Raw genomic sequence first — 126203 nt, 5'->3', positions numbered from 1 at the left:
GATCAGTTGACCGCGCACCGCAGTCTTCAGCGCTTCGTCATGCTAAAAGGATATAAGGCCATCCGAAACCGCATTGCCGGGCCGTTGAGTCACCCGAGAGAAGTTCGCTCGCCGTTCGTTTGTCGATGATGTTGATAGTATTACACATGCCATTACGTTCATGAAAGATGTCTCCGTTATACTCTCCCTTATTGCCACTGACGCAAAAGTGGCAGCGGATTTTTTTTTTTTTTTAAGACCTTGCAAATAGCAAAAGTTGAGATTTACATGGTGCTTAAATCAAGCCCATAAAACCTGCAATTCAATCAAATGCACAATTTTTGGCGTATATGTTTTGTTTGCCACCTTAATATATCAATTTTTTAAGAGATGAAACGAAAACTAGAACACCAAATTCGAATACAATCATTTTCGTTTCGTAATAATCCTCGTGCAATGACTATTCAAACTAAATCAGCTAAGGAATTAAAGTCTCCATTCTGTACTGCCAGTGTCTTCGAAGGGACTAGATGAAGTAATGCGTACCGTGAGGGGAAAATTATGTTATAACACCGCGCGGGTATAAGTTTAGCAACATGCATTACATACTACTCGCGGTAATAAATAAAACTAATCTTCAATAGCATAAAAAGGCTGATTACCTTGAGCGTTTTCAGACTGTTCAAAGGTTTTCGAATATTTAGACCAAAAGCATACGGTGCCCCAGGTGGCGCGCTAACGATGATTGAGGGTTTCCTGACATCCGAGCACCAATGTGTCTAAATAGACGATTATTCAGTTTGAATAGTCCAGTAGCATCAAGTGTGTCGCTGGAAAGCATCCTTAAATCCCTTCCTTTTTATACAGTGATATAGTGAATACCGACCAAAGAGTACTTTTTGAGGCGATATCGGTTTGTTGTTTTCGGATGAAGTTGTCGACCAAGCTATACGTACTGCATGGGAGGAGATGGAACAGCCAGGCATTTAGCGGTACGCTTCGTCTGTGAGGACAACAAGCTCGATAAAGCGCTCCCTATAGTTCGATCTTCTGCCCATACCAAATAGCAGCCTGGAGAAAATAAAGGCTTTGACGCATTAAAACCCTAACAGTATTAGTCAGGTAAGGCATAAGCAGCCATTCTTTGATCCGGAAATACAATGCATTCATCAATTTACGTGCTCTAACTCCGAGAGCATAATATCGATATCGTGCGAATTGTAATGGTACTTGGTGCGATAATTGAATAAGATATGGGCTGGGACCAGCTTGGATTCGGCAGTGCAATGTAGGCATTGTTTATAAATGTCGTGGCGTTGTACCCAATTTCGTGATAACCCTCGTACATAACTCTTTGCTATACTAACGCTGAAACTACTGATTCCGTGTACGAGGAAACAACACCATCAAATATACTTTAACTTTACACAGAAGAAAAAATAACTCTTAGTATGTGTAGGGTGATAATTCTTAGTATGCATACTTTACCAATATTTTATTATTAGTAAAGTATGCATACTTTACCAATAATTCTTATTATGCCTACTTTACCAATTATTGGTACAGTGTCAGTTAGAAAACAGAGCAGCTGGAGATGCAGTACTGAGTCTCAGACGCTGATTCCTTCTACCCTCCCTCAACACTTTGCTTTGAAACACGTTCTAAATACTGACTACCTTGCCTCCTGGATGCTAATAACAAGCCTTGTACGCCATGTCTTCGCTTTTAAGAAGTGAGATTTTTGCCTTATGGGCAGTGACCGAGCAATTTCAAGATTTCTGTAACTCCATTCACCGCCATTGTTCATTGACCTTTGTCCCCGCCAGCGGCGTAGAGTTTCCATTTTCCCGGGGGGGGGGGGGGGGGGGGGCAGACCCGGAATGTGGCTCAAAAAAAAAAAAAGGGGGGGGGGGGGGAGGCTGCGGGGGGGGGGGGGAGAGGAGGAGAAGGTCCTTGTTTTATTTGTTCCGTGGGTTCTCCCCATAAGGGTCACCTGCAGCAGTCGGAGCCTTTACCGAGCATTTTGGTAAACCCGAGACTGGAGAAAAAGGGACAAGGACATAAACAAACGGACACGGACATGGTGACAGCTAACTACCTGGTGTCCCCAAATAAGACGCTCCGCAAAAGAATGACCCGGAAACTTCAGCGGTTTGACGCATCCAGTAGAAATTTCTCTAAATACGTGTTTTACTGGCCACATTTATGCAAACATATTGCAAGACTAAACTACCAGTACAAAAAAGCGAATCTTTTTTTTTTCTGCAGGGGTAGTTTTACGCAGGATACCGGACGAACTGTCACGTTCTTAGCCGAGTCGGAACTGGGCGAGTCGACTTCCTATGAGAACGGCTTACGTTTCAAGAATGTCAATGGGTTCTGAGTTTAGGTTTCCATTTGCGGTGTTCGTGTCGGCTCACGGTTTAAGTTTCAATTGAACTTCGCTTGGCCCCGCTCGTTATTCGGGGACTCCAATCACGATCCTTCAGTTGCTTCCGTCTCTTTGTCAAATAAGCCTCAACCCAGGGAGTTAATATAAAATAGTTTCCACAGGTAATAAGCTCCGGTGACCTTGCCTCAAAGGAAGTGATCAAGCACTTGCTATTCTACTGACTGTTTGCGGCGTATATGTATGAATGCCTTCCCTGGGAATGTTCGTGAAGCCTATTCAGAATAAAACGGAAAAGGGGAGCGGATTGTGCCGCCTAGCGCCGCACTGTCCATACAAACGTTTTAAAAATGACAAAAGGAACACGTATCGGGCATGATGATTATTCTTTCCCCAAAGTTGGCCTTCGTAGAGACTCCGAAGGCCCAATCGCTCTCTTCCCCACAGGCTTTTGTTTCAAAGCAGTGTCCCTTTGTTTTTGTTGTGTTTTGCGATGCTGTTATTTGGCTTCTGGTGTGTATTTTATTGTCATGTTTTGTTTATTTTGTTAACACATGCAGCAGGGGAGAGTGGGGTAATGGTGGCACAAGAAGCTTTAATTATACGACTGACTTCAATTTAAAAGGGCCAAAAATAATTCTCAGACGGTAGCAAAGACCATTTGATACCACTATACCTTGTGCGAAGCTGGGGTTACAAATTTTTCCGCAAAAAGTTGTTTTCTGGACGAGTATTCGAGTCGCTGTTCGGTGACAAGACTGGTAGTAAAGCCCTTCACTGACCAATCAAAAATGTGTACAATATTTTCTTGGCCGAAAGGGCATTCATTTGTAGACGCGCAAGAAATTAAAATTTTTTTCTTGGCGAGCAGGTCTGCAGAATCAGTCACTGACTCACTGTGTCGGGGATGCTTCCTATTCTCAGAAACATTTTTGTTGTCTAAAAACCGACAGAGATGTCGCGACGCTTTCAAGACTTTTTTTAGCCTGTCATAGCTGAAGCGGGCACTTCAGCTGTTCATTCAGACAACATATTCCGCGCATCTAACTCCGTCTGAGGGGAATTTTCCACTGAATGTCTGACCTGTCACTGTCCCGAGATCCACTATTTAAAAGCCTGAAAGGAAATAAGAAGCGGGAATAAACAGGCCCCTGTGAAATAGCTGCCAGTCAGGACGGCCAACAGTCCACTGTCGATGGGCGCAGACCCAAGCCAAGCTCTTTAAAAAAAATCCCGGGCCGGGGCCGGGGGGGGCTCTGCCCCCCCGTGAAGCCGTCCGGGGGGGCACGAGCCCCACTGCCCCCCCGTAGTTGGCGCTTATGGTCCCCGCCATCGTTCTTGCGGCGATCATAATGATGGTCTCTTGGGCTATTCCTGGTCTGGAGATTGATGTCGGCCAACATCGCTCTACCGGTCAGCGTCGGCGTCTTTCCTACTGGGGTCTGCGATCATTGGCTCATGTTTGGCAACCACACTTTTTGCGGCCACAGCGGGCGTTTCCTTTTGATTGCAGGACTGCAGGGTTCAAAATCTTGCGGAGGAAATAGAGTTTCATTGTCTCGACATTTGTCCCTGGCAGTTGGCGTGTGCTCGGGTTGCTGTGCTTCGGCGGCTGCCCCGTGTCATCGAGCCCAACTCCACTAAGATAATTCATTGCCTTTAGCGCATTCCCACTCATTGGTTGGAGTTCCCGACTGATGTGGCGCACGCGCTAACAGCATCGCCAGTGGCCTCTGCCGGCTCGACACACCTTCTGACACCACTGCTGAGTAGCTGCAATCTACAGTTGATCACAGTCCTTTGGCGTCTTATTTTCGGGCAGCAATGGAAACCTCACTGCAACGGTACAACCTCATTGGACGCGGTGACGCTGAAAGAAATCTGGGGAAGACAGCGGGGTACAGCCTTTTTGTATCGTACAACTGACGTTTCCTCCTTCCCAACGAGCACAGGGAACATTGTTCTTCGCACTCGGCTGCCACCCTCTTCAAACGCTGGACAGTTCCATACACAGAAGCAGGTGCTGTCGCACCAGCTTGACCGCAACAGATCATCCTTTGTAGTCGGCAACAGCGACCAACATAGAGGTACAATGACATCAACACTGTGTGCTATGATACCTGCTGATGACTTCAGACGCATCTTTGAGATCGGTACCCACAAAGCCAGTACCACCCAGGCAGCACACAGTATTGGGCCAACATTAGATTTGATTTGGCAAAAAATGGCCCAACAATGGCCCAGCTGAGCCATATTTTTCTCAATATTGGAATCACATTGGCCAAAAATGAACTATCAAAGCTAATCGTTCTCCAATATTAGTGATACGTTGGCATTGGCTAATCAACACTGGACAGTCAGAGCCAATAGCTTTCCATTATCGGATAAACACCGGCATAAGCTGTACAATATTGGATTGTCAGAGCCACTGGCTTTCTGATATTGGCTATACGCCGGCATAAGCTGTCCAATATTGGACTCTCAAAGCCAATAGATTTCCAATATTTCATATACTCCGGCACAACCTGTACAATATTGGACTGTCTGAGCCAATGGCTTTCCGATGTTGGATATACGCTGGCCTAAGCTGGTTAATATTAGACTGTCAAAGCCAAGAGTTTTTTTCTTCAATATTAGTGATGTGCTGGCATAGGCTGGTCAATATTGTACTGCCATAGCCAATAGTTCATCGATATTGGATATACGCAAGCATAAGCTGTAAACTATTGGACTGTTGGAGCCAATCCCATGCGAAAATGGTCTATGGACGTCTATGGAAAATCCTATGGTGAGCTATCACCGTATATGGCCATCTACGGTCAGCCAAAAGAAACCAGAAAACACGCTATACACTCCGTGCGACGCGACTGGCGCGCCGCCGCGCGGCCGGCTCCGAAAGCAGGCAGTGAGAACCCCCGAGAAAACGAAACCGAAACCACGCCGCGTAGGTTGGTACGCATTTAAGTCAGAACGATGCGGTTGCGCTGGGTTCAAAGCAAGAAGTGCTGGGAGTCAAAGAAAGAATAAAAACACTTAAGGACAAGGACAGACAGCACAGTTCTTTCAACTAGCAACACACATTTACTGGTGTCTCCTTCAATAGTGCTATCTTCTTCCTAACGTTTGAGACTAAAGAGGAAGATGCGGAATTAATATATTCATATACACCCGGAAAAAAAAAAAACACAAATTTACACCCAATACACTAAAGATAAAGAATTCAGAAAGAAAGAAAAAAGAAAAAGAAAAAACACTATTGACAAATTGAGTTAGAGCGCCCTTTGGCTAATCCAGCTCTGGTTTCAGGTAGTTTATCTCATTTCTGGACAAGGCGAGAGAAGGGGCAGCGATGTTGTGATCGTCATGGGCTATCTTGTATGCCTCAATGATCTCTCTCCCGAGCTTGTTCTTATGTCTCCCAATCGTGCAGGTGTCCTGGAACCGGGCTTCACAGTTCGTACAGAGACGTTGATGAACCACTATTGGGTGAAAAGTGTCGTCCGAAGCACGAGAGACCTCGAGGACGTGCTCTCGTAGGCGCGTGTTAAGGCAACGACCCGTCTGTCCAATGTATCGGTCGCCACAGGAGAGAGGGATGGAGTATACCACCCCCTCTTCACAGGGAACGGTCTGATGAGCGTGTTTGATGGAACATCTTTTGATGGATTCGTTATTGTTCACGCGCCTGCACATTTGTTTCAGGCGCAACTTGCAAGAGAAGACAACCGAAACGTTGAAGCGCGCTGCAATTGCCTTCAGTCTGTGCGCCGAGTTGTGCACATAGGGAATGCAGATAACGCGTGAAGGCTTGCTACGTGGAGCACGGGGCCTTTGGGTGGTTAGAATTAACTGAACAAGAATGGTGCTCAGTAGAACTTGCGGATAACCTGCTCTGAGGAGACGTTCTTGTTGTTTTGCAATGCTGAAGCTTGCAAAGTGAGAACATGATTTGGTGCGAGAAGATGAGAGGAGAGACCGGATGATTCCATGTTTTACCAGTTTAGAATGGGAACTGCAGAATGGAAGAATAGGTTTCCGAGACCGTTGTTGGAAGGCCCAACAAATGCCGGTCGGAAGAAGATGCAGACGAAGATCGAGATACTGGAGACCATCGCCTGAGCTGTCTTCCCTTGTGAAATTCAGGCCTGAGGACGAAGAAGTGAAGGCTTGAACTACAGAATCAGAAGAAACTGAGATCGGGTGAATGACTAAATAATCATCCACGTAACGAAAAACATGGAAGACAAGTGACATCTCTTCAAGGCGTGCTTCAATCTCCCTATCCACATACGTTAGAAATATTTCGCTGAGGACTGGGGCAAGGCAGGAGCCTATGCAGACACCTTTCTTTTGCCTGAGAATTTCCTTTCCATGTTCGACGAGTGTTGACTGTAGATATAGGGCCAAAAGGTCTAGGAAACCCCGTTCAGATACCCCAGATGAGTTCTGAAAGTCGCATGGGCCATGTTCGTGGATGGCACTTGACACAGAATCCATAAGAAATGCGGGATCTAATCGGTAATATAGTTCCTCAATGTCTAACGAAAACATGGTAAAGGCCTCGGGAGTGGAATGGAGGTCATGAAGTCGGGATACAAGTTCTGTGGAGTTGGCAACTCTGAAAGGTTGGTTGAGACTGATCGATGACAGATGCTTTTGCAGAAAAAGACTAAGAGGCTTCTGCCAACATCCCTTTTCTGAAATGATGCTTCTTAAGGGAACTCCTTCTTTATTGGTTTTTGCCGTGAAAAACACAGTTAGGTATTGCTTGGAAGGAGCCCCAATGGCAGCTTTAAGAGCCGGGAGATTAAGGGAGCAGCAAAGTTGCTTTGCCTTTGAACGGAGAGACCCTGAAGGCCTGGTCTTCAGAGTATCAAAATTCTTTTTCAATGCCTGGCTCACCTTCTGCCCATAGGAACCACTTAATGCTGCGTCATTAAGTGCTTCAACAGTTATGCGTCGTATCTCGTGGGGACAAAGTTTCACAGTTTTTCACCTCGCCGATGTTTTGTGTGACAGCGACAACGATGGACCCGTGCCGTACGACGCGAGAAATTTGGTCTCCCGATCATGTCTGCCACTGTGTCGGCACGGCTGACATATTCTACACTGCCGCTTTGAGCTCTGCGTTTGTTTTCGTACGAGTAACGCCTACATGTGTTAGCGCCGATGGGACGAACTGAAATGACAGCCAACACTCGCAGGTATGCAGTGCCAATTTCGTTGGAGGAATGCCCTCCAAAGAAGTTTCGTCCTCTTCTTACGTGTCGATGATATTTCCGGACAAGTATGGCACGCAATCTGTACTTCATGTAAAAAGATTCGAACGGTAAAAAAAAAAAAAAGTGACAAATATTAATCTAAAGAAAACAACAATGAAACTCGGAATCACTGGAGAATCGACGTTTGAGTATGGAAGTTTATGTGGTGTGCTTTCTTTCTTGATCAGCCTCCTTTTGGATGTTGAAACGCTGACACCCCGAGTTCTGTAGGCAACAATTTTTTTCTCGGCTTTAGAGCCACCTATCGCAAAGTTGTTCGAACTGGAAGTACCGTCCACCGGTCCCTTCCTACCTGTAAAGTGTGCACCTCCCACGATGAGTGGTATTATCTTGACAGCCTTTGACGGTCAAAATTAGTTCCCATTTAGTTACGCCGCCCAAACTAAATTTCCACCTGGTTTCGCTATGCCACCAATTTTTGCTATAATAAGCGGTGTGTCAAGTTACGGTCATGTCCAAGTACCTGTGCGCCGAAAATCAGCACCTCGCGCAACAGGTTATTACACAACAGCTGACCGCAGAAGCACTTGACGGCCAAACCGTGTGTTCGCCGACATAACTTTGTTTTCTCGGCGTTGGAACCACCTTTCGTAAAGTTGTTTCAATTGGAAGTACAGTCCACTAGTCTATTTCTACCTGTAAAATCTCCACCTCCCACGACATGTGGGAGGTGGAGATGACAGCTCTTTCATGGTCAAACCGGTTCCCATTGAGTTACGCCGCCCTAACCAAATTTCCGCCTGGTTTTTCTATGCCACCTCTTTTTGGTATAATAAGTGCTGTGTCATGCTACTGTCAAGTCCAAGCACCTGTGTGCCCAGATCTGCACTTTCCACAGCCCGCTATAACACAACATTTTGGGTCCAATATTATTTCTTTATTCGTTAGAAGCATAACTTTCACACCTGCTGTCTTAATTAAACTTGGCACACTTCGTGCGGAAACTTGGTGAACATCTCACTCGCCTCCAAATATCATCGTTCCAGCAGTCCTACGTTTACAGCGACGAGGGAAGTAAATTTCCCACTGAGAGCAATTATGGTGGCGGCCGTCTTGCTTTTCGGAAAATGACTCCAACTCCTCTTTTGGCCGCAAATAGAGAAACTACCCCTAATAACGACTCAAACTCAGTATATAAGAAGTGGAGAACAGCTAAATGCCCTTCTGCCCCAGCACTCATGCAGTGTCACCCTCAACGTATCGGCTCAAAAAGCAAAAGTTCCGTCCGTGCGCGCTTCCGCCGCCACAGCTTTGCATGCGAAAAGGCGCCGCAGGCTGCTGAACGCGCCTCACTGTCGAACGCTGCAGCTCCTCCGCTAGCGGCGCTGCGCGCGTTTTTCAAAGCGCCCCCTATAGTTCCCGCACGGAGCGTATAGTCACCTACAAAACAATCTGCCTTCATAGCTATGGAATTGCGAGCTTGCAGCGCGCGCCAGATTGAGCCACCATAGCCGCCCTTCTCTTGTATTACCGAAATGCCGAGCCACTGAAGCGGGCGTTGACGGGTCTCCACAAGGGCCTATGCTGGCGGGAAGGACACAGTACCACATGAAATGGCAATAACTTGTCCTGCTGTGGAAATGATGAAGTGGAGCGAACGGGATAAGAGGAAACGGTTATGGCGGTGCCCATGCACAGCTGCCTGAAAGCGTCTATAGCTGGCTATAGATGTGTGCCTTGACGAAGCTATAGACTTGTGACTATTCCATTTCCTTTAGCGAGCTATAGAAAAGATGTATTTCATTAATACTATAGAATCGCGACTATTCAATGTGCTTTAGCCAGCTATAGAGTGGTGCCCGTTCCTAAATTCATAGACTCGCGACCCTGGAATTTTCTTTAGACGACTCAATGGTGCTTTATGCCACCAAAGCTATAGTAGAGCATTCACTGGCGGCCATAGCTGTGTGCGCGAATGGTGAGCGCGTCCTGATGCCGAGCTTCCACCGTTCTTTTGCAACGTGCATTCCGCACCATCAAGGTTGCCGGTCTTAGAAGCCTATTGATGTGAGCTCGTTATGAGCGTGCGCCCTAAATAGCGCCCTCAAATATGGCGTCCAGCGAATACCCCCTATAGGCATCCGACCATTCAATGTGCTCTAGCCGGCTATAGAGGGATTTATGTCTCTCGAGCTATTAGCGACGTCCGCGACCAAAAGCGTCGCTGCGGTCAGCTTTCCACGATTGGCCAAACCATGGGCATAAGAGCCTTCTCAGACTGTCAACTTGGACGGTGTTAGTTTCGGTATGCGATAGCTTCTAGCTTCCAGTCTGGGTTTTAAACACACCATCGACTTGTCGTCGCAACTGACGGTACCTATACAGGGTTAACAACTTGTGACGTCACGACGAGGCAAATCCTGATCATGACGTCACGAATAGAAACCGCAAGGGGGCACCTAGTGCCACTAAATAAGCTACGCTTCAGAGTAACGACACTTGGCCATATTGTGTCTTAAAATCATGGTTGCCAGTTATCTGAAGCTTTATCTGAAATCACAGGAAACGCATTTCCGCCCTCCACAAATTTTTAAACAGTTCGTAACAGAGCAAAGCAATATTGCGTGACCTTCTTAACAACGAATCTAAATCTGAGGAAGTCGCACTTTTGAATCATGACGATCGGCAGTTGCGTCTGCTCTGCATACGAGCCAAAATGGCGGCGCCCACAACAATGCCGGGGAACGGAGTGCCGATACTCTAAGCGCAGCTCGTTTAGTGACTCTAGGGGCGCCATAAAAACATCTCGGCTAAAGCCCCTTGATAAAGGTGTTTTCACAAGTACCGCCAACCATTGTTGTGGAAATGCGCAAGACACGCGCCACGAGCGGGTGCTCCGCCGCCATTCGCTTCCAAGGGCCGCTCATTTCAGTGCTGCGCCGCCATTTGCTTCCAAGGGCAGCTCGAGACATGGGCCACGTGCGCTCACGCATTTGGCGCTACTTGCAAAGACAAACGAAAACATATCGAGGGGCTTTAATCTCGGCTAGAGTTCCTGTATAGGCTCCCTACGGGAGCCTATAGGTAGCTATACAGGAACTCTAATCTCGGCGCTAAATAAATCCGCGACCATCTTTTTTTTCTTTTTTTTAGCCGGCTGAATGGTGTCTTGTGTCGCTAAAACTATACACCCGCGATATTCTTCTTTTTTTTTTTTCACTACAGAGGGAGGAAGGTAAAAAAGAGTCATTCAAGCGCTTGCTCGGGGCGAACATTTTATTTAGCCAGCTTAATAACCGAGATCACAACAGTGTCCTTAGCTGCCTATAGGACTATTGCAGTTTTTGCCGGCTGCTCTCCCTTCGCATTGCCTTACCGCGGAGGTGACGTCATCTCAATCTTCCGTTTCTTAAGATTGAATTATTTCTTTCTCTTCCTGATTATATTGTAATTATATGCATTTCGTAGCGCTAACGTCTTCTACTTTGTCCGTATCCCTGCCGTGTTTGTATTTCTTTCTGCGAGCTGTATTTTTTATATTTAATGTTTCTGTGCACTTTTCTTCGTTCTTGACACAGGCGTCAACGAACATAAGGCCGCCGCTTACGCCGCTACCGAAAGGCGTTCTACTCTTGTTACGACAGTCCATCGCGTTATAAAGTCGTCGATCGGACTCGAATGAAGTCTAGAGAGGGCTGCTTTCGACTGCCAGTGCACATGTCATCAGTGTAAGCCAAGCAACGACGTAGCAATCGAGATGCGAGAGCCGGCTGCCTCGATGTGGCCGGCCGCGCTCGCCCTTCGGAAATGCGAGCGTGGGACTTTCGAGCACCCTTAGCTTACTGAATACGCAAGACGCTTCTTCGTCGTCGCGAATCCTTTGCCCTTCAAACGGTTGCGAAGCCGTTGAGCCCTGCGTACCCTATGCAGCATCTTGCAAAAACCGTTCGCGCAGCATCGCAACCTTCCGTCTGCGATCGTCGGCGACTCATCGTGTGTTGAAAGTCGGAAGATGTGCTGCCCGCACTGTCTTTTATGTGTAACTCTTTAGAAAAAAAAACTGGAAGTTTAAAAACGCGGACCTAAGAGTGTATTACAACTGGTTGCAGCAGCCCGCAAAAACCGCAAGGACAAAGGGAGGAATGCACAAGGCGAGCGCTGAACTTCAACTGAACGTTTAATGAAAAGAACACACCCAAGTAAACAACCATATCGTTATCGCATCAACGTGAAAGGTACACTATGTGGTTTATTCAGGTGACTTATACGGCCAGGGGGATATAGTTTTGGGGGCTAATCATAACGATCAGCCGGCTAATTAATTAAAATTTGTTAATTAACTTTTTTTAATTATTGAAAATAGACATATGGTTCCAATTAGAAACTTGCTCAGCGTCGTTGAAACCACTAAATCAGCTCTTTTTCGAAGGACATAAGGCAGGGGCAGCATTTTACGGCGTTCTAAAAAAGCGCTCAATTTGGACACGTTTCTAGATTTCGGTTTCTTATCGGAGCGCATCTTTGCGCCCGCGGTCCTGCTCCCCGGTGGCCGCGGCGCGAAGCCGCCTCCTTGCCTCCCTCGTAGAATGGAGGGAAGTAGGGCGGACGTGTGTCACACTTGTACGTAATCCGCTACAAGTAACGAAATTACTTGCAAAACAATTCCTTACATTTAATAATAATTTAGTAACGGAATAATTACATATTTTCTAGAGTAATTTTAAAGTAATTCCCTTACATTTTTGACGTAACGGATTCATTGTAATCCTTTACATTTTCTTTTTCGGGACCAACCCCCCCCCCCCCCCCCCTCTAAAAAAGGGGTGTTTAATTTTTTTTTTTTTTTTTGTAAAGTGGAGCGCGGTGATACTAGAGAGTTTTAGTAGATCGTTCCGATACCTCCGATAGCCCCGATAACGATACTATGCATGCTCAAGGGAGGCGGCGGCAAAGTATCGGGTATCGTTATCGGAGTGATGGGAACGATCTACTAAAACTCTCTACTGTCACGGGAATCGACCAGCGCAAAGGGAGGCTTGGCACTCTTCAGTTCCGCATAGCCTTTTTTTGCAACACCAAGCGCCTGAATCTATTTTTTCAGACAGTAACAAGAGTAAAAAAAAAAATCAAAGGGGGCTTTTCTACAAAAAAAAAATAATAATAATAATAATAAAGGGGGGGAGAAGCAAGTTATCTCCGTTTTTTTTTATTTTTTATTTTTTTTTTTTTTTTTGCGATTGAAGACGAGCAGAGGAGGACACCAAATGATTGTGTGCCTCTTCGAGAAGCTTGAGGCCGTAAATGCACAAACAAGAATTAACAATGTCCTTCTCGGTTATAGTGACAACAGGGTGTCGAACCGGAACCGAACCGAACCGAAAACCGGAACAGAACCGTTATTTTTAGCCGAACCGGAACTGAACCGAACCGAAACCTTCGCCGCCATCTTGGAACTGAACCGGAACGGAACCGGAAAAAAATATAACGGTAACCGGTTCAAAACGGTTCACGGTAATTTTTTTGGTTAGTATTACAAATTTATTATTTGGGAATAAAATATTGGCACGTGAATTCCTTTAAGTATTGATCAAATCGTCATATACAAAATTCCAATGTATAATAAATCCTGGTTTTTTGCGGCGCTTTCTTATTGGCACTATGAATAGCCATGTGTCACGTCGTCACGTGACGTCATAATGTCAAGACATGCTGTCAAGTAATGTCACATCACGTGACCCTGTGACGTCACGTGACTCACCGCGTAAAGTCGATTCAAATTGAGGACGTCGCTAGATCTATTAACGTTGTTGATACCGTGACGTCACATGACATCACAACTTCACACTGAGAGTCCCGTGACACCATGATGTACCCGATTGTCATGATCCCGAGTCAAATGCTCTGGTTCATGACAACCAGTATCGCCAAACATTCGGGTAACGGCTCGTGTTCAACTCAAAGATTATGATGGGCCCGAGTCCCACTAGAGCTAGAAGCAGAAGCAAACGAAAGCGACAAGCCTCAGACACATGCAGCATGTTCGCGATGGTACCTTTATACGGCTTTGAGTTGTTCGGTGCTCGCGAAGTTAGCAGGAGTGTTTACAAGCCTGCAAATGGTACCATCGTGTGCATGATACTCGTGTTTAAGCATAGCCTTCTTTATTCTACAAAGCCTGTCAAATCGCGAAATACTCTGGTTTAGGGCTATCCGCTGTCGTTTGTTTCTGTTTGTCGCTTTAGTGGGGCTCGGGCCCCATTATAGCCCAACTAAAACTATATCTGAAGATTAGCCCATGCTTCGCTTTGCCAACCCTGCTTATGACTATGATAAACACTGACGCTGCATATGCTAGGATCAGATCACGTGGCTGATAGTTCTAATTGCGAGTTGAGGAGGGGATAGCTGTTTCATTTCTTTCTTTCGACTGTCTCTCATTTCTCGGAGGAACAAACTAATTGATGCTTTTGCAAGTTATCAACGTCAGGGATTACAACTTGGCGGTATTTATTGAACTGAAGGCAAAAAAAAAAAAAATGCTGCACGGCCCATTTTACATGTATGCACACCATTGAGGCTCCCAAACATGTTTTCGTTATTGCTGAACTGCCTCAGAAAGTTGTACCGAGAATAGAAGTGTTAAAGGGTCTAAATGTGACGTATTAGTCTGACGTTACATGGAACTATTAGTGTGTACGTGAGGGATAGCTGAAAAGAAAGATCCTAGTGATCTCACGGGGATAGCCAAACGTTGGCAGCCGCTCTAAGTCTCACAGGAGTGTCGCTCTCAAGTTCTCCAAGTTTCGACCGCCCTGTATTTTGTTTAACCTTCACAGTTTGGTGCAAAGTAAAAGCAAGGAAGAATTACTGTTAACGAGTGACACAAATATAATTGGCGAGTGAACACCACTCAATACGGAGCAGGCAATTTCTGAGGAATAAAAAGTATCTTGAGGAGCAACTAAAAAAAAGGGAGTGGGGAGGGGGGTAGTTTTAAAGCATACTGTGTCGTAAAGATTCCTCTACCGCGCACTTTCGGTGCAGACTAGAAAGCGTGGCCTGGAAACGATAGTGACAGATGGGTAGTTGGTACAACTTTTATTTGTAAAAACACTCTTGCCAGAAAGAACGTTTTCGCCGCGCCAGATACTCGCGCCGTGTCTAACGACGATGCACCAACAAGAAAAATGTGTGCCTCTCAAATACATAGCTTGCACTGAGCGCGAAAATTTTGCAGCGTATATTTTGCCCCATCGGATTTGATATTCTCAGCAAGAACAACTCGCAATGACAACCAGTATCTAGTGCGATTACGTCACGTGCAAACCATGTTAAATACTTCAGCTTTCTGGTGAAGTGCGACGTTCGCAACACTAGCAGTAGACGTCCAAGGTGTAAAGTTGTGTAGTATTTATAGCAGTCTCGCGATGATATACGGCAGCCTAATGAAATGTTGCAGCACATGACTGATAAAGAACAGAGTCGTGAAGTAAGGTCCCAAAACAAGTGCACGTAAAACCTAAGATAACATTAGTAGTATCTCGCGACGTTTCAAGCTGAGGCAAGCTGATGCCCAAAAGTGACTTATATTAGGATTCTAAAAATCTTCATTTGCCCTGCGAGGAATCTATGTTTAATTAGGATTATCATTTTATGCATTTCTATGCATCTCTTTTTGCAGTAAAGCGTTGTGTAAGGGATTATTTAGAAAAAATTGCGTGTCATCTCCTTATTTCTGCACATTTCGTGTATTTGCCTTGCGATATATCATGTGACCACAGTGTTTTTTGGCATACCCTGCAACCCAGTATTTTACACTGCAAAACAGCTAACAAAAACACGTTGCCGAAGACTCAACAGCTGGCGTATTCTCGAGTATCGTCCTTCCGTGTCGGTCTCAGGCGGTTTTGTGAACTTCATAAAGTCAAATTTATCGATGATAATAAAAATATACTTAATTCCTGTCTGAAGATTTGGCAGCATAAATAGAAGATCCTCACCTCAAAGATATATAAGTAAATGCACTTCTAAATTATCTGAAAGATGTTCTGCAAATCTTTTTCGGCGCTTTTATCCTCTATAGACACGTTATAGGTGATTTGGAAAAGCTTTAAATAATGTTGTTGTTGTTTTTTTTATTTTGAAGCTAATTTAAATAACTATATGTGTTCCTCACGCATATATAACTTCTCAAATATATAGAAGTTTATTATTGCGTTTTTTATGTGTTTTTATTATCGCCTTTTTTTACTGGAACGAATGATGGAACTATGACGATTGCACACTTAAACTCTCAGAAACTGTCCAATTAAGTAGCTTCCGAATTGAGTAGAGCATGAAATCCCACTTTGTTCTATTTGACAAAAATCACCAATTAGAGAGGGCGATGCTTATTTGCAAATTAAATTGACCGGCATTTTGTCAAGAGCAAAGCTTAGAACCAGGCTATGCCAGTTTATCCAATATAGAAAATGTTCGCATGGGTAAGCACTGTTTTAGGTCAGATTCGATCTCAGTACGAAGGTGCTCATAGGTAGAGTGAACAATTTCAGCCACTCCTTTTCGCATGATTCGTCGCCCGCATCATGGTGCTGAGAGCAAACAATGCCAGTTAGAAAAAACAAGCATTGCGATTGTCGCTTAGTGTTTTTATAAAATATAGAGTGGAAGGACTGGTCCCGTGACTTTCGTGACATTTTTAAAATTATATTGCCTTAAGATCAGTCGTCTCGTCATCATATATATATTGTGAAACGTATTCCGTAAAACACATTTTATGGTACATATGGCGACGAGGTGCCCATTTCACGATTTTATTCACTGTAATTAATTTCTTAGTTCAAGGGCAAAACCACGATTCAACATCTAATACTACGATACAAAGTTGTACCTGTCACGGGTATTTTAGGCAACCTACTTCGCGAAAACATTTCGATTCAGGTACAATGTATGTGACTCTGGTAAACGAAGGGAGGTTGAGTCGTATAAACACGACGTTTGGTATGTTAATGGAGATTTTCCTTTCTTGTTGTGTAGGTATAAATAACAAAATTTTATAATTTTTGTACCTGAAAATAAAACTGGATTGAACAAATGATAAAAAAAAAAGAAAACTATATACTGTAAACGACTTATTTTTCGTGGGCTGAATATTTCGCGATTCAGGTCAAAGCTGAAGTTTTGGAATAATTCGTGGGTTGTAATTTTCTCGACGCGGTGGAATCTCACTATAAATTTCAATCTGTTTACATTTTAACGAAATTGTTCGCGGGACCCATTTTTCGCGAATTGTAGGCGATTCGCGAAATTCTCAAAAATAGGTCCTCGCAAAAATCAGATTGTTTACAGCAGCTAGTTTCATGGCCTAAATAGTGCCTATTGACAGAACAACGCAGAAAATATATTCTCAATTTAGCGGTTCAAACCGGTTCGAACCGGTTTGAACCGTTATTTTTGCGCCCCGGAACTGAACCGGAACTGAACCGAAAGCCGCGAACCCGAACCCGAACCGAACCGATAAAAATATCGGTTCGACACTCTGAGTGACAACGACCGTTTTTATAATGTCACAACACGAGACAACACTCCGTCTACCCTAAGAACCACTAAAAGAGATGTGATAATATGTGAAGGTGTTATTGTCACAAGCATCTTCTTTCGTTACTGCACACTTATCATCTTCTCTTAGAAAGCCGGATGTATTTTTTCCTTTTCTTTCGCCTCATTTGACCCTGTTTTAGAAGCTACTTACTTTTTTGTAGTCCAACTTCTAGGGTTGGCCCAATTTATTTGTGAATTCCAGCCAGGTTATCTGCCTCTGAGTCACCCTTTTTGTGAGTCAGCTTTTTTCGAGCACTTCGAAAATGGTAATAGTCTTACTTTCTTCAATAAAATGCTTAGATGGGCCAGTTGGTACATCGTGGGAAAATAAGCGCCAAAAAAACAAACAAACAAAAAAAATTTTTTGGCGCTTATTTTCTCTTACTTTCTTCTTCTTCCTGTTTTCACCCCAGCAGGACGCACCCTATCCCCTCAAGCAGATACTTTTACAAATAAACATGATGGTGGCTGACGTAGACTTCATATTCTGGGCTTGAGGGGAGAGTGAAATTCGTGAATGGGGCCATGGCGCAGCTTACTTATAGCGAGTTCGTTTCACGGCACACGTGCCCACGCGTGCCCACTCGCAGCGTGGAACGGGTTTGTTTCGGCCGGCACTCCACGAGTGGTTGCACACTCCGAGTTCGTTTCAGCCCTGACACCCCACGAATGCATGCACTCGCTGCACCGAGAAAATCGGGAGTGCGCCAAAATGCAATCCCGTCATGCCTCGCTCCGGTGGGGCCGGCGAGGAGCGGGAGCAGACGACGAGGATTCGTCTGCTACGGTGTATCACGAAACCGAACGGAAAAAAAAAAAAAGTAGATTTTTTGATAGAAATCGCGTCCCGCGGGCAACGAAATCAAACGCGAGCTTGAATTGTGAGCGTGTGCTATTTAACGAAGGAAGCAATTGACGACCCGTGATTTATTTGCAGGTTTTAAATCGCTCTGTTGCCGTACAAACGCTGAAATATACCAGTGTGTAAAGAAATGCTCGGAGCAAACGCATCAGCGGCCCGCGAGATATTTATCACCACCCGTGTGCGGGTGAAAAATTTAACATTTGTCGACAAAACTCTTCCAGCAGAAACCTCTGACTGCACATTAAGAAAGCTAAAGATGGAGACTTTACCCGAGGCTTGGGCAACATCATCATGTTTAACATTTACCTAGGTCAGCTAACTTGCACCGTCGTATTTTGTTCGAGAAAGCTCTCGTTCTCGACGCCCTCACCAAGGCTAATATCTAATCCACCTATAATGACGATCCAAATCGAAAGTCCCAGTTTTGCTGGATATTCAAACAGGCTAGTTTTAAGCCGTACCCTTTCAGTGGTTCACGCATAATACCATGCTCAAGCGGATCAAGCTTCTGCTCGGACAGCATCATCAGTTTTCTTCAATGTAAACGGTTATAAGAATTGAAAGATCGCAACCAGCTGCTTTGTAGACAGCTGGTTGAGGAAATTTACGCCGTCTGTAATTATCTCTACGGCAGCCTAGCTGCTTGAAGTCATCGCAGCTATAAACTACAGGTTGCAGCGACCAACGTTTGTAGATAAACGTTGGTAGCCGACTGGGCATTCTCGCATTCCCACGCATCACTCCGGACAGAAAGGCGCTAGTTTCGGTTTGAAGTCGGTACTCTTTCTACAACATAGATGGCGGCAGCATCAGTCTTCTGCACTCGGTGCATTTGGCGAGTTCGTTTGAGTCCAGCTTTCCGTGCAACACTCTGTGAGTGCGATGCATTTTGGGAGAGAACTCGAACGGTGCCAGTGCGTGTGAAACGAACTCGCTATTAGTACTCTGTCCTGTGCACGTGGCATCAGCGGACGTCTATCTGGAGAACACCGGAGTAAACTGCGGCCGGTTCGTGCTCCGTGTGTTTTTGAACGGCACCAAGAAAGGTACACACGGCAAACGCGCGAACTATATCGCACGTAAACTGCCATATAGTTCTTCTCTCGCGCTGCTTGGTCTCATCTGGCTGTAACCAGATGCCGCATCCGGTCTGACGCCCAGCCACCCTTGATGCCGAGGAGTCAGTGTAAACACGAGCTTCCGAGAACACGACCTTCGTGCATCCGAACTCCGTAGGCGGCTTCGGGAATGCGCCCGGCAAAATAAAATAAAAGAGCCAAAACACAATGGCACTCGCTTACATGTACAGGGTGTCTCAAATAGCTGCCAGGCTCTTGAAATCAACCGCAAAAATCAGTTTCTTAACCTATGGCGCTACGATTTTGTCCAGTGTTGCCCACAGGTGGTGCATTTTTTACAGCGGAGCTGTTAAGGGCTAGTTTCCCCAGGATCGTGTCCCCCGAAGAGAAATGAAGACACCAAACTCTGGACACCTACCGCCATCTATGAGCGACGGCGGCAAGCCACGTAAATGGTTGCCGCCGTCGCTCATTGATGGCGGCAGCCTTTCCACTCTGGCTTGCCGACTTGCGGCCGGCCATTACTTTCCATTGTACAGCTCCGCTGGTCTTCCTTCTTCACCAGAGTAAAAAGGCTGAAGGTTTTCTATGAAATTTGCAAAGAGCAAACTTACCTGAAGAAAAAGTAAAAAAAAAAAGAAGAAAATAATAAAAAGGCTTAACTGCTATGAAAACGCAGCGAAGCCACCGGTCTTCAAACTGTAGGGCGCCCTATTGCTTGAAGGCCGATGGCTTCGCTGCGTTTCTATAGGAGTTAAGCCTTTTTTTTTTTTTTTTTTCTCAGGTAAGTTTGTTTTTTGCAAATTGTATAGAAATACACCACAAAAAAAATGCACCTCTAGGCGACGCTGTACAGATTCGTTGCGCGATAGGTTAAGAAACCGATTTTTGCGGTCGATTTAAGAGCCTGGCCGCTATCTGAGACACCCTGTAGATGAGCAATTTAGCCAGTGCAGTACGACTGCGAGCCGGGGTCTTTAACGTGCATAAAGCAATAGCGATACACGACCGCACGCCGGTACGATGTTCATCCAGGTCGAAACCGGCAGGTGTGGGGATTGAGACCAGGATCGCTGGGTTCTGGCGCGCGAGCTTTAGCTCCCTGTGCTCAGAGGTGGTGTGCGCTAGCTCACTTGGCCACAGATCCCCCACGCATCGTCTCAGACAAGCCTGTGAACAATTCGACTTCAAGACTAACGGTATGTCATCACACTCGAATGGCGCCAACTCACTAATAGGGTCGAGCCCGACGTTGGGCGTCTTTTGACGCGTTGGCTGGACACGACTTCCAGCCGAACGTTGACCCTGCACTCGTGTCCCCTTTGTGTCTGCGCGAGATCTCACTTTGATGACATCAAAATTCGAATGTGCAGGTTTTAATTGGTTTTTTTTAGGTGGGCTTATTCAGACCTATTCTCTAGACGGCAAGAAAATTTTGTAGTTACCTGTCAAAAGCGATTTTGCCCGCGCCGGGTGTCAAGCTACGGCGCGCGCCGTGCACCACTTGCTTGGCCCAAACGGGCACAATTTTACCTGGCTATGACGTCCACACAACAGGCGCCCGTACAGTCTCGTAGCTTCGAGCGTTGCTTAAGAGAATACTACAACGAAATTTCGGCGCTTATTTTATGGTCTATATGCGTCCAGAGGAGCAGTATCACATTGAACACACCCGTGACAATATCTTGTTAAAAAAAAGTCACGAAAAGGAATTTTAAAACGAATTAAACGATTAGCAAAGAGCATCTGGTGGATGTCGCTAACGCGTTTGTAATGCCCGTCTAGGAACCTCGACAGGTATTGACGGTGAGTGTCTCGCCTCCGGGAACGACGAGAGAAGAGGGGAAGGAGGAACTCCCGTCTTCCCGAGAACCCCTTTTGACACAAAATTATAAAGGATTAACCCGTCACTCAAAATTCGTACAAAAGCAGCCGCTTCGGTGGCTGGAACGGCTAGGCCATCCCCTCGACGTCAGCCTCGCCTTAGATTTGCTCGTCCCGAGACGACCTACGTCACGATTGCGTCGGATTTCACGTACTCTAAGCTGGGCCTTCTCCGAGCGCTTGCTAGAGTGGGCCGTTTACAACAAAAAATACAGCCACCAGGATCAAAATACAAACGTGCGATTGTCATTTACGGATATTGTGGATCATATTCAACATTTTTTGAGCACGACGGATATATTTCGAATTTCGTTGAAGTATCCCTTTAAAGCACACTCGCGTTTATCACTTCGGAAATGCCCGGTGCCTCAGCATGCTCGCTCACGTTGGATGGGAAAAATAAATGCAAAATAAAAATAAGAATTACAAAAAAGCCGAAAGGAAACCACAGTTAGTGTTTTGATAAAATGCCAATTGAGGTGCACTGTTTTTTTATTTTTTTTACGTTTTAATAGCTTTTTGCTGGTAAGCAGATACTGAAAGACGCTTATACCTGAAGACCGTTTGGTCGAAACGTCGTTCCCCTCCTTTCCTCTGGCTCTCCCCCCCCTCCCCCCCCCCCCCCCCCCCATTTCCCTTCATATCCCTACTAATATAATAACAGTATCCGGCAGAACCCCACATCCGTAGAGACTCTCAACCCCAGACCAAAATCGATATTTCAATAACTTTCTGACAAAAAACACAAAAAACATTGACTTGCTATTTGGATTACTAGTTCAGATATTGCCTACGAATTTGGTGAACCAATTTTCAGACAAATTAGCGACTATAAAACTTTCGCCGGAGCAGGGACGCAGAACATGGAATTTTTGGAACAGGTTTTTATCTCATGCACGAAAATGACCGGCTAATAAAAAATCTGCAGTATTAAAAAAAAACAAAAAAACATGCCAACAAAAGAATTAAAAAAGGCTCGAGGTACACCTAAACACTTCTTATGAGTTGTGAATGCGAAAGCATGCATGTCGTTCTTCCGCTCCCTTCGCTCGTCTGCGGCGTACTGGCGCGGACGGCCGAACGCGCGCTCTCCTCGCAGCGCTGACCTCGGCCGCGGAGCCGCTGCCTGGCTCGGCGGCCAGACGCTTCGTTTTACCGGCGCGCTGGCGGCGCGGACACGCAGCGCCATGTGGTGGCGGTCCTTGAAACTGACGGGCAATGGCCAATGGGAGCCTTGTGCCTTGGAACTTTGACGCGCGCCAGCCAATGGGACCTATCCATCAGATTTTGGCTTTACTGCGCTCCATTGGGACCGGGGAAACTAGGTGCCGTTTGGCTAGGCTTTTCGCGCGGCTTCAAAAATGGGAGCCATCAGATCGCGGCTTCATTTGGAGAAAGGAGTTTAGGTGCCGTTTGGCGCGGCTTTAAAGCTAATGACGTTCCATAAAACAATTAATGCTTTCGCATTAGAAAAAAAACGGTTTTACAGCATGACGGCAATTATCACTTTAATATAAAATCGTTCTTGGTTTAGTGCGAGTGGTGCTAAACTACAGTGCCCTAGAAGTTGGGTTGTGGCAGTGATGTAAGCGGTTTTTGACCTTTTGTAGCAAATTCTGTAGCAGGCAAAATATTAATTTGGAGCAGCCACTGATGCTTTTGGAGCAGATGCAGAAATCTGTTCGCCCATCACTTGAGAATGAAAAAGGGATTGCATCTCAATGAGTTCATTTACGATAGTGATCGAGGGTTCCCCTTTGATGCCGAAGTATATTACTTATTACCATTCGTGAGAAAAAGACACCAGGGTGCCGAGCGAAGCAGAAATGCTCCACATGGGCTCCTGCCCATTTTAGGCAGTTAAAGTGGAAGTACCAAAATATCCTTATAATCTTCAGTGTCATTCAATTCACCAAGAAAAGCGGCACCGAGGGATACAACAGCTGTGCAAGTGAGTGAATTTTTCGGCCAAATTTCCACCTTGGAAAGATCTATCTCGTATGCGGAGAGCTGAGCCTCACCAGGAATACAGGCGGTCGCCATCTTGGCTATACTCGAACACGAGGCGCCCGCCGAGGGAAAGAAATAAGCGAGACCCAACGCCGAAACCCGCTTTGCGCGCGGGCCTTCGGGCCCCGCAAGTAACAAAGCAGGGAATGAACAACGAGATAGACATGGAGAACAGCGGGAGTACCAGAACGAGCACATGGAGTTCGATGAAAACAGCGGCAGGACGCTGAGCCAACCTGGCCCGTGGTACGAAGTTCTCAAAGAAAGAAAAAGCCACAAAACAGCGGATGAGAACCGCATAAAAGGAAACAGCAAGGCGAACAGCGCCCAGAACCTAAAAGGAAAGACGAGTGGGCTGACCAACCCAAAGATGCATGCAACCGACCAACAACCAACTGCAGCAACAGCGACGCGGGGACAGAAGAACCCGCGGAGGCAACAACACGCCACCAAGGAAACGCATGTTGCCACCACTACCAGAGACCAAGAACGGGCCTCAAGCTTTCTACGTGGTCTGATAAAAGCCTCACGCAAGGCATCGCCACAGCAGGCTAATTTCCATTCAAAGACTTCTACTCGAATGTGACGATCCAGACGCAATGGGCTCAGAACTTGATCATCGCAAGTACCACGGACGAGGACTACGCCATGAAGCTGAGCATGATCACCCAGATACAGCTAGACGCGGCCTTGTACGAACTCATGCCTTACCTAAAACCGCTCCCGGGCACCGTACGAGGAGTGGTGCGCGGAATAGAAGCAGGAACAACAGAAGAGGAAGTTAAATAACATATCTCAGTCAACGGCTATAGAGCATTCTGCACGCAAGAATGCTCGGAAAATCCAGCTCGGCGCTACTCACGTTTGAGGGACCGCACGTGCCATTCTACGTGAAAGCGGGTAGCGTGTTCACCCGATGCCGGCCCCATCGCAGATCCGTGCAGTACTGCAGGGCCTGCGGGAATGTCGGCCACAGACAGGACGTCTGCCCCAACCCGGACACAAACAGGTGCAACCGAAGCGGAGCGGAAAATCTTCAAGACAATCACGAGTGCCAGCCTAAGTGCAAGCTGTGCTACCAACCCCACGAAACGGCAAGCAAGGAATGCCAGAAACGACTCAAACCAGGTCCCCCACCGCTACACGTGAGGGAAAGAAGCAAATCGCAAAGTAAACAAGCCGCTTGGACGGGAGTTGCAAATGACCACCCTTTCGAGCAGCAGCAACGGACGTCATTGCCGCAGGACAGAGTGGTGAGCTGACCCCAGCTGGGGTCCCATTCTCCAACTGCTCCAGACCCGTTTCCCCCACTGACGGTCACGCAGCAGGATTCAAGTAACGCACATTTCGAGCAGACCATAGACACACTTAAAAAACAGAACGCGGAGCTAATCTGGCGCTTAGAAAACAGCGAAAAAAAAGCTAAGGCTAGGGAACAGGCCCTAGAGCAGAAACTGTAACTGTTTATAGAGCAGATGCAGAAACAGCAGCAACAACTGTCGCAAACACCGCCTCAAGCTAAGACACCTCTGCCGGAGGACCTCGAACAAAAAATGAAATATCACATGAACAAATTAGATGAGAGGATCGATCAGAAGATTGATCAGACAATGAGCCAGATGACAGAAGCAGTTGAACATAAAATGAACAAAATGATGGAAACCGTGAATAAGGTGTTTGAAAACGTTAATCCAACCATCATCCAAATGAGTACGACCCTCAACGCCAAGATTGATCGAATGGGGGAGCCCCTCAATGCTCAGATGGGCAAGATGGGTGATGAGCTCAACCAACGTATTTCCGACCTTGAGAAGGAAAGGGAACAAGCCCGAAAGAAGTCGAAAACGTCGCCAGGAGAGGATGCGCTGACAGAAGAAACTATCAGAACCCACAATGGAGAGTAAAGAGACGGGAAAAAAAAAGACGCGACCCAAATCCTCAAAATCTGGCAGTGGAATTGCCGATCGATCAACCGGAAAAGACAAAATCTACTAGAATTTATCAACCTTCATCAACCGGATATCATCGCGCTACAAGAAACAGAAACAGACACCACAAAGATACGGGGCTACGAGACCAAGGTGTAAGATAGACAGGTGGGGAAACGGGAGCCAAATGAGCGACCGGATTGTGTCCCCCTCGGTCTTCTCCTTTTTCTGTGGCGCCATCTACGTGGAGCACCGCGAACTCTCACTCCAGGTGGGCGATCGGTGGCGACCAGTTAAACTGACGGATATAATTTCTCGTGGAATTTCAGTGGAGAACTGTCATGCTCTCGGTTTATTTTGCCCACTCTCCCATAGAGTTCCATGCAAATCCGATTCGAATTTTTTTCCTCTCGCCGCAGCGCCATCTGTCGCAATTCGGGGCTACCCGCAAGCAGACGAGTACACAATCCGGTCTTTTCTGGCGATGGATTAAGTCCAATCGATTTGAGATATGTATCGATCGTGTTTAATCCCTCTTGCAGGATTTCTTGCTGGCGTTTCGAGTGGCCTCTGTTTGTCCATATTGTAATGTCGTCCGCATATACCGTACAGTGGAGTCCTTCTATTTTGTCAAGCTCCCACAGCAATGGAGCCATTGCGAGGTTGAACAAGGTCGGTGATATTACCGATCCTTGGGGTACGCCGATGTTGTTGGACTTTACTGAGCTGAGGTGCTGACCTACTTTAATGGCATACGTTCTATGTTTCAAGAACGCTTTAACAAAATTTAGTGGCTTACCCAGTATTCCTTGGTTTTTGAGGCTATCGAATATGGCTTGGTGTGGGAGCGAATCGTAGGCCTTTTTGATGTCTACGGCCACGAGGATTCGTACTTGATAGTGCTTCGTCGGATATTTTAGAACTCCTGATTGAATTAATAGAAGGCTATCATGTGTCCCGAGATGTTTTCTAAAACCGGTTTGTGCCGGATGAAATATTTCTTTCTCTTCTGTTATCCAGTCGATGCGGCCAAGAACCATTCTCTCCATTAGTTTACATAGCACCGATGTGAGTGATATGGGTCTTGTGTTTTGTGGTGACGTTGGATTCTTTCCTGGTTTGGGAATTGGTGTCACCCAGGATAACTTCCAGTTATCTGGTATCGTTCCTTGGTTCCATATTTCGTTTATCCATCCGAGTAATTTCTGTTTGACTTCTGTGGGTAAATTCCGGATCATGCTTCCGCTGATTTGATCAGGTCCGGGTGTGCTTTTTGTTTTTCCTTTCTCTATCGCCGCCTCCAATTCCCAAGGTGTGAAATCTACATTACTCGGATCGTTCACGTCGACATCTTCGATCTCGTATATTTGTTGATCTGGTGTCTCTTCCGCTTGGGGGAAGAATATCGGCCCCGTTTCTTCGGCAATCTCTTCTATTGTTAGATCTTGACCGAGGACCATGTTTGGTACTGTTTGTTTTGTTTTGGTCTTTCCGAACATGGCATTAAAAATTGCCCATAACTTTGCAAGCGATGTATGTTCGTCAAACGATTCGCATAGTGAAAACCAATTGTCTTGACTTAGTTTCCGCGAGTATTCTTTGGCCTCAGTCGTTAACTCGTTGACTAATTTGAGCGTATTGGGGTTTTTAGTTTGTCTGTACTCATCGAGCGTTTTGGATCGTTGGTGCCACAAAGACAGTAGTCTGGTGTCTGGGATTGGTGCGTCGAAGTCGACTTGCCGCTTCTCGGTGGCCTCGTCTGTGGCCCTTAGCATGAGTTTGGTGAACTCTTCAATGGATTCGTCGTGTAAATCCTCAGTTATTTTTACTCTGAATCTATCCCATATGACCGTCCTTGTTGTTCTTTTCCTCTTGTGCTTTGCGACGTTTTCGACCTGAATTTCTATGGGGTGATGGTCACTTCCCCATGTGTCTTTGATCAGTTCCCAGTTCGCTTTGATTTTCTGGGTAGTAAAAGTCAGTCAGTAAAAGACCCGATACATGATTTTCGGCTATAAGGCACCTGCCAACGTGGAACTAAAACTTAACGGGACTACTATCGAAAAGACAGAGGATCACCAAATACTGGGAATAACAGCCAATGTTAGGAACGACTCAACTAAATGGATACAAAGAATGACCAAAACGTGGAAACAAGGAACATCGCTAATCAGAAGAATCGCAAACAGACTCGGAGGGGCGGGAGAAAAAGTGGCTCGAACACTGACTCAAACAGTGCTCATCTCCAAAATTATGTATGGGCTAAGATTTTACAAGATCGATAAAAAGAACATGGAGAAACTGGAAAGTTTACTAAACGATGCGAGACGGTGCATTGCAGGATTGCCACGAAACGTCAAGATAGAAGAACTACACAAATGCGTCCCTTTCCCGAGTTTTGAGGAATTACGAGCGATACAGGAAGAAATGCACAAAATTAAGATGCTCAATACGAAAGAAGGGCGACGCATCATGAATCTGCTAAATCAAGACACGAGCAAACTGGATGAATTTCCGGAACAGATGCCACCATGGGAACGGATAATGGTAGTTCCAGGCACTCCCATTCCCAAGAACATGGGCCTTGATCACCAGGAAAGAAGAAGAAGATATGCCAAAAAACACAACGAAGAAATTGAGCTCATCCGCAATGACCCCGAGTTAGCGATATACTATACGGACGCGGCGGTCAGCAACAATAACGCAACGATAGCCTTTCACCTCCTAAACATAGGAACATGGGCATACCCAACAGTCGCAGACACCCCGGAAGAAGCCGAAGCGCAAGCAGTCTTGGCTGCAGTAGAACATGCAAGCAGCAGTACAATAGAAAAGAAAAGAATAACAATTTTTACCGATTCACAAGAGGTTATTAGAGCATGTAAGATACACCATGCGGTAAGCCCGACAATACGAAAAATCCTAAAGGCGGCAATAACAACACTGAAGAAGAAGAATGCAACGATACTCCTGCGTTGGATCCCGGGACACACGGGGATTAAGGGAAATGAGATTGCCAACAAAGTCGCGAAAGAGTATAGTCGTTCCCTCCTTTCCGACAGACCAGGCCAATCTCAACGAGATCACCCGTACTCTACTGTATTAAAAAGTTTGAGTAAAGAATATGATCCTATAGCTACCATAAATAAGGCAAAAAAACAACTACAGCAACAACTACGAAACAGGCATCCCGAAGAACAGGATCCTATCCCTTCTGGGCTCAAAAGATACCAAACAGTTCTTTTGAGAAGGGTAAGGACAGGAAGTGCAATAACCCCGCACCTCCTCAAGAAATGGGAAACACAAGAAAAGTTGAGACAGGACCCGAAATTCATACCAAAACCACCAGAGTGTAACTTTTGTAGAGAAAAGATCCCACCAAATATCGATCATCTCCTGTGGAACTGCAAACACTTCAGAAGAGAAAGGGAGGATGCACATGCGACAATAGATCCCGAAGATAAGCCCGAAAACCTTAATGAATGGATAAAACCAGCAGGGAATTCCGGAAGAAGACTTCAACTGCTCAGATCCGTCATTTCCTACCTGGAGAAAACGGGCCTCAGTAAAACTTTTTGAATTTTTTTAGGCCATGCCGTAGAGCAATTGCCTGAGCCTTAATTATGAAAGAAAATAAACGTATTTCATCATCATCACAATCCGGTCACGGCGCTGAGGTAGGCTTCTATGGGCCGTTTCCCCACCTGTCTATCTTACACCCTGTACGAGACACACATAGCCGAAGGAAGAAACCGGACAGCCATCCTCACCAAGAAACACCACACAACACAACACCACCAAATCAGCCACAGAATTGAGCACACTTTGATAGAGATGATACCGCAAAAAAAGACAGTACAGAGTCTATTTATCCTGAATGTTTACAGCCCGCCCTCGGACAACCTAAGGGACTTCGATAAGTTCCTGCGGGAGGTAAAGGAAGTTACCAAAGGGCAGAAGATACTCGTAGTTGGGGACTTCAACGCACCGCATGTAGCGTGGGAATACCAGAAAACCAGCAAGAAGGGCACGGATGTGCACAACGCGGCTCAGCACCACCAACTGACGCTGTGGAACGACCCTCAGTGTCCAACCAGGATTGGAAACAGCATCTCCAGGGACACAAGCCCCGACTTAACTTTCTCGAAGGGCATACGGCAAATCGAATGGATGAGGCTGGAAGAAACCCTGGGAAGCGATGACTATATAATTCAAACCGAACTCCGACACAACAAGACTCCATTGAGAACGGGACAAGCGAAGATCACGGACTGGACCGCGTTCCGAAAGGTGGAACACCCAGCGGACATGGACGATATTGAAGAATGGACCAGGCAGGTGATGGAAGAGGTAACCAAGCACACCAAGACGATACAGCTCACTTCGGTCAACCCCGAAGTTGACCCGCACTTACTCCGCCTCTGGGAGGCCCGACAGGGCCTCCTAAAAAGATGGAAGAAACAAAAAAAAACCCCGCAAGCTCAAGGTCCGCATTGCCCTGCTGACCAGGCAAGCTGAGGAGTACGCAGAAAAACTCGAAATACAAAACTGGAATCAGCTATGCGACCGGCTACAGGGTACCCTGAGCAATCGCAAAACATGGGCAATACTTAAGTCGCTGCTGGCAAAGACAGAGTCAAAGAACGTCACGTGCCAACATATTCAACGCCTCATCCACAACTATCAGGGTTCAGAGGAAGAAGTGGTCGAAGCCATCACTGAAAAATACATTGGCAACCAACGACAACAACAGACGACGACGATCACTCACCTGGAGTACGAGGGCAAATCCAACCCAGAATTGGATCAATCCTTCAGCAGGGCAGAGATAGTGGCGGCGCTCAGAAACTTGACGAGAAACACGACCCCAGGAAGGGACAGAGTTAACAACAAGACACTCCGTAACCTGGACGACAGAGCCACGGAGTGTCTCCTTAAGCACATCAATGAGAGCTGGGAAACCGGGAAGATACCGGCATGCTGGAAACACGCGGATGTGACAATGATCCCAAAACCGGGCAAACCGATCACGGTGTAGAACCTGAGACCAATATCCCTCACATCGTGTGTGGGGAAGCTATTCGAGCACATGGTACACAACAGACTATCCCCGTATCTCGAGGAGAACGAATTCCTCCCTAACACGATGTTTGGATTCAGACCTCTTCTATCGACCCAAGACATCCTTCTTCAACTCAAAGAGGATGTAATAGACAACCTCAGCACGCAGCAAAAGAGCGCAATTCTAGCATTGGACGTCAAAGGGGCGTTTGACAACATCTCCCACAGAGCGGTGCTAGACAGCTTACAAAGGATAAACTGCGGCCAAAAGACTTATAATTTCGTCCGTGACTTTCTCACAGACCGGACAGCGCCCATAGGTCTGGGAAACCTAAGAACCGAACAGATCAAGGCACCACAAAAGGAAACCCCTCAGGAATCGGTGATCGGTGATTTCACCGTTGCTCTTCAATATTGCAATGAGGGGTCTACTGCTCTTTCTAAAAGATATTAAAGGTCTCAGCCATGCAATCTACGCGGACGACCTTACCATATGGACGACGTCGGGATCGGCAGGAATGCAGCAAGACGCTCTGCAAGAAGCGGTGAACAGGACCGAGAGATGTCTGAACGATTGTGGTCTCTCGTGCGCCCCGGATAAATCGCAACTTTTGGTGCTAAGAAAGAGGGCGAGAGGTCGTCCTCCACCGGAAACACCAGACCCCGTACTGACTCTACATGAAGATAACATCCCACAAGTCGACGTGCTCCGTGTCCTGGGACTAGTATTTCAGAAGGATGGTGCAGGGATCGCCACAGTGCAGCAACTCCAAGAAACAGTCGCACAAGTTACGCACCTAGTAAAACGGGTAACAAACAGAAACCGCAACCTTAAGGAGCAAGACACTTTGAGAATCATTCAAGCACTCGTCATCAGCAGAATAACGTACGGGACTCCGTATCTGGGGCTCAAAAACAGCGAGCGCGAGAAGATTAACACACTCATTCGCAAGACATACAAACTGGCCTTGGGGCTTTCCCCAACAACCTCCACAGAGAAACTACTCCGATTGGGTATACATAACACATGGGAAGAGCTGGCAGAAGCACACAAGGTGAGCCAGGTTGAAAGACTTAAGCTCATCAGGACGGGCAGGGACACCTTAAGAAGACTGGGCTACGAATCGAAGACGAGTCAAGAAGTAAACAAAGGATTCCATTTCAACTAAGAGACAATATCACAGTTGCATCCATTCCTCGCAACATGCATCCAGAACACAACAAAAAACGACGAATGGCAAGAGTGAGGGCACTGAGAAAGACCTACGAGAGAGACGATGACCGCGTGCGGTACACAGACGCAGCGAAATACAAGGGAGAGAAAGCACACGCGATTAGCGTGGTAAACAACAAGGGAGAAGAAATCGCTGCGGCCTCCGTGAGGACCCCGGACACGGACTCAGCAGAGGAGACGGCAATCGCTCTTGCGGCGACGACAGGCAAGGAACTCCTCACGGTAATAACAGACTCACAAGCCGCCTGCAGAAATTACCAACTAGGCCGAATATCACGATTGGCCCTCAAAACGTTAAAAAAAATCAAATATCCCCCCGAAATAGTCATAGCCTGGACCCCAGGACACGAAACCCTAGCGGGTAATCTAGCGGCGCTTGCCGCTGCCCGAGAACACTCTCTCCGGGCTATTTCGCTGGGCGACCGTGCTCTAGCGGATACAGACGAGGGCGTTCCAAAAAGATACACCGACATTCTAGCGCATTACAGACTAGGGAGGAGAACCTACCCTCCCCCACACCCAACAATATCCAGAGAGGACGCCGTGACACTTAGACAGCTACAAACTAACACTTTCCCGCACGGCACATTATTTCACGCAATGTACCCAACTCAATATGACTACGACTCTAAAAACTGTCGAGTGCCTAACACTCTCTACCATATGGTATGGGAGTGCAAGCACAACACTTCCATACCCCCCATTTCCCGACCAACCGCGGAGCAGTGGGAGGACCAGCTGACCAGCTCAAAACCTGAGGACCAGTCCCGACTGGTGAACAGGGCCAGACTGGAAGCGCGGGACCATGGCATCCTGGACTGAGGCAGCCACCCACCTGGGGACGGCCCACAAGCTTTCGTCTGCTCAAGTTATAATAAAGTTTATTCCTCCTCCTACCATTCGTGATGGGCGTAAAAGGAACATGGTCTTCTTAAATAAGGCTCTAGTCCCTCATTTATAATGGGTATTAAAAAATTGTTGAAAATGAATCATAGCACAACACTTCATTGGGACAAATCCTCTCTCCACACTCCATTTTACACTCACATACTAAACTCAAGACACTAATATCATACATAAACTGCAAAACAGAACACCCAAAAGTATTATAAAAGTCAACGCCTGTCCTATAAATGTGACACTGCTCTTTAGCGGCGTAGGAACCAGAGTTACATCAGTTCGCTGCACGGGAACTACCGTGACCACCGTATTTATTTAAATATATGTATACTAGACCCTTTGTTTTCTTCTCTCTCTCTTTCTCTGCTGTTTTATTATTATTATTATTACAAGAGACTAACTTACAATTACGACAAAGAAGCTGGACCTCTAATAACCCTCAATCCCAAGCATAGTTTGCGTGCCTCTTGCGTTAAGCCAGGCGCTCCCCCGTTCAGTCGCTGCTCCTAGTACTCCGGTGCACATGAATAAAGCTCGACGCGCGCGCGCTGGTGAGAGGCGGTGAAGGTTGACACGAGCGGCGCAAGTGCCACGGTACTCTGCAGTCACAGAACGAAGTTATGCGGCAGACCTGATAATCGAGTGATCTTGTCGGGAATACAAGACCCTGGTTTTGTTTCATCACAGTAGCCGTAATCGGCAATCCTACTATTTTGCAAAGTTTTCTTGGGGCCCTTAGTTTCTGAGATCGACGACATCGTTTGGAAATTTATACGATGCCAGCGAGCAACCAGCCAGAGCGGTTGACGCCCAGCATCAACGGCTCTGGCCAGTTGATTCGCAACATCAAAGCGCGACATCGTGGCATTCGTAATCTCCTTGGACGTGTTCTTTCATCGGCTCAACCAATCAAGTATAGCGAATGTCCCGTGACTTGCGCTTTTAGTATGCGTGCTTGCGGTTGCATGTGTTCGAGCCTTTGCGCTCTCACCTAAAACAAAACAAACTATACGGTGAGTATAGACGCTGTGAAATTTATATTTGTGCAATTTATCTACCCTTCTACTTCTTTTGATGTTAGAATCGACCAATAATAAAACTTTTTTTTTTTATCTATCTTGGCGCAGGTGTGACGCAATTCTTAGGAAAAATGACATTTTGGTGCAAGATGCAGTGATGGAAGTGCCATTTGACCTTTTGGAGCAGGCCTTCTAGCAGGCAAAATGTTGTTTTGGAGCAGGTGGTGGCCCTTTTGGAGCAGGGTCCGGCATATGTTGGCATATTACTTGAAAATGAAATAATGCTGCATTGCTATATAAAGCCCATCTCTATTATTGGAACACAACGCCTGTCGCCTTTTAAAAAAAGGATATATAAAATTGAACACAGTAAACACAAAAAAAAAAACAGTTTTTAAATAAAGTTTATCTCCTCCTCAGATAAAAAAAAAATACAATTAAATATGTTACACTGAGTTCTGATGGTACCCGATATTTTGTTTTATCAGCTTGCACTTCTTTTAAGAGGGCGCGGTACCTCTATTTATTCGTCCGTTTCAGCCACCAGATGGCGCGCGGCTCGAAACGTGGTTGAACGCGCAACTTCTAGATGGCGCCAGTATCGAGGTGTGAAAAGGCCCGCGTTATCCGCTGCGTGAAATAGATCCCGAAATCTGCCGTGTTCTCCCGGCGGAGGAAGTTTCTGCATCCCTCGCGCGCGCTTGGTATGTACGCGCGGTGACCGAGTCCGGCCTCTGCGCTGTGTGATGCAGTGGGTGGCGCTCGTTTCTGTTCGGAGGTAGGAATAAAAATGCCGGTCCCCTTTTTTACGACGCTCGTTTCTATAGCTTGTTTTTCTTTTTTTTTTTTTATCTCAAGTGACCTACAGTACCGCCTGTTCGAAATCGTCCTTTGCGGTGAGCGATTGAGAGTCAGGTTAGCATTTTATTTGGGTCAGCACTACACGTTTAATGGAGACCTCGGGCGGCGATGTAAATATGCATTGCTTCCCAAAGTGTGTCCAAGGTGCGCAATGACAATTGGAAAGGGTATTGAAGGCGCGCGACCGTCGGTTGGTAAAATACGTGCGTTAGACTGACTTATTCAGTCTAATCATTTTTGCCAACGTCTTTTATCTGTTTCGACAAATGACATGGTCGAGTCTATTGATAACCTTAGCTAGATTGGACGTACGGAGTGTCCGGGCTTTAAATAAATTTGCTTCGTTTATGTGAATCAATAACTGTTTTCTCTTTTCCGTGCTCGGTGCTATGCAAAAATCGCTGGGATGTTATGGTAGCTCAGTGTGGCGGCGTTTTGCACGCTGACTCGCTATTGCATTCGCTGTGCACAATATGTGTTCAGATGGAATGTGCCAAATCGTATTTCCGATCGATATGATAGATTTACTTTGCTACAGTGTTAATTATATTTTCCTGATTTAAACTGGTTCGTCCCTGATCTGAGCCTAAGTTTAAATTCGAAGGGCAGACAGACTTAGCGTCGTAACAGCCGTAATGCGCAGAAAGAAATTAGTACCATGAAAGAAAAACAAAAGGATACGAGGTGGCTCAGTGTTATAGAAGTAATGAGTGTGCAAAGGATGGGATACGGTCCATTCGTCACATGCACACTCGTCACAGGACGATTGGTCACAGGACGATTCGTCACACAGGAACATTCGTCATAGGATGACTCGTCACGCGGCCAACCGGTCTCACAATAGTTCGTCCCCCCAAAAATGTATTGTTCAATTTGGTTCGGGCGGACAAAGGCGAAGAATTTGTAAGGAACGTTTTAGCTTCTGATTCGGTCCCGAACATTGAATGTTGGTTGGGCCTCAGAAAGTCGGTCACCTCTTATCTTAGCATGTCTTTCGCTTCTCGAGGTCAAAGAATTTGTAACAGACGTTCTAGCTATCTGGGTCCGTCCTGAACGGTGAATGCGGAGGCCATAGAAGAGCGACTATTTTTGAACTACATTCAAAAGGATGGAGGTGATCGCAACAGAGAGAGCCATGATGCTGCACGAGGGGTACTCGTACACATTCGGCAGAAGAAATTCCGATACTTGTTGGTTTTGTCGAATAGGTGTATGCAAGGCAAAACTAAAAACTAATTTGGCTGCCAGTCGGATTATTGCTCGTTCAAGCCTGCAACTGAGATCAACCTGCTGAAGACCCGTAATATAATGAAAGGAAAAGCGGATGAGTATTGTAATATTAGTTTATATAACCATTGGTTTACGTGACAGTGGAAAATTGTGAAACTCCTCATCAGGGTATGTAGGCAGATGTTGAAATTTACAATTTACTATCGTCCCCTGCTCGATCAATGAGACCAGTTGCCCGCATGACGAGTCATCCTGTGACAAATGTTCCTATGTGACGAATCCTCCTGTGACCAATCGTCCTGTGACGAATGCGCATGTGACGAATCGTCCTCATCCCGCAAAGGATGCCATCGTACGTTTTTTTTTCTTTTTTTGTTTTTTTAACTCTCCGCATTGCTGGGAAACGCTCAAGGTACCAGCAAAGACAGCGAGCTGGCGTGAAATTTCCATCGAGCGGAAAACGAGTGTGACTTTTATTTCATCATGCGCTTTCATCTTGATATGGCTCAAAATGGGCGCGAAAGAGTAACAGGTAAGGCAACAAAATTTAGATGTTAGGTCTGTGGCACCGCCATACTCAGCCGTGTTGGGGGCATCTCTCGCGAGTCAATACGGCAAAGGTATTGCGCGTCGAACTGTACGTGAGAGTTATCCATTTCAGCGAAACCTTGATTTCGCAAAACTATTGTGGCTCGAGTCGTGGCTTCCAGTACTTGAAAGCCACGAGCGAGAAATAAATGCCAGTTGATTTTGAAGGACAATCGCGACGTGGAAACCCATAAAAGAGAGTTCCAATAAGACGAGAGCTTCCCCTTCTCTTCAAGTGCGTGGGTTACGCTCTCAATCCTGCACCTGTGGTAACACCGCAGGCTCCTAAAATGGCTTTGAAAACGTTCCTGATCGCAACAACTTTTTTTTTTTTTTTTTTTTTTTTTGTCGAGGCGTTATTTCATTTTTTTTTACTTTTTGTCTACCTTGATACCCCATCAGCGCAAAAACTACCATAAACTAAAAAAAAAATAATAGTGGGCTTACAACGACAACGCACCCACTGGGACCCGAGTCACGGCAAGAACAACTAACTACTAAAAGGGGGAAAAAATCATGTTCGCATACACAGACAGAACGCCTCCATCGAAAGAAATGAATCATGCGCTTGTTCTGCCAGTCTCGTTGTGCGTCTGTCGAAAGCCACAAAGGAGGAAGACAATCAGCGCCTACACCACTCCCCTCCACTCGCCCCCCCCCCCCCCCCCCCCCCCCCCCCACCACCCCTAAAAAGAAGAAAAGAAAGGTTTCTTGGGCGCGCGCGCGGTCGCCCAAGCGATGACCTTGGAAGGGTTTGCGATAGTAGCACGTTTGTCCCCCGGTTGTGCCCCTGTCTCAAATGCCACGGTCCGTTTCTCCCAAGTGCCCGTCTTATCTTCCCGAGTATCAACTCCGCAGTGATTCTGAATCATTCCGATGCTTTCCAACGTTGCAAAACTGTTAGACGAATATTTGCACAGAAGTATACTCTGTTCGCAGAACTATCTACGGCGCTAAAATTCAAAAGCGCCGAGTTGGATTGGGGAACTCGTGTAGGTTTAGCTCATCGTTGGAACATTCTTATTCGCTCGATGAACTCCACAAAACGTGTAAATATTAGAATGAACTTTCCAGAGAACGAGAGTTGTTGTCGGGGTTCCAGGCGACCGGACAGGTCGCAATTATTGGCTGATTAAAAATTTTATTTCATAATCACAATCGTATCATCAAGGGCACGCCATTTCCTCATCACTTCTTCTACGAAAAGAGTTGCTGTATTCGTAGCACACACAGACGGAAACGGTTGAGACTGCCCAAATAATATCTTCTTTTGGCAGGTACTGCGCAGCGATTACACACAATGCCTCTAACATAAACATGCTGTTCCACATGTCTATTCACAAGATGCAATACATCGTTCTCCCAACTTTGTTGAAATGGGCATGAAAGCGCGTAACCGTCACTTTTTTGAAGTTCTACTTAGAGGTGAAGTGTTTACCGTAAAAAGTCGTTAATTATTTATTTTTTTCCGTTTACTACAAAGCTCGATTCCCTTAAATTTTTGTTTTTATATCGTCTCTACAGCGCTTTTACGTCGGTACTTTCGTGTTAGAGGACATCACATAATGTGCGAAAAAAACAACAAAAAAAAACGGTAGGATCGATGCTGCATAGCCTTTTTTTTTTTTTTTGTGGACATCAAGAAAAAAAAAAAAAGATAGTAGTTGTCTTCACTTCGCACTGCATGTTTTGGCACGGAAGTTCCTATTTGGTTATGATGTCTTTACTTTCTTAAAAATTATATACAGTAATTTAAATTACCGAATTACAAAAACGTCGAAATTGTATAATTGCTTTTCGTTGGGACGCCATGACGACAGCGACACTCGTGCTCCCTCGTGGTTTTCGCCAGCATTTCTACGATGAATTGCCAGGATCGCGAGATGCAACAGCGTGACACTCCGTCTTCTGTGACGTCATTTGTTGCACTTCGGGACAACTTTTGATGTATGGCCAGCATAAGACGCTAACCACACCAGTCGGAGACGCGCTGCAGGTGCCATAGTACTGCTCGTAAAAGTAGCTGTCACGTGCTTTGCTCCGCGACTGAGGGTTGCCAAATTACGGTGAAACGGAGTATAGACATAACAGACTGGACGACATTTACCGGGCATCTTTAGAGCTGCGAAGCTCAAAATCACGCGTACTCATAAGATTTTTTTTTCTCGCGTGTTTGTGATTTTTATGATGTCCTGCAAGCAAGAAAAAAATATATATGGTGAAGTCACTCCGAGGGGGTAGCGATAACTGCGAGCCACGAACATGAAGGACTCGCTAACATCCGTCAGGAGTGTGAACGGTAAATCGTCACGCAAACATATTCTCACAAGCTGCAAATATTTATTTGGCTTAGCAAGTAGAATACTAGTATACTAACGACATGTGATTATTGTACACAAGATACCATTTATCGGTTCTTCAAAACCATTTCCCAAGTCTGAACGGTCGCGCTACGGGCCGCGGCTAGCCGTGCCCTCGATAGACTACGGAGCTGCGTTGTGTCGTCTGCTACTGTACCGCCAACAGGAGAGCGATAGCTCTGTGTGTTCCACAGATGCGTGTTGCGGTATAACTCTGTACGTCTGTCCTAGAGGAAGACAAAGAGATAGGCTCTGTGACCCCCTCCTAAGCTAACAAAAACAAACAGAAGTATACTCGTTTGGACTGAAAGGTTTACAAAATAGTGACCAGACATTGGAAAAGCATATGTCACAGAACTTGGTTTATGAAATGGCATCATTGTTTCGAGCAAGAAATCACCTGCTCACCACTGGGACGATGAAATCGTCACTATTTATTGCGTCAGGTATATTTGCGCTCATGAAGAAAAATCTGAACACATCCTTCTCCCAAAGTCCTATGTCGAATAATAAACACTTTTTTAAACATCTATGCACAAATAACTCATTTTTTTCTACACTTGTATATGCACGTTAATTGACGTCAAACCGCATTTTTGATTAGATCTTGATGTCTACACCAACTACATTCATATTTTTTAGGGCTTTATTGAACGATAACTTCAACTATAGTTAATGGAACACGATCGCTCGATCTCGACAAAAACCTCAACGTGCGAAGCTTCCACAGACGGTCGCTAGCGAGTATTCTCAATGTGAGACTTCAGAAGCTTTCGCTTGCCATAGGGAGCTTGCTTTCGACTACAGCACTGCACGGGCCCGGAAAGCGCTGCTGTGTGGAGAGGTTGACTTACAAGATGACGTGTTACGTGGTCACGTAAGATGGCGTCATTTCGTGCAGCGTGATCACGTAAGATGACGTCATTTCGTGTAACGAGATCATGTAAGATGACGTGTTTGTGTCACGTCATCACGTAAGATGACGTCAGTTCGTATGAACTGACGTCATCTTACGACAACGCCAACAACATTAGTGCCGTCCGGAACCATTGACCTTAGAAACGCGCTTCTTCGCTTGAAGAGCTGATATGCGTTGATTGTTATTTGTTTCTTTTGCCTACTACAGACCATTCAAGAACTCGCCTTCTGGGTGCCACCAACTTCGTCTACTGGGCTGTGAAGCGCGTTCGAGCGTGCGCAATACCTCTCTAGGCCGAAAGATTGTACACTGAGTATGCGTTCACAGCTCAATGACTTTGGCATTTTTCGTCAGGATAGATGCTCCCACGAGAAGAGCGTAATGGATATGTGAATAGAATTGGAAATTTGAAATGTTCTTGTCCAATCGCAGTTTTCTTTGGTTATCAACGCTTTTTAGCGTCATCACAAGACGTTCAACCCATAATACACTGGTGATTAAAAAATAAGCACCGAAAAACATCCACCGATTTTCGCTCAAAAATAAACACCGGAAAAAAACATACCGTAATCATTACCCATGTCACCTTTTTGGGTGATATGTGATTTTCCAGAAGAACAGCGAGTTATCACCCTCCCCTAGGAATACCCTGACTACAGAGCAGGCGACCCGTTTTTCCCCGCGTTAGATTGTGGTGACCACGAACCGTACGGAGGTCACAGGACGTCCGTGAAAAATAAAAAGGAGGCAAACAACGATCTACTCTGTGCACGCTTCATCCCCAATTTCCACGACCCCAAGGCCGAAGGACGTTTGTGTGAAGGATAACGATAAAATAAAACTTTGCGTCAAAAAAAAAAAAAAAGCCCGTTTTTAAAAAAAAAAAAAAAAAAAGTAGAAACAAGCACAACGCGTTGACGGACCGCGAGGTTGTGGAACACCTCGCGGTCCGCTTGCCACAGGACGGTTGTCTTCGACCCATAGCTCCAAGGTGAATTTGCCACTTGCGAAAACACGGAGACCTACCCAGCGAGAACCAGGAAAGCAAGACACGCACACTGACGCCTCGGCGTGCAGAATGAAACAGGATACGGGCGCGGAACACGGCCGCGGAAGAACACCTCGCACAGTGCCGATCCGGCCGATCTCCGAACGGACGATTTCGCATTTCGTGGACAGCGAGCGCCACCGCACGGGAGAGAGAGGTACCTTAAAAACGACGAAAAGAAGCACCGACACCTTGGTTCTTTATATTTGCTGTAGTTACGGAACAAATCGACTTACATGAATAATTTGAATATTATTCGATTCCGTAATAAATTTAGAAGACATTAAACGCAATTCTTCTTATGTTTGAATTTAGATAATTTTGTAAATTCGCTCCGAACGCAAGAGTGCCGAATTAGCCGATTTTGACCATTTTCATGATTTTTTTAAAGAATATAATTAAATTTATGACGAAACATCTGTTGCGTTTAGTGTCTCGATAATGACTCAATGTCTTTAAAGCCAAAATTTTCAAGAAGATCCGCGCAGCCGTTATTATGTGAGAATTTTTTTAATTTGGTGAAAAACCTCATGTATTCTCTATGGGGCTCTGAGGTGCGCTCCCTCTTAAGGCATTTGCATCAGCATTTAACGACCCTCACTGTTGTGGAATGTTTTAGTTCAGATTAGAGTTGTCTTTCGGGCAGCAGCTTCAAATATTGCGGTATCTGATATTCGCTTGAAAAGTTCCGATCCATATTCGATGTGCTGGCGAAGTCACGATCGGATCACGGCGAGTTAACCTGTTGAGTGCGCTCCTTGGCATGCACCGACGCGCTGCAGAGAAGCGGCACCCACGGAGCAGACACCGCAGTCGCGCGAGTCGCGCAGTGCTTTGTACTCCGAAAAGGACGGTGAGGCTTTACCAGCGCTACATCCAGAGTTTGGTGCAACTCAACTATAGGGAGTATTCACTGGCGGCCATAGCTGTGTGCGCGACTGCTGAGCGCGTGCTGATGCCTAGCTTCCAGGGTTCTATTGCAACGTGCATTCCACACCGTCAAAATGGCCGGTCTTAGCAGCCTATTAATGGGGGCTCGTTCTGAGCATGCGCTCTAGACAGCACCCATAAATATGGCGCCCAGTGAATACTCCTTATACTTCGTTGCAGCTTCGGTGCGAGCGCAGCCAAAGCTACAAGCGTGCGCATGGAGCCTGTAACGGTGCCCACACTGCACCAGCCCACGGGCGACTCAGGAATGCACAGAGCATTGGGCTCGCACTAGCTTTGACTTCGCTGGTAGCTAGCGCACGGGAACAGGGCAGGCCAACAATGAAAACATCCACAAGCTCGGCCTTTTTTTTCTTTTTTTTTCTTTTTTTAAATAGGCTGCTCAGTGGGATGGTTCTTCGCTTATACTTCGTTTCACCTTATGTGCGAGCGAAGGCAAAGCTGGAAGCGCGAGCACGAAAGCTCCGTGCGTTCAGGCTTTGCTTGAGCGCGCGAGCTGGGTAGAAACGCAAAAGGCGCTGGTCTCGCGCTTCTAGCTTTGGCTTCGCTCGCAGAGAAAGTGAAACGAAGTATAGCCTCTGCGGCTTTTGTCTCAGATGTTGCTAACGTTGTTCCTTTCAATGATGATGATGATGATAATGCACCCTCGCAGTTTCGGTTTGCGTAACAGTTGCGGCGCGGAAAATACCGCGGTACCGCCACGCGCTCTGATAAGACTTCAATTTTTATTTTTTATTGCTACATCTCATCTCGGCGCAGGCATGGCGGAGTTCTTCGGTAAAATGACAATTTGGCGCTACATGTAGCAGGATTGCGTCCTTGGCGCAATTTGGCGCAATTTGGCGCAATTGGCGCAGCCTTTCCACCACTGAAGATGTAGCAGACTTTCGTTCACGGCGCAATCTGGCGCAAATGGCGCAGCACTTCCATCACTGTCTAAGTAGGCTCACCGCCCTATCTCCCCCGTGCATTGCGCTGAAGCGGCCAATGTTGAAAACACCCGAGCTCCTGAAACTTCTCCCGCCCGCGATTGGTCCATCCGCTGCCCGCGATTGATAAGAGCAGCCTAGCCGACCTGGTCTGGCCAATGCGCGCGGGAAAGTTTCAAGAGGAAACGCTTACAGCGCCACCGCCGCGTCGACATCAAACGCATCAGGCCGAGCTGTCCCGTGAGCCCGCTACAACTCTCTAGGCCACTGTAGCTGAACCAAGTGGAGTGCGTGTTGTTATACTTGCCTTGCACTGACGTCACATCATCCATTTCGCATCCCTACTGAGGAGAGAGAGGGGGAAGCTGCTTTTGTACGAATTTTGAGCGATGGGTTAATCCTCTATTGTCTCCAAGAGGGACAATAGCGAATTCTGGGCAAGTCTTCGACACACAAAGGAGAGTCCCAGTGAGAACAGAGTTCTTCTTTCCCCTCTTCTCGTGGTTGGCAGACAGCTGACGGGATTACATCGGGTGCAAGGCACGTATTGTTAGTTAAGGTTAGTGGTGCTAACTTCACTTTTTCACGCCAATTTTTCCGCTAAATGTAGCGGGTAAACCGAGTGTGTGTAGGTCACGTGACGTCAATTTTGCCGATAAATCTAGCTGGAAAACTGAATTTATAAGTAACTTGACATTATGTCACGTGATGTCAATTTTGTCACTAAATTTAGCGGGAAAACCGAATTTGTGTATATGTCACATGACATGGTCATGCGACATCATTTTCTTCAAGCGGGGAGACCGAATTGGTGTTGAGGTCACGTGACATCAATTTTCACGCTAAATCTAGCGGTGCAATAAAATTTGCGCATAGGTCGTGACAGTCACACGACGTCATTTTCCCCATCTAAATTTAGAGGGAAATTCGCAGTTTCGCTTTCAGAGTCTTAATCTGAAAAAGAAAAAATCTATAAATGTTTCATGTTAAAAAAAAGTTTGGAGTACACACTCATGTAGCACTGCGGATACCAACTTAGAATTTGTTGACCTGTCCAACTAAAAAGCTGCCTTTTTTCCTTTGCCACTCCCACGCAACTACTAAGTAGCAAGGGCTGTACAGCAAAGTTTAATTCTCACAGGGCACCTACACGACCGCAAGAATCTTGTGACAAGACCGATTCTTGTCTAAAAAGCCCCACTTCAACAGCTACTTTTGAAATATGGTGAATGAAACAGCATGAAAGCCTGAACTTCTGCGAATGGTAATTCTAGGCATGGAATCGAAGGCAAAGATAATAGTATCCGATTAAAAGGGTAGAAAACAAAACCTTCACGTTGACTATATATTAATCCCGACCGAGGTGCTCACAATCTGACGGGGGCCTACTGCAGGAAAGGTAAACGAGCATTCAGTTGTACGTCAAAACGTCCCCAAATGGTTGAAATTAATCTTCAGTCCTTCGCTGAGGTGTGCCAGGTGCTCGTCGTTGGTTTGTCAGGTAAAACCCCCAAATTTTATTTCTCGTTAACTATGAACATCAATGGTCACTTTGCAAGTGGATTCATGATGATGTAAAGTCACCACACAGGTGATAAATATGCCTTCTTAAAACTCCAGCTGAATTCATTTACATTATTGACAGGTTTAACTCTTTTGCCGTTAAGGCTTATGTAGTTTTAGTGTAACCAATTTTTTTTAATGCATATTAGTACTTTGGTTTATGGCCTTGGGCTAGTTTGAAGTAACCAAAGTTTGCAACGTCGCCACGGGATGGTGCCACAGTTGCACTAGCTGTGGAAACTGGCTAGGAAACACCTTCTGCAAGCGCCGATGGATGGCGGGCGCTTGCAGAAGTAATAGATTACTTTGGAGTAATTTTTCTATTACTTTTTTGAGGCTATAATTGTAATCGGTTACATTTTACAGTGAAGTAATTGTAATTGGTTACTGTTTTTTTCAGAAACGTGTACAAGTGTGGATGAAATACAGCATGTAACTCCGCTTCATTTTTGGTTTTGAAAAAACAATACAGTCCTCTTCAGTATCGCCTAGGAAGACCACACGTGAAATCTTACGACGCAGTTCTGTCTAAATGTTTCTTAAACGGTTCGGCAAACTTTGCAACTCGCCAGGTTGCCGAAATCGGCTGACGTGAGCGGGCGAATTCAGGCGCAACCAACAGCGCAGTCAAGGCTACGGCATGGGCGGAGCCAACATTGAGCTAAACGCCATCTACATGGCCCCCTTTTGCTTGTTTTCACTTCTCCGGGCGAGCGTAGCGTATGACGTCAGCAACGTTGCCTCTCGGCGCTCAGCAGTGTCCACGTGATTGGCGTAACGCGCCTGCGCAGCGCGTTTCTTGGGAGCCGTCCGGCCGCCCGCCGTGGTCCCGCCGTTACCGTAGTCTTCCGCGTCACAACCGCCGTCGTCATCTCACCGATTGTGATGATTGTCTCTCGGAGTTTCGTCCACACTACGGACACCACGTGCGCGCACACTTATGCCGCAGTTGTGCAGACGTCGTCCAATGCCGTAGACACCAAAACGTGGCGAAGAGTGCGGTGCAGACGACACTCGCGCCTGCCACACGCCCGCCCCAATCCCGCCCGTCGTCGGGCCGAGGATCACGTGACATCTCGTACCACGTGATGGCCATGTACTTGGCGACCCGAGGCCAATATTGCCGGGCGGAGCCGAAGTTTCGGTTTCGATTTCCGCTCGTGTTTAAACTAGGGCTTTTTAATTCGAAATCAATCATTATCCCGAAATCTTCAGAATTGAGCGGAGTTGCCCTTTAAAGGGGCCCTGCAATGTCTTTTTTACTAATTTTTAATTTGCACCGAACCTGAGCGCACTGAACGTAGTAACTTAGTGAAACTTTCCTTTTCTTGAAATTCCCATTATATTAAAAGTTATAGGCAAATTAAAATTACAAAAACAAGCAAAAAATAACCTCCCTCATGACGTCCTTGGTTGCTTGAGAGTGGCCGTGAACTAGAGGAGAAGTAGTGAGCTCATCGAGCGCTCACGGCTGTCGCACTCCGTGTCGACGGCGCGAGAGGGCGCCATTAAAGCGTGTTCTGGATAGGCTGTATGCAGCGGGCAGCCAGAGCGGCTCTCATTGCGTTTGCCGCGCGATTAAACACTAATTGGGCATGACATTTCATTGGCCACAAACGACAGCAAACACGGGGTAAATATCAGTTCAGAACGGGAGCTACTTTGCGCTGCCATCCCGCGAAACGGCCAAACCGCAAGACAAAGCTTCTCACCGATGGCTTTCGGAACGCTCGGAGCCGGTCGGATCCTCCTGCCCATATGACCGCAGCGCCGCTGCGTACATCCGGGACCTTTCCGTGTCGGCGCCTGATCCCAATACTCTTTTCGAGTATGCGCCGCCTTTTCCACCGCTTGGTGGCGGGTATGTCGACGGGTCAGTCTTCTTTCCGTACTTCATGTTGCGGCATTCGTTTCTTTTTTGATCTAAAATACTGAACAAAAACTACTTTTATACATAATTGAAACGGTTCGCGCCACTTATATTTTGTATTTCGACTAAAAAGAAGCTTTTAGCGGCTCTGACCAGTAGTGAGCCCAGGACCAAAGACGTCACATTTTGCGCGCTTTCGGTACCGTGGGTCGCCCTCGTCAGTGGAGGAGGTTTCCGTGTCGTCCGGTTAAAATATGACACACTGATATTTAGCTACTCTCTCCGTGCCCGCTGGCTTGCCCGACCCTTAAGAGACGTGGAAACCGCAAAAAAGGTAGACGCTTAAATATGATTGCAGGGCCCCTTTAAGCACTTTTGTGCAGCCATCACATTACTGATAGCCCCTTCCCCTGGCAAGTGCCGAGCGCTCCGCGCTAGCGGTCGTCGAGCGGTCGGCCTCCGTGAGCGATCGGTCACGTGATCCCTCCCAGTGGCACGCGCTGTGCAGCAAATTGAGCGTAACGATCCCAGCGCCACCGCTTCCAGAGCGTCTGCTCTCGCTTTTGAACAGCTGCGGTTCCCATTGCCATCTTGCTGAAAGCACGAAATTTTCATCGGACCTTTATGCTTTCACAAAAAAATTGATTGTTTACTACTTGATTAACGGCGACCCCGACGTTAAGACACAATTTATTTTTCCTTACAGTTATATAAGCCCGATGAAAACAAGAAGTACTTGTACGAGCCGTAGGATGCTAGTAAGCAATACCAAACACGCATGCCGTAAAGCGATCGTCATCTCCGAAGGCGACTTCCATCTGCGGAGTATTTGGCGTGTTGTCTTCTAATTATTCCAATTACAGAGACCACAAAACGAGCAAACGACCTACCTAGCTCTTCATCCGAATAGGCGCGCACGCCTTCGACGTAACGCGGTATCTTGGGCCTCTTCGCTGGCCAGCCAAACGACTCGGCAAACACTTCGCCGAGAACGGCTGCCTCGTCGTATCTCGAGCTGGAGCTAAACTGTATTTTCGTCGCTGTCACTGCGTTCTAATATACCTCCTGAAATGAACAGCAACGATGTAATCGCCGCAGTTTGCTCGGGCGAGTCGGTCATGACGAGGGGAACGAAAACAAGCACACCAAGAGAGCCCACTCAGCAATCGAAACAAAAAAAAGTGGAAGCCGTTTACAACTCCCTGTAACGCCGAATTGGAGCGCAGCTCTTGAGGAGGAGGGAAGGGTACTGAGGGCCACGTGTTCTCGGGAGGGGAGGGGGGGTTCACGTGACCCCCCGAGGGCACGTGACCTTGGTGGGGTCACGTGACCTCGAAGGGGGTCACGTGACCAAAATTTCACCGCTAAACTTAGAGGGGGAAATTTTTTCCGCTAGATTTAGTGGGGTATATTTTCCGCTAGATTTAGTGGAGAAATTTTTTTCGCTAGATGTAGCGGAAATTTTTTCCGCTAGATTTAGCGGGGAAATTTTTCCGCTAAATTTAGCGGGGAAATTTTTAAACTAGATTTAGCGGGGAAATTTACCCATAATGCACCGCGCGGTTACGCCGACGGCAACGGCGACGGCGACGCCGCTCAAGCCGGAAACGGGCGCCTAGCTGCGCTCTAAAAAGCCGCGAAACTCCTTCCCTCCCCCGCGCGAATGTCGATAACGAAACTGAAATTACACTTAGAAGAATGGATAGTTGGGCGAGTTGGTGGGAATTCATCTTGGGACACAGCGCGAACAACCGACTTGGGCGAAGAATAAAATAAAAAGAACGGCAACCTCGTGTGTCAGCCAACCGTCTTTGGCACTGCTGGACAGTGAGGTGACGTTTTTCAATTTGGGATAGCAACACGTGCCATCACGCCGCTACTGAAGTGTCTCGCAATACGCAGACGGGAGGTGAACGGCAAAATATGAATGGTCGTTTTCATGTGTTTTCCTATTAAAATAATTCAGTTGATAGTCAGCGCTCGTCCCGCGTGTTTCTTCTTCGTCCACGTCTATTGTTCGTGCTGTATCCTAAGATGAAACTGAAACGTTGCGAGAGACGACTACAGATCGTACTCCTCCGAAAAAGGCTGCGCGGAGAACTACTCCGGACCGCTCGACGCGCTCCGCCACTTTTCTACGGAGCGGTTGGAGCCGCTCGGCGAATCTACAAGCGGCACATCATCTCGCGAGGGAAACAAGGATCCGCGCGCCGAGCGCTCGCTATTTGCCAGTGGAAGGGGCTATAAAATACAACTTCTTGCTCCGAGGTTGTTGATGTTGATTTTTAACTGCAGGGAAACAACGAAATTCCAACTAATGCCTCAATGAACGGGTAACTGTGCCTCTTGCTACACATGATCCAACAGACCTACAACTGGCCTAAATTATGTACAGCAAAAACATTAAAGAGAACTGATGTCTCACTTGGTTCCTGCAGCTCCCGATAGACAGGAAAAAAAGATTGTCCAGGAGGCGATTTATTATACGAGGTGAAATCCACGATTTCCGGGACTGGGTTTATAAGGCAGTGTATGTGTAGACCAGACCTATGGTGATGCTTCGATTGCATTACAACATAACCCAGTCTCCGGAACAGCGGTTTTGCCCATGGAGGTCATAAGGTTGCTGCGGTACATCTAGTCTAAGCAAAGTATTAAAGTTTATTTAGCAGCACGTTAACAAGTTTTGCATTTGTTTGGGTAAAAGTTCAACAGAAACCTACAACACGCTGAAGCAGGTCTAGGGTACACCTACTCCGTCATGGTCAAAAGCCTCCGAATAGCATGGATGGTTGAAAGAAGGCAGGGAGAAGGTAAGACGATGACGAACGTAGTAAGCATCCAAAGAGAGCTCACCACAGGTCATTCCTGGTTGACAACTTTCTCACGACGTGAACAGCCTTCCCACACCCACCATACTAACCTTGTGCGACTCCCTCTTCTTGCCTTCGCCGGCATGTCGACTTCGTCAAAGTTTGATCAAAAAACAAGAGTGAAACTAGAGTTTGAAAATAGGATTTAGAACTGTCTTGACAAGTTCAACACTAGGTGGTAGAAGCGTGTCGTTGCAAGGGGAGGCTCAATTTGAAAGAGAATGTATTTTAGCTATGCAACTTTAAATTTCAAGACCATGAACCCTGTCCCAGAACATTTGGATTCTGACCTGTACTATAACAGTTTTGTTGTCTAAATAAAAAAAAAAAAAATAAGTGCAGAACACAATGCTGGGGGGAAAATGTTTTTATTGTGTCTGATTCTATGAAATGGTTCCCTCTGAAAATAATCAAACTGCTTGACTTTCAAGCTTGAGCATTTCTTTAGCAGCTCAAATGAAAAGAATCACCATATGAATCTTCCACACGCATAAGTAATACCTAACCCGTCGCGTCGGCACTTTTCGCACCCTTAACTACGACCCCTCGTCGCCAGCGAGCGACTCGTGCCGGGGTCGGCCAGATCAGCACGTGACATGCCTGAGAGGCTGCCGAACGTTCTTCGATCACAAGACAAACACTGGCCCAGCTCGGCCCGACAACAGTTGGAACAGAGTCTCATCGCCGCAAGCTAAGAAAATGACACGCGCGGAGAAATGGAGCTTACGCTAGGGGACAGATACGGGAAATGTTGAAAAATGTACAACAAACAATGAGGATGACACAATGTTGGCGAGATAGCACGAAGGAAGTCTTCCGGCGAGCCCGCTGCAGGGGAGTGGGGGGCCCAGCCGCGTTCTTCAGATTCCGGGGGGCGTGGGGGCGCTCGTGTGGGCGGGGGGACCGGCTCCTTGCGCGTGGTCTCCGCTCGCGGCCGGGGGTGGGGGAGGCTCGCATTCGGCTGCAGGGGACGGCCCAAGAAACCACACGTTTGCTCCGGGACCCACTTTCACACTCTCACTCTCCTAAGGATGCCAACATACGGTACTACTAGTTCAGGACGAGACCAAGGCTCCGAAGGTACAGCCACTAAATAAGCTATGCTTCAGAGTAATGACACTTCAGCTACCTGGATGGATGGTTGGATGCTAATGGTACTACCCTTTATAATGTGTGGTAGATCGCGCCACCTAGCCTGGGGGGGGGGGGGGGGGGGGGGGGGGGGGGAATTGTTGAGATACGGGAAAAGGGGGTAAATGTCCATGCATACTATTACTCACCCTAATAGGGGAAAAGACTCGCATGAACAAAGGGATGAGGGATTAAAAGTGGGATAGGGTATTAAAGAGGAATCCCAAGTTCAAAGTTCCAGGCAGATTTAAAGGTTGGGAAGGAAGAGGGGAGAGGGGGAAAGGGGGGGGGGGAAACCTAGAAACCAAAAAAAAAAAAAAAAAAAAAAAAAACCACCCAAAAGTTTGATCCTCCCCTCACCCTTCTAAGCCGATTTGCTTCCCCTCTGCATTTTTGTAACTATCACCAGGCAGTGGGGGATATCACCAGGATGACCTTTGGGGGATTGGACAAAAAAACTAAAAACATCAACACCCGCCTTCCCATGTCCGGCGAAGAAGTTGCCAATTTTGCTCTGGTCAAACCTAGGGTGAAACTACTTCAGGTTTGTCTAGAGTTACCCCAACACTGGGCCCTCTGGGGGACAGGGTTGAGACTTTGGGCCGGAGCCGTGCCGGAGGGAGTCCCAATTTTCCCCTGTGCCCAGCCGTACTAGTTAAGTCTTACTTCATTCAATTTTCCTTGGATAATTTAAACCAACCTTCTAACCTTCTCTTTGCGACTGTAACCCTTTCCTCCTCAACTCTTTTATGACTGCCAGCAAAACCCAGCACCCCCCGCCAGTTGTCCTTGGTTCCTAAAAATCATAGTTGCCGATTGTCTGAAACTTTACCCGCAAACTCAGTTAATGGTTCTCCTTCCTTTATGAACGTCAAAACTGTCGGCGACAAACTGAAACGACATCGCCCGAGGTTCCCCGCGCTGTGTCTAAAGCTCGGCACGTCATATTTTCTAGTCGTAACGATCGCCAATTGTGTCCACCCTGCACTGAACACCAAAATGGCAGTTCCCACAAGAAAATAGGGGAAGGGAGTGCCGGTATTCCAGGCATAGCCTATTCGGTGGCTCTAGGTAGTGGGAAGGAATTACGAAAGTGACAGCTCAGAGTCTTGCTATGTGCGACCCTTGGAGGCTGTAATCAGGAAGTACTATCCATCGGAGGCATTTCCTCCAATGCTTGAAGTTAGTATGAAGAGGATTCGGGTACTCGATCATAGCGCAAGATGCTTTGGTTGCATGTCACTAACAAAACTCACTCTCAAGTTGCCTGCTCGACAAATTGATACTTCTTTATCACTAATTCAAAGCCCCATTTCAATGAAGAAATAAGAAAGAGCAGCAAGAAAGTGTATCAAGCAAAAAGGGCCACTCTACACAGAAGCAACGCAAAGTTTGGCTGCCAACGATGACGACCACTTAGCTGGACAGACCACAAAGTGACACATTTTCGATGTTAGTGACTTAAAGAAATGCAGCCAGTGCCTACTCTAGGACATTCTTGATATCGAGCGATTAGTTTGATAAAAAACGAATGCAAGCAGCGTTGTTCAGAAACACCATGTTGTGTCAAACCTCCATAGTTTCAAGTTTCCCGCTTGATGGTCTAGGGAAACACCTTCAAATTAACATCTGAAGCAAAAAGCACCTCCCTCATTCATTGCTGCAGTCTGCAGTCTCTCGCATTCCCTGACTGTACCATATCTGCAAAATTCCATCTCTTCCCCAATGATAAATTTGTCAATCTTGTTCGCTGGCTAAGAGCCATGTCATCTAGCTTTGGAAGCATTGTACGATTCTTGTGGACACCTTCTACAAGATAACAATGTAAGCACTTTTTAGTCACATCTGATAAACTCGGAGACACAGAGTATGTGTCGCAAATGAGGCATATGCATGCTGTGTGTGTGTGAAACTTCAAGTGACATCACTCAGATGACGTCATGACACCACATGACACATGTGGACATGACTGTGGCTGGCATGCACCTTGCGACAACTTTAAGAGTGACGTCGTAGAGAAATGGTACATCGCAACGTGCTAAGGTTGCTCTTAAGGGGGGACAATACCTGAGCATGTCTACTCTTGAACCGCTCACTCAATCGACGTGAAATTTGCAAGTAGTGTTTGTAGCCATATGGAAGGAGGGCATGCAAATTTTCAGCCCTGTGAAGCGATTTTATGAGGTTCTAACCCCCCCCCCCCCCCCCCCCCCCCCAAATGAAGTAAAGCATAGCTTTGCATGAAATCTGCTCAATGAATCTATCATTGAGAAATGGTGTTGATCACCACATATTTTTTTGGTGGAATGCATACTGGAATACTTGTTGCCGGTTACTATGAAAAGAAACTAAAAAAAATATGCATTTTTCAGGTAAAAAAAATTATGAAATATATATATATATATATATTGTAAATTTCCCAAGTTTTGCAAATTACAATTATTTAAAATAAAGGAACATGAAAATGCAAAATGCAAGTTCCATATTAACCGGCTCGATAAAATTTCGGCATATAATCTGCAAATATAAAGTCTCTCAATAGTTTCATACTGAAACAATAGTTTTATTAGGTGGGATTTGCTGCCAAAAAGTGAAGCCGAGATAAATGCACTTAAAAATTTCAAAATGACGCTTTAATTTTTTTTTTTTTTTTTGCATTGTAAATGTCAGAAATTTTTTTCAGCAGTGTAGGTGATGTCTTCTTCAAACTTCTTCTGATATACTGACATTGCTTTCAGCTATTTTCACTTGTGGATGACGAGTGCTTCGCAGTGCACCGCACCTCACCAACATATAAAGAATAATTATTTTTGACATTGTTTGTCAGTGCACATTGACAAGACTTTGCGAGGGTGTTCCTTGTTATCCATACAGGCCAAAACTCTACAGTTCTGAATATGCATTTTTTGGAAAAAAAAAGGTGCAATTCAAGGTAGTGTTTCCCCTAGCAATCTTAGAGATTGACAGTGTTGCCAACCCTCATTTTCATTTAAAGTAAGACATTTTTTGCTGGAGTCAGAGAGACTGAAAAACAGTTGGCCAAGGTTGGAATAGTTTCCAAATGACTAGTGTGACTCTGTTAACTTGCATGACTTTGAAGTGGCTGCGGTTGAGTTTAAATGCCTGCAGGACAGCAAGCCTTCACATTATTCTGAAAGATATTCTGCCACATAACCAACATGAAACTATTAACGATGCAGGCGGGAAATGATGCAGAATTTAGTCGCGAAAAGGATGCCTCCCTCTAAACCCCACTTGTTTCCCTGGACGCTACACGGCTGGAAGCAGACAAAGAGGTTTGACCTGGGCTGGGCGCCACATTGGGGGGACACGGGACGTGGGGGCGGTGGCGGCGGCGGCTGGGGCTGCTGCTCCATTGGGGCTGTGCTGGCCGGTGTGGAAGGGGCCATCGGAGGCCCCCCATTCATGGCGGGCACGGGTGCCACCACGGCTGCGGCTGCCGCTCCGGCTGCTCCGGGGGTCGGGGGAGGGGGGTAGGAGGACAGGGGCACATTCACGTACACACACACACACACACAAGGGAAAAGAAAGGAAATGGGACGGTATGCGGAGATCAGGACAGAGAAAGGGTACACGAGACCATGTTTTGAAAACACGGAGAAAGGACCCCCGTGGACAATATGAGCTGCAACACCCAATCTGACCTTTTTCCGTGTCTTCCATTATCTCCCTATCTGTCATAGAGTTCAAAGAATAGGACCTAAGCTATGCTTTAATACGACGGTTTGCGCAAAAACTATTTTAGAAGCCAACAGTTATGAAGAAAAAAAGAATGAAGGACTGTTGCAGCTCATACTGTCCTTGACAGTGAAAATAGGGATGCAGGATGGAAATTCGAAGAAGCTGTGAAGAACGTGAACATTGTGGTCCCTCGGAGAAGTTTGAGATACGGGAGACTTCTTGAGTCGACCTAAAACACTGCCTCTCACTGTGATGGACAATTATGTGAATGTGAACATTGCTTGAGTCAGCCTAAACGAATGCCTCTCACTGCAATGGACAATTTGTGAATGTGAACATTGCTAACTTGGTGCTCCCACTATCTGACCAGCCTCAGAAAGCATCATCCTCTCTATCCAACCACTTTGCAATGCCAATGTCATTAAAATTAAGATACTACACCAGGTGCGAAATGCTCTCTTTCACGAGGAAGCTATTCTCTGGAGATGCACATTCCAGTACACCGCTGCAGAACTCACAGTGACTAAAGACTTATGTTGCATGGGCATTACAACAATGCTGGCAATGTTCATATGCAGTCTAAGCAACATCATCAATGTTGCTACAGATTAATAAAAAGTTGTGACTGCTGTTATGCTCAAACAAACTGAACTAGAATTTTTCGCAGTTTCCAGGCATTTATGACATCAAGTAGAAGTAAAGCTTAACCAATTAGTTCTTTTAGATTTGGGCAAACCCATTCCCACCAATTAAATTATTTCATAGCACATAAGGGGCAAAATCACTCAGTTTATGCAAGTGGAGATGAATCAAAGCTCAGAGAGAGTAGGGAGCCAAGCTGGCCAATTAGCCATTTTACCACGCTACAACATTAAACTTTTTTATGTTCAACAGTCATATTTACAGGTTGAAAATGTAACGGGCTATGACGACGAGCACCACATGACGACAACTGTCAAAACAAAGACCGAGAGCCGGCATACGCGCCCAGCAGAGGAGGCAGCAAAGAGGCCGCCTTCTTTCCGACACCTAACTTTGACAGATGCAACAGCAAGCAGCACACGGGCATGCGGGTACAAAGGGTGGGGTGTGGGGTCAAGATGGCAACTCTCTCCTACTTTTTTTCTGTGGTCACCGACAGGGTTGGAATGACAAGGAGGTTTCAGTTGTTCTGCCTCTAGCTTGCACTCCCTACCTTCAACAACGCTTTGTTGTCTCGTGAGCTTTGAGCAAGCATGCACTGCCAAAGCACGCCGAAGGCTACGAACGCGTGGTGGAGGCTGGGCGTACGAAAAAGACGTCCCGCCGCTCCCACTTTGTCGGTGACCACAGGATTTTATGTTTTCCGCGCATTTTACCCGCTAGAAACTCAATTCAGCGTGCCAAATATTGTCACTAAGAATGGTCCTAACATTCCAGACGAGTTGCTAAAGAAACAAAGCTCACATTTACTTTCAAAACGAACACTCTTCCTCCCAATCCTTGACTTGAGGTTGCTTGCACGCGACATAAAAAGTCAACTGCGTACAGCTTAGTTTCCCCGTTCAGACACATTCCTTAGGAGCAACAGCGGTAGAACGGGACGTACTGTGCTCCGGGTCCGCCTGCAGCAAAAGCCATGCAATCCTTCCAAACTAGAGAAGCGAGGCAGGCTTTCTGAAGCATGCAGCACCAGCAGTCATGCAGCTCAACACAATGCAGCCAAGCAAAAAGTGGTAAGTGAAAGGGCATCCGTGTCTTACTACCACCTCAATCTTGTGGGTCAGCAGTGCAAAGAGAAAAAGGAACAAAGCTGTTAGTGAAAAAGACTTAAGACCTTGGTGGAGCTGCATTTGCAATGTGCCACTCCTTTTGTCCTTCCCCTTATTATAAGCACACAAGTTTACTGTCCCAAGGCATGACTATGGATTACAAACATAACCAATTGTACTGCGCATCTTTAAAAAAAATTGTGCCAAAGAAATAAAATCTATAATTTAACTGACAAATTTTAATTGCTGTTTTTACTCCCCACAGTGACATGCCATAAAGGTGCATAGGATACACTAAAAAATGTGGAAACAAATACACTAAAAGCTTTCATGATATCAGCTGAAGCTAAAAGCTTTACATTACCTGTATGCATATAAAAGCTACATAAACTACAAAATGTAATCCAAGCTAATGATTTAATACTGTGTCCTAATAGGTGCGATGGTTCCAGTCAGAAGGAAACACTGACAAGAAAGTCTGTCAAATAGAAGAATAGAGTCAACTTTATTCAATATGCTTTCTTTTTTGGGGAAATATGATGAGCATTCTTATGCTGTAGCATGCAGCTTGCATTACATTATGAGGGCTATACAACATTTACAAAACGAATGTAAAGAGCTTCAGCCGCCAATCTTCCCTCAAACAATACATTATAACTAGCTAAATTTTTCAAACAGTCTTTAAAAAAAAAAAAAAAAAAAAAAGGAAATATATTTTTTTTCTTTTCATATCTTTTCATAGATGCACTCAGCGAAAGTTCAATTCCATGCAAATTGAAGAGTGGCTAAACCTAAAAAAACGAAAAAAGAAAATATATCTTTTTTCTTTTCATATCTTTTCATAGATGCACTCAGCGAAAGTTCAATTCCATGCAAATTGAAGAGTGGCTAAACCTAGGCACCTAGAACAGCGAACGATAAATCTCAGATTACACTTTTTCAGATCTACGAGGGCAAGTTTACAAACAAGTTATTTGTATACTCTCGGTGGATGTTAACACAGGACACCCACTGAGAGTTCGTGCCACAGCTGGAGAGCATGACATGAACAAGCTAAATGGGGGTGTCTTTGTACAATGCACAGTGCCAGTATGACTACTCAACCATCATTATGCAAACTTGGCAAATCTTGTCCAAAAATGTGGCTATTTGGCAGACCTCGGTTCAATTACTTCAAAACCTCAGACGAGCCGAGCATAGTTTTGTGCATCATTGAAGCGACTAAAAAAAAATTTCAAGGCACACGAAAAAAAAAAGAAAAAGGAACAGTCCTGTTTCTCATGTCCAAACAAGCACACTGGAAAACAATAAAGTGAATTAGGGTTCTGGAAGAACTCGTAGGTTGTACGCAACACCGAGTAGAACACGAAATGCACACAATTGAAAGGGGTCACTTCTTTTGTGGTGGCTTCTCTTCACTGTTAATTTGATGAAACGAGACTAGAGCAGTTCTTGGGCACAAAGCAGAATGCTGAATCTTTCTGGTGGCCAGATTGTCCATTTGTGAACCAAACGAAAGGCTCCACGGTGCATAGATCCGTTCTTACAGCATCGTTTAGTATGGGTGTCCCATCCCAAAAGAATGTTGCCGATAGGCGCCTGCCAGAAAACGAAAACAATTGAGACCACTTCAACTGACTGCTAATCAAATGTCCCAAACTTAGATGTGTAGAGCAACTTAAACAATATTACATGCTTAACATCTTTTGTCCTTATTTGCTTTTGCATTATTTTTTTTAATTGAAAATGTAGTACACTTGATTTCTTAGGCATGCTTCAAAACAAATTTTTAAATATTCAACTTCATAAAGTAAACCAAGATCACTGGCCCTAACAAAGCACATCAGCATTATGCAGTTAGTAGCTCGGCTGAGCAAGACGCTTGTTAGTAAGAATTCGAAGCAGTGAGCACCAAGCAATTTTTATCAAACACCTTAGCACTACAATCTCACTTCAGGCTTGGCATGCATGTCTCTGATACGGAAATCTATGATCAGTGATAAAATGTTCTTAGTAGTATCATGTTTAAGGCAGAAAGCTGCAAAATATGAATTCCAATTACTGAAAACTCAAACTAACAAACAAAAAGTTCTAAGCAAACCACAATGCCATCACTCCAAAGAGTTATGAGTAACAGTTAGTAGGTAACTAGCCGACAGGAAGTGATTGTGTCACCTCTAACATTTAAAAAAACAGAAAGACAAGCTCCATTCGCACACCCCAAAATTACAGTAGGCCACCTCCCACTGCCTGCAGTTCATGGCTTTGCAATCTTCTATTTCATAACTTAAACAGTTCCAGTTCCTTCCCAGTTATTTTCTAAAGCTCTTGGTGCCATGCAATGCACTAACTTTTCTTCTGAAATCCCTCTAATACCCAGCTTTGCCCTAAGGTGCAGTACCTCTTTGAAGATTGTAATACCCCTGTCGGACGGGCACGTAAACGGACCTTTACGCCAAAGGACCTCTAGTGTAAATGTTTTTTAAGCAGTGCCACATGGCAACTCAAATGGCATTTAGCATAAAGGTCCTTTTCGTGAACCTGAGTTCCCACAATTCCTTTACGGCTGCTAAAGGCCTACTCTCGTCAGCAGCGGTCTACACTAGAGAAGCAAATTGAAATAAAAGATTGTACCAATATCTAAAATCAATGCGTTTGCATTTTTATTGAAAAAGAGCGTGTTTCACATATATCTTGTTCAAACCTTGCTCTACTAATCGTTTTCTGTACTCACAGCCCCAGTTATCTAGTAGGCCTTGTCATCGCCTGCTCGCGTCGTCCACTTTATTACTTCGGTTTTCTTCCTCTCGATTTTCCTTACAACCATAGTTACCTAGCTTTTATTTCTCTACTTATATTACTATCCATACTGTATATATTTAATGCTTTTTTGTAGATATATATTAGAGCGCAGCTCTTAGGGGCCCGCTCCCGGCTTGAGCGGCGTCGGCGTCGCCGTCGGCGTAACCAAGGTCATCCCAAGGTCACGTGGCCCCCAAGGTCATCACAAGGTCACGTGACCCCCCTGAAGTCACGTGACCCCCCCCCCCCCCCCCCCGAAGTCACGTGACACCCCCAGGTCACGTGACCACCCCCAGGGTCCCGTGACCCCCGCCGAGGTCACGTGACCTCCCGATGACGTCATCGATGACGTCACCGGCATCCGCATCGTCATCGTCATCATCACTGATGACGTCATCAGTGACGTCACTGATGACGTCATCAGTGATGATGACGATGACGATGCGGATGCCGGTGACGTCACTGATGACGTCATCAGTGATGACGATGACGATGCGGATGCCGGTGACGTCATCAGTGACGATGACGTCATCGGGGAGGTCACGTGACCTCGGCGGGGGTCACGTGACCTGGGGGTGTCACGTGACTTCGGGGGGGGGGGGGGGCATCCGCATCGTCATCATCACAGATGACGTCATCAGTGACGTCACTGATGACGTCACCGACATCCGCATCGTCATCATCGCTGATGACGTCATCGGAGTCCGCATCGTCATCATCACTGATGACGTCATCAGTGACGTCACTGATGACATCATCGGCATGGTCACGTGACTCCCCAAGGTCACGTGACCCCCCCCAGGTCACTTCACCCCCCAGTACCCTTCCCTCCTCCTCCTCAAGAGCTGCGCTCTAATTCGGTGTTACAGGGAGTTGTAAACGGCTTTCACTTTTTTTCTGTATCTCACTCTTGCGTCGTGCGATACGTCGAACGACGGAGGAGCGTCTACGAATAGGAAGGGGTCACCGCGCTCTTCCTTCAGAGCGTTGAGGCGACCTGGGCGCTGATATGACTTCAGGAGGGTCGTCTGGAGGACCTCCGACATGTGCGATGAACCTCAAGCGCCAACAAGACACCGAACCGAACAGGGTAAAACCGTAGCAGAAGCACGGAAAGGACAAGGAGCACAGAGCAACGTTAGGACTGAAGCGGGAGATGCCCAGGGTTGCTGCTAATCGCCAAAAAACCACTTTGCTTGGGCTTGAGGTGGACTTTGTTGTAATCACTCGACTAAACTCGTCATTTTGCCTTTTTTAATATATTGTTTGCTTCAGAAAAACTTAAAAAATTATTTATATCGCAAGAATATTACTTTCTGGCGTGAACATGATTTATGCATTTGAATCGGGCTACGAGACTTCAATCACTGTAAACATCATCTAAATGACATTTACTTGCGCTGTCTACCATGGCGGAACGTAAAGGTCATTTGAAAATCCTAAAGGCCTTTGGCGTAAAAGTCCTTTTAGGTGCCCGTCTGACAGAGGTATTACATCCCCTCATTTTGGACGAAAAGCCAGGTTTCCGCAACACTAATTGGCCATTGCCGAGTGGCACAATAAAGAGACGCCAGACCTGCTCGAAAGACAGCCTCACTTTTTCTGGTATTTTTCATAGATTGAGGCTAAATGCAAGAACAACGTTAGTGATATCGTAACAATATGCCATAGACCATTTGCTATATCCCCCAAGCGCACCGGCCCACGCTAAAAGTATCATGGGAACGGTGGTCCTTGAGCTCCTTAATGATCGGTACTTTCAACCTTACCCTCGGTTATAAGCTTTTGAGCGTAATTCGGAGTCACCCTGAACAAGCTCCTGATATACCCCAATGACCTTTCATATCAACTTTAAAATTTCTCCTCAATGTCAGCGTCCTTGATACTGTGCATGCTGTCCACCCTTCAAACTGGAGGGGCTGCAGAAATCTCTTACATTATTATCGTTTTCGTACAGCTTCAAAGACGCTGATATTAAATTAGAAACACTAAAATACTATAAACAGCCCCGCAGACTCCAGACCAAATCCTGGTTTTTGTTGTTGTGAATTCTCGGCTTTTTAAGCAATTCCTGCTAAAACAACAATCACAAGAATGGTAATATTGTAAGAGATTCCTGCAGCTCATCCATGTTGAAAGGTGGATCGCATGCACAGTATAAAAAATGCTGACATTGATGAGAAATTTCAAAAGTGTTATGACAGGTCCTTGGGGTATATCAGGCGCTTGTTCATGGTGACTCTGAATGACGCTCTAAAAGTGTGTAACCATGGAATTAGTCAAAAGTAGCGATCACTAGGGAGCTGAAGGAACACCGTTCCCATGATCTCTCAAGGCGGGCTGGGGTGCTTGGGAATATTGCAAATGGTGTATTACAAGTATGTCCCAGAGCCACATACATGTAGGATGTTACCTGGCAATCGCTCCAAAATCGTCCGGAAAATTTGGAGCCTTCATGTTGTGGTCTCAAATTCTCATCCGAGGTGTATTTAGCTGGCGAGTTTTACCTCGTGGAATTTCATGGTGTAGCTCCATTCCAGAGAAAAAGTTAGACCGACACCCTCGACACGGTCAATGACAGAAACCAAAGAGGATGACAGAGTTTAATCGAGGGTTCTGTTTGCAGAGCTATCTCCCGATAGACGCAGCGAGCAAATAACGCCAATAACCATGCCAAGGGTGCTGGCCTCATTTCTTTGCAAGAATGGAGCTACACCTCGAAATTTCACGAGCTAGAATCCACCAGTAAAATAAGCCTTTAATGAAAACTTTAGATGGCTACATGACACCTTTTGCCGACTTTTCGAGCCAAATTTTTTAGCCAATTTTACAGTGAGCCTTAGTATAACACTCCATATATCCCTCCTCCTCACCATATAAACAAACAACTGCAAATAGACGCTTTCCAAAAGTCAGTCTACCCACTTCATTCAGAGCCGAACCCGACGCCCTGATGGCAACACTACTCGGATTCTCTACAACGGAAAAAGTAAACACCCTGAAGAGCATGGAGCAGAAAGCCGGAAATTGTTCCTAAGACATCGTCCTCGTACGTCGCCTTCGATTCGCAAAGTTGAGGGTGCTTCGAGTTCACCTATCGTTTCCTATCACTGCCATTCGTGCGGAAACAGTGGGGCTTCCGTGACAGCCGCTAGACGGCTCCAACTTTTGAAAGGGGTCCTATTACACCTCCGACATCAAAAACTTTCGCACCCACTCCCATCCTTTTAAAAAGAAAAAGCAGACTACAAAAAAACTCACCCGAGGGGTGCATGCCCGGCGATCCGACAGAGGACGAAGAGAGAGGCATGCCTGGGGAAGCCCCGGGGTTGCCCCCGCCCCCATGGGGGACCCTGAACCCTTCCCCGGGGCCAGGGAACTGCCCCACGGGCCTGCCCTGAGGCCCCATGCCAGAGGGGATTGCGGCCCCGTACGAGGGCCCGTAGCTGTACGGCGTGCGGTGCGAGGGCGGCTGCTGGGAGGAGGGGCCGCGGGGGTGCTGACCTGGGTCCTCGGGGTTGGGGCCTCCTCCACCGCCGGCGCCCCCTTGGGGCGGCAGGCCCCCTGAGCCGGGCGGTGCGGCGGCGGCGGCCGCAGCGGCTGCCGCCCCCTGCTGGGCCATCATCATGGCGTGCGCCTGCTGCCGGGCGCGGAACTCGGCCGCCCTCAGCTGCTCCAGGTGGAACTGCTGCCGCTCTTGGATCAGCTGCTGGCGCTGGTACTCCAGCTGCCGTCAAAATGGGGCAAGGGGCACCTCGATTAGTCGCAAGTCCGTTTGCTTAGAGTGCAGTGCCTAGAGCGCATCTCTGACCGGCGCATTCACTGCCCCCTCAAAAGGGGACCCTCGATTTCCACCCGACGACGTCGTGGAAGTGACACGCCGTTGCCCGTCGCGACCCTGGCACAGCGATGGTATGTGTGGCAGACGCCCGTTCCGCCGAAGGTCGCTCTGCGGCCGAACAGTCGACAAGAAACAAAGCAGACGCGAGATGGGACGCCCCGACGACGGCGACCTTCACATCCGCTCACCTTTTACAGCGAAGCTGTTTATGGCTAGGCTTCTGTGGATTTTTCATGTGCAGTGACTAAAAACTCTACGCTCGCACCGCCGCATGCGCATGCCTTCCCCATATAAGATTCAAAGTAAATAACCTAAATACCGTATTTACTCGATTGTAATGCGAGTTTTCTTTCCAGATTATGGCTGCCTAAAGTCAACCCTCGCGCTACAATCGAATACCGAAATTAAAGTTATCTAAGAATTGCAACGATACGCCCAGACCTAATTGAAGGCGCCAGATTTGGGCGCCCCGGGACCTATGTTGGCAACATGTGCCTGCCAAAAGTCATTTGGATCCACTGCAAGCCAATAACTCTCTCTTTGTTTCCGCCTTTTTTTTCTCTGATGGAGTGCACGTTGCGTTCGTCGTGTGTGGTGGCATCGGCGACTTTGGCTGCCTTGTGTTTCATCTCCCTTCGGCTGCCCTTACAATGGCAGCGTGTTGGGCACAGTACGACCCACTTCAAGAGGCGTGCCATTTTATTGGCCTAAGACATTGGCAATTCAGCCGCTGCCCGAAACCTCGACGTAAACGAGTCGACCATTCGTGGATGGCGGCTCCAGCGGGAGCGCCTTTTCATGTGCGCGCCGGGCCGAAAAGGTTTCCGTGGGCCTCGCCACGGCCGTTACTTGGAATTGGAGCGGCGTGTTGCTGATTACGTCATAGAACAGCGCAACCGCCCCATGGCCATCAGCGTTCAACTGATACAGTTCAAAGCGAGTGATGCTGCTAGGCAGATGGGCATCCCGCGAACGGAGTTCAAAGCGTCACGTGGATGGACGCAGAGGTTTATGCGGAGGAATGGGTTTTCCCTCCGCCGGACCACCTCCATCCGGCAAAAGTTGCCCAGGACTTTGAAGGAAAACTACTGGAATTTCAGTGCTTTGTGATGAATTTGCGCCGTTCTTCAAACATGCCACTGGGGCATATTGGCAACGCAGATCAGACTCCTGTGTATCTTGATATGCCTGTGTCAAGAACTGTGAACAGCGTTGGTGCCCCAGAAGTATGCATTAGGACAACTGGGAATGAAAGAACAGAATAACAGTAATGCTGGCATGCTTGGCAGATGGCCGCAAGCTGCCCTCTTACATCATTTTTCGCCGGAAGACTATTCCAAAAGAAAGGTTCCCGAGGAACGTCATTGTGTGTTGCCAGAAGAAGGAATGGATGGAAGCTTCCTTAGTTCTTGACTGGATTAACACAGTGTGGTGCCGGCCGACCAGGTGCTCTTCTACACCCGTCTTCAATCCTCGTGCTGGATTCGTTCCGCGGACACCTCACCTCCGAGGTCAAGAAGAAGTTGGCAGAGACTGAAACACACCTTGCTGTCATTCCCGGCAGAATGACCTCGATTCTGCAACCGCTCGATGTGTGCCTAAACAAACCGTTTAAGGACAGAATCCGCAAGCTGTACAACGATTGGATCCGGGAAGATCAAACCCTGACACCCTCAGGAAGAATCAAACGACCGAGCGCTTCGGTCATTGCCGAGTGGGTGTCTGCCACTTGGTACAACCCCCTACACAGCATGGTAAATCGTGCCTTCAAAAAGTGTTCGCTTTCAAATGCCCTCGATGGCACGGAAGACGACATTCTTTGGGAGGATGAGAGTGCGAAGAAAGACTCGGATTCCGAGAACTCGTCCGACGACGACTAGCAAGGACACAACGTCTTGAGGCAGGTGATTGCTTCTAGCCAACATTTGAAAAATAAATGCAATTTCTCATGCATGTGCCAGTGTCACGCTACTTCAGTAGTTTTTATTTGGCCTTTTTCTTTTTTTGCCGGACGCATTACAAGTCGCCCCTCGCGTTACATTCGAGATTTATTTTTTCTTGCTAGAAGCAGTGAAAAGTAACCCCTCGCGTTACAATCGCAGTCGCGTTACAATCGAGTAAATACGGTAAAGCGTTGTTGAATGCACGTGCAAGATGCCATTTGTTTTAGGCTTTTACTTTAGAACAGTTACTGCTGCAGACGCCGGCACGTGCAGCGCATGAAACACCATTTCTGCATTCTCCTTGATGCTTGGGTAATTTAAAAATAGGTCTAATCAGTAGATTACCGTATTTACTCACATAATGAACACACTCGCACAATGAACGCACACCCCACAACGGACACCAATATTTTGACTTTTTTTCCCCCCCTCCCGTACTAAACACACCTCGAATCCTTAACTCCTCGAGTCTCCAACTCCGTCCAAATCATCAGACCGATTTTCGTTTGCTGCCAAGCGGTCAGGCAAAATCAAGCCAAGCCACTCTTGTAATGCTTGCAAGTGTGTAGTTGCGGAAGTGATCAACTATGAAACCGAGTGGCACGCACACTTAAAGAAGCTTGGGTCGAGGAACTGCCCAGCTGCGAACGTTCTTCGTCCATCGGATGCACTGATGTGAACAAACACGCCGTCGCCTGTGGTCCACTTTCGCACAGTGAAGTCGTGAAAGTGGTAAGGCCCAAGAACGGTCACGTCGCTCTCCGTCCTGGGTGAACTTCGTAGGGCGCTTTTCCTTCGGCAAAAGGCACGCCAGAAATGCCCTAAAAAGGTTAGCAATTTATAAAGCATAGTTACTGTTGTGCGCCCCCGATCAGGGAGGGGTGTGCCTCCATCAGTGGAGACGTGCCACAGTACCGTGCCGTGTCATATTGGCCCCTAATATGACATTTGCACAAAGTGTGGGAATGGAAAAATTTTAACCGGCGTAATGAACCCAAATTTGTGTCAATTTTTCGAGAGAAAAAAGTGTGTTTTTTTTGCGAGTAAATACAGAAGTTATCAATAGGCACCATTTTCAAGATCGGTGACTCTCAGTAGATAAAAAAGGTTTCTTAAAGATTTGCCGCTGTGCACCCGCGTCGGCTATGTATACGCTCGCACCGCCCTCTCTTTGTTTTCGTTCCAAACGCTTGCGTGCCTAGTTTCCTGTCCTTTCGCACTCCCAGGGTGGTGGTCCCGTCGCACGTGTCTAGTTTCCTTTGGCTCCTTGGGCGGGTCTGTGTCAAGTCCTAAAAAGAGCTTCACTGGTCCTTCACCTTCATAGAGTGGAATGACTCACGATTTTTTTTCGCCAATGACTCTACGCCCAATTGTCAGGATCGCGACGCTCAACGACACGACGCACCGGCTTCTGCGACGCAATATGTTGCCCCTTTGGAACCAGTTCGAATGCGTGGGCCGGATAGGGTTCTTGCACAAGACCGCAATGCGACGCTACTTCCGGTTCGGAAACATCACCGGAATCGGTGTTGGAGGCATACGTCGCCGTTACGCTACGCCTTTTGCATTTTGGGGCCGTGTTCACGTCGTAATTTGTCCGCTCGCTTGAGGGTTAAAACGGTCAATTGCGCCATAATTAATTGCTCCAGCCGTAAAAGTCGGCGACAAAACGGAGCTACGACCCGCAGTACTGCTTTACTTTTCTAGGATTCTGGCAATCATTAGAAGCCGGGATGAGGCGACGCTTGAGCAATCGGTTCGCCGGTGTCGCAAAGGGCTCCGACGCCAGCACCATCTCAACGGAAGAGCTTCGTACCAACAAAGGGTTTGCGGACTGCGCTTCGTGTCGGGTGAGGAACCTCCTTGCAATTGACTGAGACGAGTAAAGTAAACGAAATTACTTGCGCGGCAGCTCCATTCTTCATCTGTGTAGCTAGTCAAAAGTTGGAGGACAGGCTACAGTGCTGACAAGTTCTGCGGAATATCCCCCCAATGATTTCACGTATAGGTGAATTAACTAATTTTCTCATCGGTCGCCGCGAATAATTAGTGGACGACGCATCTTTTGCCGTCCGACAGCACGCTTGCATACATTCAAGTGCCAAGCGACGGTGCTTTACGTGCACGTTCAAGTGCCGAGCGACAGTGCTTTACATGCACATTAAAGTGCCGTGCGAGGATGTAAAACACAAGTCACGCTTATTCTGACCTGCATTCCATCAGCTGCTCGCCACCAATCTGTTTTATCATCAAATGCAAGCGAGGCAAATACCAGAGCTCTACGGCGCTACTGCCGCTGCAATAAAACACCGAATGCCTGCAATGTGGCGCAAAGGCACTGATGGCAGAGACGACAATGTTGGCTTCGATTTCGAGGCTGGCCGGAAGTGACGTCAGGTGCAAGAAGCTTATAGAATGGCAAACACGCTGGTCGAAGACACGTTACAGGAACTAGCGGTAGAGTGGTAAACTTGAGAGGAGTGGGTGCAAAAAAAATTACATAAAAACCGAAGGAGGTCCATGAATTTAACCAAATGCAAATGCCATTGCAAACCGGGATTCCCGCTACAAACCGCATGACGCGGGAACTGATACTTCAGATCGCAGACACAACAAGTTTGCGTTTCACGATGCGATAAACACACGGGAATTCGCTATGAATTCCTATGTCATGAGAAATAATACTGAAGGTTGCAGATGCAGCAGATTCGCAACTCAATGGAACGGATACTGCAGATCGCAGACGCAGCAGATTCAAGTTTTATGGTGCAATAAACATGCGGGGATTCGCTACAATCTTGCCTGTCGTGGAAACCGGTATCGTGCCTGTAGATCGCAAACAAAAACGCGAGAATCCGCTAAAAACTTTCATGTCATGGGAACAAATACTGCAGATCGCGGACGCAGCAGATTTGCATTTCACGATGCAATATACTTGAGGAACAACTCACGTGTGACGTCAGCCGATATCGCACATGCAGATCTCGGAGAAAAACGCTATCTGCATGAGTTCTCTGTTTCAGAGTTTTAAAGTTAGTTTACATGCATTTAGCTGTTTTCATTCACATGTTTTCCATTGTAATCGACAATGGTAAAAGAGTAAATATCTGCACTGCCAGACGACAATGGTTTGTGATCTAGTAATGCAGATGACAAAAAGTAGCTAAAACAACGGGTTCCGAAAGGAGCCAGACAACAAAGCAAATACAAACAAAAGGTACGAGAAGAGCAGAGCCAAGCATCCCAGCAAACAACGAGGGACCCACCGTCTCCCTCTCCCTGTCCATGATGGCCTCGAGCTCCTCAAAGTGGCGCAGTTTGATCTCCAGCTTCTTCATCTGGGTCTCCACCAGCAAAGCCACCAGTGACTTGATCTTGCGCTCTTCCACCGCTGCCAGGTGCTGCAATCATAACAGGTGCGCTTGCTCAGCCAGTGCAAGAAGAGCAATGCTCAACAAGCACAGTAAGGCAGTCAGTCAACCATCACCATGCCACGAAAATTTCCACAACAAATTCAAACTTGCAGGCCCTGTGACCACCTTCCCTAGTTTCACATCCGTTCTTCGTCTCTTCACCAACCTTCCAACAATTTGCAGATCAACCTGCTTCCTCCTTTCCACTAATTGCATTTTAGCTTTAGCATTCCAAAATATGTTAGAATGTCCTTCAATGGGACACCAGACACAAATTTGAGTTCCTTTTGAACACAATTTTCCAACAGAAAAAAAAGTGAAAATACTGACAAACAATTGCTGCTGCTGTTATACCTGCAGGTGTGTTAGTGGCAAGATTACAAATCTGAGTTCGTAAAAAAATCACCCCATACATGAAGTGGGGATTTGAGGCAATCCTAAGGATGAAGTGAAATTTGGCGTGTTCACCACCGAACCAACAATAAACATCTGGAATCTCAGTGAAGAACTGAGGAGTAACATAGACCCCAAAGACCCTTTGATGTTACACCAAAATCACAATTACATCAGAGATACAATACACCACAGTAAGCCTTTCTCAGACTATAGGTAAGAACTCTACTCCAAAGCCAACGAGCCCGTTGGAATTAAGAGCTAACAATCTGGCGGGACTCTCCAGTTGTTACCCGACCAAGTCACCCCAGGACCACAGAACAATCTTCCGCTACACACTCATGTGCTCGTCAAAACAGACCCACATATAACAAAAACCTCCTGCAAGACAGACAATCCTCTATTTTTTTCCATCACCAAACTGCGAATGTGGAGAGAAGGAGGAAAAGAAGAAAACCAGGAGGTGTCTACGGCTCCACCAATGTCTCCACCGTAATAAGGTCGTAGTGCTAAGAACAGCCGGGAGCCGAGTTTTGTGTCAGCGTTTGGGTGGGACAAGCGTTTGATCGGTGAGAATGCAAGTCCCGGACAAACGCCGATGCAGCACTCGTGTCTAAACCGTTCCCAGTGTTGGCCCCCGCAGGCAACGCAGAAAATCGACAGCTACGGCCTTGCTATCTAGGACTTGTTGACTCCGCAGGCACTCAGAAGGTAGCCATGCCGTTTAAACTTCTAGGAAGCAGGGACGCGGGAGAGAAAATGAGCAAAATGAAGACCCATCTCCCTCAATGATTAGCCACAAAAAAAACAAAAAACCTCCCAATCATGGCATTGATACATTAAAGTGGTTCAGGAGCCTACAGAGCCTGCAAAACAATTATAACAGGGAGTGTTTGGCTCATGGTTACGTATTGATAGTTGTCTTAGATTATTTAATATGGTGTTTAAGCTGGCAGGACACTTTACTTAGGGGCAGGCTAGGGGCAGGGAAGGTTGGGAATCACGGTACCCCCCCGGGGTACCTTTAGGGCTACCCCAAGCTCACAAATTTCTTCAGCCATCCCTGCCCCTGCCCTAGTGAAAAATGTTTTTCCAGTTTAAGCACTATTTTATAAAACCTGAGCCATCCAGCATTGCGTAACAATGTGCAAACTCGCTAGTGTATGCATTATTGTTTACAGGGTCCACGAGCCTTTGCGCCACTTTATCACATTAATGCCAAGACCAGAAGGGGTCGAGAGATGGGAAAGCTTGGGAATCCCTGCTCAAGAGGGCGGCAGCTCCCCACCTTGGCCTTGACGGCTGCCGCACCCAGGGCGGCGGCGGCCGCAGTGGACAGCTGCGCGTCCTTCACCAGGCGGTCCCTCTCGGTTTCGGGGGCCCTGGGCTCCTCCGTGTCCATGGCCTCGGGGTCGCCCTCCTTGGGGGCTTCCTCTGGGGCCGCCTTGCCCTTCTCCTCCGCAGCTGCCTCTCCGCCCGAGGCCACTCCCTCGACGGACGCCGCAGAGTTCTCCTGCGCCCCCGCCAAGGTAAAGGAGGGACCCTTTTCTTAGAAAGCAGACCTCGCTTAAAACGTCTGGCGGAGACTTCACTCTTGAAGAGCTTGGGGGGGAATTAGACAAGTGTGGCGAACAACACGCCCTTCATGAGGAAGGCAAGTGTCTAATTGGTTGGTCCTGGTCACGTGAGTGGAGGCTTTGCACGCCTTTCGGAGTGACCTTGAGGACATTGAGGCACAGTGGCATTCACCGCATGCCTCGTTGTCAGCACGACTGACGCCTTAAAGGGCCCTGCAATCATATTTAAGCGTCTACCTTTTTTTGCGGTTTCCACGTCTCTTGGGGTTGGGGCAAGCCAGCGGGCATGGAGAGTCACTAAATATCAGTGCGCCATATTTTAACCGGACGACGTGGAAACCTCCTCCACCTACGAGGGCGACCCGCGTTGCCAAAAGCGCGCAATATGTGACATCTTTGGTCCTGATGCTTAATACTGGTCAGAGCCGCTAAAAGCTTTTTTTTAGTCGAGATGCAAAATATAAGTGTTGCAAACCGTTTCAATTATGTATGAGAGTAGTTTTTGTTCCGTATTTTAGATCAGAAAAGAAACAAATGCAGTTTATAAAGTATGGAAACAAGAAATGACCCGTCGACAAACCCGCCACCAAGCGTCCAAAAAAACGGCGCATACTAGAAAAGGCTAGTGGGATGAGGCTCCGACAAACGTCGATCGTAGAAAGGTCCCGGATGTATGTGGCGGCGCTGCGGTCGTATACCGGCTCAAGGATCCGACCGGTTCCGAGCGTTCCGAAGGCTTTCGGTGTGGGCTTGGGTGGCAATTTGGCCATTTGGCGGTATGGCAGCGCGAAGTGGTTCCCGTTCTGAACTGATATTTACCCCGTGTTTGCTGTCGTTTCTGGCCAATGAAGCGTTATGCCGAATTAGTCTTTGATCGCGCAGCGAATGCAATGCAAGCCGCCCTGGCCGCTCGTTTCATACAGCCTATCCACCACGTGCTCTAGTGGCACCCTCTCGAGCTGTCGACACGGCGTGCGGCAGTTGTGAGCACTCGATAAGCTCACTACTCCTCCTCTAGTTCACGGCCACTCAAGCCAGGACCTACGACGTCATGAAGGAGGTTATTTTTTGCTTGTTTTTGTAATTCTAAGTTGATTATAACTTTTAATATAAAACGAAATTTGAGAAAAGAAAAGTTTCTTTAAGTTAGCGGAAAACAAACAGCGCAAGGACAAGGACAGAGTAGAAGGCGGTAGACAGACACAGCGCTGACTTACAACTGAGCTTTATTGGCACTGACAACCTGTATAAATACACAATTTGCCCGGCCCAAAAGCCAAGAAAAGAAACACAAGAGGAGGACTACACGTGTTCCTAGAGTCATCTGCAGGCGCCGTTGCTCTCCGATCTGAGTAGAAAAATACACTCCTTTTCCGTCAAGGCAAGTGACGGGGCACTAACACACTCAGAGCCCGATTGTCCAATGGCACGGGCTTCTATAATCTCACGTGTCAGTTTATCTTTTTGTTTTCTGATAAAAACAAAAAGATTGGACAATCGGGCTCTGAGTGTGTTAGTGCCCCGTCACTCGACTTGACGGAAAAGGAGTGTATTTTTCTACTCAGATCGGAGAGCAACGGCGCCTGCAGATGACTCTAGGAACACGTGTAGTCCTCCTCTTGTGTTTCTTTTCTTGGCTTTTGGGCCAGGCAAATTGTGTATTTATACAGGTTGTCAGTGCCAATAAAGCTCAGTTGTAAGTCAGCGCTGTGTCTGTCTACCGCCTTCTACTCTGTCCTTGTCCTTGCGCTGTTTGTTTTCCGCTAATATGAATGACCAACTAGCCCAATCGTCAACACTACTGAACTTCTTTAAGTTACTACGTTCAGTGCGCTCAGGTTCGGTGCAAATTAAAAGCCAGTCAAAAAGTGGTTGCAGGGCCCCTTAAGAGCACGTGCAAAACTAGAAAACAAAAGCAAGTGTCTTATCACGTTAAAATTTATAAAGAGCTGCAAAACTGCACACTGTCCACCAAGATTGCTTTCCCGTACCGTATATTGCTGCAGATAAGTCAATCTTTTCAGAAATAAGTATCTCAAATTAAAATATTTAAAAGAAATTACAAAAAAGAAAAGTTTATTGGTCAGAATTTTTGGGGGGGGGGGGGCTTAGGCTTATATTCGAAGTCGAACAATAGACGTTTTTAGTTTCCTTTTGTTTTCAGTCACATGGTTTCCATATCTGGTATGCAGGACGAAAAAATATTAAGACATTTCAGCCTGGAATAAGCAAGAAAATATAGGTAAAGCAAAATATGTTACAATCATGTATTTTTTGTGAACACCTTCCAGCAGCAAGGACATCAAAACAATGCTTTAACGCATACTAGAAGTGACGACATTCAAGGTGGCTGCGCCCCTGTGGAAAAGGTGTATATGAGGCAGTATATGGTATGAATGCAATGAAAGATATTTAATAATTTGGTTATTATATATATTTTCAACTTGGGTAACTTCTCCATTAAATGAGGGTAGCGGCAAATGTATTCACACTACAGATGCAGTGAAACATATCTAAGCATTTGGCTGACCAAATTTTCAACCTGGCATCTTTCCCAAGAAATGAAGGGGGTTCCATGAAATGCACTGCCATTTTAAATATGTTTACATTCCGAAATTTAACCATTTTCCTCTCCCTCTAATGGTATATTCGTGAGTTATTTAACATAAAAGTCGAGCCATGAGGGTAGTGGACAAGCTACCTATCAGAGACACTTCACTTTGTAACTTTGTGTCTATCAATGTCGATCAGCACTGATGGATGCAAAGCATCCATTATGACATTTGGTAGTAACATAAATGCTTATTTCGTCAATTGCACAAGTTATCCCTATTTTTTCCTTGCTTTTGAATCAACCGCAGCACAGCAAACCATGTACAACACTTGCCCCAAATGACAGCTTTAACCACAATGATGGTGGTCGAAGGCTATTTCTTTTCCCATAATGACTTCCTTCAAGCTCAGTGCCCTATAAAAACTCCCTCCCCCCACTTCAAGCCTCCCCCGAAGTACGAGTAGTTCATAAGAAAGTCTGGGTTCGTGACTGTAAACGGCAGCCGCATAGTTGTGCGATAGCTCCAGTCACCAGAACTGCCTTGCAGCTTGCATACGGCTTATGGTAGACTTGCTGAGATTGTCGGCAATTCGGCGAGCATCTTGGAGACTCGACTCACCTCAGAACTGCTCGGCTTCTCCACCTTGACCTCCGCCGAGAGAGAAGGCTCTGTGCCCTCCTTGCCTTCTTCCGCCTTTTCAGACTCCTCTCCCGTCGTTGCTACTGCTGCTGCCGTTGCTGTCAAGAAAAGATCAACGGCACAAAATTAGAGAATTCGAATGTTCGTACAAAACTAAAAAGCTACGAAAACAAACAAGTGGACTTGAACTCAGCAATTTCGAGGAAACCGTAGAACTGCACACTGGCCGTGCCTCAACAGATGTAAGCACCGCTTTGCCGAAAGACCTCCAGTATCCAACAAATCAATGCACCAAAAAAAAACCTCTAACCCTTGACGACCCTAAAAAAATCTCCCCCAGTCCACGACCAAGTAACTGAATGCCACCTACTAGTCTGTCCCTCTAATTGATCGAAATATATTATTTGAGTAGCCACGTGCAACAACCAGATACGTACGCTCGGCTTACTGTTAGCGCGACATGTCTAGCCACATCCTGTCAGGTCGCAAGCATACTTTTGTCTCCCTCATAGCTAAATACATCACCTGCAATCTATTGCGGGTAAAGGAAAGTGGGACAAAGTCCTCCCGCAAAGCCGTCCACTGTTTCCATTTTAGCGAAAAGAATGCTAGAGGGGAGGGGGGAGGGGATGGGGGGACAGGAGGAAACAGCCAATCAGGGCACGTAGCAGACTTTGTGCGAGTGGGTCCTGCTTTTCTTAACCTGCAGCAGACTGTAGGAATGGTGCCATCCCACGCGTGTCTTGTTGCAACGCTGGCCGCACGGCAACCAGCGGGGTGGTGCAGAGAGGGAGAGCACGCACCTCCTTCGGTGGGTTCCTTGTCGGCTGTGCCGGCAATGCCGGTCATGCCCAGGCCCGCCTTGGGATTCACGTTGCCCTCGGCCGCAGCGGTCTCCACGTTCTTGATGTGGGCGTCCAAGAGGGCCGACGGCACTTCGTCCTTGATCTTGGCAAACTCCTCTGCAGCCAAGAAGGCAACAACACGCCGTCAGCAACGCGGGAAGCACCGAAGTGTCGAGAGCCAACTTCGGGCACGCCAAGTCACCGCAAGAAATGGTTAGCTGTGCAGAAGTTCCTTGTCATCTCATACTAGGCCCCCCAAAGCACAAATGAATCGCAAGCTTCATTTCCATTTTCTTTTATGTTGCTCACGGAGAAGTGTATAGTGATGTTCCACTGCCCCATATGTAGATCCCTCCTCAATAAAACAGCTATACATATGCAGACCCCCCTCCCAGAGTAGAACAATTTGGTGCATCAAGGGGTCAAGAATAACAACCACAGTTTAACTATTCAGCACCATCCTACCAGATTCCAGAACGAGACAGCACATAAGCTGTTCCGCCTACACAAGAGTCCACAAATTCACAGACTACATAGACTTGCCACATCTCTAGCAGCGGAAAACAAAGGGCGACAGTTTGCTGACACCACACACTCAAAAACGATGGCTGCATAAACAACTAGGCTCGTCGATGGGGATTCCCTCCCCACTTCAGTTGTCTTGACCAGATTGACTACATAAACAAAGACAATGTTCGTTCCCAAGAGAAACGACTGGGAGTACCAGAAGCACACTGAATAGTTCTCTAATCCAAGGGCGACAATCATTTTATGGTGCCAAGTGGCAGCTCTCTGACTAGTCTCTCCTCAGGCTGCATGAAGTGAGGAGAGTAACCTTGTATAATTCTACTTCCCTTCTGACCTAACACGTGTTAGCATACAGAGAGCCTGCAGGAATGAAGTGGTAGGCACGAGTTTGTCCCACCATGACGCAGCAAAGGCACCCCAGAAAGAATGCAAGTAGCCGGTCTCACCCATGGCAGCCTTGGCTGCAGACGAAGCGACCCTGGGGTCCACCACTGAGGCCAGGAAAGCCACGGTAGACATGATCGGGTTGCCAGCCTTGGAAAACGGAATGGGCTGAAACGCCAGGGGTCCTGGAAGGGAGTGATCCACCAATTGTAGCCCGTCGACAGCTTCGTGACCCACAAAACAGTATGCTAGCTTGATTAAACGATCTGGTCAAAGGTATTGGTTTCTTGTAATAATAAATAGTAAAAGAACTTAATGGTCCACTCAAAGGCACACCACAGAAAACGTGCTGCAGTTCCGGGAGCCTGTGCATCGCCCCAGTAAAAACAAAGACTGCGAAACCGGAGAGACAGGCCAAGGAACCACAAAACAAAGGCCGATGGCAGGAAATCGAGCAATACTTGTTTCTCTATCGTGAGAGAACACCATACTGATGTCGTCGGACTGCCTTTCTGACAACCCGTCCAGTGCCGCAGGCCACTATCGCCTGCAACACTGGGTTTTTCTTTTTTTCGAGGCGTATGCAAATAACTTTTAAGTTCTAATTGCTACATACTGAGCGGCCGATCTGTACCATCAGCTCGTGGCCACCGGCAAGGCCGATGCATCGAGCGCTGGTGCGTTGTGTGCGTCGGTGTTCTAGTCTTTGGCAGGAGAGATACGCGTTGACACGAAAATTGAGCTTGGAGAGGATCATTTCGCTGTTTTAACCAATTGGCTCCTCTTTAATGACGTGACACTTGAGTAATTAGGCAATAGAGATGATTGCTCTCGGCGGTATGCCCACACCGGGCAGAAACCAAATTAAAACAGTTTCGGGTATCATCTCTGGCCTTTACCTTCAGTATTTACCGCTACTCAAATTTGATGCAAACAATCACCTCAATATAGAGCATGCACATCGCAAGAGAATTCTCTTAGTAATAAAGGGCATGCGACGCATTACCTACGTAAGACCGTCGATTCCTCAGGCAAGAAAACTAGTCAAGGAGGAAGGAAAGATTCGAGCCTCACTAATATTTTTCTCGGGCACCAGCGCGAGCACGGATATCCGTTCAAAGGTAAACAAGATGTGAAGGGTTACTTTCTGAACTTCATTTTACAGTAACTCAGCAAGGAGCGAATGCTATGGCCCTCTCGAGCCAATTTGACCCATGGAGGCAAAGCTCATGACAGCCCTCACCAAAAATACAGGTACGAGAGTGTAACCCCAGCAGTTGATGAAGAGTGGACGGAGGAATTCCCAGTGATGTGTTTGCCCTAAGCCGTTTTGGAGCACCTTCTGGAGCAGCCAAAAGAAAGTTTTGGAGCAGCAAAACTGGCTTTTGGAGCAGCTAAAACAGTGTTTCGGAGCAGCGAAAGTTGCTTTTGAAGCAGATATTCTTAGAAAAAAAAAAGATATTCATTTCAAGTGGTGTACAAACGAAGGACACATTGCTCGCCGCAATCAACTAATTATTGTTAAGATAGACAACCTGGGAGTCTTTCAACATGTAACTGAAATGCCAATGACATGACACTTTTGCAATGCTTCAGTTAAATGATACAAATATAGTGGACCAAAATGCATGTATTAAAATTCATTTGATAATAACCAGCCACATCATTAGGTTGACTAGTAATATAATAAATGGAAGAAGTCTCCAACTGTTGAAACACATTACTATTGCCGTGCAATGCGAAATTGTTGCGCGGGCCGAGATGGCTGTTCGATCAAAACGATGCCACTCCACTCCGTCTAAAACTAATTCACAAAATTGTATGCAAAATGTAACTGTCCAACATACAACAAAAAAAAAAAAAAACAGTCCAGCGGCACATGCTTGCCAGGACTGCAGGCGAGGAGCAAGCTAAACACAGAAAGAAAAAGAACCTGAGCACATCGATGCAAGACATTGCGAGCCAGGATTGAAAAGTTCTTGGAGCACTTTGTGCAACGACTGAACTCGAGATAAATAAGCACGCTGTGTGGGTTCAGCATGCGGACATTGCCTTCTTCGCTTCAGCTCACTTCTCTTCACCAACATCTTTCACGGCCGATTTTTCACGTACCGGAGTACATCTCGAAAGAAAGCCCACCGAGAGAAACCTAGGTAATCAATACTTCGACACAGCAGTCTTTGAGCTAAAGGGATGTTTGTAGTAGTATATTAAACAAGAACAGGATTGTTGATGAACATGTGGCAGTCCTTACATTTTAGTTTAGAAAGTGCCATAAATGCAGTGACGTGGGTACGGCAACTTCAGACGTCGCGCGATTATGGTGACTGGCAGGCATAGACCAAATATAGCTTGGCCACAGCCGTTGCTTTTAGGAGCGAGTGCTTCAGCCCATAAAGTAACCCCCGCTGCGCAAGAACATGGTTTCGTTTCACAGCACGACGGCACGGCTGGTACCCAGCACGCTAGCGTCAGAGCGTCCGCACTCGTCCACGTCTATCATTGAAATGTTTTTTGTTTTTCTTGAAAGATGCGAGAGGAGAGACGGAGAGAAAAGCCCTGCAAGACAGGATGAACGATTGATGCAGGGTACCTCGTATCGGACAGCTGCTTGCACCACCTAGCTCATGTGTGCTCAATTACGGTACTCAGTTTAGTTTTGGTTTTCAAAGGCGACCAAAATTGGTTCTCTGGTGCAGGCTTGGCGCAGATTACCCATATTTGGCGAAATGTAGCAGGATGTAGCAGGGTTAGCCCAATGGCGCAGTTTGGCGCAATCGGCGCAGCAATCACATCAATAAATTTCCCTTTTTGACCCAAACCCTCTTTTCTGTGTCTCATTAGAAGATAAGTCCGTCACTCAAAATTCATACAAAAGCAGCCTTCCCCTCCCATCCGCCTGTGTCATGGACAGCACCGCCCAAACTAGCGAGAGAGTACAGTCTTGTCTCCCTCCAGCACGCCCAATGACTCGAAAGGGCCGTAGCATTCACCCTTGAAACGGACTGAACAAAGTGTAGCACACGTCGCTCGATGTCCGGCAAACGCATCGTGATCGTCCAAGTGCAAGCTGCGAAGGTATGCTCACCCAGGGCTCCACCCCCGGCGGCCGGGTCGTCAAGGTAGGGGTCCTCGATGGGCAGGCGCAAAAAGTGCAGGATGCACTCGTCCTGAGTGCGACTGCCCACGTGCTCGCACACCTTGTTCCAGTCGTCCTTGTACATCTCCAGGGCCTCGAGAAGCAGCAGCGTTTCCTGCTCCGTCCACTCCCGGGACACCGTGGCCGCCGCCCGGTGCTTCAGGTAGGCGTTCTTCTTGGCGTACTGGTCCATCTTTAGGCCCAGCATGTCCCCGATGGCCGGCTTGGCCGCCCCGCCCTCCTCCGGCTTTCCGTCCGTCCCCACCTCCTTGGCCTTATCCAGGTTCAGCATCTGCTGCGCTGCTGAAGGCTGCACGTGCGCGCCGGCAATGGGGAGTGAGCGACCCCAATTCCGTTCCAACTCCTCTCCAGGGATTTGGATATTCAAATAATTCCGTTCCTTTTAAACTCCTAGGAGTGGAAACACTGCGCCCATTCACACTCTTGGAACGACTGGACCGTTCCGTTCCATTCTTCTAATTCCCAACTGTGAGAAATGGTGCTTGACGGCTACAATAAGTTGCCGGAAAATAACGTCGGCATAAAGCTGAAATTATCAAAAGTGTAGACAACTGCAAGAATATGCAAAACAAGTCCTGAAGGCATCAATTCCACTAAGCCGAGAGGTAGCTGCACATAACGCTGGCGGCTATCGGCATGGTGGCACTCCAGAGCTTGATCGTGCGAAAAAGCATAGAAGTCTTGTGACAGACAGCAAAACTCCATACCACAAGGACTGCATATATCCTCCACTTCTAAAAGATATGTGATAAGTGGGGAGTCACACATCAAAGAAACGCGGGCAGTGTGGCATTGTCCGTCTGGAGGCCTACAACGGGTGCTGTGATGGCACATGGTCACAACAGCCAGGTTGTCGCGTCTCGCCGCGCCAAGAACAAAACCTTGTCCGCCTACAACTCTACAGTTTTGGTTGCTTTACTGGGGGTGCCACTTTCATCCGAGTCATCAGTTAATTAAAATGGGCAATGATGCTGTTTCAAAATACCCCTTGACCACATAGACAAATTTCGCATAAGAGCAAAGCGCATTACCTAAAATGCAAAAAAAAAAAAAGAAAGAAAAATCCTGAGATATTTTTTTGTATTTGGAAATACAAAGTAAAAGGGGTCAAGGTTGATGTGTTGTGGAAAGTGACTCTACATGACAAGACTGATACAGTATAGACCACTTACAACGTAACCGCTTATAGTGCAGGACCGGGTATAACGCGGCTTTTTTAAACCACCGGTTCGCCTTCCATAGAACTCCATGTAATTACATACCGCTTAAAATGCAGGCGCGCGAAGGGAAATACCGGTTATAGTGCGGCTTTCGGAAGAACCCGGCGACCGCGCCGACTGACCGACACAGAGAGCACGCTTCCCTGTGCGACACTAGTTAACGGCGCGAGCCGCAAGCGGCACTCGCGGGGCAAGGAGGTTGCTTGAAGAAGCGGGGAGAAGCGAAGAGAGGCTTCAGTTGCCATAGCGACGAAGGGATGCACGCACGTGTCGTTCACGTGCGTGCGTCCCTTCGCTGCGTTGGAAACGTTGGAAACAACCGCAACGACAGACCAATCGCAGGTCGAGGTGAAGTGTTTGCGCGCGTTGCATGCCGGTCGCGGGCCGGCCGGCCGGCTGCTTCTATCCGCAAACATGGCGTCGGTTTTGATAGTCGATGTAGACGGCATGGTAGAAGCTCATCGTTCCGCGTAAAAGCGCTATCTTTGACTGTGAATTTTCGTTGTGCGTACTAGAAGGGAAGATCCACCTACTTGTGCGGCGATGTCCTGGCGGCACTCTCAACACTGCAGAAACGCCCGTGTCGTCGTGTTTGTTTACTTCGACTGCAGTGCTGCTTTCTAAGCATTTGTGTTTTCGAACATCGCTTGAATTTCTTATTTGGAACATTTCACGCCTGTGCTAAAGTTGAAGGTATTACTGGCGCGTACCGTATAAAGGATGTGAATTTTCACGCGTTTTCATCGCCGGAGAAAAGTGATTAGGGTTAGCAATCCTGAACGCTCGCAACGTCCGTCCCGACCCGCGACGCTGTTAAAAGGCTGCGCCAGGCAAAAGTCGCTAATTTCTTTCAAAATGTGTGAAACACTTGAGAGAGAAGTGTACTAGTCTGGTGAAATAAAGACTTTCCTCAAACTAAGCTTTATTTTTCATCTAACATAAAATAAATTCTTTTCCAAATGTAAGTTGTCTGATGGCATGCATTTTGGCCTGAAAAATTTGTTTTGGTCATAGCGCGGTACCGCTTACAGTGCGGATTTTCGCGACTCCCGCGACATACGTTATATGCGGTCTACACTGTAGTAGCCCATTTGTTAAAGGAACAATGACTTCAGCAGATATCAATTCCATGAATGCATATGAAACTCAATAAGGAAAGTGCCAAGGCTAAAGATTTAGCAACAAGCCCTAAAAAAAAAGACAAGACATGGCTTTAGGGGTACTAACCTCCAATAATAGGCATATTTTAACTCACAAAAATTCCCCACTTCGAAACAGCCCATTTCCAAAGAAAAAGCCTCAACAGCCACATTATACCTCGGTGAAGAAAGGGGCAAGCATGGGTGACAGGGTTGCCACAGCACCTACTCACCTGCTGAGTCCTGGGAGGGTTGAGGGGCTGCAGTCCAGAGGGGGTGTCAGCCAGCACGTGGAAGTGGGAGGTGGAGGGGGGCCCCATAGGAGTCGGTCGGCTGTCCGCATCCACCTGGTAGTTCACCAGCCCCCACTGCTCCAGGAACGCATGTACCCTGCACAGGATCCACCACACCACCGCCCTCCCTCAGGACAGCCCAGACGTCAGAAATGGGCAAGACGACCACAAAGCCCGAGATTTCCTGGTTCCAGTACGACCTCAGTAATTGCAGTATGCTTCCACCATACTTAAATGTTGGTTCCAGAATTCATAAAATGGATATTTCCCGACCGAATTCGACAATGATGTATGTTGAGAAGTGTTTGACGGTGTAAACATTAGATGTTTACCAAATTCGTTTTCTATATTATTTTTGGTGATTCTAAGACACTATGGCAGAAAAGGCTGATAAGCCCCATTAAGACACTTCCCCCTAAAGCTTGAGCGCACTCACCTCATGATGGCACACACATCGCCAGCCAAATTCCTCCGGCAAGCAGTCACAGTGAGGTACTCGGTGGGGTTCAACCGGTATGTGTCGATCATAAAATTGCGATATGCAATGTACCTGAAACGGAGAACAACAATCTCAGACCAGGGAAGAGAATGCAAAGAAACCACTACCAGTTGACTAAAAGCCATCGTAGCACAAATCTCCACAAGATATAGACAGAGACAACGTGCAAAAGTAGGTGAGACAAGAGCTTACACTTCTGGTGTCTTTGACTTGTTCTTGGCATTGAAGAACTCTGGCAAGGCCCGTCGCTCGATGGCATGAATGCTGCGCAGAAAAATGGAAGTAACGAATCAGCAAACGCTTCAGCGCAGTGCCCCGTCTCATCTCGGTCGAGGAAACCACGAACCATCTAAGCAATGGAAAGCGAGCGCCAGTAGTCTCACCTGTTATAGTCGAACCATGCAGCATAGCTGGGGATGATGATGTGGTTTGCCTGTTCCGTCACATTGTCATCATGCGCGTCTGCCTTCTCGCTCTTTCCAGCTCCGTTGGGGCTGCCCGGCCTTGATCCCTTGTCTCTGTCACCCTTCAGAAGAAGGAAACCACAAGCATCAGTTATATTCTACGTGCGATCCTCTCTCCCAGTTTCACCGCCAGGTAATGCAAAATGTTTTTGAGCCTAAAATTCAAACAGAAAAATGCACAATTAACTTGGCTCGTAGTGAAAACATCCACATCAAGCTGGCCAGTGCTAAGCTATTTTTCGGTCTGGGTTGGGCCTTCGTAATTCAGCCCACGCACTGGTCTACTCTGTGGCCCTGCAATATTATTTCATTGCTCAGTAAAATGGCATAGCACAAACTCATTGCAGCTTCAGAAAACAGTTCCTCACTTTCTCGTCCAGGTCTGCTCCATCCAGATCCATTAGGGTGCCCCCCTTGACAGGCTGCAGTTCGCTGTCTTTGCTGCTCCGCTGGTTCGGGTCTGCCACAGAAAGCACACGAGCAAGTTGAGGCGGTGAGGAAAATGTCAGTCCAGTCAATCAAGGTTCAAAGCGTTTCTCCATACAAGCTTGTGACGGGTAAAGAAACTAATCCTGTTATAATCATACCATCATTTTGTCTAGAGTTTTACTAGTCACAGCGTCCCAAGCTTTTCTGCATGTCTACTACTCTTAAAATATGTAGTGCTTGCCAAGAGGGTAGACAAGGTTACTATTGAAAGTAAGAGGGTTGCTTAAAAAGTTATTCTCCACATTTTTTTTCTTGTCATATATTAAAGATAATAATGTATTGCAACCTTCAGGTTTTCTGCACACAGGTGTACAATTTTAATAACATATGACTTCACAGATTGCAACCTTCAACTTTCCTGCATACGTGTGTCATTTCAAGGTCGTGGCGTAGAAGGCGCTGCTGAAGCAATTCATGAAAATGGCATCTGCGCCTGACATGCGTCTCAAACAACGAGCTGTAAATGAACTTTTAGTGGCGGAAAAAGAAACTGTGAGGAATGTTCAAAACTGCTTGTGTGCTGTATATAGAAGCTCTGCAATTGGGAGGAGCATTGTCGGATGCTGGGTTTCACATTCCACGATGCTAGCAGTTCTAACTGGCAGCATTTAATCGTAAGAAAAAAAAAGGGCATTAGTGTGTTCAGCGTAACTGCACCACGTTCTGTACACCAAGCATTAAGAAAGGCATACAAATGTCGATCTTTCTTCTAATTAACAAAATTCAAAATGCAGGACTGAAGACTGCCCCACTGTAATGAGGAGGATGAGCTATCGAAGGACAGGGTGAACCTCTTGTCTGTTTTCTGGTTGTCGCAGCGTTTCGCAACGACCCGGGGAAATGGCGCTACAAAAGGAGCTGCACTCACTGCTCTTGGGGATCGAGACTTCCTGCACACTGGGCTCGGGAGAGGGCTCTTCCATGTCCTTGGTCAAGTCGTCTGATTCGTCGTCGCGGAAAGATCGTTTCTTGCCCATGGCTGGGCTGCGCCCTCCCCTGTGCATTGGAAAAAGCAGACATTAATTCTCGCTTGTCACTATACTTTGTATCACCTTACGATGCAGACCAGAGGACACTGTCAAAACCTATCCCCCGTTACACAAGTGTCACGTGACCTTCAGGAGGGGCACATAGTCATGCAAGACATTCAAAACACTTTGTAGCATCTGCTGCAGTCCATTGCAAGGTGAAACGGAGTATAGGCACTTGCATGGTATATTCTGGAAGGCTCATGTATTAAGCCTGAAGTGGCTTGCAGACGTGCGTGCATGATCGGCCCAGGAAGCTTCCTAATGAATGGAAGTACGAGCTCACACTTTTGGTTTATTTGGAGCGTTATACCACATCGCAACATCTTATACCCTACGAGAAATTGCCAGCATGGGGACTGGCCAAGCATGGAGCGTGCGGACGACAATGAAAATGGGATTTCTTCAGCAACCAGACACGGGGGGGAGAGAAAAAGCACTGTGAAAGGTACGGCTCACCGCTTCAATAAAATGAGGAAGCACAACAAAGTTATTCAAAGGAATCATGCGCCATTCCACTGTGTGAAGGTGGATGACCAGCGAAGCTGTTTCGCACACGACATAGACCCGCCTCGAGGAGCCGGAGGAGACTAGACACGCACGACCACCACCCGACGGAAAGATAACACACGCGACGGGGCTGCCACCTCGAAAGACTGGAAGGAAAGGAAACTAGGCACGCAAACGCTTGGAATGGCGACAAGAGAGGGCAGTGCGAGCGTAGACATGGCCGACGTGGGTCGCACAGCGGCAAATCTTTGAAAAACCTTTATTATCTACCTTAGAGTCTACTGATCTTGAAAATGGTGCCTATTGATAATTAATCTACTGAATAGACCTATTGCTAAATTACCCAAGCATCAAGGAGAATGGAGGGCGTGTTCCACATGCTGCGCTTACCGGCATCTGCAGCAGTTAACTGTTCTAAAGCAAAAGCCTAAAACAAATAGCATCTTTCATGCACGTTCGTCAACGCTTTATTTTGGTTACCATATTTATTCGCATAATGAATGCACCCCCCACAACGGGCATCAATATTTTTACTTTTTTTCTTTATCTTGCATAATGAAAGCACTTTTAATTTTCAACTCCGTGAGTCTTAAATCAATTTTTTTGTTGTCACCAAGCGGTCAGGCCAAGTCAAGCCAAGCCGCTCTCGTAATGGCTGCAATTGCGTGGTTGCGGAAGGGATCCACCGTGAAACCGAGCGGCGCGCATGCCTAACGAAGCTGGGGTCGAGGAATTGCCCATCCCCGGACGTGCTTCGTCCATCGGATGCATTGATGTCACCAAACACGCCGTCGTCTGTGATCCGCTTTCGGATAGTGATATCGTAAAAGTGGTTAGGCCTAAGAACGGTCGTGTCGCTCTACGTGCTGAGTGAGCTTCGTAGGGCGCTTTTTCTTCGGCAAAAGGCACGCCAAAAGCACCCTAAAAAAGGTTCACAATTTATAGAGCATAGTTACTGCGGCGCCCCCACAACCAGCCATGGGTGCACCTCCGTCAGTGGAGACGTGCCATGTCATACTGGCACTAAAATGACATTCGCACAAAGTGTGTACAAGCAAAAATTTTACCCCGCGTAATGAACTTGCCCCCCAAATATGTGTGAATTTTTCGGTAAAAAAAGTGTCTTCGTAATGCGGGTAAATACGGTATTTACTATGAACCTTCTATACACCAACTCAACTCTCCTACGTCACGCCGCGGTGGTGGCGCGCCGGACGCACTTCCGGTCTGTGGCGGTGGGCAGAAGTCGCCGTGCCAGACATGCATTCCTGTGTTCCCTTGGAAGAAACGAGTCAAAAAATCTGCTTTCTCGTCAAAATGCTGCGACGGGGGTTGTACCAAGAGAGTCTGGAAAGGTTTGAAGATCAGTTTTCATGTGTTTTTGCCCCCTCCGTTCGTCCGAGAACGTGGATAGTAGCCATGAAAAGGGCAAACCAGACGCTGTCGAACTACGATTGCGTGCGCGGGCAACACTTTGTGGTCGCCAGATGTATTTGCTTTGTTCCAACATAAACGAGAGAAAACCGCCAAGTTGTCCGAACCACCCACGGGTTCAGTGCGTCTTCAAATCCACACGGCCACCTGATCGTTCGAACTTTCGTCTGCTCTTTCAAACGTCTGCTTTTTGTCGTCTGCTCGTTCAAGCCAAAGCGGCTCGTGGACCGAACTTTGACCCGGTGATTGCAATAAGAAGTAATTGCAGACCTCAAAAGACTTAAGTAGGCTCGGTGTAAAAAGTAGATACAAGGTGTTGATCATTGGTACCGGTGGTCATCACAGACTAGTTACGCTTGGTCTGTTCCCGCTTCCGATTTTCAGTATCGACGTCGATCATCGCCGCTACCTTCTACACTTTTGTAACTTGAGCGACGTCGCTACCGAAAATAGCTGGAAGAATCTCATCATGGTTTTGGCGTCCATTCTGCGGCTTTCATGCGAATGAATCGCCGCACGTCAAATTATTTAGGGAAAGTTTAGCGACGTAACGAGCCTTGATAATTTCGCTTAAGCGATTAAAGTGGTAAGACATTGCGATGAGGACGTAGAATCGACAATTCCAACGCGAAAGAGAGTAGGCAGACTCACACAGACGCCGACAACGTGACATTCGAGTGGTTTGTTAACGCGGGACGGCAGTGCTTCTTGCCCGTACCCCATTACGCATGCGTTCGAACTGTCGTCTGCTCTTTCAAACTTGGCTGCTTTTTGTCGTCAGCTCGTTCAAACGACAGCGGCCCGGAAGCCAAATGTTGACCCGGTAATTGCGATAAGAACTAAGTGCAGGCCTCAAAACACTTTTGAAGGTTGGTTGGGGTAAGTAAGCTAAGTGTAAACAGATACAAGAAGATGTTTATCATTATTGTTACTAGTGGCATCACCGACTTGTAATGCCCGATTCTACTTGCGGTTTTCAGTATCGACGTCCACCATCTCAGCTACGGTCCACGCTTTTGCAGCCCGAGCAACGTCGCGTCTGAGAACAGCGAGCAGAATCTCATCATGGGAGTCAGGCTTTAGCGCCCATTCTGCGGCGTCCACGTGAAATGACTCGGCGCACGTCACATTATTCACGCAAAGTTTTGCCTCGTTAGTTTTGCTGAAGCCGCTCAAGTAGTCAGACATTGTTAGGAGGACGTAGCATCAACAATTCCAACGCGAAAAAGAGCACGGGGACTCCCACCGACGCCGACAACAACGCTATTCAATGGTTTGTTTATGGGCGACGGCGGGCTTTTTGCCCACCATCCACCGCGCATGCACGGCGCCGGTGGCGTCCGCTAGGGGCACTCCGGTTTGTTTGTAAACATGAGTTGGTGAATACGGGGAAGGCATGCACGTACGGCGATGCGAGAATAGTTTTATCACTGCACACGAAAAATCCACGGAACCCTAGCCATAAACAGCTTCGCTGTAAAAAATTAAGGCTGTTTTCACCATCACCCACCAGTTCCAGCAAGATTTATCCGATTTTTTATTGTCTCGATACAGATCACAGAGGCTAATCGGTGAGTCACTCTCAGGTCAGAGTAGACTGCACCCTCATGGTCATTATGTATCTACACACAATACATCAGAGGTGGCTATACAGGAAAAGACAAAAAAGAAATGTGGAACTGACAAAAAAAAAAATGTGGACATCACGTAACGTGGTAACGTTGTGTGGAGTGGTATGCAGCGACGGATTTAAAGGGAGGTCAGCATGTCCTGAACCCCCCCCCCCCCCCCCCCCCCCCCCCGCCGCCCCCCCCCCCCCTTCACATGTGCGAATTTAGGACAGGGAAGGGGGGGGGAGGGGGGGGGGGGGCTGTTTTCTCAAACATCTGATACGCTAGTTCCCTCCCTCCCCCCCCCCCCCCCCCCCCTCCGAATTTTACACACAAATCTTTTGTCAGGTGTGACCAAACCAAGTAGGAGTCACCCAGTAGGTCCCATGGTCCTTTCGTGCCAAATGCTGTGTGTGTCAGACCAGCCTCGCAACGAGCTCCTTGGTTAGTGTGCACAAGCGCAAGACCAGAGTCCGAGAGAGAAGGGGCAGAGAGGGACTCACCCCTTGCGCTTCCGCTTGTCCAAAGGGGGAGACGGAGACCTCTTGCGTTTCTTGATGCCTTTCCTGTCGCGCCGCTCGCCTTCACCAGAGAGCAGCTGTGGGAGACCAGCCAGGACCCAACCATTAGAGCATAACTGGAATGCAACGATGGCTCGGCAATTCCCCGAAAATCAACAGTAAGCAGTGACTTGTTCTCTATTCTTTGACAAGTGTCTCATTTTTGCTTCTTATGAACCGTGTTAGATGAACCAAGACAGCAGCCATGCAGCCATATTTTGTAAGTTTGTGATCAGTTCTCAAAATTTTTTTTATAGCTGTCACCACTTTTCTATGAATGACGTCCAAGTATTTTTGGGGGCTGATGTTTATATGGCACAAAGTTAATTAATAGTTTTTTTTTTTAAATTTGGAGTATAGTTTTCCTCATGCACAAAGGAAATAAGGTCAGTGCAGTGCAACAGTTAAAGTTAACCTTTTTTAACGAGCAGCGCTGACAAGGACTTAGGGCCTACTGCAGTACAAAGGTCACAGAGCTGATTCCCAGACAAGTAAAATGTATACAATGGAAAGGTAATTCAGACAAAGAGTTGCAATCATTATATGACCCTTTCGGTCTTATTAAAAGTAAACCAATAAAAATCCAATTTCATTCAAAGAATAAAAGACTCACTCTAAAGGGTGTAACCAACTGGTAAAGCACTATAAAAAAAAAACACTCACCTCATCCAAAGTGTACTTTCCCCTGGGAGACCTCCTTCGGCCCTAAAATGCATGTCAAACAGAACCGTAAGTAAGGAACAGCGAAGCGGTAAAGCACAAGCAAGGTCGACAAAAAGGCAGCTTACCATGGCATCTGTTTCGACCTCATAGTCCTCCTCATTCATCCATTCGTTGTACTCATCCAGGTCAATGAGCCACTTTGCATTAACCTGAAAGTTGTATTGGGCAAAGGACATCCACAGTGAGTAACACTTGAGCAACAAGCTCAACTGGTACACACAACTACGAGTATATTCATTTCAATATCAAACAAACATAGCAATACTTTTTAAAGGTGCCCATCTACTTGACTATACTCCGTGTCACTAGTTGTGTGCAGTGCAGGTGAAGGCAACGCCAGGCAAACAGAGAAAGCATGAGCACTAGGGGGGCGGGACAGGAAAGGAGGGCAATGGAGGGCAAGGGGAGAAAGAGAGAGCACTAGTAATGCTAGAGACAGGAGACGAGGATTCTCTTCCCTTCCTCAGCCTTCTTCGTGCTTGCCCATTTCCCCCCCCCCCCCCCCCCCCCCCCCCCGCCAATCGTAAATGATCGGTCCCGAAGCGCTTACCGAGAAGCGGTCTAACAGAGTGAATCCAGCACTTCGATCAAACGTGCGCGACCGCTCCGAGTGTGAACAGGTATTTGCGTGGCTCTTGCTGACACTATCGTAGTTCAAACGTATCTTAATGTCGGCTCGCTCTTGCATTTCCGAGGCCAAGAAAAAGGCCGCGGCGGTTTGTTTCTATCTACGTCGCTTTGCAAACAACTGGCACAGGGCTTTTACCAACGATGACAGTTGTGTTGACTTTGTAGCGATCGAGTTCGTAGCAGTCAACGAAGCGTTTAAATCGTGTTAGCGTCGATATATCACTGCACGGACACGAACGCGAAACGATGGTGGAAAGGCCACCTGTGTTGATGAGAAACAGCTTGAACACTAAACATTTACACACAGAGAGGACAGGATGTACACAGAGCTGACTTTTAATGAGTAGTTAGCCTGTGTTTGTTATTAAAAATTCACGTGCTCCGAACTATGCCGAGCTCTCCGATTGGTTGTTCGTGTTGCCGAAGACAACGACGCCATAGCAACAGCACCGGAAGTCGTCGTTTCTCCGTAAGAGGTCGTAACTTTCCTCCTCTCACTTAATAACGTGTTCGTGAATACCGTTCTCGCCTCATCTTACGATGATCGTAACTTTACGAACATCGTAGCTAAGTTGTCATAGGTAAGAGGTTTTTTTATGAATCTGGCTTCTGTTCTTTAGCCCATCTTAGTGCCACGCCCCAGTGTACTTGGGCAGGCTACCATGCAGGTCTCAGTTTCGATTTGCTCCCTACCTCTCCCAACTAGGCTGTCAATTTTATTTTTACGCGTAGAGCAATGTTTTGTCCTATAATAAGACCTGTTGACGGCACGCGTCTCGGTTTTCTCCCACATTGTTCCAGTACGGCAGATCTATGTCGTTCAACCTCATGCTTTATGGCGAACACTGAGATCTGGAAATTAAAAATAGACCTATTGCTATATTACCCAAGCATCAAGTAGAATGCAGGGATTGGTGTTCCACGCGCCACACGCCTTTCCCGTATAAAAGATTCGAAGTAATATAACCAAAACAAAGCGTTGACGAACGCGCGTGCAAGATACCATTTTTTTTAGGTATTTGCTTTAGTAAAGTTACTACTGCTGATGCCAGCAGAGCACGTGCGACGCGTGGAACACCAATCCCTGCATTCTCCTTGATGCTTGGGTAATACAGCGATTGGTCTATAAACTAAATAAGGAAGTCCCCCTTACGAATAAAAAATGACGGTTAGGGCCACACGAGAGAGTGACCCCAGGGTGCAAGGCCGAGGTACCACTTTGCATAATACCGAGTCTTGAAAGGTATATTTCATGAAAAAATATCCTAGGTTGGAGGCATGCACGCATCAATTAACTCCGAGCTCATAGATCAGTGTGTCTTCGATAAATAGGTAAATATACTTAATAAAGCACGCTGTAGTTTTTCTGCATGGGGCCAAAATTTCTGTTCGACGTGAGGGAGGAAAAAAAATTAAAGACGTTTACAACACCTTGTAACGCCGAATTAAAGCGCAGCTCTTGAGGAGGAAGAGGGAAGGGTACTGAGGGGAGGGTATACCCCTCCCTCCTTCTCATCCTCCCTGCTACTCCTCCTCCCATTCTCCATTCGTTTCCTCGTCCTCCTCGTTCACTTCCTCCTCCCCTCATCCTTTAAGCTCCACCCCTACTCTCCTCTGCCTCATACCTCCTCCTTCCCACTTCCCTTCTCCTCTTTCCTTCTCCTCCTCCTCCCCACACGTTGCATCACGGGAAATATCCCATAATGCACTGCACAGGACCCTTGTAACATCACACGTGACGTCACAAGAGTCCCGCGCGATGCATTATGGAACATTTCCCATAATTAGGGCTCCGTGTTTTCGGATAAATCAGGAAAAACTCCGAAAAACACCCGCCGGTAAAATTCTTGGCAATTCGGATTTATCCGATAAACTCCGAATTGTTATGTGCCCCCCAAACAATAAAAAAAGTTTTTTTTTTTTTTCTTTTTACATTTTCGGCAGCACAGGCTCAATGGTCCTGGGAAAATGACACCATAATTATCTTTCAAGCCTCGGACCGTTGTCAAAAGGGGTCTTACGGCTTGTCTCGTCAAGGTTGGTTCAGGGAAGCAGGTCATTGTACTGTTCGTGTCACGACAAAAGCCACTCTTTTGGTTTTCAGTTTGGGCCATGGGATTTGGGATTTAGAGAAAGGAGAGGGTATGTTTCTGGGGGTAACAGTGAAAGCTATGGACCACAGAGATTGCATAAAATAGGGAAAAGGGGCAGTTAAAACTTCTCTATTACATCCACCTCGCGCGGCAGCGGGATAGATCGATGGGATGACTACGAACTTCCTTGCGGCTGTCTCCGGCAGTTTATTGATTTTAAGGTATCGACGTTTATCGAAGCCAAATTTGTGTGCAACTTTTGTCACGGGACAAATTAGTATTGCCAATGACACCGACGTCAAATTCAACTGAAGAAATCTTAATTGATACAAGCGCGTTTTATTTTTTATCTGGCATATGTCTGCATCCGGTTATTATTTATTATTTTTAATAGGAAACATTACAAAAATAATCTCCGAATTTTGGAGAATTGGGGATTTATGAAAAAGAAACTCCGATAAACGCCAAATTTTCGGTAAAAAATAAACTCAGAAAAACACCCTCCGAATTTCACAAAAAATTAACTTCGAAAACACGGAGCCCTACCCATAATGCACCGCGCAGTTACACCCCTCAAGCCGGAAGCAAGCGCCTAAGAGCTGCGCTCTAAAAACCAAACCGGCACTCCAAGGTTTAAAGACTCGGCCACAGATCAACTTTGCACATACCTCGTGAGGCCCGGTATGGGTTTGAGGGGAGTCTGGCTCCATGTCGATGTCAAGGCCGGCCACCCAGGTGTCGAAACTGAAGAATGGAAGCGAGACAAGCAAGGTGAAAGCAGTTACTTGAAAGCAAAGAAACGAAGGGTGGAAGGAGCAGTTAGGACGCCATTTCGTCTCACCTGTCGGGAAAATACCACCAGTGGATGAGAGCACTCCGGTCTCGTTTCATCACCAAGCGCACGTATTCTTCTGCACAACAGGGAGAAAAGATTTCAGGTTTAGCCCCGTGCCTTCGGCAACCCGACGCTTCAACGGGTTCGGCAGTTTTGCAGTTCAACCACGATATCCACCTTCGTTTGATTTCAAAACAATTCACCGGCTTTGTTTGACCCCCTACTGTAGATTTCTCGCTGAATTCTCCCAAAAGCTATGCAGAAGCGTATTAAGAATATTTGTGCGCTATTTTCAAGACGTCACTGGCAACCCCAAGGATACCCGCCGAATGAAAGCTTGCAATCATCGCACCAGCGCATAAATCCGGTGACCCTCAGAAAGCAGTTAGCTATCACCCCATTTTCTTTATGTGTATTAGGTTTAAACTACTCAAACATATAATTGCTAGACATATTGTTGCATGCATGAAGGAAAATAATCAAGTCAGAATATGCAGCATGGCTTTTAAACTGGATGGCACTTGACATCTAACTGAGATAGTTGAAATGATGCACAATTTTTTATCAAATAAAATTAATAGCCAAGCTGTTAGTTCAGTGTCCCTAGGACCCACAGAAAATTGTTTAACTTGAATGTGAATGTTTGTATCTTTTACTCTAAAAGAGGCAATGCCGAGAGCAAGACGTCTGCTTCCTGCACAGGAGTTGCGGTGACGTCAGAAAGACGCCGAGTTCCGACTGGCTCCGATTGGAGGACAGTGGGTAGACCTTGAAGCAAGCTGCCTTGAGGTCTACCCACTATCCTTCATTCAGAACCAATCAGAGCTCGGCGTTCTGATGTCACGACAACCCCCGCAAAAGAAGCAGACAAACTTGCGCCCGGCATAGGATGACAGAGTTCTGATCCCTGTAAGGGAGTGCATTACATACAAGCAAAATTAAACTAAGTAAGGCAAATAAAAAAAAACTATCAGCCTTTTTATTCTCGGGAAGCAGGAAGAGCAGCGGAGCTGAAGCTTCTGTTCTCGACGGTGGTTTTCCAGGCGAGCGATCTGCTCTTCTTTTGCAAAGGAATCTGAAGCGCTCGACATAGTGAAACTTTAGGGGATAGCGACCTCGCGGCAGTTGCAGAACTATTCGCGCTGCTGCGCATATCGCCGCTCGTTCCGTTCCCGTTCTTCTTCCTCCAAAGAAATGTTGTCGCCATCTATGAGCGACAGTGGCAAGCAGGCAACCGGCAAACACAACACTCTGGACAGCTAGAGTGTTCTGTCGACATGGTAACGGACACGATCCCAGGGAAACTAGCTCTTAACAGCTCCGCTCTAAAAATGTATAGGAAGCCTCATCCTACCTCATGTAGGTTAGCCTGGAGTCCCGCTTAGAGTACTCCAATGGCATGTATTACTGCCAACAGATCGACAGCAGCAAGTCGAAATTCAAACCAAAACGTAGCCAATAGTGGCTCCCAAAAATATCCAACAAAGTGCAGAAAGTCAAATTTGGGGATTTACGTGCCAAACCAAGAAAAGGCATCTGGCATGCTAGCATGGAAGATTAATTTCGACCACCACTTTTGACGTGCAATCGAAATCTCAGTTAGATGGTGCCTCCACTGCAATAAGCCTCAGTCAGACTGTGGACACCTTGGCTTGGATTCGAACCCGCCACCTGGGGATCCGAAGCCCAGCCCTTTGCCTCGAAGTCACCAAGACAGCTAATAAAACGCAGACTATAGTCGGTTACAAGTCAAGAAGGTAGGAGAAGCTCCTCCCACAAGCGTGATGCGCCCGTTTCAAATCCCTCCGCAGTCAGAAGAAGAGTTCACTGGAAACGTCCCTTGTTCCGCTTCAGTGGATTCCCACTTGTCTCCGATCCCACTTTCTATGAAAGCGACCTTTGTATTTATCAGAGAGGGAACCGAGCCCCTGAAAGCAGCCTTTGTATCCATCGGGGGGGGGGGAAGCTAATCCCCGAAAGTCGCATTTGTTTCCGTCGGTGGGGGGCAACTCTAATCTCCCTCTCGTGCCTTCCACAATGCTAAGTCAAAGTCGAAAGATAAAGCAAATATGTACAGAAAGGCAAGACCCTCCTCGCGCGTTGGCCGCGACGTCACTGAAACGATGGGACGCTACTGGATGCGGAGGTGGCGGAGGGATATATGATTCCCTTTGAGGGGCATTTGCCGCTACCTTCTTAGCCTGTAACCGACTATAGCCAGTCGTGGCTCCTCTCACCAGAGGTGTCTGTCACGGGCGCGGGAGGGTAGACGATGTGACTGGCATCGTCTTGAGTTTCTGCAATGGTGCCCTGGTGCCTCTTGATGATGTCCTTCAGCCGAGAGATGAGCTGCTTCTCCACCTGCAGACACACAGAGTGTCACCCAAAACTCTTGACCAACTTCGAGTCAAAAGGCAGGAGAAACAAAGCAAAGGCCAAAAAATAGAAGTATTGTAATTCCGTTTTATCACAAAATTTCTCACAACTTAAAAGCTTGTGTCAAAAAGTTCGATGTGGATATGGTTTTTAGTTCGGATTACAAGTTGAGTAAGCTCACACCCTTCCACAAAAGTTTAAGGGAATGCACAAAAACGCATCGAGAATATTCTATTCTATGTGATAATGGAGTGGTATATGAAATCCCCCTGGAATGTGGCTTTAAATATGTGGGGCAGATGTCAAGGTGTATAAATGAGATTGAGTGAACACAAAAAAAACGTCAAAAACAATGTGGCTAATTCGGAAATAGCGAAACATGTTCAAGAATGCAATAATTGTATACCAATATACCACGCTGGTCCGAAACAGAAATAATACACAGGGAGTTAAACGACATCAAAAGGGTTGTAAAAGAAACAATAAGAATGAAATCAATGGGCAACTGCCATGGTCAGGTGTCCTTACAGCTTAGCAGCAGTGCAAAAACATTCTTGCAGATAGATTTGAGAGTTTTGTAAAGTGGTTGTTGAATGTGAAAGGGTGTAAGTGGTTTCCTCCTTTGTGTCTTAGGGTGGGGATCAGGTGGATTGGTATCTTTTGTTGCCAAAATGCTTTGGGATTGTGGGCCAGAGTGTAGAGGGGGAGGCTGTGCTATGTACGCGAAGGCTGTCAATTATCTCCCGGGAGAGGGGAGCTAGGGTGCGTTGCTTTGTGGAAAACGTTAAGGATGTTCAAGGTCATTTGACAATTGTGGTGGAAAGAGGTGAGACCTTTGTTATCTTTTGGCTTTGGAGGTCGAGGAGGTTCTGTGGTGAGGTTCGTGGAGTGTATACAAGAGGGTGACCAAATAAACTTCTCTTTAGCTGTGTTAGACGTGTCTTCGACTGTTCATTTTTCTTCTACTTTGAAACTTTCCTCTTTTCCTGCCTCAGCCTCAAGCTAAGAACAAAATGGTTAACATCCACCAGCTCGCTTGCGCAATCACTGCTTTAACAACACAAGTGTTTGTCATGTTTTTCTTTATGCATTTGTGCACACACGACCTCTCAAACTCAAGGTCAGGTCTCGACACTGCCGCTAAGTGTGCAGGATTCACAAAGGATACATCCTGTCAATTAGAGTCTTGTTTTGGTTAAGGGGGCACACTACTCAGAAAAAAAAAAAAATTCTGCAAAAAGATTTGATTTTAAAAAATGACATTACATTTACCAACATCTAGAGTATTCCCACTGCGTAGTCAATTTTTTATAAATTATTTGTTGTCTACCGAAGCTGAAGAAAAGGTAAGGTTAGGAGCACTTTAAACACATTTTTCTCTGTTCCACTTTTTGGTATAAATTCCATTTTAGTCATATCGTTTGATAATGGCAATACAGGGAAGGCTCGTTCTTCACTTTTCCTGACTGGCATTTAATAAGGAATGCGGTGATGGAATTTTGTCGTCACTTTACGGATGTCTTTTATAAAAAATGTTGACACTGTGTCGAAGACACAGAAGATAAAAAAGTTGACAAATTTTGCAGAAAAGAATATTTATAGAAATAAACGGCTTTTTACAAAAAAATCTTTTCATAGCTGCACCCCCTAGGCAATCTGCTACATATCTAGCGAATAAAAGTCTTCAATATTGTGATAGTTTTCTGACGATAGATTAACTAAACAATGTAGGCGTGTTGCTGATAGAAGCTGCTCTAACTTCCTCCCCATTTAAAAAACAGACCTGAAATTTTGTTATGCACCCTTTTGCATGGCCACCAGCCTACCCTGTAAATTTCATTAACTTTAAGCCAAGGGTTCAAAAGTTGACCCTTCCAGGAAGGTGTTCCTTTAAGCAGATAAAGGCTAGCTTCCCTGCATGGCCTTCAGCAGCTTGAGGAACAGTTTCGCAAACCCAGTTTCCAACCCCGATCAATTGCTTTCACAAATTCCCAAAACAAAGGGCAGGGATGACCCTTTGAAACAAATCTATATTTCCAATGGACGAATGATTACACCCATTGGATTGTGTCTACGGCTGCTCAGGACTACAAGTAGAGAGATTCCCACCTCGGGGGAGATGTAGATGTGGGGAAGAGACAAGCACTTGTTCTGCACCAGAGTCTTCTCGACGGTCATAAACATCTCCACGTTGCGGTCCATGCGGGAGGGAGACTGGAAGTCAAACCTGCGCCTGGAACGGAGAGGCACAAAACGCTCGGCTGAACGTCGACGTCAATGAGGGAACGCGAAGGCGCCCAACGGCAGAAGGTAACATGTCCTAAACTGTTACACGCAGTACTGGGTGTTTGGGATAGAAAAGAACTGTGGCTTTTCTCCCCACAAGAATAAACTTCGGAGTGAACAATGCTTATAGGGTTCTTGCACGAGACCATGATGAAACGCTACTTCCAGTTTGGAAATTTCGCCTAAATCCATGTTGGAGGCATTCGTCGCTGTTATGCTATGTTTTGTGTGCTTTGGGCCGTGTTTGCACTGTAGTCTGTCCACTCACACAAGGTTTAAAATGGTCAGTTGCGCCGTAGTTGACTGTTCCAACCGTAAAAATCGCCAACAAAATGAAACAATGGCCAGCATTTTCTTTTTGTTAATAATTCTGGCAACTATTAGGAACAAAAACAAGATGACGCTTGAGAAATCGGCTCGCCGGTGTCATGAATGGCTCCAGCAGATGTCTTGACAAAAACTCTTCGTACCAACTACGGGTTTGGGGACTAGAAGTTCCTGAAAGTCATCTATAACTTTCTAGGCAGATAATAAGTTTGGAAACATTGGTACCTGGTCCCAACTGCCAGAGCTACATTTTGGCAAACACTGAGCGATTAATGATGCATAGCCAAGTTTTTTGGCTATATCTATATTAAAGGTCCCAAAAAAAAATGTTTTTTTGAACAGTTTGGTTGGGGACACAATGTAAAAAAATTAATTTTACGCGAAAAAAAATATTTTGGAAAAAAAAAAATTGACGATGAAAGATTTATTTGAAATTCTGTGCGAAGTCCGTGACGTCACGGGTCATTCCGGAATGACCATCTCGGTCGAGAAGGCGAAGCCGATTCACCTCTCCTCCACGCGCCCGAAATGCCGAGAGTGAAGACAAGTGGAAAGGAGATGACTGCCAACTAAATCGCATATCGCACTGTCAATATTGCTCCAAAATTTTTTATCTTGTAAAATTAATATTCTTTACTTGCGTGACCCAACCAGATTGTTAAAAAAAATCTTTCTTTTCAGGGGTCCTTAAAAGGGGACACTGCCCAGAAAAAGACATTTTTGCATAAAAAGTTAATTTTGGAAAATGCTATATTTCCATCCACCAATATCTAGAGCAGTCTTGGGCAGTAACTAGTTACTAGTTACTTTTTCCGGTAACTTTTGCTTGTAACGCGTTACTCTTTAATACTGGTAACTCGTAACTGTGGCACTGTTACTTTTTATTGGGTAACTGTGACTGTTTAGGCCGTTACAGTTACTTTTTTAACATATAAATTAGAACCCACTGCCGTGGACATGAAAAAATTTCCATCTTGAAGTACTTTTCTCCAAGCTCCTCGATGACAAAAAAATAATAATAAAGAGAAGCGTGGTCACGCATTAAACAAACAAAAAATTGCCTGGTTTAGCCCACGACCGAAAATGGACGAAGGACGAGTCAGCACAAAACTGAGAGATAAAGGAAGCGCCACCTGCGGTGGTAGGGGCGGCAAACAATGTCTGTTTCACCGACTTTGGCTCACTCTTCTTTCGTGGGGACCATCTGCGGATGCTGGTGGTCGTGTGATATGTCTCCGAGTATTCCGTCTGGGCTGTGTCCGTGCTGTTACTTTTACACCCAGCCGTTCACCGTTTCCTTTTCCCTATTAGTTTCCAAAAAAGCCGTCCCCATATTGTGCAGAAAAGCGGAGCTTGTTTCACTTATTCATTCTCTTCGGAGGCTCTCGAGGGGACACGACTTCTACAGTTGGCATTTCGGACATAGACGCCGGGGTGGTCACCGTTCACTCGTAAAGCACCAGAAGTTAATTGCCTCCTTTCCCCCTTTATTCTTTCGAAGCTGTTTGACCTGCTATGTTTAGGCCTGCTTCCAAATATATCCCATAAGGTAATTATGTGACCATCTCTTTCCTCATTCGTTTCGGAGGGAAATATAAACCAAAACGTTCACTGACACGTGCCGATGACAATTTTGAAAAACGGTTGATTCTTGGTTATAACAATTATTGCAAATAAATTATGCCCATCGAAATGCTGAAATGGCAAATGATGCAAAACAAGAAACACACTTCGGGTTTAACGTTTTCTAATATCTCAGTTTACCTTTCTTTTCACTATAGTGTAACAACTAAAATATTATTGTTTTGGTTTGGGATTTCTTGTGTCCAATTTTCGTACTGTAACGAGAAAGTAACGACGTTACTGTTTTCGCAGTAACTGTAACACGTTACTTTTTTGAAACCTGTAATTGTAACAGTTACTTTTTCCCCATAGGTAACTGTAACTGTAACACTGTTACTTTTTACTGGTAAAGTGCCCATGACTGATCTAGAGTGTATTCCCAGAAAGTTGCATAAGTTAACACTGCATGGTCATTTCTTTGTAAATTATTTTCGGTCCATCGATACTAAAGAAAAGGTAGAGGAATACTTTGAACACATTTTTTTTACGTTCCCACTTTTTGGCATATAAATTTCACTTTAGGAAAACTATCGTTTGGTAATAGGACAAAAGGAAAGATTCACTCAATGTTCTTTCTAACTGGAATTTTATGGGCAATGTAACTGTGGAATTGTTTTTTGACTTTGTGGATGTCTTTTCTAAATGATGTTAAGATTTTGTCACCAACATAAAAGGCAAAAAAATTTTTTTTTTATTGATCACTGCGATGTTAGCATAAATAAATTACTTTTTGGAATTTTTGTTTTCACAGTTGCACTCTGCAGGCAATGTGTTGCAGATCTAGTGAAGAAAAACATTGTGTATTACATTAGTTTTCTAACAATGGTTTTCCTAAACAGTCAGTGTGTTCCTGATAAAAACGACTATAATTTATTTTACAATTCATGTACACAGATGAAACTATGCACTGCATTCTGCCTCATTACTGCCATTATATACTGCAAATTCCATTCATATTAAGGCAAAGGTTCAAGAGTTTGACGCTTTTGGGTAGTGTCCCCCCCTAAGTATGGTGCATTTACACTATACTCTGCTTCACCTGGCAACAGACGAGTTGGCAGAGTCAATCCAATGCCGTGCGAATATCCCGTGACCTTCGAGGAGCGGGGGGGGGAGGGGGGGGGGGGGGGGGGGGGCAGCAACGTACAGACACATAGTTATGTGATATGTTTCAAGTAATGGACTGGCTGGGGTGAGTGGGGTGACTCGCGGCGTCCACAGCGATTCATCACAAGGTGAAACAAAATATAGCCATATGTGAAAGAAGAACATATCAGAAGAGCAACATGGCACAAACTTACAGCTGGGGTGAGCTTAAAAGGGCGGTGCAATGATTTTAACACTGAACGAATGTGCAGCTTGTATTTTTTATATTGTTTACTTCGGCATAAGTAAGGGAAAAAGTGCCACCACACACCAAAGTACCTCTATTTCGTTGTGAAATCGTAAAATAAGAAACACTTTTTTTTCCCAACCTGCGGCCACATGGTGGCCGCAATTGGAACCTGTGGTGTGACGTCATTCGGAGTGGTTTTTGTAAGTGATAGTGTTAGGCAATTGTAAGCTTGATTTAAGGTTAAGTTTAAAAAATCTTGCTGTTTAGGCATGCAGAAACGCTTCAAAAGCCTAATATTGCCGCTAAAAGGGTATGAATTATTTGTGGCGCCATCTACTGCAAGTCAACAAAACCTGCCGTCGCCGTCATCCTTCGACGCCCGAGGCGCTTACGGCGGCTACACGAGCAACCCGGACGTTTCGTCTTTCCCTCGCTCGACGGAGTGCGTTGGTCGTGGTCCGTAGTATCGTGGTATCGTTATTGTTCCTGGTGTATCGACCTCGACTTCGACTTCGACTGCCCGCCGCGTCGCAAGCATCTTGCGCTCGACGTCGCTCAGGCCGTCCGCCCATGCCGCCATGTTGGTCGGGAATCGGCGGGAGAGCGGCGAGCCTGGCAAGCCGGCGAGCGCTGGGGAAACGGAAGCCAGAAGAACCCAACCGGAAACCAACGCCACTCCGAATGACGTCACAGGCGATGCTGGTGCCGCTTCAATGTTGAGTTGAGAGGTGCCAGAGGTACAAATTTCTTTTTTTTTTTTTTTTAGTGAAAACTAGGGCAAGCAGAAAAGAATAGTTTTCAGTCCTTCGTTTTATATGTGGCCGGGATCAATTCCCGCAATTAATTAGCCAAAGTCCGCAAATTGTTGCACCGCCCCTTTAACAAATATTTCCACTCCAAGAGACTTGGATAAATTGTTTGGACAGCAAAGGATCGAAAGCTGACCCACTTACCATCCCTGCTCGCTCTTGAACTTGTAGACAGCAGCAAAGATGTGGCAAAGTGCACCTCCAGGCTTAAAGTCCATAAAACATTTCATCTGAAAGCAAAATGCAAGAATGTCGATTGAACTTGGAATTGTTACAATTAACAAATAAAAGACGGCCTGTCATAGAACAGTGGCATCAAGAAAATAGCTGGACGTGCGCGGACCCAGGTTCGAACGGAGAGACCTCCCAAAGGAAAAAGAGGGGTGCAGTCGGCTGGGTTCGGATGGGCGAAGGTGCCTTTACAACTTTGATGACAGTACAGCGGGGAATGACTCTGAGCCATCTGGATGAAAAGTGGGTGAGAGAGCTGCGAGAACGGGGATAAATGAGATGAGTGAAAATTGAGGCAGAGAGCTGCGAGATTGAGAATTGAGATCAGTGAAGTGAGTACAAAGAGTTGTGTGGAGTGCTTAAAACCATCAAATAATTATTGCATTTCTGTCTTGAGTGTCCTGTGTTGTTGTCTGTGAAGTCCATCCTCTGCTACATAAACTGGATTTATATTGCTTTAATGAGGCTTCTGTGATTCGTCTCCAAGACCATCACTCGTCGGAGACGACATCAGCGTCTTAACTCTACACGGCCGAACTGTTCTGGCTCGAAGCCTTCGGTTGGGGGTCGATTTCAACACATTGCCAGCTTACTCCGTCCCATCACAATTTCTAATGGAACACTTCAGGTGAGACATACCAAAGATATCGAGGTATTTCAAATCCGTTTTTTTACTGCCATCTGATGCCTACTCTCGCTTTCGAAAATCTATGCAAACACATGACATTACATCGAGTGCTGGCTAATGTGAGAGAGGAACTTTCACAATTTTTTAAGTACGGGTCAATTCCACTAACTTTTTCTACTTCAGCAGGGAGCAGTCACCCACGATTCGAGGGTGAACATGCAAGCGGCAGTCAGTTAGACCTGCCAACACCAATGCAATAAGGATTAAGTATAGCCACAAACAGAAAAGATGCAATACTGTAAACATAAGGAGACAACGTTCATCTTTACTTATAGGTGACGCCAGTGCCGCCTGGCCACCACTTCAATGTTTCCTCTCACGCTCTGGGAGACTTCATCGTCTCTATGGTATAAACCATGTATGTTCATGGAATGAAATGGCTGGCGATGAGGATCTTCCTGGTATGAAATAACTATGGTGGACTCAGATAGCATGATGTTGGTCAGCATAATATTAGAGTAGAAAAAAAAAAAAAAAGACACTTCGGGGCAGGACTCGACGTAGAGAGATTTTAGATGTACAGATCTGTACACGTTTGCATGCGTCATAAAAGTCTGGTCTTTCTAGTATGGTTACTTAGATTTGGTCTAGTGACACCCCCATTCGAAAAAACACAAAACCCCGAGGAATTGTCGGCGTACTCACTGGAAGTCGTGTCAGCGGCGGCTTGCTCACGCTTTTGCCAAATGCATCTTCTTGAAACTGGATGAGCTGAATCGCCAAGCTCGCCAGTCCCTTGTTCGTTGGCGGTTCTGCCTGAGTGTACTGCAAGACGGAGGTTCGTCACTTGCAACGAGAACATAATTCTCTCACTGTACCGCACATTCTGCTACCACAAAATCTGTAGACCAAAACAGTACAGTCAACCGTTCGAGTTTTCGCTGTTAGGATGCAGAGAACATCTTGAATATTTGTTGTTCTTTAACAGCGCCCGGCAACATGCAAGTTGGACACATATACAATATGAATTAGTGTTTTCGGACGTAAATATGCGTCCGCAATTCAAGCTGAAAGTTTCTGCAAAAATGCACATAAACGAAGCAACGCCTGAGAGGAGTCTGTGGAAGTGAGAAAACCGCACCGAACACCACTCGCACCCAACGTATGCCGGATTGAACGCCTTAGGCTTAGTATAAATGAAAAGAACTTTCATTGAACTTCAGGTAACCTCATCGTTCAAATCGATCGTGCGGTCTCTACGAGTTTGTATGCAGCTTCCGAAGGCGCGCGGCGGTACCATGCGTTTGGCTGGGCTGTCAAGACGCAAAGACGCCGTCAATCAAATGCGATAGCGACGCCGGCCTTGCCATCGCTTCGAAAAACGAAAAAAACGTACTCCCGAACCACAACTAAAATAACCAGAAAGGTAAATCACGAACCTTTTTGCAGTTCTTGTGGAGCCATTGCTTCACGCCGTCAAACTGCGTGATTGTTTCTGCCGCTTCGTAAAATTTCAAGTTTGGCCCACCGTCCCTTTTTCTTTGAACGACCGCCATGTTTAACAACAATCGCGTTTTCCGCTTCGCACACTAAGCAACGGCTAAAAACATTTTCCACGCAACTGAAACAAGTGGCGCTAGTAGTAATTTAAGCTAACACATTCATGTGTTTACTAAGATTTATAACAAACTAGTGATATCATTACACTTAACTTTTTTAAAAGTCACCATTTAAAAGTTTAACTATGCAAAAACTTTAAAATTTTTTTCACTATTTTTTAAAAGAAAACAACGGATATATTAAGGAAGTAGTTTTGATTTGTCGAATTTATTTATTACTAATAAAATAAAATTCACTTTTCGCGCTTAACAAAGTTTATTATTTTACGAAGCATCTTTTTTCCGTCCTGCAACTGCAAGTGGCTGTTTCGATTTTGTTTACACGTCACTCAAGATGGAGTCGATGTTGTTCGTAAGTAATCGGAAGTCTGCATGTTACGCAATTTGCTGTTTAGTTTATGACATTTTCAGAGCTAAAACGAAGCTTCTGGGCCCCTAAAAGTCTGTAGACACGTAATTGATAGCCATTTGGTTCTCAATTTTCTTCAGTACCCGATGAAACGGGGATTAGCTACCGCGTTTGTTTCGCCACATTCATACTCGCCCAGCACCGGTCGTCACTTTTAAAATCTGCTAAACACTGCACAATGATTGGGAAATCGGTGGCCGAGTGTCTAAGCGTATCGCAGCTCGAAGCACATGGAGCGAAATCTCACGCTGCAGGACCCAGGGATCCTGGGGTCAATCCCCACACCTGTCCGTTGAGATCTGGATGAGCATCGTACCGGCGTGTGTTCGTGTAATAAAAATACACGTCGAAGACCCCAGGCCACCAGTGATACCGCACTGGCTAAATCTCATCTTCAGCGGAGAAATTAAACGCCTACTGGGGTTGACAACTTCCCCCCACCTAAACTAAACATAACACAACCTTGCACAGTGGGTGGGCATCCGTGAGAACATGCCTTGACATGTCATTGCGTCGCCTGGACAACGTGCCGTTCTGTCCTCTTCAGGAACCTACGCTCTACACTGTGAAAGCGATCGCTATCCTGGACAACGATGGCAACAGGATCCTTGCCAAGGTATTTAGTTTTTGAACGCGCGCATGATTTAGAAGCTTTCGATGACCTCCATTATTCACTCGTAAAAATATACGTACTTGCTGTGCGTAAGCGGCGAGTCCAATCTCCGTATGCAGTAGTGTTGAATGCAATGCGTAGAGTTGTGTCACTTCAATTATATTGCTGGTAGTGGTTTTGTTGGCTTTTACTGTTTGCCATATGACTTTGCACCATGTCATTTTTATTAGGGAATAAATCGCTTGGTTTAATCTCCAGCAAAGTGAAGATGCACCACACTTGTGGCATATTTTTGATGCAAAAACATGCTCTGAAGCCCTGAGATATATAGTTTTGCTTTCGTTGAGTTATTGCTTACAAAACGTTTTTAAGATTAGTTACTGAAAAGTGAGTAATGCCATTTTATTTGCAGTACTATGATAACACCTTCCCATCAGTAAAAGAGCAAAAGGCGTTTGAGAAGAATCTTTTCAACAAAACACACCGTGCAAATGGTAAGTGGCTAATGATAATAATCATAATAATATAGTAATAATTAATTTTACATTGAGTATGTGCATGTAATGATGAGTGGGGCTAGGGAGAGAGGTGATAATCCTCATGCAGAGTGCAAGTGAGCTTGTCACTACATGCATTAAAACAAACAAAAAAAGAACACAACAAACTTGGAAGTCAGATTTGATTTTTTTAATGTGCCAGACCAAGGAACAACATCTGGCATGCCCCAGTAAAGGACTGAGGATTAATTGAGATCACCTGGGGATCATTCATCGTGCAGCTTAAATCTCGCTTAGAGTGATGCTGCAAGCAAGTGTTCTAAAATATGTCTTTGGCACATCGGGAGGCAAGGAGGGGTATGCCAATCAAAGGGAAACAGAGAATGCACATTGACATGGCAGCCAAGCGCGCACTGTCATTGGTCGAGGTGGGGGGAAACAAAGGCGTGGGGGCCCCTTTACTGGGTAAACAAATGCACAAGATGTGCATGGAGCAGGCAAACTTGCACGCTGCACAAGCAACACATGCACAAAAAAATTATTGTACTGGCATCTGATGCTGTGATTTTGTGACACCTTTCAGCCGAAATAATCATGCTGGACGGTTTGACGTGCGTCTACCGGAGCAACGTGGACCTCTTTTTCTACGTGATGGGCAGCAACCATGAGAATGAGGTAACTTGTCGATCCATCTGCATTTGAGAGGGAGGAGCAATACTAAAAGAAAATGCCCTGGCTTTAGTGACAAACTTTGCATCTGACAACTAATTAGGGTTGGCAACCAACCCTAAGCTTGTGTGACGCAAAACCCAGGGGTGGAACGGCTGCGCCATTTTGTGCCATGTTGCGGAAACTGCGCCACAGCCAATGCCTCATGCCATTGTGCACCAAAACAAATTTGTATTTTGTTTTGGTTTCAGTTTTTATCGACTGGATTGGCAACAATGAGCACGTTTAGCTTGATTGGCATGGCAGTCCTTTGTTCTGTTCATTCCCCCTGTGCATCCTGCGTCTGAAGCACTCGAAAAAACTCGGGGGGGGGGGGGGGGGGGGGGGGGGGGGGGGGGGGTCGGGTCAGATTTTAAGCGTTACACCACCTGTGACTGGATTGTTATTCGGCAACCATAAGCGGCTAAGCAAGTCGGCCGAGGTGAGGTCGAGTCCTTAAGCGTTAGAATTCCTGAGGCTCTGTGGCCCGGGATCCGGAAGTCAGCCGGTTGAAAACAAATGAGCAAAATATTCCTTTTAGTACTTCATTGTTAGAAGTTGGAACCGCATTTCCACAAGATAAATTGTGTTTTGGTTGAACTGAAACGCGGTCCGATCCGAAACCTTGCCGGCCAGCAGCTCTGACGCGAGCGGTAGATCTACTCGTAGTACTTTAACCTTGCTCCTGCTTATCGTTTCGAATACAATAACTGTTAATCATAGTCTGCTGCTTCGATATTGAGTTGCACAATAGGATAAACTCGACACTTGTTGCGCTGTAACTCTGCGCAACTGCACGTCCATTGCTTACGCAAATCACGTGGTTCGCACATATAATTACTATGTCGAGCATGTGTGAGTTGTGCAATAAGCAGTGCTGGTTTGCGTTTTGAGCACTTGAAAGCCACTCCGAAAATACTGAAAGGAGGGTATGCCCCCTCTCCCTCCTCCTCACCTCCTCATCCTACCTGCTACCCCTCCTTCTTCCTCTTCCTACTCCTCCTCCCCAGTCCTCCTCCTCCCTTCAAGCTCCTCCTCTCCTCCTCCCCCTCCTTCCTCTCCTCCTCATCCGTCCTCGTCCTCTCCTCCCCCTCGTCCTCCCTCTTTTCCACCCTCCTCCCCGCACGGTGCATCATAGGAAATGTCCCATAATGCACCGCGCGGTTACGCTGACGGCGACGCCGCTCAAGCCGAAAACGGGCGCCTAAGAGCTGCGCTCTAAAATATCAAGGACACTATCTTCACAGATATATGGTACTTGCTTTTTGATTCTCATTAAGACTCCCAAAGTTTCAAGTTTTCGCATCTGTTACACTGTTATCCTATCTACCTAGGCCCCTAATCACTCAAGTTCATCTGCACTGCTAAGCACAATCGAAATTTCTCCCGTGCTTGTCTAAGACATAAGCTGAAGTGCAATGGAAACTGTTCTGAGCTGCTCCTAGCCTGCTCGAGAATGTAGTTTTAACTGCTCCCAATCTGCTTGAAAACTGCTGTTTAAGCTGCTCCCGGGGCTGCTCCCAAATATATTTCATGAGTTCCACCCATGAAAACCCTCTGTGGAACTACAAGGAAAATGGAACTGTTAGGGGTACTGGGCATATTAAAATGGAGGCAATGTGCCAGGACTATCGTTTGGTAATGTAGTCCTCTCCACAAGGCCAGAAATTCCATGAAGTTTTGAGATCAAAGAAAGGAGAATGGGCAGATTGTTTCAAGGGAAACATGAGAACAGGCCAAATGAAGGACTGCGGTGGGCTGCGGACAAATTTCTGAAGGCAGTAAGGCAACCATTAAATTCATTTTTGTCAGACTAACTGAGGTATGGGATGTGTGGTTGGAAGGCAAAGTGTTCAAGTACTGACATATGAAAGCTTGAACACAAAATAGATGAACTGAAGCTGAAAGTTGAGATTTAAGTACCTGCACAGACAAGGGGGTGATGAGACTGAGTAAACTAGTTTTCCAAGAAAGGGAGTATGAGTAGCCGAGAAGAACATGTTTGAGTATGTGGATAACATTTTCTTAATAATTTGGGGAGGAGCTCTCTTGTTTGAAGTCGGTACAGAACGGCTTACAATCTGTATATGTGGGGCTAAATTTGAGGAAATACACTCTGTGTTTCATATGCTAAGACAAAATTGGACAATAGGACATGCGGTTTTGAAATGCATGGGGGCTGCTTCTTTTTAGAGCCACTGTATGTGCTCCTGAAGGGAGCAGGGTGACAGATTGGCACACTAAATATGCTCACTTGGGTGCCACCTCTCAGCAACTAGCAGCAAATGCCTCAGATGCTCCAGCTCTGTGTGCCAATTCATGGAGAATGAAATAAAATCACATTGTCCTTGCTTACTGGAGAATGTACAGCATTTTAAGATAATCTAGACATGCTGAATAAAAATGCCTATTAATTTTCAAGCTTCACGCAGCTCAGAAGTCTAGTTCTTAATTAAAAATAACCTGCGAGGCGGCAATCACGCAGACAACTGGGCAAATGACAAACGTTGTTGCAGCTCAAAGCACATAAGGCCACTCAAAAAGCATGTTAAACCTTTGCTTTCATGACTATCACAACCGATTCGACACATGCCTTTCCCTTGAAGCAGCACTCCGTAAAAGTTTTGTTAGACATAAAATACTTCATATACAATGTGCACATGGACGTGCTTCTCGGATGAGTCATGGATGTTGATATTGTCTTTTTTGCTATTACTACACCTTCACTTGTTTGTGTGGAGGGCGGTACTGTTTTTCAACTTTTTATGAAAAGGCTTGTTTTGCCTCTCTAAGGTCGAGTGCATTTGTAACTCTTCGCATGTGTGTTCAGTAGAACTTCAACTATAATAAAAAGTGCAATCACTCATTATAGTGAAAGAAATCTAACTGTAAGCTTTTTTGTAGCAAGCCAAGCCAAGCTAATTCACAAGAATGTTTTCCTCCTATTTTTATCCCAACACGTGGGGGTGCAGCTACACAGATGTAGCAAACAACTTTCACTGCACATTATGATTAGGTGAATGTGTCCAAACTGTGCTGGCAACATTCGAAGCGCTGCGCTTAGTAATAACTACCATATTTCCTGTACTATAATACTCGCCCAATGTATAGGTTTAGTGCATAGGAAAAAATTTTGGCTGAAAAAGAGTGTTTTTTTTTAGGCAGTCTGCACCAAATATTTACTTTGTGCATGTCTTACTCCTGTTCAAAATTATGTTCTCTGACATATAGAACTCCATGCTGGCTAATATAAGATTATTGATATAAATTTGTCATTTCATAGCTCTTATAATTCTATGAATTACCCTTTTACCAATAGTTCTATAGAAAAGGGGGCATTTGACGAACGGGCTGCCTCCCACTTGGACTGTTTCGTATGGACTGTGGATGTTGAAGTTGCAAATTAAAGCAGTTGAAATGGGCCAGGTTCGAGCTTAGGCTGATGAAACCTGCTGGGCTTGGGCCCCTTCTTGACCGGGCTGGGTGGAGCCGGCCCTAGAAATTCTGCCTTGTCCTGGGCTCTCGTTTGGTATACAAAGAGCAGTGTGGAACCAGAGAAAAGTTTAATCTTCTGAATTCTTAATGCCTCAGTGTCTTGAGCACTGTAATGACTGAATAGCCTCAGATTTTTAGCACTCCACTTGAGATCTACAAGCCTCTTCACAATGGTGGGCTTTCCCACAGATCATGGAAAGCCAGCCATTGCAACCTCTGAGGGTACCCCCGTCTGCCTTGATGTATCTACTGTAAAGTGTCAAGCAAGCGTTCATGAAAAAGTTCGAGAGAATCCCCCGGAAATTGAGGATTGGCACTTGTTAGGTTTGAGAGCAGAAAAGCAGAAGGGGCACATGGTAGTGCAGGCCCTTTTTTGATCCGAAGGAATGTCGGAGGAGCTGTACAAGGGTCTGACGGAACTGCAAATTTTTAAAGCAGTTGCACCACTCTTGTCGAGCCTGCTCCCCACCCTCCCATCAAGCATTACCGCCCTCCATGCACGTAAAGCTTCACTCGTTTGCACCAGCTTCACGAAAAAGCAGCCGATGCGAAAGAGTACCTCGGTCAGCTCGATCGGCTCAAAAGTTCGCTGGGGAGGGCGCTTGATATGTCCACTGCCTACATTTTAAATTTCTCAGAAGTTTGCTGGGGTGGCTACTCACTGTGACATGGGAACTCGCTTTGCATTTTATGGTAATTAGGGATTTTCTTTTGTGTGACGTTGTTCCGACAAGACCTTCTACTACCTCAGTGATGTGATTGCTGCGCCAATTGCGCCAAACTGCGCCAAGGGGCTAACCCTGCTACATCCTGCTACATTTCGCCAAAATATGGCTAATCTGCGCCAAGCCTGCGCCAAAGGACCAGTTTTGGTCGCCTTTCAAAACCGAAACTAAACTGAGTACCGTAACTGAGTATGTGTGAGCTAGGTGGCGCAAGCGGCCACCCGACACAAAGTACTCTGCATCAATTGTGACATTGTAACCCTGGAGCCGGGAAAAAGAAGGGACGTAGGACAGGCGAAAAACTCCAATCTCAGTATTGAACCAGGTTGCCTGCACCCTTGCTTTAGTTACATCAATCGCCCATCCAGTCTCGCATGGTTTTTCCCTCCGTCTCTTCTTTCGCGCTCTCGTCGTCGTCCCGTAAATGTCGTCTCGCATTTTTTTTTTTTACAACGATAGATGCGGACCTGTACGGACGCTCCGACGCTAACGTGCTGGCTACCAACGATGCCGTCACACTAAAACAAAATTACGTTTTTGCGCGGCGGGAGTTACTTTTTGAGCTGAAGCACTCGCTTCTGCAAGCAACGGCCACGTGAAAACTATATTGTCCTGCCTGCCAGTCCGCACGTCGCTACAGATATGGAGCTTCCAAAACTGAAACATAAGGACCGCCGCATGTTCATCAACATTCCTGTTCTTGTTTAAAACATACGCTACTACAAAAAATCCCTCATTGGTTCGAAGACTGCTGTGTCTAAGTATTGATTACCTAGGTTTCTCTTGGTTGGCTTTCTATCGAGAGGGACCCCGGTACGTGAAAAATCTGTCGCGCAAGCAAGTTGTTGAAGAGAAGTGAGCTAAAGCAAAGAAGGGAATGTCTGCACGCTGAACCCGCACAGCGCGCTTGTTTGTCTCGAGTTCAGTCGTTGCACAAAGCGCTCCAACAACGTTTTGACCCTGACTCGCGATGTCCTGCATCGATGCGCTCAGGTTCTTTTTTTTTTTTTTTTTTCTGCGTGTACCTCGCCTGCCGGCCTTGCAAGCACGCGCCGCTGAACTATTTTTTGTCGCACGCTGGGCAGTTACATTTTACATACATTTTTGGAGACCAGTTGGCGACGGAGCGGAGTGGCATGGTTTCGGTTTCAATGGGACAGCCGTCTCCGCTCGCGCGACGAAGCACGTGCAGCTGCAAACCTGCCGAAGTTGCCCTGACGTGCATGCGAACATCATTGCACGACAGAGGCACCAGCCGCGACGCTTGCAATCCACTGTTTTACGTTTACTTTTGACGAAAGTCTGGCACGTCGGGAATCAGTAAAACGGTAGGAAGCGGTTTTTCAAAATTTTTCGGCAACGCCTAAAGCACTGTACACTTGTGGGGTGTCTCAATGTTTCTCTGGAGACATTAAAAGTGGACATTCATTACTAGCCTAAGCCAAAGCGAAGCTTGCAGCAGCTTTGCAGAAAGTTTTGAAAAGCAAAAAGTACCCGCTAGTCGTACAGCACATTTTTCTTGTGTGCAATTTCGCATTGCACTGCAGTAGCTATGTGTTTCATCAGTCGGGGACTGCTTCCATTTATTATATTATATCACTAGTTAACCTAATGCTGTGATGTTTACTACTAAGCTAATCATTTTCAAATACATTTTAATATGTGAAATTTAGTTTTCAAATAAATTGAATATGTGAAGTTTGGTTCTTATCTGTCTATTGTGGGTACATATATAGGTATCATTTAACTGAAGCATTGCAAAATCTGTCATGTCATTGACATTTCAGTTACATCTTGAAAGACTCCTAGGTGGTCGAACTTGACTATAATTCGTTTATTTCAGTGAGCAAAGTGCCCTTCGTTTGTCCAGCACGTAAAACAAATCTTTTTATTTTTCTAACAATATCTGCTACGAAAGCCATTTTTGGTGCTCCGAAACACTGTTTTGGTTGCTCCAAAAGCCGCTTTTGCTGCTCCAAAACACTGTTTTGGTTGCTCCGAAAGGTGCTCCAAAACGGCTTAGGCCAATCACATCACTGCTACCTGTGCCCTTAACTTTCCCGCCTCTTTCCATTGGTGCAGCTCATCTTGTGCAGTGTCCTGAACTGCCTGTATGACTCCATCAACCAGATCCTGAGGAAGAACGTAGAGAAGAAGGTCCTTCTGGACAACCTCGACATCATCATGCTGGCCCTCGACGAGATCTGCGACGGAGGGTGGGTGCCAGGGCCGAGTCCGCCTCATTTCCAAAACTTATCTTTCATTGCGACAGACTTTTCGAAGACTTGCACCTGGCTCCTGGTGTTTATTTCTTTTAGATTGGTTCTTTCATATGTTAGTAAGAATTATCATACTTGGATGTTCTTGGCGGGTGCTTCAGGTGACCCAGTTCGAGGATCTGTTGTTTTAAGGAGGAGTTTTGTCGGAATTTGGATGGTCGTCGATTTGTTCAAAACTTAGACACATCCGAATTAGTAGACCAAACTATTAAGGAGGAGATCAGACCATGGCGCCCCTAGCGGTTAACTGTAGAACTACACAGGGGGGCAACAAATACAATGACTCGGCACTCGGCTGACGTAACCGAGCGCGGCGTCTGTGTTCGGCTGGAGTTCGTGTTCTCCGGTGAGGGGGAGGAGGGGCTTTTTTGTTACCGCTCCGGCGTGAATTAACAATGCAGCATGCACGGTGCCCAGCTCAGCACAAAAGCCCAAGTGAGTCTAGCTCACATTCTCCGACGACTGCTTTCAAGAGAGATCCGGCACTTATGTCACTTCGTTTATTGTTAGTATTTTTTACATTACACTGTGCCACACACTCTATTGAAGGTGACATAGACATGCCCACAAGGCCTCTGGGCATGTGCACAGGCCTTGTGTTGAGTAAACACAGGTGTGGGGACAACGAACAAATCAGAGCGCCCTCTATATTTCCATCTGCTGCTCAATAAAAAAAAAAATTTTGTGCCGTTTTAAAAAATTTTTATTTGTTCCTCGTCACTTTTTCAAACTTCAGGGCTCTGCTGGCCACACTACAGTTGTGACAACAGGTGTTCTAATTCGGGCAATACAATCTGTTCCCAAATTTTTACAAAAAGTTTGTTGGTGTCAAACTTATGCTCTGGAAGCTCACTCAAGCAGAATTAAAAAATGTATGACATACATACTCATTTTATTAGACTGCCTGCTCGACCTAAAAGTCTTTCCACTGTGACGTCATGCCCCTGGAAACGCAGGGAAATTTTAACATTGGTCTTGCCATCACATTCATTTGCCGTTTTCTCAATAACCATTATGAATTTAAAGATAATAAATAGCATGCCGGGAAAAGTAAAGAACGGGTATTCCAGAAACAGTTCAGGTAGCTCGCCACACCGCCGCAGGTTCCCTTTTCGATTGAACCAATTTTTGATATGTGAACCACAGGGCTCGTTGAAGTTTGAGGAATTAATATATTTCCACAACTACAATTGCATTAGGCTTTTCTTTTTTTAATTTTTACAGTGTATGTAACGTCACACTTGTTATGTACATTGCTACATCATGAAGTGTGAGAAATTAACATATTTCCACAAATACAGTTGCATGTTGCTAGTTTTTATTTTTTAATTTTTACAGTATATGTAAAGTCATACTTGTTATGTACATTGCAGAATCATCCTGGAGGCAGACCCTGCCGCCATCGTTCAGAAAGTTGCACTTAGGACAGACGACATTCCGCTGGGAGAGCAGACGGTAGCGCAGGTGAGTAGTGCCCAAGGCAGTTTCACAAAGGACTCCATTTTGAGTTTGTGTTCCGTCATAATGCCCACCCGATTTTATGATTATGTGCAAGACATCTAAAAAGTTCACTAATAAGTAGGCTGCATATTTTCCAGTGCTTAAACGAAAAATCTGCTAATGTTATTTGTTGTTTATATATATTTTTTTTTCAATTTGGGTATTTTGACGAAATGTGTTGTAAGGGCATTAAAAACGGTAATTATTGGTAAAGAGATGACAATAAACAGAAGAAAACATTCGTAAGAAACCAAGACTTGAAATTTAATTTACAATTTGTGTACATGCTTCATGCTTTTTAATTTAAAATGCTTCATGCTTATCATAATGTTACAGTGCTTGCAAACAGCGATTAAAGAGTTCAAACACGGGTCATTGTCTGAGCATTTTTTAACGTAATCATTCGGAGCTTTTCATTTTCTATTTATCCTGCTACCCTCTTGCTATGTGTGATTGCAAAATCTGGAGTTTTCTCAAGTAAAATGTTCCTGCCATGAGGAAGGCAAGTTTCTGTTGTATCTTTTGCAGTACTCACCAATAAATATTACCTATGTAGTTTTTAACAATATCATACAGTTTTGACTCAAATAGAACAAAGATGTTATGACAATATGGAGTGACTAACTGACTAACCTAACTCTCGTGTCACTGACCTCTAAAGTAAATGATTCCACTGATTCAGGACTGGCAGGGTGCTGGCTTTTAGGTAATGTGCACGATGAAAACTAAAGAGGAGAAGGTCTCGACAAAAATAGTCCTCATTTAGAGCACAGATTTCCAGAAATCGCTGTTTTCTGGTGTCAACGGATTTGATATTTCAGCACCGGCCGATGTTTATCATTTGTTTTCTTTTCGGTTTAAACCGGAAAGTCTACGGTTCATTGGTTGGTAAGTTGTGGTTCTTTGGGGTGGTTTCAGGTTTTCCAATCGGCAAAGGAGCAACTCAAGTGGTCCCTACTGAAGTAACTGCACGATTGTTGGAAGCATTGTATGATATCTAAAGACTGTACAATAAATTGCGTACAAAAACGAAGTCCTACAGCACTCTTTCAACAGCCTTTCATATGTTTTGTGTAGTCAAGCGAAAACTCTGGGCACTGCACAACTGCTGAAGGCTATATCCCTGTTTCACCATAAGTGCAAGCTAAGTCCAACCTACAAGCACCAACATGCTGCCCTGAGTTACTCTTGGGACGATTGCACATGGTCGGCAGGCCCCTTCGAAGCGCATAGATCACTCATGGTAATAAAACCCGAGACTCGGGAACACAGAAGGGGACGAACACAACACAACGTCTCAAACAGAGCAGCTGTGTTTGAGACGTTGTGTTGTGTTCGTCCCCTTGTGTGTTCCTGAGTTTCGGGTTTTATTACCATGAATCATCACCAGCTCGCTTGTTTTTTAAGTATTATTGCATAGATCACTTTTGTAGCTTTTGCTGCACTTAAAAGTGACAGGCACGTACTAAGTTCCCACAACTTGCATGTAAAACGTCGAGAAAGCGCCACCGCCGTACAAGGACAACAAGAAATAGTTTGTTGTTGGGCGAGTTGGTGAACGTTTGGATACATGGTTTTGCGCAAAAAAGACGGTCTTGTTTGTTTCTTTTCTGCCCGTCTTTTTTGTGCAAAACCATGTATCCAAAGGACAACAAAGGGCTGAGTTATTACACAGACCAACACAATGTTTACACAGAAATTTGCATTTGCCCAAACCAAACGAGAGCACTGCACATGAAACCACATTTGCATGCCGTACGGCATCTACGCATGCACTGTGCCAACGGCAGCACCACTGCAGTGGCGCTGCTGTCGGCACGGCGCAGGCGCTTTGCACGAATCTGGTTTCTGCGCACGTGCAGTGCCCACACCCAGTGTGGGTAAATTTTGACTTGTTTGTAAACAGCGCCCATAGATGAGACACAAATTAACCTACTGAGATGGCATATATTTCAAATGGTCCCACGGTTGTGAAAACTTATCATACTTATTCAAGTACCTGCTGAAGTTTTGTTCGCAGGTGTTCTTTGAAAATAGGGGTCGATTTATAATTTTAAGTGAAAAACGACAACCTGTAATAGTGAACATATTTTTGAGCCAATTTTGCTAACCCAGATGCTGCCCCGCGTCAGCCATTGCTCCTATCCTAGCAGGCCGGTGTAAAGGGCATGAAGCTTGATGCGCGCTCACGACGTGCACACCGCGCGAGGCACCACAAAACAATTATAAACTCCAAACTACTGGCGACCTGCGCCACCAAAAGCGCCTCTGTGGTCTCTGTGCAACGATTTTAAGGTTGAAAGAATTGCCATCTTCTGCTTTTGATATTGTTCACCTTGTCACAAATGACAGAAAACAGACCTTTCATCGAAATGTTGCGATTCCGCCGCGTAATAGCTAGGCAAAACTTAGAATATTCCCCGACCTGCAGCCGCGAGCGGCGGCCATGAGAAACACTCGGCGTGACGTCAATGGGGAATCTTGTAGAAAGATAGCAAGTTGTGCGAACACCTGCTCGGTAAAAGGGAACTTTTCTATAAATCTTGGCATTCCAACATTTATATAAATGCATCAAAAACCTGGTGTCATCGACAAAACTTTTATTATACGAAGTTTTAGTGGCGCCGTCTATCCTAGGTCCACAAAACCGTCAGCTCGCTCTGCTAGTTGGTGGCTTACTGCTACCATAGAGTAATATAGTAAACGTAAAGAGAGGACACAGGAGCCGACTCGCGGCCCAGATAGTGCATTTCATACTCTCCGCTACGTGGCGCTTTTCTGCAATTTAGTTAAAATTATTTAAAACTCTTTCTGTGAAAAGTATTTATTTTTTAAATGGCAATGCTTTAAAATTGTTTAAAGTACTTAAAACCACCAAATAGTTTAAAGTCAAATACGTCACAAAAACCACGTGATGAATGGCGCCTGCCATGGCCTGACTGCCTGCACGCCGTCGCCTCTGCATCATTCTGCATGGCCTCTGTTCGTCCCTGCGTCATTCGTCTGTGTCGTGCGTGCCGTCCATCTGTGCTTTCTGCTGCATCATGTTCGGTCGACATTGCATCAATCAAGGTGACGCATGACCGCTCGCGTGCTCTCATGCTCGGCGTGATTTCGTGGAGCCGATTGGTTCGAGCTTCTCGCGTTGTTGTTTCTGCCGGGCTGTCTGGCTGCACTTGAACGTGTGTGCAAGTTGATTTTCAATGAGATTGTTTTAAAAAAAAAAAGATTTAACTTATGACCCTGCACACGACATTGTCCATGGGTTTACAGATGACGGTGTTGAACGAACCTCTAACATTGCAGATAGAGCCTTGGTTGTTATGCGGTCTGAAATTTCCAGGAGGTGCATTTAGCCCCTTGCAGACACTGTTGTGCACACTCCAACGTCTTCTGTTTAACGCAGTCTCCTTATTTCTCGCATTCGGGAGCTTAAAAGGGGCGGTGCAACGATATTCAATTGGAATGTTTTTCACTTTACACGAGCTTAATGGCACTAGTGGGACTCAAGGATACTCGCACGCAACGCCACTGACCAAGAAATTCCTTTGTTGCGCTGTAATTTCGAGGACAAAACCGAGTGTTTTCATTCAATCTCTCCTTCGAAAAACTCGATGACGTAGCTGGGCGGTAGCAGTACCGCCCAGTGACGATATTTGAATGCGGCTCAAAGATTGGACCGGAGCATGGCGTGGACACTCGATTTGGGCTTGTGATAATCAATAGCTCGAGAAACATTCGGGTAGTGTCCTGTGTCCAATCGCTGCAATGACGACAACAGCCGAACCATAACAATGTCTGGAACTCGGCGTGTGTCCTGTGCCTTGCCAACCCTAGCGCATGGCTATGATCAACATTGGCGGCATATAATCGGCTCCAGATCACGGGGCCACTTGTTCTGGCTGCGAGTTGAAGAGGTGAACTTTGCTTGTTTTTCTTTATTTTTTTCTGCGAGTTCGATTGCGTGTGGTGAAAACGAACGGGTATTTCACAGATCATTAACGTCAGGGATTCGTTCTAAGCGGTATTTGCGCAAAATACAAATATCAGTGCATCGGCCCTTTAGGACTGTTGGCTTCACAGTAAAGGCTGTGGTCTGTGGTTAGGGGGCTTCAAACGTAAGCTTGGTGTGTGTGGTGATATGCCATTTTTTGAAGTTGGCAACAAACACGTTTACTTTGTCTTTGATGTTCCGCACCTTCCCAAAACAACGAAGAGCAATCTTCAGGCCCACAAACTTTGCATTGGAATTGAGGTCATTGAGTGGTCTTCTATTGTTGAACTTTATTCTATCCATGAGATGAGCTTGCAATTGGCTCCGAAACTTACTGAGAGACATATTTTTTTCAAGTACCTTTCTGTAACATGGAAGAAAATTGTGCCCCACAGGTACTGAGTGCCTCACTCTTTCTTGCAATCATATCCCTTGTTTATGTCAAGGAACTTCCTGAGGCAGCCATGGCTACAGCCTATTTCTGTGATAGGATGTGCATACTTTTTGATTGTCTAAATAGCTAAAAAATTCAAGAAGACAGGGCAGAAGTCGCGTCATGCCATTCTGAAGGGAGAATTTGGAATACTTGATTTTCTCCACCAGTAACTCGGATGGATTTCAGCATGGCAGTTCCAAAGTATATAGGAGGCAGCCATAAGCCATCATTGGGCGGCAAGTCACTATAAAGAGTGTCCTCATGCTCTTTTTGGTGAGCTTTCAAGCAGCCATGACTAAGTTCTTACTTATACGACGCCTGCAGCAAGACACACTTGAGAACGTTTTTGAAGCTATATACGACAAATGCTGGGCTGCAACACAAACCAAAATGTGCATCAGTTCACCTCAAGACCAAAACACCTCTGGATAAAAAAACTGTTCAAACTGTCGGACAATGAAAACGTAGAGTATGACAAGGCTGACCTCCTAAAGGAGTTGCAAATATCTTCGCATCATGAAAGTTTAATTTCAGACATTGTGGAATGTCTTCCAATTGATAACTTCCCGCCACTAGACGATATTTCTGAGCTGGCATCAGACATCAGGTCTAACATAATTGATGACTCGTCCACTTTTTTATTACGTTTGGGGCTATTTGATTAAGCTTTTGCTTGAACAGACAACTTAGCTGTGGCTGTTCTCAGCTGCTATCGGATGAGTCTAATAACTTGACCAGGCCTCACCAGTACTGTCTTGTTCCTAAGCCATACCACGTGCCTGGAAAATTCTTCGAGAACTTAGTAGTACCATCACAGGCTGCCTTTCATTTCATTCAGCAACTAGAAAATCCCTTCCCATAATAGAGAGTGTGACACATGTTCGAGGAGTGTGTGCCGCCTTGTATAGCACACTTTGAGGTCTGTATGGTTTTAGCCTTTGCCCAGAGGAGTACCACAAAGAGTTTTTAAAATTGTTTTGCAGAATACTCTTGTGTTGACATGTTTGATTTCATAACCGGAATTTGGACAAATTTCGGTTGCACTCTTCAGTGGCTAGTAAGAACGAGACAGGTCTAACTGTTAATAGTGTATTAACAGAGGTGGTTGCCAAACCAAAAACAAAAAGGGCTTATTAAGTGGGCGGTGCAGCTTGCTCTCCAAATATTTGTTTCCCCTTTTTCCAGCGAATGTGTATCACGGCTCCCTAACAAAAATATCTGTCCACTTTCTACAAAATTTCGATAGAAAATAGTGTACAGAGGCTAAAAATATTTGAAAGAAAATGTATCCACTTTTGTATCCACTGTCCAAAGTTTTTTAGCCGCTTTTTTCTGAAGTCATATTTCTTTTCTGAACAATTTCGGGGAATGTTTAGGGACGTTGAATCTTGTCAGATTTCGAATAGAGTTCTCATTGTTTGGTAATGGCTCGCCCGCAGTGAGTTCGAGGCTATGCAAATTGGTGTTTTTTTATATTTGCCGGAAATCGGGAATCAGTACCATCCGGCGTGTGCTTCGCACGGTTATTATGCTATTATGACTGGTAATTATAGCGATGACTTATTTACTTTTGCACTTACTTCACGTACCCGAGTCGGCGTGAAAGTGTATGTATCATACAGCATGTTCTGCGTGGAAAGGTTTTGTTAACTTGGTTCCGCTAAGAATCTATTACGAAGTGTACGATATGCCGAAGTCCTTCATACTCATTTATTTTTGTGAATATCGGTCTCTTTCGTATAAAACACAGAGCTTCTGAAGTAAATCATTTATACATGAATGTGGTCCAATAAAATGTGTTCGAACCACTTACTGTTGTTGACCCCAAAATGCTCCACCAGCCAGGAGTCAATGCGGCGATTGTGTAACTTCAATGCTTTACAATAGAAAAAGAACAAGAAATTTATATACTTCTGCTTTGTGAAGTAAGTTGAAATATTGTTTGACACATTTTGCACAGACTCTATCGTAAAAAATAAATCAAAAGTGCGTCAGTATTAAAAAAAGAACTAAAAGAAACAGCGGCTTCGGGAGTCAAGGAGCTCCCGAGAACCGAGCGAGGCGGGGAGGAAAGAGAGAGAGAAGGGTACCGGAGAACCGGAGCAGAAACGCCCAAACCAAAACCGAAACTAACTTGACCGGAAACGGAATCAGATTATACTTAATACCGCCCGCTAGGAGCGCTACTTGTCACTGGTCTATCTGGGCCAGGCAGGGGGGTAAAGGTGGGTGAGGAGGGGTGGCAAATCCCGTGCGCCGACATCCTGGGTCCCGAGTGAACGATCGCAAAAGAGAGCGACAGAACACGAGAGAAAGAAAGCAACGTTGCCATGGTAAACGCGAAGAGTGAAAACTCTCAGCAATATAAACAGTGATAATTTAACGTGGTAAACTAAATTCTGAGCTATTCTAACGCTTATAAAAAGCAATAAAGTCATTACGCTGCATTAACTTCCCTTCTGTCGAAATCTCGGAAATCTGGTGGTTCCGCAGTTTCGTATTCCTCAACCGCGCCCAGCCGCGCCCCACCGGCGATGCCGGGTATATGGTTTAGTTTAGCGTTAACGCGAGGCCGTACATCTGCGCGCTATGCAAAAAGAAACCTTCGAAAAGAACGCGAGGGGTCCATATCACAAGAGCGAATGACATTTTAGCGAACGGCGACATTTGAGCGAATGGTCGTTTTAGCGAATAACGGGGGCGCGCGTTAACCCATCCGTCGCGCTGCGCTTTACGCCGCTTCGCGGCGACAGTCTTCGGCAACTCATTACAAAAATGTAAACCCATTTGGCCCACCCGAAAACGCCGCTTCGCGGCGTCCGACTATTCGCTAAAGTGTCGTTCGATGAAACGTGGGCGTTCGCTAAAACGTCATTCGATCAAGTGAGTGCCTCCCTTGGGACCCAGAGGGTCTGCCTGCATGGTCCGCCGCTTGCGGCAGCCAGAATGTATGGGAAAATGGCGGACCTTTTCCTCTAGATTTAGTATATGATCTCTATGGGGCCAGGGGGGTAAAGGTGGGTGAGGAGGAGTGGCAAATCCCGCGCGCCGACATCCTGGGTCCCGAGTGAAAGATCGCGAAAGAGAGCGACAGAACACGAGAGAAAGAAAGCAACGTTGCCATGGTAAACGCGAAGAGTGTAAACTCTCAGCAATATAAACAGTGATAATTTAACGTTGTAAACTAAATTCTGAGCTATTCTAACGCTTATAAAAAGCAATAAAGTCATTACGCTGCATTAACTTCTCTTCTGTCGAAATCTCGGAAATCTGGTGGTTGCGCAGTTTCGTATTCCTCAACCGCTTACCCACGCCCCACCGGCGAAGCCGGGTATATGGTTTAGTTTAGCGTTAACGCGAGGCCGTACATCTGCGCGCTATGCAAAAAGAAAGCTTCGAAAGGAACGTGAATATCTTTCCACCGGTAAGTTCGTGGATTGTTGAAGTTCACGAAACTGCTCTGATGATGTAACCGTGTTTGGGACCCCGAGGGTCTGCCTGCATGCTCCGCCGCTTGCGGCAGCCAGAATGTATGGGAAAATGGCGGACCTTTTCCTCTAGAGTTAGTATGTATGATCTCTATGACCTGGGCCGCTGGGGCCAATGGCAGTGTCCGCTCTTTACCTTGTGTATATTACTCTATGCTGCTACCGCCAACAGCTGCCAGAGGCCAAAGAGGGAGGGGTACAGGGCCGGACGGGTATGGCCGGACCCGGATGAGACTTCCCTCCTTTCACCATATTGTTCGCGCGGCGCCCCCCAGCACGTGGTCACGTGGTCGCGAGCGGATGAGTTCTCGCTGCTCACTGATAGCTCTAGAGAGAACTTTTCCGGAACCCCGCACCTACCCCCTCAACGTCACTGCGCACGTGACCCGGAAGACGACATACGAATTGAGAGGCGGCAAAAACCTGGATATTTTTCATTTTTTCAAATAAAAACTAGGGTATCCAGGCGAAGTCTGTTTTCTGTAGTTCACTTCAGAAGTGTGAGGCATCCACTTCCATAATAATTTAAGCAAAGCCCTGAAATTGTTGCACAGCTCCTTTAACGATTGGCCAAACAATCTTTGTGACCTCTTGAGTAGGGTAGATTCTGCTGTTCTCAACGGAATTAAGAGTAATGTCAGACTGTCAACTTTGATGGCGTTGGCTTAATAATGTGATGATTGTAAGCCTCCAAGTGCTTTTGACACGTACTATCAAACTTGTCTTTACGAAATGTAGTTCTGGTGGGGACGTCACGGATAGGCACCATTGGAGGGCGCCGCAGAAACATCTCGTGGCCAATATAAGATGAAACTGAACTTGCGAACTGGTTTCTGGGGCTATGCAGGACGTTTTCAGATAAGATCGAACAACCATGTCCGGTGACCATTTTTAATTTTGATGAAAAAAATATATTTTGCTGACTCTATGCCCAGAAGAATAAAACCAATCCTTGTTTACGGGAAAAATGTTTGTCTTTCCGAAAAATATTTTGAAGCACCCTCTCAGTCACGTGCGCGTTTTGCGTATCGCGCGATGTTGACATTTCGGGCGGCCTCCCCAAAAAATCTCTTCTGGCTACGGGTCTAGAAATATTCACTGACAAATCAGGCATAGGCAGAACTGACAAAAAGTATTATTCACCGAGTATTAGGCTAGTAGTCTTGAGTAAAAAAAAATAGCAAACATGGCACACTGCGCAATAATGCTCTGGATTAAAGAATATTTTTCTCCGTGTCTATAAAAGCAAAGGTTTTCAAACTTCGCCAGTGTGTTGCCCTGTATATAGTTCATCTTTGCGTGAAATATTGTCCTGGTTAGCGGGAGAAATTTACAAGAACTGCTCACACCGGGGCATTTAACTAAAAATGCATTATTTTGAAAATCATTAAAAAAAAAGGCCATCTTTAATATTCTTTAAACTCTGGAAAAAACTTTCAGCCTTTTCAGTCTCCTGAAGAAGGAAGACCAGTGGAGCTGTACTCGATACACTGCCGCAACGCGCACGCGCCCGTTTCCCGTTTCTTCCCGTCCGTCACGCCGCCGATCGTGGATACGTCTCCGGCGAACCAGAGTCGGTCGCACACGGCGCACATGACGCCAAACAGGTAATCCATGAACTCCCTCCCTCCGGAACCTCGCCGTCGCGCCCGGGAACTGTTCAGCCGGCGTGGATTGCAGTCGTCGCCGGGCATCGCGCTTGCGAATTGGCCTCCGTGGCACGATCGTCGTCCATGGCGTTGGCCCGCCGGCGCCCTTTACATTGCTGGTTCTGTTCTCGGCGGAGGCTTTCCAGGCAAGCGATGTGCTCTTCTTTGGCAAGGGAATCTGAAGCACTCGATGCAGTGGAAGTCGAGGCGACAGCGGTTTTGCGGTGGTTGCGGACCCATTCGCGCTGCTGCGTACGTCGCCGCTCCTTCCGCAGCCAGTCTTCTTTCCCCGAAAAGGCGCGCGGCCGACCTATCCTAAGTCCAAACCGAAACTGATAAGAGCGTAGGAAACAGTGCGCAAAACAGACGAGGACGAAGAAACACGTAACGAGCGCTGCGCTCGTTACGTGTGCTTCTTCTTTGTCGTCTGTTTTTCGCGCTGTTTCTTACGATGAATTCCCACCAAAGCGCCCAACTATCCATTAATCTATGAGAGCTGAAAAGGTTGCTGCCATCTACAAGCAACGGCGGCAACCAGACTGGTTGTGGGCTTGCCGCCGTCGCTTATAGATAGCGGTAGCTGCCCAGGTAGGTCTGTGTCCACAGGAGTTTGATGACGGACACGATCCTGGGGAACCTAGCCCTTAACAGCACCGCTCTAATTAACGTTTTTAATATGTACTAACAGAGTCTGCAAAAAACATAATGCGATATTTGTGTGGCTTTTAAGTTATAAAGCGAGAAATATGGCCAAATTGGGACGCTAACGCGGTTGCCATAAATGGGGCGTGGACATACCCGTTCTTCACAATTTAATTATTATTAAAAAGCGTAAAAATGCAACGGGGTGGTCAGGAAAAGACAAATTGACAGCACAGAGGTGGACGGTAGTTTTGAAGAAAAAATTCCTAATGCATTTTCGTACAACCGACCCGAAAATGCCGGAGCGATCGAGGTGCGCCACCCTGTAACATGCTTCGCGGTGCCTGTTTCAACAGCCGGCGTATAGCGTCTCCGCCTACGCGACGTAAAGGAAGCAACAGGAGCGACTTTGAAAACATATCAGCCTACAACCTTGGCGGTAACATGATATAGGAGGTAGGGCACGACAGAACCTGAACGTGCGCCGCCTGTGAGCACCAATAGATCCGCCGCCGTAGAGGGCCGCAGAACGCGTATAAAATAAAGATACATAAAAAAGGAAAACGAATTGCGATTGAATGAGATTGTCTGCAACTTAATTTAAAAACAAAGGTTCGGAGAATCGTGAAATCCAATTTGGATATGCTCATGCGACCTACGTAAGTGGTGGTGCAGCAAGCCACTTTTAAAACAAGTACCAACTATACACGAGCTGCAGAGCCACAACAAGTACACGTCAGTGAGCTGTATTTTTTCCGCAACTTGACATAGCAGGAATGCCTGTGATTGAATCGGGGGGCGTGTCAAGCAGCAGCCAACGTTATTCGCGACTCCAGCAAAACGGACGCCGCCAAGCGGGAAAACCGGGAACCAGCCGGTCCAGGTCGCTCCGCGCCCCTACGCGTCTCTGGTGGCTTTCGCGGAGACGTGTTGTCGGCGCGGTGGCGAACGATGTAATTTGACGAAGGTCCGAATATTTCTTAAGTTTGTGAGTGATCATTAGTGTGGTGAAGCCTCAGTAGATTTTTTCTTCTATTACGTGTTTGAAAGCCCGTTTACTCCAGAGCACACGGTCGCGTGCTTTCGATTTCTTGGATGGGGAAGAATCACGGAAAACTTTGTGATTTCTTGTCTGTCTCGAATCACATTCAAAGCGACACTTGGTAACTGATACTGGAGGGAACGTGAATGTTGCAGTCAAGTGAATGGGAAGGTTCGATAGCTGCTTTTCTTGAGTTTGGTTGTGTTCGGTTAGCTTCAAGTTTGAGCCACCCACGCCGGTCGGTGCGTTGGCTATTCATCTTGGCTGCTTTTCGCCGAAAAAGCCTCTGGACCACACTTAAGGAGTTGGTCTGATTTCGAAATTACTTGATTCAGGAAAACTTGCTCACTGCAAATGATGAATGAGGGAAATTATCTGTTTTCAAAAGGTGGGAGACATGTCTCGCAACGTTAGTTGCTGTCACGGCATTTTGACCTATCGCGCCTCCAATATTTATATTACGAGGACGTCGAAGCCAGCAGCAATATACGTCTACATTGGTCAGGTTGACCGGCCACAAAAAAAAAAAAACTAATTTTCTCCTTTTAATGCAGAGAGGTTCTGGGCGGATCTTCAGTGAAGACTCTCTTCAGTTTGTCCCCGTGCTGCCGGCTATAGAACCATTTGGCTAAGTTTAAGTAGTATGTCTCCGTCTGTCGAATATACTTTTATTCAGCAGCTCACCTAATAGCTAGTCAACTAAGCTCATATTTCAACCCGAAGGGTATACTAATATCGCTTTAGTGAGACCCCCCCCCCCCCCCCCCCCCCCCCCCCCCCCATAGTACGTAATATAATACATAACCCGCTCGTCAAAATGACTTCTCGATTGCTACTAAAACCTGAATTGAAATACGAGTATCAGCTGCTTAGTGGGGCGCCGTCGGGTTAACACGGTCCTTGGCTCAAGAGGCGGTTGCTTAATTTTCGTAATTTTCCTGCAGCCTGTGTTGTTGGCCGAGCAGACGACTGGAGCTGTTTCGTAAACGCGGATACGCACAAAAGCTCGATTTCGCGGACAGATAAGTCGCATGGTCGAGGCATGCGAGTTAGCTGAAAAGTTAATCTCTGTGGAACAATTCTGTAGTCATCGCCGCTTTCCTTAGATGATCAAAACTGATTAGTATATTACCGTCCCTCCGGAGCCCATAGTTTCGGTTTTGAACGAAATCTCCGAAACGAATGCTTGGCACGAAAAGAACAAAAAAACACCCGCAAAACAAAACTATGCTTTGCAAGTTTATCTGCACCGGCTACACTTAACCGTCTCAGTTCAAATACCTATAAAATTGGGCATTAAACAAAAGAAAATCTGTTAAATTGAACGCGCCACCTGTTCAGGCGGCCCGGCCGAGCCGCCGCGACCTGGACTCAGCCGCCATGTTTGTCTGGTGGGGGCGCCCCCTATAGGTCGCTGGAGTCGCGAATACAGCCTCCGAGGGCCCACCAGGTCGGTGATCAAGTCGGCGTCTGACTGAACACTAAAACTGTCGAACGTGAAACTAATCCAACTCCCGAAAGCTGACGTCAAAGCGTTCAGGGACATGAAAGCAAAGGACTGGAACTCTCTTTCCGTTGTGCGTGGAATTCAGTTCTGTCACTTGTGGCAGCCGGTACGAAAATGTCAGATACGGGCCGGAATGAAAAGTGCCGGTTCCGCCTGGACCCAAAATCGGGGCACCAGTTTGAATCCAGCCTGGAAATGCACAGTTCTAGACGGGATACAAACTGGTGCCTTAATTTTAGTAATGTTCCGCTCACGTCTTATGGGATCCGGCACCGCACAGAGCCGTGCATCCCTGAACCTCCCCAGACGTTCTAAGGGCCCCGGCGTAAACAATGAGGGGAAAAAATAAAGAAGTGATAGAGCATAAGCTCCAGGTTCGCACCCGCACGAGTTGTAACCTCGACGTCCTTGCTACAGATGTCAAACGACACGTGCCAACTCCGGCGGACAGTCGAGACGTTTGCTATCACTGTAGCAGGACTCGCTGCCTGTCTTTCCCCCGCTCGATCGCCACGGAAGAAGTCGTGGTCGCACCGGAGGACACCAAGAGGGAAGTTTTTTCGGAGCCAGACTCCGACCTGCTGGAGCCACACTCCTGGCTGGAGAAGCGAACAGAGGGACGACTGCGGCTGGTGGACCCCAAGGTCCTGGAGTTCGTCCGGGAGCACTGGACTCCCAGGGTCGCCTGGAGCGGTACAGGGCGGCACTCGCAAGCTTTCCCCGACCTCGACTCCCCTTCGCCACAGTGCCCTACTTTAATCCAGAAATGAGGGCACTGGCGAAGGAGAAAGGGAGCCTGGAAGGGGGACCCGTCACCGCTCGGGACCACGCCCTCAAAGAGTGCCAGAACTCCCTGGCTGCGGCCTTGGGACCACTGGTGGCCCTCTTGGAAGAGGGCGTAGAGCAGGAAACGATCGGGCGGGTGACAGTGGCGGCATACTCGAGAGCGCTGAGGGTGTGCCATCACGAGGATCACACCCGAACTTCGCCTGATCGTGGCCCAGGACGGAGAGGACGAGGGGTCCGCCATGCTGTTCGGCTGGGGGGGGGGGGGGGGGGGGGGGGGGGGGGGGGAGGGAGGGAAGGTGGGGGGGGTGGCTTTTCGGAGCAGCTTCGTACTCGGAACGAGACACGAGACAGTCAAGGTTCTTCGAGAAGCACGGGAAACCCCTTCCGGAACCTACGGCCAAGAGGGCCTGCAATGCCACAAGTCCTGCCCACGAGATCAGTGGGGAGCGGATCGTGATCGTCGGCAGTATGACCCTTCTGTGACTTCATCAGGTGGAAATCGAGGGACCACTTCTTTGGACGCGGGTGCCTTGAGTGCACCCGTCGGAGGCGCGTTCCAGGCACCATAACAAAAGTGCATGTTTGTATACGAGCGGGTACTGTTGAAGATTGCTCGGATTGCTCGCGAATCTTCTTTTATTA

General features: G+C 46.4%; 2 protein-coding genes across 5 annotated transcripts; one reads left to right on the top strand and one right to left on the bottom strand.

Annotated features, from left to right (window-relative positions):
* Nucleotides 1–48714: 48714 nt before the first annotated feature.
* LOC8042398 (SWI/SNF complex subunit SMARCC2) lies at nt 48715–101731 on the bottom strand. 4 transcript variants are annotated; one of them, XM_042294028.1, is made up of 25 exons: nt 101609–101731; nt 100875–100994; nt 99455–99540; nt 95039–95162; nt 92791–92914; nt 90560–90629; nt 90387–90462; nt 87061–87144; nt 86936–86977; nt 86216–86310; nt 81999–82126; nt 81010–81101; nt 80561–80703; nt 80370–80441; nt 80115–80228; nt 79619–79775; nt 76955–77315; nt 73929–74051; nt 72913–73071; nt 72089–72207; nt 68627–68851; nt 66799–66933; nt 61010–61475; nt 52797–52965; nt 48715–49323 (listed from the first exon to the last, which is right to left on the bottom strand). In XM_042294028.1, the coding sequence occupies exons 1-25, from the start codon at nt 101723–101725 to the stop codon at nt 49086–49088; spliced, it is 3639 nt and encodes a 1212-aa protein (XP_042149962.1). In that variant the 5' UTR covers nt 101726–101731; the 3' UTR covers nt 48715–49085. The 4 variants fall into 4 exon arrangements, 3 of the variants coding, with proteins under 3 accessions (XP_042149962.1, XP_042149921.1, XP_042149931.1); XM_042293987.1 differs by having other exon boundaries at nt 52797–52962; nt 101609–101725; XR_006078409.1 differs by lacking the exons at nt 48715–49323; nt 52797–52965 and adding exons at nt 55675–55737; nt 55841–56545 and having other exon boundaries at nt 101609–101725.
* Nucleotides 101732–102069: 338 nt separating this feature from the next.
* On the top strand, nt 102070–113044 carry LOC120838406 (coatomer subunit zeta-1-like). The gene is made up of 7 exons (XM_040208318.2): nt 102070–102140; nt 102745–102813; nt 103223–103304; nt 103891–103982; nt 110318–110451; nt 111888–111978; nt 112933–113044. Exons 1-7 carry the CDS (start codon nt 102123–102125, stop codon nt 112978–112980), a joined length of 534 nt encoding a protein of 177 aa, XP_040064252.2. The 5' UTR covers nt 102070–102122; the 3' UTR covers nt 112981–113044.
* Nucleotides 113045–126203: the final 13159 nt, after the last annotated feature.

Source organism: Ixodes scapularis, unplaced genomic scaffold (assembly GCF_016920785.2).
Source record: "Ixodes scapularis isolate PalLabHiFi unplaced genomic scaffold, ASM1692078v2 PGA_scaffold0__279_contigs__length_252992795, whole genome shotgun sequence".
NCBI lineage: Eukaryota > Metazoa > Arthropoda > Arachnida > Ixodida > Ixodidae > Ixodes > Ixodes scapularis.
The sequence above is the reverse complement of the archived record's forward strand: the minus strand, read 5'-3'. Positions and strand labels throughout refer to the sequence as shown.

Coding starts and splice junctions, on each gene's coding strand:
- LOC120838406 (XM_040208318.2), top strand. Junction 103,983..110,317: donor GCAGCAACCATGAGAATGAG/GTAACTTGTCGA, acceptor CCATTGGTGCAG/CTCATCTTGTGCAGTGTCCT. Junction 111,979..112,932: donor GAGAGCAGACGGTAGCGCAG/GTGAGTAGTGCC, acceptor GGGTGGTTTCAG/GTTTTCCAATCGGCAAAGGA.
- LOC8042398 (XM_042294028.1), bottom strand. CDS start 101,725: ATGGCGGTCGTTCAAAGAAAAAGGGACGGTGGGCCAAACTTGAAATTT. Junction 90,630..92,790: donor GCCCGTGACAGACACCTCTG/GTGAGAGGAGCC, acceptor CCTGTTGTGCAG/AAGAATACGTGCGCTTGGTG. Junction 72,208..72,912: donor CAAGGAACCCACCGAAGGAG/GTGCGTGCTCTC, acceptor TTTTCTTGACAG/CAACGGCAGCAGCAGTAGCA.